Genomic DNA, 144,179 nt, shown 5'->3' with positions numbered 1-144,179 from the left:
TAATTCCCGGGATGGCGGGTCTGTCATATGTTGATAGAATGTAACGACTGGGCTTGTATACACTGGAATTTAGAAGGATGAGGGGGTGATCTTATTGAAACATATAAGATTATTAACAGATTGGACATGCTAGAGGCAGGAAACATGTTCCCAGTGTTGGGGGAGTTCAGAACCAAGGGCCACAGTTTAAGAATATGGGGTAGGCCATTTAGAATGGAGATGAGGAGGTTAGAACATTTTCACCCAGAAAGTTGTGAATCTGTGGAATTCTCTGCCTCAGAAGGCAGTGGATGCCAATTTTCTGGAAGACAGGAACGGGCTACTGATTGTGGATGATCAACCATGATCACAGTGAATGGCGGTGCTGGCTCGAAGGGCCGAATGGCCTACACCTGCAACCATTGTCTATTGTCCTTGTTGCACCCCTCTGACTACACTGCTGGAACTCCCACTCAGTGTATAGACTTGCTGGCAATCCCAAATGGACAGAAGGCTCCTGGTGTGATCCATCACGAGCGAGAACTTTGCAGATTCAGTTGAATTCATTTGGATTCAGGGTTGCATTACTGGGGCGGGAGCCCTGATCAAATCAATCAATTCAGAAAACAAATACCAACAGAATCAAGTTCCATAGAAGAGTCAAATTCCTTTAGCATGTTATTTTTACCACGGTCACATTTCCAAGTAGCAAATTTTACAACTTAAAAATGGTCATATTACATTGTACCAACAATGTTTCTCAGATAACCAAAACTCTTAGTAACCCTAAAATTATTGAGAAAGAGGTAATGTCAAATCAAAGCTTTGAATCCAAGGAACGACACAATTATTGTGCACAGACATTAGGCCCATTGCGTTTATGCTATCTCCAAACAACATATTCAATCTCATGCACGCCTATGTGGCCAAATTCTGCTCTAACTCTATTAACAAGTTTGCAGATGACATCACTGTAAGGTTCAGATTTAGGTTTATTTTGATCATGTGTATGTATCAATGCTTTGTTTTGCATGCTATCCAATCGGATCAGATAATAATAAATAAATACAATCAAGACAAATTCAATTGCAATGGGTAGAGCAAAGGGGAAAATACAGAATGCAAAATATAATTCTCAGCATTAAAGTGCATCAGTTCCACTGGCAAAGACCAATGTCTGCAATGGGGTAGAGGTGATTCAGCCCGAAGGACTATTCAGAAGCCGATCTGAAGTCTGGCAGTGTGCACTTTCAAGCTTCTATACTTTTTTTGCCAAGGAGAAGGTGGAATGATTATGGTGGAACAAGTCTTTGATTATGTTGGTTGTTTTTCCGAGGCAACGTGAAGTGTGGTGTGCCTGGTCTGTGTGATCAACTGTGTAGGAAAGAACTGCAGAATCTGGCTTAAATTGAAGATAGACACAAAATGCTGGAGTAACTCAGCGGGGTAGGCAGCATCTCTGGAGAGAAGGAATTGGTGATGTTTCGGGTCGAGACCCTTCAGTCTGAAGAAAGGTCTCGACCCAAAATGTCACCAATTTGGCTGGACAATAGCCGGAGCTATTGTCAATAATAGGAGTCTAACATAGGAGTCCTGTTGTCTTGGTGTTCAAAAAATGTGTTTAGGGCCACGGAGATTGTGTCTGCTGTGGACCTTTTGCAATGGCAAGCAAACTGCAGTGGATCAAGGCCAACTGGGAGGCTGGAGTTAATGTGCACCATCACCTGTCTCTTGAAGCACTTCATGATGGTGGATCTTGAACATGCTTGACATAATGGGCTGGATCGCAAACAATGACACAGGAAAGAGATGGAGCACTTGGTAGCAATGATGCTTAGACAACAACCTCTTCCTCTAAGAGCTATGGACTTGGACCCCAAGATCTCTCTGTACATTAATGCGGTTGAGTGTCTTGCTATTCACTATATACAGTACATTCCCCTCACACTCAAAGCGCAAGTGTCTACTTTCCCCTCACACTAGAAGTATCCTCCCAAAGTGCGAGTCATCACACTTGACAAAACAGGTAAAAGTGCAAGCTGAGAGTAGGTGAAGATGGAAAAGTTGTTGATATTTACCATGTGAATTTATGAAAACTATTTATCAGACTAACAAATTTACAGCATCAACCTGTGACTTGAGATCTCAATGTAAACCAGGTCAGGCAGAGTTTCAGGAGATTCAGTCTGAACGTATCCTTGCATAGATCCAATTGAAATCAGCTCTGTTCACAATCTTTAGGTCTTAATCATTTCATAAAACAGAGGAAAATTTACTTTGTTCACTATCTAAAAACAGAATATTCCAGAACTGGATTCACAGAAGCACAATGCAAGAGCAGTGACAAAGTGAAACAGTAAATTCCCATTTGTCCGTTTCCCAAAGACTATTAAGCTACAATGTACCCCCATGGTGTTGTGTAGGGGATGTAACATTTAAAATGACAAGAACATTAATTGTGAGAAACAAAAAGGGAGCAGTAACCTAACTTGATCCTTGTGACATGGTGAGACTTCATAGAGTAGATGAAGAATAGTTAGTAGCCAAAAATAAGGGTTATAAATATGATAGTCACTAACATATCCAAACTGAAATTCAGAAGAAACATTTTTACAATGTAAAATGTTTGATTGTAGAACTTGCTACCATGGAGTAGTTGATACTATATAGCATAGAAGCAACATGCAAATGATATTTAAAACAATATACCACAGTCAAAATTGATGGGTTTATTTTGAAAAGCACACTTTGTGAAACATAAGATGAAAGTCCAGATAAGGATATGAGAGAAGGGGACATGACAATATTTGTGAAGGTTTAAATGAATTAAAGGGGCTTGATTGGAACATATATGTTTCATTAGACTAGTCAGGCTCATTTTTATGACCAGCCAAATTGCTGCCTTGCCTTATTATCTCATATTATATCATATCTCATATTACCTATTATGTTCCAATCATTTAGTAATTGTTTGATAATATCTATTCACCATCAATTACATTCATACCCAAAGAAACTAAATAATTCCAATTCCTTGCACAAAGCATGTTTATTGCAGAGGAGAGTATATAAGGAAAGTACCTGAGATTCTAAGTCGACTTAAATTAGATTCTTAAGCCCCTGTCCCACTGTACGAGGTAATTCACGAGTTCTCCCGAGTTTCCTCTGATTCGAACTCGGAGAATTACAGTAATAGCTGTTCGTAGGGACTCGGGGACTCTCGTGGACACTCTCCGCACTGTTGAAAAAACTTCACGAGCTTACCGCATTTCCCAAGTAATGTTAGTGTTACGAGCCGCTAAGAGACGTCCCGAGCTCCGACGTACCTACTTACCACGAGTTTGATTTTTTTAAATCTCGGGAGAGCTCTTGGGTAAACACGTATAGTGGGACAGGCCCTTTAGTTGGCACTGAAATACAATGCTTATCGTGAACATTTAGAACTCAAACTAAAACATTGTGTCATATTCTTCACAAGCATAGGCCAATTTTTTTAATGATATGTAACGTATTATAGCAGTATACATTCAGATTTTTTTTTTTTAAACACTTTATGGTCATAAATACTTTTTTGTGAGGTCAATGGGTGAATTTATTTTGTGAAATTGTTTAATTTTTGACCTCCCATGACATTGGACACAGTAAATCAGAAAATATGTTCTCTAATCAACTCAATTTTAATTGCAGAATTGCAAAGAAAAAAGTATTGTTCAGTTGAAATATCCGATTGTGTCATCTGAAGCAAATTCCTTGTACATTTCTGGGTATTTTATCACCAATTGCTAACATTGTCTACTCATTTCTGGATTAGGAATTTGGTGTTCACATGCATTTTTCTATCAATACATTTGTCCATATGATATCCACAGCAGTGTCACATGAAGGGGCACCATCGACTTCAGTCAAAAAGGCACAATAGAGGATGTATTTCCTGTGGAAGCTGAGGAAGCACAATCTGCCACAGGCAATGATGGTCCAATCCTATATGGCCATTGTAGAGTCTGTCCTCACCTTCTCCATCATGGTCTGGTTTGGCTCAGTCACAAAGCACGACATCCGGAGGCTGCAGCGAATCGTCCGATCAGCTGAGAAGGTTATTGGCTGCAACCTTCCCTCTAATGACGAACTGTACAGTGCAAGGGCCAGGAAGCGAGCGAGTAAGATCATCTCTGACCCCTCTCAACCTGGCCACAAACTCTTTGAATCACTTCCCTCTGGAAGGCGACTCCGGATTGTCAAAGCTGCCACAGCCAGACATAAAAACAGCTTTATTCCACGAGTAGTTGCTCTACTGAATAACCAAAAATTTGTAGCTTCCTTTTGCTCTGGTATTTTATTTAATGCACATGTTTAATTGATAATGTTTTATTATTCATGTTTAATGTTTTATGTGTCATTCCTAACTGTCACTGTCATGTTGTCACTTGTGGGCAGAGCACCAAGGCAAATTCCTTGTATGTGAATATTTGGCCAATAAACATATTCATTCATTCATCCATTCATTTTTTCAAATAATGTCTCCACAACAAGCCACCCACATTGCATTAATGCAGCTTGGTTCAGTAGTTTTCACCTTAAATTATAGTGTGAACAATAAACAAAGAACAAAATAACATCAAATAGTAAGAGGACCTTTTACTTGGACAATACATTTGGATAGGTTAAAGCTTGCATCCACTTATGATGGCATTCATCCCATGCGTTGAAGGGGTAACTGAACAAATAATTCCATGCATTCAACTGGTTAAATCAGGGAAGGAACAAAAACATTCACAGCATGGGAAATTGTCGCCAGTTATATTAAAAGACTGCGCTCACCACAAGCTGCTCAAATGGGTAAATAACTTTATTGAAACAGAATACTTGGTTGAAAAGCAAGCTTGAAGAACAGTCATCTTCTTCAGCATTCTCTTGTGATTGAGGATAACTTGCTTCTATTCAGAACCCTATTCCGGTCCCGATGAGGCCACTGTGGTAACTGCAGACTATTCTGCAGATTAAGCAGATAGTGTTGTCAGGATGGATGGTTTGTGAATTAGTACACTTCTTCTGCCACTAGGCAGTGTTTCTGTGTGCTCCCAGGAACTTAAGATCCCAAATGCTCCTTTAGTACTTTGAGCAGTCGTTAGTGAATTATTCCCAAGTCACTGGGAATATTGCACTCCTTCAAAGAGACTTTGCAAACGTGCTTGGATATTTTGTTGCTGCCCACCTAGTATTCTCCTTCCCTCAGAGCTTGTAATAATATCTGTTTGAAGGAAAACTGGTGTCAGGCACACAAATAATATGACCAACCCAATGTAACACAAACGTAAATCAAAATCTACTGACCACAGGTGTCTCTTTGTTTTAATGATTTTCCATGTAGGGTTGGAAGCCCTACCACTGCACTGCGGTTCTTCCCCTAAGAATGCCACCAAACTGATGGAGGCATGAGCACCACTTATCTCCAAGATAAAGATGTCCTCTTGGTATGTCCCTGATGGGCTGGCTCCATACTCTGAGGTTAATAACTGATGCATTTGCAATGTGGGGAAACAAGCTTGGTTGGACAGGTAAGGATTGTGCCTGACAGCAGAGAGAACAGGGATCTCAGTTCCTGCATCACCAACAGAGCGCAGAGCAGCTGACAAATGGACCATGCATCATGGCTCTGTTCCCTGATAGCACCCATGTCCTGCTGCCCTTGGCAATCACTCTGTGTTGGGCTCAGGATTGGCAGAGCTCTGGGGGGACAGAGACTGGGTCTCAATTGAGGAAGGACATGCTTTCTTAGCTGCTGCTTCCTCAACATTGTCATTGCTTGGCACAGAAGAATGAATCATTTCCAAAGTGGAAGAGGGATTCTCCCTGGCTCTGTGCCAACTCCTGAGATGAAATGGACATGGACTCCTCCATGATACCTGGTCATCTCATGCAATGATCCAAGTCCATTAGTCTTCTTCAATGCCTCCATTTCATAGGACTCATCTGTTCAAGTTCAAGTTCACATTTATTGTCACATGCACCAATTGGTACAGTGAAATTTGAGTTACCATACAGCCATATGAATAAAAAGAACACAATACACAATAGAATTTAACATAAACATCCACCACAGCGGAATCAACATTTTACACTGTGATGGAAGGCAATAAAGTTCTGTCCCTCCAAGTTCGAACCTCCAATGGAAGTCAACATGTGTGGATACTTCTGAAACAATAATTCCCCTTCCTCTCCTGCCTGATTCCAGTCTACCTCGACTAGATGTCTCCTTTTAGAAAATGTGTCCCTTTAGTTTAGTCTCTACCCTCACAGTCAATATCTGAGCTCTATGGTGACTGATGCACTGGAACAAGGGGTGCTCAAGTACAGCACCACTCTTCTCTATATATGACTCCAGTGCTACGCTGGGACAGCAAACTGTGCCACAGGGCACCCTTCACTCTTTCTCAGGGAACCTTGCAAAGAAATGGAATAGATGGTCCTCCAGCAATGCTGAACCATAGACATTTCATCTTATCACCAGGCATGCCAGATAATGATGGTGATAATGTTTACATCATGCTGCAGATTGGGATCTTCTTGAAAGTATTGATTTCCACACACATTTTGAAAGTACTGTCAGAGACATTACCTCTTGAAGCTACTGGCCTGGGATTGGCTGCTTTACATGACACTTTTGCAAGAGCAGAAATTTCCAATGAAGCCTTGGAAAAAATCTATGACCAGCCAAGATTATGACCATGCACCTGATTACAAGCTTCGCCCACACGACAATATTGCTCTCATGGCAAAAGTTCCCATTTTATTGGAGTCCGACACAGTATGTCATAAACCTCCGTAGTTATCTATCCCTTGCAAAAGGAATATGTGTACATACACATTACTGGTGTCTGTGTTAAACATGTTTCTATTCAATTGCATGCATTTTAAGATTTCTGTTAAGGCAAGATGATGGATGAGTTTGTATCCTCTAATCCTGGTCTGCTGAAATGTGAAGGAGATACTAAACATTCTCACTGCAGTTATCAGGCATGTCTGATGATGAGACAAAATGTCTGTAACAAATGCGATGCAGAAACCATGGGTGTCTACTTGTCCAAGTGCACCTCGGAGACATGTGGGCTATAAGGCATCCATGCGCAAGAAAAAGAAGGCATTGTATTCATGAGGCCAAAGTTCCACTTTAATTCCTATTGATGGAAAATGGTTAATTATACATATGGTGCTGTACATTGCACTTTGATTGTAGATGCAATCCGACCAGGTAAAGATTTAGTTGTAGATGCAATTGTACCAGGTGAAGATACCTGTACCAATGAGTGAGGTTGTGCTAAAGTGCAATGAAATCATACCCAGCAGATTTCAGAAAGCTCTGCTTCTTCTGGTGCCTGGGGCTCTTTTGCTCCAGCACGCATCTGGTCCACCATTTCCTTTCAAATCCGCCCGTTGCGTGTAGGTTTTCCCCTTAAGTCTGGAGAGACGTCCACCTAATCACCACCTTTGGTGATATTTACCTAAAACAGATAAAACAATGTTGCAAAAGGCAGCAGAGCACACAGGTCTTGTGAATTATTGGCTGATTATATGCAATAGTCATGCAGAAGGTATGGGAGGTGATTATTGGAGAGGGTGAAAAGACACACTGTGGAGTCAATAAATGAGATATTTGATGCATGGAATCACACTGAATGTTGGTGCTGGACTTCAGTGCTGTGTGCAGGGCAATCTTCAGACCTCATTTAACAGAAATTCTAAGACCAAAGAAAGGAATAGAGCACTGACTGAGGAGTTGGGAGAAATGGGGAGAGAAGGAGTGAGGGGGAGGGACAGGCATATGGGGAGATATGTGGAAATGGAGAGAGGCCCATAGAGGAAGAGAGATGCAACTGGAAAGTAGCTGGGAAAGGAAAAGAAAGAAAAAGCAAAAGAGAAAGACTCAGAGTAGCAGGGACATGGCAAGAGAGATAGAGGTGAGAAAAGTGGCAAAAGGTGCTCATGTGTTTGAGTGATGTCACGACTGTGTTCCACAGGATGATGTTAATAAACTGTGAATGGAAGTGAAAAGACAGATGGAACAAGCAAGTCTTTCATTGGGAGGACTCACCTTGATTAATCGTCTGAGGTCATGAGGTCCTTTTTTAACACAGTTAACCAATGCGGGCAATGTTGCCTGCAGCCAAGACCTCCCCGGCACCTTCCTGCCAGTTCATTGCAGATGGGCCAAGAAGATCTCCATGGCCCCTTAAACAGAGGTCCTGCCTCCAGCGTGTGATGGGAGTCAAGAGTTTCTCAAGGTTTCTCTTTGTAAGAATGGGAGCTTGCTCTCCACCCTTAGCAATTGGATGAGGCATTGTGTGCCTTTTCTTTGAAGGGCTGGCTAATGATGTTGCTGCTGTAGGAAATTCAACTACTGTTACAAGGGAGCCTGACAATGCAGCTTATTATAATACAACGAAATATCACTAAAAAAAAAAGATTTTTTAAACAATGTTAGGGAGACACAAAATACACATTTGCAACAGAAGAACAGTGTAGATAAATATCTAGCCCATTATTTCTTAATGTTTTCATATTGTTCTTTCTTTCTCTCTCTTCTGCCTCTCTTCCTGGAACTTCATTCTTCTGTTTGCTTTGTAAATGGGAGTTACACAGAAATTGGCACTTCACTTCCTCAATCACTGTGTTTCTCCCTTTACTTATACATCCCCAATTCTTTCCTTTACCACCACCCTATTTTTTCCCCCTCTTTGAATTACCAATTCATTGCCTCTCTTCTTTGCTCAGATGTTACTCACCTCGCCCCCACCTTCACTACCACCTCATTTATCATGTGGTTATTCAAAGGTTGGAGATTTCTCACCATCAACAAGCTTCCACTCAACTCTTTCTCTTCCCATTTTCACTCTTCAATTGAACTGGACTTTCTTTCAAAATTCTGCTATTTCTTAGAATGAGAAAATAAACTACAATTATTTTTATTGTCTTTCTCTTGCCTTATGCCTCAACATAAAATATCAGTTACAATCGGTTTGGAAAATTCAGAACTCCTAAAGGCTTAAAGTAAAACTTTAAAGACTCTCCCATTTTTGCTGTAGATGCAGTTTTAGAGCAACAAGCAGACTTTCCTCTCCTTGCTCAGAAATGAACACCAAGATAAATAGATAGTCCTCAAAAAATAATTCCACAAAGAGCCTCATATAGACTGTTCACTATCAATGGGATTACAGTGGATACAGAAGAGATTCACCTAAATTATGTCAAAAGGAAAAGGCTTTGGTTATGAGGAAAAATGCAACATATTAGAGTTATGAAATGTTACATGTTTACCAAAATGTGTTTTGCGAAGATAAATGGGAGCAATTTAAGAACTCAAAAGGTACATGTTTAAGATTACCACCAGAAGAACAGAGGGAGAGGGTGTGAGATTTGCACATAGCTTAGTTACAAAACAGAATTCACAATGCCATTAAAGAGAAAGCAGAAAAAATTTGATTTTGGAGAGAGCACAGGAATCCAGGACATTGACTTTTCAAAATATACGCAAAAGACCCAATAGCTCTTTTCTGTGCCGTAAAATTAGATCGTTCCATTTAAACACAGAAGGAAACATAGCAAAGCTTCACACCATAAAATAAACACCACATCAGTGAATCCTCTCAAAATGCCACCGTCTGAATGCATCTGACCAAAAAATAAAGAATAAAACACGGCAATCAGAGGCAACTGTATCTGTGTGTGTGTGTGTGTGTGCGGATATTCGCTTTATAACATTAAAACATTGGGCAATTAGAAGCAACCATTTGTGGGTTTCTTTTCATTTCATTCTCTTCCCTGGAGCTTTCAATTAATCATCCATTTCTTATAATACACACATGCCATGCCCCTTTTAGGAGGCCTACTGTCCATTTCTGAACAGTGTGAGACCAGAATACAATTAAGCATTACTGTGTTAGAAAATTGCTTACTGGTTATTTTTGTCTTTAACCTTTTAACACACCTTTCCTGCAGATTTTTCTTTTAGTACAACCCATTAAACCTCTGTAGCTGCAGCCCTTGACATGAACATGTCAAGGAAGGCCTCTTTCTCTATTAAGATTATAATATTTAAAAAAAATAATATCATTTCAGCAGCTAACAGTGGGGGGGAAAGCACATATGAAGCATTGCAGTGCATTTAGTTTTAACATCTGTTCCTGAAAGACTGTAGCACACATGTTTGATGCTTACCCTGTTGTTTGAACCCACACACAGTGAAGCCAGGCATCCAAGCTGACCTAGAACTAATCACCCAAAGAATCCCACAATGCAATCGGACTGCTGTAAACTGGGTTACTGCAAGTGCTGAAAAAGCAGGGACTCTCATTATGCATTTCAGGATCTAAGAACATGATCCTTCTCCAAACTGATAATGAGAGGCCTTTGATTATTTATTCACTGTGTTAATTAACAATACATTTTTAAAAATTCCAATCTTTTACACAAAATACAGTATCAATGAAACAATATCTAATGAGAGCAAAAAGGAATTGATGCGACTCAATAAGAGAAATGAATTAAGTACGTGATTTACTTGAGCTTGTCTTTCATAACCCCCACCCCATTTTTTGTGTCAGCCCTGTCCTTACTGCAGATTCCACTTTCTCCTTCAGCCAGGAATAGAATCATCGGCGTGAAAGATCTTTCAATTTCACAGTCAGTGTGACCCACTATTGCCTTCCCTATTTGGCTTATTTTAGCATTAACGGATGTGGAGGTATATTTATATTAAGCAACTAATCACACAAAATAGTGAGTTTGTTATTACATAGCACTTAAGAACGAATCCATTTCCTTCCTCGTTCACCTTGGCATCATGCATTTTTTGACAATAAAACCACACAAAAGATTGACTTTGTTGAGACTTTTGTCACTGTCTTAAGAACGTAAGACAGGAAATGTTTTTTTTTTTCAAAACTGCCTTTTATCATGCTACCTTACTAGTAGTAAACAGAAAGAGAAAACGCTAATGATTGGGGTGTCTTGAGTTTTTGAACCAACACTATTCTTTGAACAGAGAATCCTCACTCTGACATGTTAGAAAGTGGGGTGCCTATTTATTGAAAAACTCACCTCCCATCTGCACCAATAGTTTTGCTGATGATTAAAGCAGAATGTCTTCCCAAGGGATAATAAGCTGATTACAGTTAATTTATCGACAAAAATAAGCTTAAAATTCTACTTTTGCGAAGGGATTCCCTCGCTCATTTGCCCACAGTTTTAAAACAAGCAGGAACTTTCTATTATCTTTCTCTGGTCCCTTCAACTGGGGATATTCTGATTAAAAATAAATCCTCTCATCAGCAAAAGTATCAGTTAATATATGGAACAATTATATGTAAAGGGTCAAATGAAGAATTTTGAAGTTAAAACATCTGTTGATTCTCTCTTCAATAGAAATATCTAGGATGCACACATAATCTATAACTCCCCAGTACATTGCAAGCAGAAATCTGTAATTCCAATGCTGTACTTATGCATTTAAAGTATGTTATTTTGTTAGGGTGAAGTGGTCTCATAGTGATGATAAACTGTTATAATTTTGCTGAGTATATGAAAACATTCATAGACAGAATTACATCAGATATTCCTATTATTCCATATTATTGCTGACATGAATCAAAAAAGTATGAAGAAGGATGTCAACCCAAAACACATCTGTCCATTGTGCTCTATATATGCTGCCTTACCCACTAAGCCTTCTGGACTCAAAATGTCCAGCACCAACACACACAAAAATCCTAGGAACTGTAAGGAGGTGTATTAGTGGCTTAGATATGCAACTCTTCACTTAGTGTAACTAGTGATCACTTTGATGAGAAAAAGTCAAGGACAAATCAAGAAGATACAAGGAGCTGCGGATTCTGGTTTACAAAATAAAAGACACAAAGTCCTGGAGTAATTGAGCAGATCAGGTAGCACCTCTGGAGAACATGGATAGGTGACTTTCTGTGTTGGGACCCTTCTTCAGATCAATAAGCTGCTTTTTGTTACAAAACATATGTCATAGAATCGGAGTGGTTTAGTCTATCAGGGAACCATTGAGCTTGCTCTGTTCAGCTCAGTTTAGTTTATTGTCACGTGTACTGAGGTACAGTGAAAAGCTTTTGTTGCGTGCTAACCAGTCAGCGGAAAGACAATACATGATTACAATTGAGCCATTTACAGGGTACAGATACACGTTTAGTGCTAGGTAAAGCCAGTCCGATCATGGATCACAGATAGTCTGATGGTCACCAATGAGGTAGATAGTAGTTCAGGACTACTCTCTAGTTATGGTAGGATAATTCAGTTGCCTGCTTACAACTGGGAAGAAACTGGCCCTAAATCTGGAGGTGGGCGTTTTCACATTTCTATGCCTTTAACCTGATGGGAGAGGGGGGAAGAGGGAATAGACAGAGTGCAACTCATCCTTGATTACGCTGCTGGCCTTGCCGAGGCAGTGTGAGGTATAAGTGGAGTCAATGGAAGGGAGGTTGGATGGTCTGGGCTGCGTCCACAATTCGCTGCAATTTCTTGTGGTCTTGGATGGAGCTATTCCTAAACTCAGCTATGACGCATCCCGCTTTCTATGGTACATCTGTAGACATTGGTGAGAGTTGTTGGGGACATGCCAAACTTCCTAAGCCTTCTAAGGAAGTAGAGGCATTGGTGTGCTTTCTTGATCGTCGCTTCAATGTGGGTGGTCTAGAATTTTTTTTTTGGTGATATTGACTCCTAGAAATTTGAAGTTTTCAACCATCTCTACTTCGACGCCCTCAATGCAAACTGTGGTATGGGTTTGCTTCCTGAAGTCGATCACTACCTCCTTTGTCTTGCTGACATTGCGGGAAAGGTTGTTGTCTCAACACCAGGACACGAGGTTCTCAATCTCCTTCCTGTAGAGTACATTATTTGATATCCGTTATTATCCGTTCCACAATGGTGGTGTCGTCTGTGAATTTGAAAATTGAATTAGATTTGTACATGCTGCACAGTCCTGGTTTTACAAGGAGTAAAGAAGGGTGCTGAAAACTCATCCTTGTGGAGCACCAGCGTTGATGATTATTGCAGAGGATGATGATTTGTCCCTTATCCTTACTGATTGGGGTCTGTTGGTCAGGAAGTCAAGGATGCAGAGATGAGTGCTGACTCCGTGTCCAGCGAGTTTGATAATGATCTTGGATGGTATAAAGGCAGAGCTGTAGTCTATAAATAGGAGTCTCACATACTGTAGGTGTCTCTCTTATCTAGGTGTTCCAAGGGTGAGTGTAGGGCTAGGGCAATGGCATCGTCCGTGGACCTGTTGTGGCGGTAGGCAAACTGCAGTGGGTCAAGGCCACTTCATACACTGGATTTAATGTATTTCATAACTAGCCTTTCAAAACATTTCATGATGGTTGATGTCAAGGCTACTGGACGATAGTAGTAGGATCTTTTAAAATATTCATGATGTTCATAAGTTCATGTTATTAGAGCAGAATTAGGCCATTCGATCCTTCAAGTCTACTCTGCCATTCAATCATGGCTGATCTATCTTTTACCCTCAACCCCATTTTCCTGCCTTGTCACCATAACCCCTCTCACCCTTACTAATCAAGGATCTCTTAAGAATCTACACCTCAAAAAATATCCATTGACTTGCCCTCATGTCCATTGACTTGATTATTTTAATATACATTCTCCCATTAGCCCTTCAAATTTTATCCAATTCCCTTTTGTAAATTATTAGTGAATACGTTATCACTATCCTTCAAGAAAGCATGTTGCAGATTATAATGACAAGCTGCACCTTTTGTCTCCAATGTCAATAGTATTCCTTTTGAAAGTAAATTTAAATCTCTGACTTCTGTTTAAAAATGTTTACCTCCAAATATATTCTTGCTATATTTACTCTTTAAACAAAACCTTTGTTGAATATATTTCTAGGAGCCATTAAGCTTAAGTCAGTATTATTATCATGTCTGATATTTTTAGTTTTAGTTTTTATCTGCCTTTATTTTTGTAGTTGGGATTTGATACTTAGTAGGGGTGTGTTCTTTTGTTAGCGGAGTCTGGCGCAGACGCTCAGTTTAGAAGTTTCAGTTTGGTGTCGGAGAATGAGTGGAAATAGTTTTCTATCATGATCACGACACACACATGTTACAAGACGACATACATTTATAAGAAGGAGCTTTTATGTGATTTATATGACGTGAATGGAACAGCGATTAAGAACGGAAAGTTATGAGTTATTTCTTTGTTTTGTATTACTTTAATAAAAAAGCAGGAAACGACATCTGGAAGATTCATCTTTGCTGTTTTTTGTGTGTTGTGAGTGTGTTAGGCTATACCTTCAATCATCTCCGACAATTAATGGTTATCGAAGTTGGACTTTGAGAACATTGTAAAAACTGCCATTATAATATTAAATTACACTTCACTGGATTTAGGGAAATAACTCCCTCACTGAAGTTCATTTGCATAACTGCGATGCCATAATCTGACACAAAATTAGTAATTTCCCTCCACTCACTTGCTGAGGTCTTATCATCTGTTAGAAACTGTGATGAAATTGTGGTTGGACAACATTTACATCAGCAAGTTTTACATTAGCTTGTCCTTGTACTTGCATCGTCTTTATAAAGCCCTATGTACATAGAACATAGAACATGTTCATGAACAGGCACATCGGCCCACAATGTCTCTGCTAAACATGAAGCCAAGTTAATCTGTTCTGTCTGCACATGATCCATATCCTTCTATATCATTGTGCTCATCATATCTGCTACCACCACCACCTCTGACAGTGCATTCTAGGCATCTCCATTCTCTGCATAAAAAACTTACCAGACACTTCTCGTTTAAATCTTCCGCCATCTGACCTTAAGGCTATGTCCTCTTTGATATTTCCACGTTGCAGAAAATGTTCTGGCTACCTATATCTATACCGACGTTTCATAGAAAACAATCCAAGTTTGTCCAACCTCTCCTTATCGCTAATATCCTTAAATCCAGGCAGTATTTTGGTAAACCTTTTAAACAACTTGCTCAGTTTTCTGACTAAAATGAATAACTTCTCAGTTTTCTGCAAGAAAATTTCATATCTGTTTTCCAATCAGTCCAAGAAGCTGAATGTTGACTGTGGAAGGGGAAAGCTGAGGAACCGTGAACCTGTCTTCATGGACTAGTTGGTGCTGGGGAAAGACAACAAAACCAGGTTCCTGAGTGTGCATATTTCTGTAGACCTGTCCTGTGTCCAGCACATTGATGCCTCTACTTCCTTAGAAGATCCGGTATGTCGACAAATACACTCATGAAATTCTAGATGTATGGTGGATAGCATATTGACAGGCTGCATTGCGGCCTGGTTCAGGAGGTTGAATGCCCTGGAACGAAAGAGATTACAGAAGTGGTGGACATCGCTCGATGCATCACAGGTACTGATCTCCCCAACATCAAAGAGATCTATAGGAAGTGCTTCATGAAAACAGCCACCATCATCAAAGACTCACACCACCACTCTGGCCATTTCCATTTTGCTTCTTTGGTAAGAAGTAATAGGAGTCTCAAAACCACGACCACTAGGTTCAAGAATAGCTTCTTCCCAACAATCATCTTGATCACTACACAACATTAACCAATGAACTATGGACTGACTTGGGTTGCACTAAACCTTATGGCTTTTTTTGCACTAGTATTGGGGTTATTATTTGTTTTATTTTTTTTGTCTATTATATATTATATATGTGTATTGTGTTATCGGCATGTTATTTTGCTGCAAGCAATAATTTCATTGGTTCCATTGATATTGTTGACTCTTGATTTTATCAACCAAGGAATGCCCTCCTGCCATCCCGAAATGTGTACCATCCTGAACAGTCTATTGCATCTATGAGTTTGAAATGATGCCCTGCACACCTCAGGTTCAGAACACAAATGTATGTCAAAAAGTATTAATTTGTATCTCTCCCTCGATTCTGTGAAACAAATATTCACTGCTGTGAAAGAATGAATATCCTTTCATATTTAATTTTTGATTGGAATTGAACAAGGTAACGAAAGGGTGCTTTGGGTGTGACAATTGGAAGCTCTCGCTTGTCCAGGTGCAGAAAAGTTTGTGGAAATCGGTAAAGTAAGATTAGACGTATTACCTCTTGTCTGGAAATGTGTTGACGGGTGGATGGTAAATGTAAACATGAAATAGTAGAGGAGATAAGTAATTCGCTGTGAAGTCAGAGAACTGGTGAGCAGTTTTTTGCCGCCATCTCTCCATTATATCCTGCAATAAAGTCTCTTGAAGCAAACCTGCAAAATCTGTAACTTTTCGTTTTTTCTTTTATTTTCCTCTAAATTAATTTCTGCCACAGAATTTGGCGCAGCGAGCAAGGTCCCAATTGTAACAGGATTTGAACGAATATAGAGGAAATAAAAGGGAATGATATAATAGTCCAAACTGAAAAGGGGATGGGGGGGGGGGCAGGTGCCGTAAAGCGCGCTTTAGAAATTGAAAGGTGACTTCGAGGTTCGCAGACGGAGTAAAACCGGTGAGCGCAAACGTAAATAAAATATTATAAGACATTGTCCGCGGAAACATGACTTTTGTTTTACAGACTTGAGAGAAGAATATGGGAGGCAACAGTAGTTGATCAGAGAAACCTGATCCTACTGATAGAGGGAGGCTTGTGGAAAAGAAGCAGGTGGTCCAGGAGGGAAAGATGCAGATAAGAAAGAACACTGCAAAGGTGATAAAAAAAGACTAAAAGACACCGGGAAGAGGTAGGAGATCCCATTTTTCCACTGGGATTGCCAGCAAATGTCATATTAATAAAGGGATGTCCGGTAAATCTTTATGGTAATCTAGCTAATCAATTAAATGGAAATTGGCAAGACAAGGGAAGTTTCAGCTATCTCTGCCCTACTCAACTCTAAACAAGAAATGGGTTGGCGAGATGGGAGCACAATTAATATATGCCATGGAAGTGTTATTAGTGATAGCTGGAGTGGTAAATGTAACTTTAAAATTGATGGAAATAATAAGGAGATGGACGGGGATGGGGAAAAGACACCAGCCCCTAGAGGAGGAGAAAGGTGTTAAGCAGATAGAGGGAAATGAGGGACCTGTGCCTATTTTACCAAAGCAAGTGGCAGCAAAATGATGATCACAGGCTCAGGGAAATGAGTCCCTCACTCACTGGTTGCCCCACAGAGGAAAGGAAGCTATAATGGGCGGAGCGAGAAACATAGTGCTATATGGGAGGTGGTGTGATGCTTGCAACACAAAGACGAGATGATCCCAGATTTTATAGCCCGATTTAAGAGTAAATGGGAGGAACATGTCAGAGAGTCCCAAGCTGAAAATGGGCCTCTAGCTGTTCACACTTCACCAAATTCTTTGCTGCCCAGACAGGCTCAAGCTTTTAAATTGGTTAACCTAGATTGGTAAAATTAGCAGTGGGAGAATGTGATCACTTCGCTTGTGTCTCGCCCCGTACTGATATTTTTATAATCTCTAGAACGGCCCCACTCCCGTTACTGGGAAGACAGGCTCTATGCAAACTGGGAGCAGTCTTACACTGTACTGCAGACAGCATGTTTATGGAACTCCCTCAAATGCAAATACATCAATTGCTCAATTTAATTAAGGAGGAAGAACAAGGGTTAAAGATGCCCATCCAATATTGTTAGCAATTAAGTAGCAATCCATACAGTCAATTGGTTAATCAAATCCATTGTGCTCTGCAAAGAGTGCAGTATTGAAAAGGCCAGTATTTACAATATCTTGTTGAAACCAGCCAAGAACATAAGCGAATGCATTGCACTGCATTATATACGTGCCTGCCTAATCCCGGAAACCAGGAAAGGGTCTCCCCCTGGTTGAATAAACTCAAACAATTAACAGTGACCCCTTATTTGTTCTTTGGAGTCCCGGGAATAGGAATAATGGTCCACTGGACATCTGGTAGCGCTGTTGATGGCTGCCTCAGCCTACAGTCTGGTTATCTTTTTTGTTTTTTGTTATGTTTAAAGTGTGTTCTTGTTTTTTTTTAGTATTTTATGTGCGGGGAAGGGGGAAACCATCCTTCAGTCACTTCATGGCGATGATGCGACTATTATCCGAGTCGCGCCCTTGCCCCCCTACTCGCGGCCTTCCAACTGGATTGGCGTGGCCTTTCCTGCCGGGTCCGGACCAGAGCTTCAGCAGCGGTGGCGCAGCGCTGGATACATCGCAGAGCGGTCGAGGCCTTATCTAGGATCGCCGTTTGGAGCTCCGGAGTGTTGGGCCTGCTGTATCGACATCGCAAAGCTGTGGTTGTGGAGGTCCCAGCGCGGGCGGCGCTGACTTCAACATCATGGAGTCCTGGGACTCTTTGCCGGGGGTCGCCAACGCGAATCTCCGCCCAGCTTGGCCTGTGGACTTCGGGAGCCGCGGACACCGGTGGGAGGTGGCCGATTCAGAGGTCCAGGCAGCTGAGGATGTTCTACCTTTCGACGTCGGGTTTCCATCGTTCCCGGCGAGAGGGCCTGAACATCCAGCCGCCCTGTAGCAGCGACTGCGGAGGGCTCGGGAGGCCCGACCATGGGTGAACATTGGGGAACATCAGTGACGAGGTTGACTGGACTTTGGTTCCTTCCCTCATAGTGGGGAACTTTGGTGCCATTGTGGGGATGTTTGTGTTGTAGACTGCTGTGTTCTGTGTTTTTGTGTTGTTTTATTTGTATGACTGGAAGGGAAATAGCATTTTGTTGTCTCTTAATTGAAGATAATGACAATAAATTGAATCAAATCATATCAAACCTCTCTTAAAACCAAAGGGATCAATTTGAGATGGGAGACACCTCTGAGTCACACTTAACCGTAACTACTAGACCTCCAGCAACAGTGAAAACAAAGAAATAGGAGAAATGATTTTTTTTAAAAGGCTGAAGGACAAACAGTCAATTCATGTTTTAAAGTTGCTAATGACACAGAAGGAAAGATCACATGGGTCAGAAAGGAATGGGACACTATTTTTCAAGAGCAACGGCCGCCTACTAAGGATCCGCCAAGGTCACCAATGGCTTTGGTCCAAGTACGCCTTGTATTAACTATGGTTCAGAACTTGACGAAAGCTCGAAATCAACCACATCCTCTGGAATGGTAGAAAGAGTAAAAGCTAGTTTGGGCAAAGTATGGCAGCTGTTGTGGCCAGACGCTATGCCCATAGTGATCAATGCCCTGAGAAAGAAGGTAGCTCTAATTTAGAAATGCTCAAGCCATGTGTGAAATAGTTGGTAAAATCTATGAGAAAGTTAAGCAGGACAGGTCCCTCCGGCAGAAGGAAATATGCACTTGTTTAAACCAGGAGATCAGGTTTGTGTGCGAGTAATGAATAAAGATTCTTTCTCTCCTAGATGGAAAGGACCATATTTGATGCTACCTGTACTAACAACACAAACAGCAGTAAAAGTAAAAGAAAAACCCAATTGGGCACATGCTACAAGATGTAAACTGCATCACTCAGACGGAAACTTCGAAGGAAATAGAAGAACCATAAAATTTTGTAATGATAAATAAAAGAGTATTAAAATGTAGACATATTACTTATTAACTATCATTGTAGTATTAAAAACTTATGAATAAACTAACATTGTGTGGTATCAGAGAGGATATGAGGGTGAAGTGAGGCATCAAGATAGTTACGAGAACAGGATGAAGGTAGAAGTTGGAGTATGACATTTAACTAACAACTTTCATACAGAACCAGTGAACTCGCTGCTGTAAGGTAAATAAGCTTCCTTATCTGATTAAAATGTTGGGGTTGTGCCCATATTCCTTCACATGCACAAGGAGGTATCTCTTTGCCTGCTCAAGGACAGTTTCAATCAAAATTATAATTGGATATATATGGCTCCATTTTTGCCACAGATTAATGAGAGAAAATATTATTACCCTTTCTTACTATAAGTGTTGATCATAAAGATCAACAAGGAGGGAACTGTGGAAGAAAAAATTATATCCTTCCGTATTTAATTTTGATTGGAATTGAACAAGGTAACAAAAGGGTGTTTTGGATGTGACAATTGGAAGCCCTCGCTTGATCAGGTGCAGAAAAGTTTGTGGGAATCGGTAAAGTAAGATTAGACATATTACCTCTTGTCTGGGAATGTGTTGAAGGGTGGATGGTAAATGTAAACATGAAATAGTAGAGGAGATAAGGAAGTTTGTTTACATTTCTGAGAAGTTACAGTGGATCACCCACGCCCCCTACCGCTAGTAGTGCAGATAGGTTGCAGTAAATGGAAGGCTTATGATTGGCTTGGAATGGGCATGGTGGCGTGGGTGGCTTGAAAAATGAGATAGAATAATGTTGATTCCCTTGTTTTGTGTTTGACTTGTATTAACCATCTGTTGGTGAATAAGATTAGCATAAGCAAAAAATATGTTATGACTAAAGCCCCTGTCCCACTTTGGCAACCTCCACTGCGACCTCTGGCGACCTTAAGCAACTTTTTAAAAAAATCAAGGTCGTGGTGACCTATGACCTCTGGCGACCTAAAGCAACTTTTAAAAAAAATCAACGTCACGGTGACCTATGACCACCTATGACCTTCCACGCCTATGTGTACGACTTCCTACGATTATGTTGAAGACCTCCCTCGACTATGAAGAAGACCTCCTTCGATTATGCTGAAGACTGGCTTTGACCATGTAGTTTTTAATCGAGGATGGTCTCTAACAAATCATTCTGAACCATGCAAGCAAGGAAGGAACTAGTTTAGAGGATGTTAGTAAAAATACAACTACTGCTGTTTGCAGTAGCCTTTTGGCTTCAGCAGCCTTTTAAGAGAAGCAGAAGGGGAAGAGCAAGGGTGAAGAGGAAGCACAAGAATGGGTGAATGGAGATGATGTGATGGACTGTCCCAGTACACCAGATGACTGGAAGAGAGTGGCGCTGGACTTTGACAAAAGATGGAATTTTAAGCACACATGTGGGGCAGTGGATGGCAAGCATGCCATTCTTGTCCTTGTCCCTGTACCCCTCATTTTCCTTATCATATAGGATGGCATTCTGCTGGAACCATTCCTCAAGGTCCCCCTCCTGCTGCCTGGCGAAGGTGTAGGGTATAACCTTCCTCCAGCCCTCCCTCACCACCAATGGGGCATCTGCCTCTGGTGCTGTGTCAGACACAGGAGAAAGGGCTGCTTTGCTGCCTTCAAATGAGGCAGTGAAGGATGAGGTGGTGGTGGGGACATACACTACCACCCTGGTCTCCTCCTCCAGGGGTCTCTCATGCAGAGTTACCTTCTCCTGCACTATCACCTCATGTGGCATCACCTCCTGCCACTCCTCCTCCTGGGAAGGCAACACCTGCATGCCAGGTTTTTTTGATGGTTGTGCCCTCCCCGTGCGCTGCTGCCTTTTTGGTGCCATCTCTAAAACACAAGTCTCCTCTCCAAAAAACTCTCCAGCTATGAATGAACATGCCCTGGAGGGACCGAGGTGACGTGCCGCTGTTTAAATCCCTTTTTTTTCCTACTGACCTTTTTTTCACCCCGGAGCTATTACCTTCGACTACCTTCGACCACCTTTGACTACCTACGACTAGCATCACGACCCACTACGACCGACCTCGACTAGACCTATGACTAGAAAATATCGATTTTTCCCACGGCGACCTAATTTTAGTCACGATCAATTTTTAACATCTTGAAAAATACGCCGCGACCTAGCTGAAGCCTCGACTACACGGAGACCACTTTCGACCATGAAGGAGTGACGAAGACCTCCTACGACCTCGTGGTGACCTTCCCGCGACTATGGTTCGCGGGCAAGGTCGTCAGAGATCGCAGTGGAGGTCGCCCAAGTGGGACAGGGGCTTCATGAAATAATTGGTACCCATGTAGTAGATGGTAGTTATAGGAAAACATATAGCCAAGGACGAAGCATATTTTCATATAGTTGTATTCAACAAAAAACAAAAGTTATTTACTGCACAGTATGACTGTCAGCTAATTCTGCTGTGAAGTCAGAGAACTGGTGAGCAATTTTCTGCCACCATCTCTCCATGATATCAGCAATAAAGTCTCTTGAAGCAAACCTGCGAAGTCTGTAACTTTTCGTTTCACTTTTATTTCTTTCTAAATTAATTTTTTCCACAACTGCCATTTTCAGCATTTAGCTACATTAATATTGTGGTCTTCAGCAATATTCATTTTAATTCAATGGTCTTGAATTTTGTTGATGCTTATTATTAACATACTTTATCAAAGGAGTCTTGAGAGACCAAACACAAATCAGTTTCAGTGCCTTCATCAGAAAATAGTGACTCAGATTATGGCAATTATAAATTAATGAACAGTGCAAAGTAATGTCCTTTGGTACACCAAGAGCAACAACTATTTCCTGCTTGTGCATACATTCTGGACAGAACTCAGATCCTGTTCTGTAATAATGTTGCTCCAGCCTTTATGTGGACTAATTAAAGCTTGGCTTCTACAAACCGTACTCCTGTTTTGAGTTAAAACTGAAGCTTTGGGTAAAAACGTCGTCATCAAAATCTGCTTTCTGTGCTATCCTGTGAATTTTACTTATTAAGAGCTATGTTAATGATTATTTGTTGCATGTTAACCAGTGTTGCATTTTTAGAAATCATTCATCTGTTACGGCTTGTTTCACATAAGACCCATATAAAAGCAAACATGGGATGGACACTTGCTTTGTCACTTTGGCCCAGTAGACCCTAAACAGAAAAACATACACCTTGGGAATGCTTCCCAAAATGGAATTCTAGGAAGAAATACATAATTGGATAGGACTGTAATACAAAACACCAGTTGCACGGTCCTAATTAGTGAGTGGGAAGTGATTTAATCAAAAACTAAAAAAGGCTGTCTTTTCTCCCCTATCTTATCTTATTGTGATGTATTAAACCTTTTGCCAAGTTCATCAGGAATGGTGGGTATAAGAGGGAAGCTGATCCCATGGTGCAGTAGTACTGGTCAAAATCTCCCATACATAGATGACATCAGTCTTTTCCCCAGATACACAAGTGCATGAACGGCTGCAACCGGTTTGATCTGTTCTTGGGAGTGAATTAATTAGAGAAAAAAAACATTGTTCTTTGGCAACTTGTCCAACTGATTGTGTATGAAAGAACTACATATGCTGGTTTACACCAAAGATAGACACAATATGCTGGAGTAACTCAGCGAGTCAGGCATCTCTGGAGAAAAGCAATAGATGACGTTCCAGGTCAAGACCCTTCTTCAGACTATCTTGTCCAACTGATTGTCTGTCCTTATTGCTTTCAGATCCAATTACCCTGAAGATGGTGGGATGATGTGTCGTCACCGATTAACTGGACTCCGACAACTTCCACTCATTTACCAGACACTTTATTTACGTGCACAATGAGAGCAGCACAGTCCAAGTTACTGTACTACTCTGAAATTCCAATCAGAACAGTCAACTTTTTACACAGATTTTGCCCTTTGAACTGTGCGCATTTTCCAATTTCTCATCATCAATAACAATATGTTCTCAAACCATTAATATACAAATGCAATAACACTGATACAGGCAAACCTACATGCTATTTAATCCTTTATTTGATTTTCAATATCAAGAACCTTGTAGTGTGCATCAAAGAATACCCATCCAAAACATTGGGGTACGTCAATGAATACCTATCAGGAACATTGATGTGCTTCAAGGGCTTGTCCCACTGCGGGGACCTAATTTGCGAGTTTCTAAGAGTTTAGGAGAGTTTAAAAAGTCTCATGGTCTTGTTGTATTGCCGAAGTAGAACACCTCCTATGACCTCCTTCGACTATGTAGAGAAACTCCTACGAATATGTAGAAGACCTCCTTCGACTATGTAGTAAGACCTCCTTCGATCTCCTTCGACTATGTTGAAGACTAGCTTTGACTAGCTTTGGGAAAATTGGACACCGAATAGTGGAGAGTGAAGACGACCACCTTCGACAATACTAACACTATCTATGACTACCTTTGATTACCTTCCACTACCTTTGATTGCCTTCGATTACCTACAAATAACATGCCGACCTACTATGACCTACTTCGACTAAACCTACGAGTAAAAAATAATATTGATTTTTTTCCATGGCGACCAATTTTTACTCGCGGACAATTTTCAGCATGCTAAAAAATACTCCTTGACCAAACTGAGGCCTCGAGTATGCTGTAACGTCTCTCGAGCATGAAGGAGAGTTACATAGACCTCCTGGAACCACATGTCGACCATGCTGCGAGTTTGAGTCGAGGGCTTCTAAACTTGCAAATTAGGTCCCCGCAGTGGGACAAGCCCTGCAGATAATGCCTAAAGGTTGTTGTGCTATACTACTATCCTAACCTTTGTCACACTGCAGTTTCCACATTGTGCTGCACAGATGTCTTAACCTTTGTCATACTGCAGCTTGCACAGATGGATCAGAGGACCATGTACCAAGATATCGTTGGATTGTATAGCTGAAGTGAACCACACTGTGATCGTACTTTGGCTCAATTTCAGGAAATAACCTAGTCATCAGGAAAGAACCTGGGGTGAGATTCCCTCAGGTTTGCTAAGAGCGGTGCTGATACAACCTATGGCTGCTTCTGTGCTGCAGCAGTCATCTGATCTGATTTCCAAATTGTCTGTATATTGAAAATAGACTTGGTCACCAAAGACGCAATGTAGAATTCGACAGACATTGGCGAAGAATAGACAATGGGGCTTTCATTCTGATGGTTAACTTTGTGAGAAATACATCAAGCTGTACAAAAACAACTCTGTGGTTCTATCTTAGACACAAAATGCTGGAGTAACTCAGCGGGACAGGCAGCATATCTGGAGAGAAGGAATGGGTGACATTTCGGTTCGAGACCCTTCTTTAGACTGTTCTGTTCCTGTGTTGTGAAGGCTAGGTTTGACAATGTTACTGTGTGTATTCTCTTCAGTTGGACTATGCCATACCATCTTTCTCTTGTGAATGAACTTGTGGAAAAGCTTGTACAGAAGAGCACTTTGATCTCGTCACTCAGGCAACATTCTGAGGTTCTGTGGAAAAACAAGATCGTGGGCCATGTTAGAATACTCCATGGGCTGGACTGTCAAAGGCAATTGAAAGAACGCTTTATCATCAGAACTTTCAACCAAATATCAAAACTACACTTGGCTGGTGGTGAGACATTCCCTGTCAAATCCTTCATGCACTGCGCATTCTGCACTGAAAGCAGCACCAAAGGGATTAAAACCATCACCCACCTCCTTCTACAATATATGTTCATCAAGATGGGGTCTAATGAGATGCAGTAATCTTTGTCAAGGTTTACCCTGAACAGATGCATAACAAAGGACTCTATGTCCTGCCAACTGCGCCCATGGTTGCAGATGAAAGTGCATACCGACTGCTGCGGGAAGATTATCAGCTTGGTGAAAGACACACCGCAGTCTGCCTAAAACCTACTGATCAATGCAGGGAACAGTCCATGACCAACTAATGCAAACTGGCATAATCCAAAATTTAGGTTTATTATTATCACATGCACTCAGGTACAGTGAAAAGCTTTGGTAGAGCTAAGGCAAAGATAGAGTGAAGAAAGCCAGGATTACATGGGGAGTAATGTGCTGAAGCTCTTGCAGAGTCTCTCTGGAGAAGCGCTGGTTTGGTGCCCTCCTACCACTGCAACATGGTCGGCTATTAAAACCATCTTACACTGTTAGCTCAAGGAATGCAAGTACATGAAAAGTACATGTTGATTTAATGTAAATATTATGTAGAATAATATGGCTTGTACTAATAACTGTGTCATATGAGAGTACTGCATTATCAAGTTTTGTGAATAAAATATATTTTAGGAAATTCCTCATTTTGAGCAAGGTAATGGAAAGAACGGACAATAATGGCAGATAAAATTTGCCGCACAGAAGTGTGAAATAATTTGTTTCTGCAGAAGGGGTGCCATTCTCAAGGGAAGCAGGAATAAAGATATCTGTTTCACATATATGTTTGAAGATTGCCCAAAAAGTTGATAATGCAATTAACGATATGTACATTATCCCTGGTCTTATAAACAGACATATTAAGTGCAAAAGTCAAGCCAAATCTTTCTAAATCAATAGATTAGCTGGAGTCCTCTGTTCATCAATGAATCCCACAACTTCAAGTCCTTGAAGACTTCTGCCTTCACTTTCTTCCCCTCACCCCACAATCAGTCTGAAAAAGGGTCCTGACCCAAAACATCGTCTGTCGATGTTCTCCAGAGATGTTGCCTGACCCACTTTTGCCTGACTCATTTTTAAAGCAGGCAAGGGAATGTTTATAGGGTGTTTAATCATTCTGAGACTAAGGAGAACATTTCAAAACTGGCATAAGAGTCTGTAGTCCGATGACACAAATTAAAAAGAATTGGCAACAACATCAGAGGAGAGCATGAGCAGAACCATTTCTTAGCCCACAAGTTGTTGTGAACTGTAATGCAGTCCTGAAAGATTGGTGGAAATAAATTCAGGTCGATTTCATAAAGCTATATAAAGGGGAGAAAATTGCACAGGCAAGGGAAACGATCTTGAATATCTAGTTAGCTCTTCAATAATTAATTTTGGGTTAAATGGTGTCCTAATATGCCATAAAATTCTGCCATTCAATGAGTGCTGCCAAATACAGGCCTTTTAAAAAAATAAATGCTGGTGACAAGGCCACACACAGACTATTCAGCATTGATACCTGTAAAAATGTGTTGTTAAGGCACCAATGACACAAAACTAATTCTCCAACTAACAGCAATCAGCGGGAAAACTTGAACTGAAGCTTACAAAGGTGACGATCAAAAAAGTAGGATAAAAAATATATTTTTAAAAAGGCTTATAGGTAACACAGGGATACTTTTATGTAACTCTGAAGTTTCAAACCAGAACAATTATAATTTGAAATTCATGGAAAATAAAATTCATAGAACAATCTTTGAAGCGAATCAAGGGCCACTTTTAAGAGTTTGTACTCTTCAATATTAATTGATAAATGATTATTTATTAAAAATATATTAACCGAATATGATAGAATTAGATGGGTAAAAGTGTATATACATAACGGATGGTTAAATGGTTTGCCAGCTCGGATTCAGACGCGATCTCCAGTGTGTCTGTGAAGGGGGAGTTCGGTGTGGCGTGTGTGTGTCAGGGACAAGGCCTCCATTGCTGAACAGCCCCCAGGCACACATCTCCCTCCTCCACCGCCACCATAGAAGCGCTCCTTTGTCTGCGAGGCGGTGCAAGCTGATTGGCCGGCGGCGGACATTATTGGAGCGGTGTCGCTGATGGACATGGACAGTCGCCAATCAGCTGTCAAGTTCGCCGCGCGTCGTCGTAGCGGCCCCCCAATGGGCCGCCGGCAGGGGCGGGACATCAGGGCAGTATATAAGGAGCCCGCGCCCGCCTCGGCGCCGACCGGGCGCCATTTTGCGCACTTCTCCACGTTGACGTTTGCAGCCGGTTTGAAACAAACGTTGTGGGGTGGGGGGGAAAAAAAATAACGCTCGCACACAAACGCTGGTGTTTTTTTTCTTTTTAAAGAAAAAACATCCACGGAGAGGAAATGTCTCGGGATCGTTTTAGGAACCGCACGGGATTCCAGAGGCGCGGCGGCATGAGCCCTCCGTTCCGCGGCGGTGGCGGCAGCAGCCGCAACAATGTGAATATCCCCACCCGCCCGAACGGAGCGGGAAACGTGGCCGAGGCCCTGAAGCAGCAGCCGGCGCCTTCCGCGCAGAGCCAGGCGGCGGGGACGGCAGCGACGGTGGCGCCGGCGGCGGCCCCCACGCAGACCCCGCCTCAGAAGTCGCCGGCGCAGGCCTCGCAGAAGCCTCAGGAGCCCGACAAGAAGAACGGCGACGCGGCGCCCGCCCAGCCCCCACCGGTGGCGGCGGCCGGGGCTAGAGGCGGGGGCGGCGGCGAGGGCAAGCCGTCCTACCAAGGGACCGACAACCAGAACCGCCAGCCACGCGACAACAAGCCGACCGAGGGCGAAATGCGGCAGGCCCAGGAGGTGCTGCGGGCCCAGCTCTCGCTGCTCCGCAAGCCCGGCGAGAAGACCTACACCCAGCGCTGCCGCCTCTTCGTGGGCAACCTGCCCGGCGACATCACCGAGGACGACTTCAAGAGGCTCTTCCAGAAATATGGCGAACCCGGCGAGGTTTTCATCAACAAAGGCAAAGGTTTCGGCTTCATCCGCCTGGTGAGTTTGGCCCAGCCACCTGGCGGCCGCGGGCAGCTAGGCCGCAGCAGGCGCGCCCCCGGCCCGGGGTGTGTCGCGTGAACGCGCAGGAACGTTTCCCAATCGCGGGGGCGTGCATGCAGTCACAGTTACTCAATTCTGTCATTATTCTGCACCTACATTGTGGATTTTGTTTTTATTTTATAATTATAGTAATGTATATATGTGTGCAGTATGCGAGAATAAACTGCAGATTCTGGTTTTAAACCGAAGATGGGCACATAATGCTGGAGTAACTCAGCGGACGGGCAGCATTTCTGGAGAGAAGGAATGGGTGGCGTTTCGGGTCGGAGTAGAAACGTCACCCATTCCTTCTCTCGGGAGATATTGTGTCTCATTGAGTTACTCCAGCATTTTGTGCCAATCTTTATGTACAATGTGCTGCAAGTAGGAATTTCATTGTTCCATTGTTGACCCTAGCAGACATTTTACTTTGAACTCGTCAATATCCCCCACCTCAATCTCTCCTTTATGGGGTTAGTTGTGTTAACGCTCATGGGGTACTTTCCTTATCGTGGAAGTGGCAGACAGCCCAGTTATTGGAATATTCTATTAACACTTCCCCCACCACCGTTCTAGCACGTATCCAGACACGCTAGAAATCTCCCCAATGACCAGTTAACCCAGCAATCTGCACAGATTTGGTTTGTGGGAAGGAACAGCTGCAGCCAGGGGCAACACGCTCATGCATAAAAAATATTTTAACTTCAGCCAGTGGCCAGGGTTGCATGTGGGTGGCTGAAATTGTGAGGCAGTAGTTGATTTGCGAAGTTTGACTGGCGGTGAGAGGAGAATCTGTAATACAATTCCCTAAATGCGCACTGCAGGCAATCGGATTTTGTGGGTTTTCTGCACTCGTATGTCCTTTGTACTTGCATTTCCTGCCACTTGTGCACGCGGCGTTGGATAAAGATAATTTCTCAGTTAATGGAATAGTTCAGCTCACCAAAAATCGTGTGTGCATATGAGGTGTTGATTTTACATAAAAAATAGGCGCAGGAGTAGGCCATTCGGACCTTCGAGCCTGCACCGCCGTTCAATATGATCATGGCTGATCATCCAACTCAGTATCCCGTACCTGCCTTCTCTCCATACCCCCTGACCTCTTTAGCCACAAGGGCCACATCTAACTCCCTCTTAAATATAGCATTTCTATTAATTGTTTAAATATTTGCATCAAAAAGCACCGTTTTGCATGTTTTGTGGTTTATTTTAGTTTGGCGTGCTTTTTTTGGCAGTTTAAACTAAACTTAGATTTGTGGTTTTCAAAGTTTTTGTCTCTTTCTTTTAAGGAAAGTAGAACTTTGGCTGAAATAGCCAAAGCCGAACTTGATGATACGCCTATGAGAGGCCGACCACTTCGTATCCGTTTTGCCACACATTCTGCTGCACTGACTGTCCGCAATCTCTCTCCTTATGTCTCAAATGAATTGCTGGAGGAAGCTTTCTCCCAATTTGGTCAAGTGGAGAGAGCTATTGTAATCGTAGATGATCGTGGCAGATCAACGGGCAAAGGAATAGTTGAATTTGCTACAAAACCGGCTGCGCGGAAGGCACTTGACCGATGCAGTGATGGAGTGTTCCTCTTAACAGCGTAAGAGTTTTTGGGGAAAAAACATACCTGGTTGCTTTTTAAAATTCAGTTTCAAATGTTTCTTGAACAATATTGTAGTTCATGAGCAGATATATAATTAAGCATGAGGGTTTCTGATTTTATGTAGTTGCATTACATTTACTGACGGAAATATCAGTACGGGGTTTTAATTATAACTGACTTTCAATATTTCAACAAGAGCTCAATAAGAATGGGGATTCATAAATGTAGCCCTGGAAGAGAACACAGCTGTCAAATTTTATTTATTGCCTTGTAGATCTCCTCGTCCTGTAATTGTGGAACCAATGGAACAGTATGATGATGAAGATGGCCTTCCAGAAAAGCTTGCCCAAAGGAACCCAATGTATCAGAAGTGAGTTTTAGAATAGTTTTAAAACATTCAAGTGGAAAACGAGTGATTCTAATTTTGTAACATCACCGTATTTGCCTTGATGCATTAAGTCTGCAGATTTTATTTATTTGAAATAGTGGAATTATTAGACTAATTGAGGTCAAAGTTGTGCCTCCCTTGCTTTCAGAGAGAGAGAGCATCCTCCTCGTTTTGCTCAGCATGGAACATTTGAGTTTGAATATTCCCAGAGATGGAAGTCACTTGATGAAATGGAAAAACAACAGAGAGAACAAGTAGAAAAGAACATGAGAGAGGCCAGGGATAAGTTGGAAAATGAGATGGAAGATGCATACCATGAACATCAAGCAATGTTGTTGAGGCAGGGTATGTTAAGAGTCATTTCAACAGTATCTGAGACTGCAACATGAAGTTACAAATTGCCTTGTATGAAAATAGCTACGATGAATTGCTATTCTGTTGAATTTTATGTTTATTATGCAAATTATAGCATTTGTGATTGTTGGATTTTGTAATCAATTTGTGCAGTCAAATGGAATTTAGTGATCTCTGCACAAATTTGGTGAACTTACTGCGCTAGTTGATTTGTTTCTGTTGTGAAAAATTACTCCAGATCTTATGCGGCGCCAAGAAGAGCTGAGGCGCATGGAGGAGCTCCACACCCAAGAAGTTCAAAAGCGTAAACAGCTTGAATTGAGGTGAGAATTAAGACTATGCGAAATTTCTCTAACATGGGAATACTGTGGCATATGTGTTAAAGCTTATTATGTTGTTAAATTTTTAATTTAATACCGTGGTTTCTGCATTATCCAGGCAAGAGGAAGAGCGTCGCAGACGAGAGGAGGAAATGTTGATGCGACAAAGGGAAAAAGAGGAGATGATAAGGCGCCAGAGGGAGGAGAACTTCCGCATGGGTTACATGGATCCTGTGAGTTTCCTTAAATGGGTGTTTTGGCTTGAGGAAATTGTTCTAATGCAATATGTAATGATTGGGTATCTTGTGCCTAAGATTAGACCAGCACTTAGTTGGGAAGAGGCTTGTGATGCTTGAAATGAGAATGCCATGAAAATCCCACCCTCAAATTTTAGCTGCTTCATGTCTGGAAATGTTAGTTATAACATTAGTTTAATTTACGGTGACGGTATGAATGAAATATCTTGACATTTGCACAACACAAACAGATGCTTCAGATTTCATTTGTTGAAAGGTTACTCTTTGAATTTCTTGAACCAGGTTACACCTTTTTTCCGAGTACTAGTTTGAAGCTGGACCAGATTGTACCAGAAGCTGGACAAAATGAGGTTGCACGTATTTATGCCGTCAAGTTTCTTGGCACCGCCCACCTGAATTTGTTTGGCACTGAAGCACCCAATGCTCTGAGGTCCTTTGCTTATTATAATGTGACTAACCGACCCATTGTGACAACCCATTTGGTCCCTGTTGTGACGCCAGTCAAGTACACACTGCGCACGTGCGGATACGGGCAACCCTCCCCCAATTGCGCAGGCGCGGCTGAGGGAGCCGGCAAGTGGGAGCGTAGTGCCGTTCACGATATAAAGTAAATTGATGTTTATAAAGGGAAATACTTTATAAAATCGAGCAAAACTTGTTACGGCACACCCCAGGCGAACGGTGGGTAAGGAGCCCCTAAAATTGTAGCGCTATTGTGCACCGTTTTGGATGGATACATATGTATAGATGAGTACCCATATTCTAATTTGCTCCAATTTTGTGGACCGTTGTGCTTGTACGAAGGCTTGTGAGCTGACACTTTCATATTTGTTGACTTAGTTATGATCGCAATATAGACTTGATGATTTGATGCTTAAGTCCTTGACTGTACAGCTGAAATCTCCAGTGATTGCATGCTGTGGTGGAATTGGACTATATTTAATAAGACTTATCAGTACTGCCAAGTGAAACTCAGCTTGTGCCTTCGTTTTAAACTTGTATTGTCTGGCTTTGTATCTTGCAATGCAATTGTATAGGACTGGTGTTTGTCTGTATCTGGGTGTTGTCAGGCAATGACAAGTAGGTAAAAAATACAAAAGGTACATGTCTCTACTTGTGCAAGGGAATCTTCCATTTTTGATATCTGGCTACTCTAAATTAATGTTGCTAACTTTAACTGTTTTTGCAGAAAGGTGTGGATTTCAAATTTCGCTGGGACTTGGCATGGACAGCTCTTGCTTGAAGCACTTGCAAATTTGGTTGTAGGTTCTGATTTCTAATTTTTTTTTTTTTACTTTTTAGAGAGAGCGTGAAATGCGTATGGCTGCAGGAATGGCAGGTAAATGCATATTTTTCCTTTTATTTTTCTGAAATATTTTAAATACCTGAATTTGCTATGGTTTCAATAATCTTGCTTTTTTTTGATCTCCTAAACAACAATTGTTACTGCTTGTATATTGGCTGTATTGAAGGTGCCTGTGAAAATAATGGCAAGTGATACAGTTGCTTTGAGAACAGTGTGGATAAAGAATTGCATTACAAAGATGACCCTTGCAGGTAAAACTGGTGACTGGATAGCAATGTAGATGATTGTGACCATGTAAATTATTTAACAGTAGTAAAAGTCCCTGGAGACTGAGGTATCTGGAAGGGTGTGAGTCCACGTAAACATAACTAGAAGCCTGTAGGTGAACACAAAATCGAGACTAATGGAATATTGACAATTACATAAAAGATTGGAGTTCAAGTGGGTGCTGTGCCATGATAATGCATGGAGCTCTGGACTATAGTGTGGTGCCATGGTTGTGCATGGAACTCTGGACTGTAATGTGGTGGATCATGTGTTAAAGCATCTAACCCGTGGGAGGTTATGGTGTATTAATTGAAATGAAGTTTTTTAATTTTACATAATGGGAACAGTGAGGACAAATGGTATATGGTGTTGTGTAAATGAATGACATAAGTGTTCATTATTGCTAATTTCTCATTGTTTCACATTTCAGAACAATATACTGCTGCAAACCAAAGCTTCCCACCAATGGCAGCAATGGCCTATGAAGGTCACAGTACATTGAGTAGTCCTGGAGGACCCAGTGCGATGCCTGGACAGATGATGAGCGCCAGTGCAAACACCGGTGACATGGCAGGGGTAAAGCATACTGTGGTTCAGAGTGAATGCTTGAATGTATGGTCTGATTGTAGAGTGAAATGAGTGGGTATTTGGTATGATGACAGCCTGGGGGAAATTGTAATGGATACTTTGCAATTTAAACTAAGGTCCTTGTGGTGTCCATCTGCTTATCTTGTCATTATTGAAACAACACAAAATGGCAAACTTAGAAACTGCTTGAATAAGGCTCTGGTAGGAGCTGAGTAACATAGTCTGGACTTGGCATTGGGTGGATTCAACTTGGTTTTTTAAAATGGAATTACATGTGACATGTTAATGAACATTACACAAGTTGATTTTAATCAGTTTTGCATCTTAACAATTGATCACAGGATCTAATTGCCATGCCAAAAAGTTTGGCTATGCCAAACATAGCATAGTCATTACATGCTTGCAAGTTTGATGTGATTGTGGGGCAGAAGTTTGTAAATTCAATCTAGTAGAAATACATTTAAATTACCAGATCAGCTGACGTATTACCAAAGTTTGGGTTTTTAGAACTTGAATGTAGAATTGATGGTTTGTGTGGTTGGGACAAGCATGCCAAATAGGTATGCTGGGAAAATGGGTCAATTTCAATTTCCCAAATAGGTACTAGAGAATAGCAATGGCTCAAATGCTTGGGTTATTTCAGAGGTTACAAGTGGTGTTAGTAGTTGCAATTGTTCTGATGCAGAAGGAGGATTGTCTTGCTCTATCCAGTTTGCAATTTAGGTTTCTTGTTCTACAGGATATAAACTTCTGATTTCCTGTCCAAATGTTCCGGCATCTGCAGCCACTATTATATACATAAACCATGAACATGTGGTTCCAGTTTACGACAAACTGCAATATTAAAATAAGTGAATAAAGAATTGTGATTGCAGTAACTCCACTTTAAATTGCATAGATACACAGTCCACATGAGTAAAAATCAGTGATCCCATGGCACCTGTAACTGTTCAACTGCAGCTAGTAAATAGTATTTCCCTGCATCTTAAAATTACTTGTCCTGACTGTTGCTAGGTCTTGCATAGTGAAAAGATGCAGTGGATGGGTTTATTACTTTTAAGTGGAAAAACTGGGTCACATGGGAAGATGGGGTGTGGGGGCGAGCGGAAGTTTATTCATAATTTGATTTAAGAGGCTGTTCCTGAAATGTCCTTCCAATTCCAAATGGTTTAATCTTGGATTAACTCATGTTTTAGTGTTATTTCTTTGGTTACTTCAAAGCCCTCAGTCTTGCATTGGATGACAATTGTTTTAGCAGAATATGCCAGCACTTAGTTGGCCTGCAGTGTGATGTTGCCCCATGAAATAAATTGAAAGAGGCTGTTGAGTGTCCTCTAGCACAACATCAAGCCATGCGTCGTGGCAAACCTGCGTGCCCTACCCTCCAAATGTTTGAGGTGTTTGGTGCAAGTGGTAAATTTGATGAGGCATTTTAAATCGAAAATTGAGTTATGGACTAACTGTGTATTCTCTGCAGTATACTCAATTTATCCTGGTATTCCTGAATGGTAACAATGATCCAGTGTTGTAGTACTTGTGTTGTATTGTGATGGTAGATTGTGGACTAATACATTTTGAATTTTATATAATTTTCTCTTCAACAGTTTTAAAGGCAACTGATCAGATCGAATTTTCAATCTGTTGTGAGAACTATCATGCCTTAATAGTAAACAGTTTTTTACTGAAACAAAATTATTTGTACTCAACAACTCTTCAGTACTACAATACTGGCTTGTTTGTCAGATTGTGTTAAAGGGGAAATAGGTGGGAATAAGTCGGTGGTTACTTGTGACTTCGATTGAGGCCTATGGCTATTTAACTTGAAGTGTTAAACACTGCATCTCTGACAGATTCAATGCTGAGATTGCAATGGTAATGAGATGTTCTAAGCCCAAATCCTTTTTTGTGCACATTACACTGCATTCCTATTCTTGTTAGTAATTTGTTTGCACTGAAAGCAGAATAGCCATTGTTCTTAAGCTGTCACAAGTCATGGGAGGATTATACCCACCATGGATTCCTCCATGTGCTGGTTGGTAAACTAATGAACAACTTGCCCTCTTTTTTCTTTTTATGTGCCTGGTACCTGTGGATCGCCCCATTCCTGGTTGTAATCGACGAACGTTGACTACGGATGCCTTCCCTGACCTAAATGTTACACATTTTCCTCACTTTGTAATGTGCAACTTGTATGGACTTTGATTGCTACCATGTGTGATGAACTTCCAATAGCGTAATGACCGCTTTGGACAGGGGACACCAGGTCCAATGAATGCTCAGCCCCCACGTCCTATGGGGCCTACTGGTCCCAATTTTAATAGAGCGAGAGAAGAATATGAAACAGCTAACAAGAAGCCTAGATACTAAAATTTATAGCTCTCCTTTAGTGTGCATTCCAGATAGTCTCCTTTAGATGGAAACTCTTCATAAATGCGTTTTTTTTTAGTTGGTGGCAAAGTTGCATTTTATGCCTATTCAGATTTGTGTATTGACTAAACTTTGTAAACTGTAACAATTCACGCTGGCACATTGTGAATGTTGAATTATGTCAAGCAAGTGATAGTGCAAATAGGCATCTTTTCCCAGTACTTCAAATGTACACTGAAGTGCCATTAAACCTCTAGAAAGTATGCTCCATGTATCTTTTGAGTCATTGTAGAAGCATGTTAAATTGTGTAGGCTAAATGCTTGTTTTGAAATGGTGGATTCTGTATTTTGGTCGTCTTTTTAAATTAAAACTCATTCGTAGTGCTAATTTGAAACGAGTTGTTTTTAACCAAGAATAAAGTCTCTGCCAAATAGTGGCAAATTATAGGCTTCCATAAATGGGACAAAGTATTGCTGACTATTGCAAACTTTGTACCATTTATCAAAGTTAATTCAATAAGGTAAGGATTGATGGGAATTAAGCGCAACAAAAACTGGCTTTAAATTGTAACACATTTTTATTTCTGCTTGAGATCTTATGGTTACTTTAATTTAAATTTAGGTCAAAGAGCATTAAATAGAACTTTTCTAATAGGTTTTAAAATTTTCAAAAATAATTATTTTTGTCGTTCTAGTTTTGGATCCCAGAAACCTGCAAGCCAAATTCTGTCAGTTGTACCAGTGAAGTCCACTGACAAATCTAGGTTTCTGATTTGGCAAATACATTTGAGATTTGAGTGTTTGAAAATGTTGGGAGGGCAGGATGATTGATTATGTTGCAGTAGTACTTATGTTAAATGTTTAGACTGGTGCTAAACTCTATTCTACTTCAATTTTTTCTCTGTTTTAATTTACTATCAAGATTAAAGCCGATCTCTGGTCGTCATTCTGAGCGACCTTGCCTTGTGATCTTAGGTAGTGAAGCTGTCACTTTGGACACAAGCCTTCTTTAGCCTGCAGTTTTTCCATTAAAGGTGGTTTGAAGCAATTGGGGGGCCCCTAGCTGACAATTTTTCTTTGCCCCATGGAATCCGAAGCTCATCATGGTGTCCTTTTTCTTTGGCCAACTTGTTCTAATTGGATCCAACGAATGTCGAGGTTTCCAATTCTAGGCTCTATTGATGTTTTTATGGTGTTGAGCATGTTTTCGGAAACTATAGAAACCTAGAATAGGCCATTCGACCCTTCAAATCAGCTCGGTCATTCAATATGATCATTGCTGATCATCCAAATTCAGTACCCCGTTCTGGCCTTTCCCCCCCAGACATGCATTTTGGCAGTGCCAGCTGCATTCAAATTTTTAATTTAATTGATTTTGTTGCTACTGCATTTTTTCCTATTGGGTTTAGACAATTTCAGATAAATATAACGTCCCACCTGTGTTTGAACTGTTCTCGTCCATTCCAATTTGGGTAGATATGAGGTATTCTGAAACTGTCCAGCCTGTCCTAAATCCATTTGGTGGATTAGAAATCAATTCATAGCATAACCTCATACTTTGTAAGTGAGGAGTCTGTATGGCTTGCTGATAAATGTCATTGGTTGTCTTGCCATATGATGCCACTAAGATGTTACAATAACTCAAAATATAATGATGCCCGATTACTCTGTCCTACCTAGAAGAGTAGATACTTTTTAGTTTTAGGCCTGTAAATTAATTTATTGTGACTTGCAGAAAATAAATTTGGCCAGCAGCATCCCAGATCTAACGTTTGGTATTCTGAAACTTGAGCAGTAGTAATAGAAATGTGTATTTGAATAGTCAATGCAGTAAAAAGCGTGAGGACAATGTGCACAACATCTAGTAAACATACCCATGTGTTTCTGGTGTTGATGCACATTAATCTTTGGACCTTCTGCATCACCAACAAAACCAGAACATTTTGTGGAATCTTATTTGGACGTGGGGATTTTTTTTTAAGTATGTGTGCATGTGGTTAAAATTCTACCAGACAGATTTGCTGTGAAACTGGGACAGGATCTAAAAAGTGGAGTTCTGAAGACTTATTTTTAGTTTCCAATGAACTTAATACCTGGTGAAAGATGTTCTCTGAACGATTTGCAATTTATGATCCAGAAAACCTTTTTAAACTACTGACCTACTATGGGTCCAACTGTTACCTTGTGAAGGTTTCACCTAAAACTTCATTTGAAAAGTTGGTCCTCTTGCATCGTGAATGACTAATTGAAAAATTTCAATAATTGGAATCCAGTAGCATTTCTGGGAGGTGCAGATCTGCTCATAAGAATGAATTTGCAACAGGATGCCTGGACCACCAGAACGTGACTTCTATCTATGTCTTCTGCCTATAGAAGCTGAAGAGCTTCAATGGGTAACTGCAAACCAAGCAGTAACATGCTGTGCCAACAAATAATTGCTGTTTAGCATTGTGATAATGGTAAGTGTTAAAACTTATTTGTGGGGATGGGTGGTGGGGCATGTTTGAACATATAATCAAATCCACTGGTATGATTTTTATACAGTTCTACTAGCCGTAAGTGCAGTTTTCTAGTGAGGGGCAACTATTTTATCATTCGTTAATTTTTTTATTAATAGCCAGGATCGGATATTTTTAAATCAAAATTCTGGGGTGATTTAATATGTAACTTGAGGGCTGCTTACTTGCTTGAGTCCTAACTTATCAATGGAGATATTTAAAAATCCCAGGCTATGCAATGTAGTTATTTCCAAAGTGAATAATTTGCCCACTTTCTAAATAACGCTAATTAAAATCTACATCTCTTTGATGATGGCTTCACTTTGTTCCCTTAAAATTGCTGCATTTGAACATGGGTTTCATAATTTAAATAGGTTTAGTATATTTAAGTGGGGATGATAAACCAGGGCCCTGTTCAAATCTATATAGTAATTTGATAGATTTGGTTTTGTGATGTTACTTGTAATTAGGGGCTTTTGTGAGCCCTTTGAGCTCACCAGTTTGGGGAATTTTTAGTTCTTTAGGTGTTACAAGCGGAGCTTAGAACTATTTTTGCAATGCCCAGTTTTCAAAATTTTTGATGCCACAACTTGGTGCATTTAGTTGCAATAGGGGTATGCTTTTTGTGAATTTGAAATTGGAGCAAAGTTCCTTTGGCCTGAAAGGCTCGCTTATACATTTTTAGAGATATGAGCTTGGTGTATGGTATCAGTTAATCTCAATACATGTAAAGGAAAGTTTAGTTGTTGCCATCTTGGTATTCAGGCGCTGAATTTTGTAATGCCCATTAAGTCTGGGAACAAATTGAAATAACTTGTCTTCCCCAGTATTCTTTGGTGGAAGTTATAACAGTTTCAGATTCTCAGGTCACATGGCAACGCATCTGAGTTACAAGCCAGCAAGTGGCTGCTGGCAGCCAATTGTGCTGCATCCTTGCAAGTAATGCCACTCTACAACGAATAATTACAGTCAGCTTGTCTGCAATACATTACATTGAGGATCTGTAGTACTGCAAATGGGATTGGGCAGTAAGACCTGGAGAATAGTATTCCTGCTTGTTCTGCGGTACACAGTACAGACTGCATACAGGTATGTACAAATAACTTGTTAAAATGTCTTTCTTAATTCAGTGAAATGGTTCGGGCATCACTCTTCTGACAGTGTGATTACAGTGCAGCACTTAGCGGTTGGACTGTTAGCATTCAATGTTGACTGGTATGAATAATGCATTACAGACCAAGTGATGTACAGCTATTAGTGCAGCTTTCAAATACTGTTGTACTACAGCATTAATACTGATGCACTTGTGGGTCGTTGACAAATGGGTAGATCTGTGTTTCGTTCTCCAATTGTACTTTCGGCTTCATAAAGCTGTTGTGTGACTGAGGTCTTGAATAGGAAGGTTGTAGTTGTCTGCTTAACTTTTTCTAAACATTGCACTTGCACTTGAAGCTTTGCCAAGACCATCAATAAAGCAGTGTGATCTACATAGACAATAAGCAACTTATTGTCATAACTTGAACATCACGTAATTAGTTTGGGGTTTGGAAAAAGGGATGGGTGGGTGTGCAATTGCCTGCAATTATGGAGAAAACGGTGACTTGAACTGCTAACTCGAGTTTTGGAAATTGAAGAGTTCACTTTTAACCTACTTGCTCTTGATGAGCCTCTGTCAGACCCCCTTACCCTGAAATGCGTGCACCTATTTATTGTACTTGGCTTATCTCCTGTAACGCTTAGTATAGCCTCTACAGTATGTTTTCAGCTTTTACCAAGACAACTTTGTAATGACTAACTACAATCTACCTTGATCACTGGGTTATCTGGCCAGAAATCCTACGACCAGACCCTGTACAATGTATTTGCGTATAGGAAGATTTATCTTGGGTTCAGCAGATTTTTAAGAATGCTTACTTGTTGTATATGGCAAGTATCATTTCTGTAAACGTCATATTCACTACCTCAACCGAGTTCACCTGCATCTGCCAATATGTATTGAAAATAAGGATTTGTTATTCATTTGATATTTTAGAAGAGCAAACATTCACCATGCTTTGCCCTGGTATATAACTATTTGTTTGGCTGCTCGGGCCTTGAACTAGTTACTAAAATTTCAGGTATACCTGGAATGGGCCTTAGTCAAATCACATTGCTTTTGGTTTGCTTTCTTTGAAGCTGTTAATAAGCAAATGGCTTGTTAGTCTATCCAGTGAAAGATGACATGTTCCTATAATCAGAGGGATCACATTATCAGTGTTGGGTTTAACATAATGGGCAGTTTTCCAGTAATCTTTTTTGGCAAGTAATTCGAAAATTGAAACCATCTAGGAGAATATAGTGGTATGTGTTCTTGACTGCTTAGATGTTTAGATCGCTTGGATGAAGTAAACTGCTGTAAATATTCTTTGAGATTAGGATGGAAGAGGTTGTAAGTACTGTCATGGCCCTTGACCAGATTGTTCAGGTATTTGACTGTTTTGGGGCAGTTTGTGTTACAATGCTGGGGTTTTGACACAGAGGTCATCTGTGCAAATTGCAGTATTTTCTGTGCAAGCTTAATTTGATTCAGTTTGTCACAAAGCTCACATTAAGATTAACACTTGATGCAATCTTAGAGCTGAAGTGTTGATCGCATGTGTATTCCATTTTTGGGAAACATACTTGCTAAGTCAAAAGAAATAATTATCTGTTTAGAATGAGTAACGAAGTATAATTTCCGTGTAAAAAGCTCTGGATTATCCCTGAAGCTGAAATCATGTTTCAATTCTGCACATGGGATTTGTGAGTGGGATGTGAAAATAGATAGCTAAGTGTCTGCACTGTATTCCATCTCAATTATTCTCTATATGACTGAGCTTTTCAGTTTAATTTGGCAACAATATTTTGAGCATCTGTGCAGGAGTGTGATGCCAGAACATCATAGGATACTTGGTGTCTAGTAGTGTTGTAAGAGGTTAGAATCAATTCTAAGATGTGTAACTTCCCTTATATGCACACATGCCTGATTAGGCATCTTCTTTCTGTGCCAGCTTGGTCAATTTTAATTGGCCCGTTCAAATCTTAGAACTATTCATTTTGAATAATTTTAATCTTCTGTTTGCACACTGCCGTACTTGCCTGTGAAGCTTGGCTTAAAGCACAACATCTTGCTTTGCACCTTTTCTTGGGCTTATGCAGGCAAGTCACCACAAAGTACACTGTGCTTTTCTGGTGTAATCCATTGATGCGCATCAGTTGTATGAACGGTATCCTTTGTATCCTGTTCCCATTAACCAAGTCTTGCCCCATAAATATTAGTCAATGGGTGCCACTGTGGAAACAGTGGCACTTGAGACTATTGGGCAATTCAGGCAGCTTTTCTACTCCAGATCTACATTTTGGCTGGATTTGTATGGCAAGTTTTCCTGATGTAATGTGATCTAATGATTATTAATATTATCAATTACTGTTGAGTTCTTACTAACTTGATGTGTTCTCTTTAGGCATGGTAGCGCTTGATGCTTGTTGATTGGTGCATTAAAATTGCCAGTAAGTAACTGCTAAAATCCCCCAAAAATTGATATTGACAATTAATCGTGTTTTTTTAAAGTGATGTGAAATATCTTTTTCAACTATTTTATTTGTGTGGTTGTCTCGCATAGTATTTTGCTTATTAGTATGCGAGATGCAGTGTTTGGCTAATGTAGCTTGATTGGATGAGAAATAAGTTATGGGAATTAAACTTCTATCTGCTTTCATTTCCAGCTTCCATCCACAACCAGGATGTTTCACATCTGGTCATTCACCACAAGTTATGAAGAGGGGTGAGTATATTGGATCTCAAAAGATATAGGGCAGTGCGTTTTTTTAATCAAAGTAGGTGTCTCATGAAGCCTAAAGGGCCTGTCCCACTTGGCGATTTTTTTCTTCTTCCGGTGACTGACGTATCAGGTCACCGAAAAGGTCACGAAGTGATGACGTATTGACGCACGGTGTTTCCTCAAGTGTCACAACTTTTTTTTCCTCAAGTGTCACAACTCTGCGACCATGATACGCCAGTCAAAGGCGCCAGCGGTCGCAGAAAAATAGCCAAGTGGGATATGCCCTTTACTACTTTAGTCTCAATTGCATTCACAGTTTACATTTTAGTGCAGAACATTTAAATTATTACTGCAGGGGTATGAAAATAAATAAATAGCTACATTGGTTTGGAAATATTGTCTACTTGATTCGTCAGTAGTCTCTGGGAACGTGTACAGTTGGTTCAAAAAGGATGTGACCAAAAGGATTTACAGTGGCTTGCAAAAGTATTCACACCCCTTGAACTTTTCCACATTTTGTCACGTTACAACCACAAACGTAAATGTATTTTATTGGGATTTTATGTGATAGACCAACACAAAGTGGCGCATAATTGTGAAGTGGAAGGAAAATGATACATGGTTTTCAAATTTTTTTACAAATAAAAAACTGAAAAGTGTGACGTGCAAAGGTATTCAGCCCCCTTTACTCTGATACCCCTAAATAAAATCCAGTGCAACCAATTGCCTTCAGAAGTCACCTAATTAGTAAATAGAGTCCACTTGTGTGTAATCTAATCTCAGTATAAATACAGCTGTTCTGTGAAGGCCTCAGAGGTTTGTTAGAGAACATTAGTGAACAAACAGCATCATGAAGCCCAAGGAACACACCAGACAGGTCAGGGATAAAGTTGTGGAGAAGTTTAAAGCAGGGTTAGGTTATAAAAAAATATCCCAAGCTTTGAACATCTCACGGAGCACTGTTCAATCCATCATCCGAAAATGGAAGGAGTATGGCACAACTGCAAACCTACCAAGACATGGCCGTCCACCTAAACTGACAGGCCGGGCAACGAGAGCATTGATCAGAGAAGCAGCCATGGTAACTCTGGAGGAGCTGCAGAGATCCACAGCTCAGGTGGGAGAATCTGTCCACAGAACAACTATTAGTCGTGCACTCCACAAATCGGGCCTTTATGGAAGAGTGGCAAGAAGAAAGCCATTGTTGGAAAAAAAGCCATAAGAAGTCCCGTTTGCAGTTTGCCACAAGCCATGTGGGGGACACAGCAAACGTGTGGATGAAGGTGCTCTGGTCAGATGAGACCAAAATTGAAGTTTTTGGCCTAAATGCAAAACGCTATGTGTGGCGGAAAACTAACATTGCACATCACCCTGAACACACCATCAGCCCCCTTTACTCTGAGTCAACATTTTAGACCAATAATCTTTTAATTTTGATGCAGGTCTCTAAAACACTAATTCTGTTTTTTTCCCCCCCACAGGTGCTGTCTGGCCTTCTGAATACCTCCATTGTTTCAAATGCAGCGCCACACTTTTCAGTTTTTTATTTGTAAAAAAATTTGAGAACCATGTATCATTTTCCTTCCACTTCACAATTATGCGCCACTTTGTGTTGGTCTATCACATAAAATCCCAATAAAATACATTTACGTTTGTGGTTGTAACGTGACAAAATGTGGAAAAGATCAAGGGGTATGAATACTTTTGCAAGCCACTGTATTTGAAACAATGGAGGTATTCAGAAGGCCAGACAGCACCTGTGGGGGGAAAAACCCCAGAATTAGTGTTTCAGAGACCTGCATCAAAATTAAAAGATTATTGGTCTAAAATGTTGACTGTTTCATTCACCACAAATACTGTTAGAACTTCTGAGTATCTCCATTATTTTCTATTTTAATTCTGAATTCTGGCTACATCAGAAGCTTCTGTAAATCTCCTTGCATTTTGAAGAGATACATGTTTGGAAATTGGACATGATGGCATTGGACATACCACTAATTTTAGTCTATATTGAAATCCGTTTATAGAAACATTTGTTGAGTTGTGGGGATGCTTTTCTTCAGCAGGGACAGGGACGCTGGTCAGAGTTGATGGGAAGATGGATGGAGCCAAATACAGGGCAATCTTGGAAGAAAACCTGTTAGAGTCTGCAAAAGACTTAAGACTGGTGCGGAGGTTCACCTTCCAGCAGGACAACGACCCTAAACATACAGCCAGAGCTACAATGGAATGGTTTAGATCAAAGCATATTCATGTGTTAGAATGGCCCAGTCAAAGTCCAGACCTAAATCCAATTGAGAATCTCTGGCAAGACTTGAAAATTGCTGTTCACAGACGCTCTCCATCCAATCTGACTGAGCTTGAGCTATTTTGCAAAGAAGAATGGGCAAAAATTTCCGTCTCTAGATGTGCAAAGCTGGTAGAGACATACCCCAAAAGACTTGCAGCTGTAATTGCAGCGAAAGGTGGTTCTACAAAGTATTGACTCGGGGGCTGAATACTTTTGCACACCACACTTTACGGTTTTTTATTTGTAAAAAAATTTGAAAACCATGTATCATTTTCCTTCCACTTCACAATTATGCACCACTTTGTGTTGGTCTATCACATAAAATCCCAATAAAATACATTTACGTTTGTGGTTGTAACGTGACAAAATGTGGAAAAGTTCAAGGGGTATGAATACTTTTGCAAGCCACTGTATCTGGTGTTTTGGTTGCTGTCCCATATCATTCACTAATCACTGAGCTCAGAATCGTTGAAACTTATAATTTCAACTGGTCTCCAATTGAACCCCTCTGACACAATCCCCTCTTTCATAAATAACTGCATGGACCTGTTTATTAGTGGTGTAAGGGGTTAATCACATCTTATATGAGTGTAATTTCCCTTAAATGCATGATTGCCTGAGCTTGGGGCTCACCCATAGTGGGTGAAGTTGGATACTACATTATCTTGCAGTGCTGCAACAGGAGCTTGCTTTGGGAATGTGTCCATGATGTAGAAATTGCATTGGGGTTGCAGCACATCAAGTACTAGTTCCAGACATTTTGCATGGAAATATTTGCATGCCATTTAAATTTATTTTTGTTTGTAAATGCATAATTAATAGTGCTTGGTAGTGTAGTTTTTACACTAATTTATTCAGTTAGTTACTTGACAAAGAAGAATGGGCAAAAATTTCCGTCTCTAGATGTGCAAAGCTGGTAGAGACATACCCCAAAAGACTTGCAGCTGTAATTGCAGCGAAAGGTGGTTCTACAAAGTATTGACTCGGGGGCTGAATACTTTTCCATCCTTACCAACTGCATCACAGTATGGTATGGCAACTGCTCTGTCTCCGACCGGAAGGCATTGCAGAGGGTGGTGAAAATTGCCCAACGCATCACCGGTTCCTCGCTCCCCTCCATTGAGTCTGTCCAAAGCAAGCGTTGTCTGCGGAGGGCGCTCAGCATCGCCAAGGACTGCTCTCACCCCAACCATGGACTGTTTACCCTCCTACCATCCGGGAGGCGCTACAGGTCTCTCTGTTGCCGAACCAGCAGGTCCAGGAACAGCTTCTTCCCGGTGGCTGTCACTCTACTCAACAACGTACCTCGGTGACTGCCAATCACCCCCCGGACACTTATTATCACTTATTATTATTTATTCAAATCATTTGCTATGTCGCTCTTCCAGGGAGATGCTAAATGCATTTCGTTGTCTCTGTACTGTACACTGACAATGACAATTAAATTGAATCTGAATCTGACAGCTTTTGATGGATCATATTTCCATTCTTGTAACTTGGGTTGGGACTTTTGTATTTGTCGCAGAAGGTTCGGAGATATAACAATCTCAATGCTGAACAATAGATTTGCCTACTATGATAGGAAGTTAGTGTCAGCATAAATGTGTTAGAATGAACATTGTCATAGCAAACTACTAACTTCCTTTTTTGTTCTCAGGATCTTGGAGGACAATCACCTGGATGTCACGGCCACTATTCATGACACCAGTGTTTTCTCTGTCAATGTAAATAAAATATTTTGTATCAAGATTGTGTTGTGCTGCTGCTTTGAGCTATAGCATTTATGATTGATCTAGTCTTGAAAGCAAGTTAGGTGTTTTAGTTGTAAACAAAATGAATTGAAGATGACTTGCCACATCTTAATTAACCGTGTCACTTTGATCTCCACAAAATTAAATCTTATTGTGTTCAACCTTGTAGGACATTGGGATCAGACCCATGACATCTGAATTGCTTCTAGTACATTCACTTATCTTTGAGACTGATATATATGCAATATTTCAATATCATCAATTTATATCCTGTGAGGAGTTGGTAAATTCTCTCCCACTTGATCTCCATACTTTGCCATTATCGTGGTAAGCACAGAAACGCCCCCCCTTGGCCTTTTGCTTCACACTGATAAAGTATTTGCAAATCACAGCATTAAAGGTCAAGATTAAATCAGGGTTGCTGGAGCTGAGTCACTGTGGCAACGTTGCCAGCTGAATCTACCAAGATAGTTCTGTCTTTTCTGACATTTTGAGACTTCATTTTGGCGATCTAATACAGAGCTGCCAAGTAGTCTGGATTTTCCGTATTTTGTACGGGAAACGCGATAAGAGTACGGATTTGCTTCGTATAATACGGGGGTTTTTTTTTTTTTAAATCGGCCCGACTTCTTATTTCATCTTGCTGCTTAAAACGCAATAATATAAAAAATACTGTAACTCTAAAAATTATAACATAGTGTATAGTCTTAGTGTTTTAATTTTCAAGATCTGGATGATTATTTTTGTATGCTTTCTAGCTCGCTGCCTGTCTCGCTCCAGGTTTAAACAGAGCACTGTCAGTTTAGCGCGTGGGAATTTAAACGAACAGCGCTATGGGTTCTAGTTATACGCCTACCAGCTGGAGTGCTATTGCCTTTACACATAGTGCTATGGGTCACAGACCGGGGAGGGAGAGAAAAGGGAGGGAGGCTTCCAAAAAATGGCTTCATCATTATCATCTGGTGCGAAAGGCAGGAAACAGTCGTTCAAACAGAAGTATACAAAGAGATGGCAATGAATGTACTGTCAAGTAAGATGCGTAGAAGACATGTCAATTGGTAACAAAGTTATGCATTCTTGTACTCTTACATGGGTATGACAGCACATGTAACATTTTGCAGCAAAATCGCACCGCGTAAAACTACTGATCCTCGGCAAAATACTGATTTTCAGGTACGAGAATGCTCTGTCAAAACTTGGCAGCTCTGGTCATGAATATCTGTACACCATTCCAAAGTTTTATAAAGCCGCAATATGATTTTCTGACTCGCGTACTAAATGCAGGACTGATGAATATACTTTACCACAAACTACTTGCGTTGCCACTTTGAGGGATTTATGGACTTGGGGATCCCATCTCACTGTATATTAATCGTGTTAATGGTCTTGCCGTTAACTGTATGTACAGCGCCCTCCATGATGTTTAGGACAAAGACCCAACATTTATTTATTTGCCTCTACTCCACAATTTGAGCTTTGTAATAAGAAAAAAATCACATTAAAGTGCACTTGTCAGATTTTAATAAAGGCCATTTTTATACATTTTGGTTTCACCTTTTAGAAATTACAGCAGTGTTTATACATAGTCCCCCCCAATTTCAGGGCACCTTAATGTTGGGACACGGCAGTATAATGTAAATGAAAGTAGTCATGTTTAGTATTAATTGTGTTCAGATCGGGTGATTGACTTGGCCACTCAAGAATTTACAATTTTTTAGCTTTGAAAAACGAATCACTCTGATATAAGTTAATCTTCGTCTCATCTGTCCACAAGACCTTTTTCCAGAACTGGTTGCTCTTTTAAGTACTTCTTGGCAGACTAAGCCAGCCATCATATTTTTGCAACTAACAGTGGTTTGCATCTTGCAATGTAGCCTCTATATTTCTGTTCATGAAGTCTTCTGCATGGTAATTGACAAATCCACCCCTGACTCCTGAGGAGTGTTTCTGATCTGTCAGACAGGTGTTTGTTTTTTTTCTTTATTATAGAGAATTCTTCTGTCATAAGCCGTGGAGGTCTTCCTTGACGTGTTAGTCCCTTTGTGATTAGTAAGCTCACCCGTGCTCTTTCGGAATGATGTTCCAAACGGTTGATTTTGCTAAGCGTAAAGTTTGGCTGATGTCTCTGAACAGTTTTATTCTTGTTTCTCAGTCTCAACAGTTTTTTTTCTTGTTTCTCAGTCTCAACTAGAGTGAATGGGTGATCGATGGTTGCCGAAGGGCGTGTTTCCATGCTGTGCCTTTCATCAATCATGTTGATAAACAGCAATAAAGTTGCCAAAGGTGATGGAAAGACTAGGTGCTGAGAGCTTTTATACCTGCATTAAGGAGGCAATTAAACACACCTGAGCAATTACAAACGCCTGTGAAGCCACGTGTCCCAAACATGGTGCCCTGAAATCAGGTGACTGAACACAGCTGTAATTTCTACATGGTGAAACCAAAATGTATGGTAATGGCCTCTAATAAAGTCTGACAATGTCTGCTTAAATGACATGATTTTTTTTTTCTATTAATCTCAAATTGAGTACTAAGGCAAATAAATAACATGGGTCAACTCACACTTGCTTGGATTAACCGCCATCTGCCATTTCTATGTTAATTTCAGTAGCTGATCTATATCCCATTGTATACTCCGAAGGCCTTTCCCACTCCATAACTCTTAACAACGTTGGTTTGGGCTGCTAACCAACTTGTCTATGTATACATCCCAAATCATGTGTATTGTCATAAATAACAGTTTCCAGCATAGATTGCTACAGATCTCCACTGGTCACAGGCCTGCAGTTTGAATATTGTCCTTCCACCACAATCCTCTGTCTTTGATACAAGATACATTTATTTGTCACATGTGCCAGTTGGCACAGTGAAATGTGATTACCATACAGCCATACAATAAAATAAAGAACACAACACACGATAAAGTTCAACATACTGGAATATAAGAGTTGATTTTTCTTTTTTACTTCCTTGTGTTTAAATTGACAATGTTGTCAGCAGGATTGAAGCTCTTGGCTCAGGATAGATCAATAAGGCAAATAATTTTTACTGCTACGTTCACAACTGGAGTGGTCACTTGTTGAATATGTGGCCAATCCTAACAGTATTAGGCTTGTAATATGTGGTCTATCTTAACTATCAGTCTTATAAATGCTTGTTTTGTAGAGCTTAAGGCGGTTATCTGCATATTTTAGTGAAACTTAAACAGCAACTTCCATTAAATCTTTAATGCAGAAAAAAGAAATTGATTGAATTATTCCAATTTTTAAAAGAGTATAGCAAATTGTCTCCTCATGATGCTGCTAAATATTCAACTTTTGAGCATGAGAAAGATTCTCTACCGCTAAACAATATTTATTGAGATCAAAGGTAATATTCTGAACACAATTAGCAAATTATGGACAACTGAACTGAAAGTGATTGTCACTGCTCTGTAGCCTGTGATTAATGAGAAATGAAACTTGTCATTTACATGACTCCGATTTTATTCTCCCCACATTCCACTTAACTTCCCCCAAATTTTACCAGTCACCTACACCAGTGGCCAGTTACCTGTCGACTTGCATGCCTTTGGGATCTGGAAATAAACCGGAGCACCTGGAAGAGGCCATATAGTCACAGGGAGAATGTTCGGACTCCAAATAGGCAGTGCCCAAGGTAAGTAGAGCTGCACTACTTGCTGTCCACTGTGCAGTATGCACTATTCTTAAAACTTTGCAGGTATCAGGCGATATATATCTGTGTAACATGTAACCAAATTCACAGGCCCTATCATGCTTCTTGATGCTCTGTTTCACTAATGATGAATAATGATGTTTCACTAATGGGGCAGCTGATGCAGTTTGTGAGTTGCTGCACTGCTTCCATCACTGAAGCAGGACAATGTGTTACTGAAATAGAGATACTGTAGCCCTGAGAGTCTAGAATATTTCTTACTCAAGAGAAGTGAATCTTTGGAAATCTCTCTGGAGGATTTCAATCAAGACAGAGATTGACGTTTCTGGACATTAGAGAAATCATGGTATATGAAGACTGAAGAGCAATTGTTGAATGGTCGAGCAGGCTCGAGGGCTGAATAACATATTCCTGCTCTTATTTCTTATGTTCTCAGTACTGGTGCCAGTGCCCAATGAATTGAAACCTATCTCTCCCACATCAGTCTCCAAGCCACACTTTGACTTATTTGATCTGATTGACTCATTGCCATTTTCCACATGGCCTGGTAGAAATCCACAGCATATAACCTTTATGGTTCTGCTTTTTGATTTGTATTTGGACATGAGGGTCTTGTCCAACTCCTGCTCTCCCACCTGGAACATTGAGCAGCGAAGTGCGTCCATTCTACCTCACAAGGGAATTCAGCTCCAACTTCATGACTGCAATCTCCACCCCACCCCAGGCAGTCAATAGACAATAGGTGCAGGAGTAGGCCAGTCGAGCCAGAACCGCCATTCAATGTGATCATAGCTGATCATCCCCAATCAGTACCCCTTTCCTGCCTTCTCCCCATATCCCCTGACTATGTTATTTTTAAGAGCTCTATCTAGCTCCCTCTTGAAAGCATCCAGAGAACCTGCCTGCACCACCCTCTGAGGCAGAAAATTCCACAGACTCATGACTCTGTGAAAAAAAGTGTTTCCTCGTCTCCATTCTAAATGGCTTACTCCTTAAACTGAGGCCCCTGGTTCTGGACTCCCCCAACATCAGGAACATGCTTCCTGCCTCTAGCATGTCCAAACCCTTAACAATCTTATATGTTTCAATGAGAACCCTCTCATCCTTCTAAACTCCAGAGTGTACAAGCCCAGCTCCTCTATTCTCTCAGCATATGACAGTTCCATCAACCCGGGAATTAACCTTGTAAACCTACGCTGCACTCCCTCAATAGCAAGAATGTCCTTCCTCAAATTAGGGGACCAAAACTGCACACAATACTCCAGGTGTGGCCTCACTAGGGCTCTGTACAACTGCAGAAGGACCTATTTGCTCCGATATTCGATTCCTCGTGTTATAAAGGCCAACATGCCACTTGCTTTATTCACTGCCTGCTGTACCTGCATGCTTACTTTCATAGACTGATGTACAAGGACCCCCAGATCCCGTTGTACTTCCCCTTTTCCCAACTTCACGCCATTTAGATAGTAATATGCCTTCTTGTTTTTGCTACCAAAGTGGATAACCTCACATTTATCGGCATTAAACTTCATCTGCCCACTCCCCCAACCTGTCCAAGTCATCCTGCATTCTCATAGCATCCTCCTCACAGTTCACACTGCTACCCAGCTTTGTGTCATCTGTAAATTTGATAATGTTACAAGAAATCGGCTTGATCTTGAGGAACGATACATTGTGGTCAATAAATACCAGATGGTATACCCCAACACATTCTCCATCATTGCCAAGGACTTCAATAATGCTATGGGCACATTGCCTGGGCCCCAGCTATGCCTGCCTCTTTGTCGGTTACGTCGAGCTATCCTTGTTCAATGTGTACCAGGGCCCCATCCCCGACCTCTACCTCCGCTACATCGACGACTGCTTTGGTGCCACCTCCTGCACCCGCACACAACTGACTGACTTAATCCACTTCACCACTAACTTCCATCCGGCACTAAAATACACCTGGACCATTTCCGACACTTCCCTACCATTCCTTGACCTCACTATCTCCATTGCAGGTGATACGCTTCTGACTGACATCCACTATAAACCTACTGACTCCCATGGCTATCTGGACTACACTTCTTCCCACCCTGCTTCCTGTAAGGACTCCATCCCCTACTCCCAATTCCTCCGTCTACGCCGCATCTGAAATGTCCTCATTCATCAGGGAACGGGGGTTCCCCTCCTCCACCATAGATGAGGCTCGCACCAGGGTCTCTTCCATACCCCGAACACTGCTCTCTCTCCCCATCCCCCCACTCGCAACAAGAGCAGAGTCCCCCTAGTCCTCACCTTTCACCCCACCAGCCGTCACATACAACAAATAATCCTCTCAGTTTCGCCACCTCCAACGTGACCCCACCACTCGCCACATCTTCCCATCTCCCCCCATATCTGCCTTCCGCAAAGACCGCTCCCACCATAACTCCCTTGTCAATTCTTCCCTTCCTTCCCATACCACCCCCTCCCCAGGCACTTGTCCCTTTACCTCCCCCCTCAACTCCATGCAAGGACCAAAGCAGTCGTTCCAGGTGCGACAGAGGTTGACCTGCATCTCCTCCAACCTCATCTATTGCATCTGCTGCTCTAGATGTCAGCAGATCTATGTCGGAGAGACCAAGCGGAGGTTGGACTATCGTTTCGCCGAACACCTCCGCTCGGTCCACAGGAACCTACCTGACCTCCCGGTGGCTCAGCACTTCAACTCCCCCTCCCACTCCGTATCCGACCTCTCTGTCCTGGGTCTCCTCCATGGCCAGAGCGAGCAACACCGGAAATTGGAGGAACAGCACCTCATATTCCGCTTGGGGAGTCTGCATCCTGGGGGCATGAACATTGAATTCTCCCAATTTTGGTAGTCCTTGCTGTCTCCTCCCCTTTCTCAGCCCTCCTGTTGTCTCCTTCCATCCCCCAGCCTTCGGGCTCCTCCTCCTTTTTCCTTTCTTCTCCCCGCCCCCCCCCCCACCCCGATCAGTCTGAAGAAGGGTTTCGGCCCGAAACGTTGCCTTTTTCCCTTCGCTCCATAGATGCTGCCGCACCCGCTGAGTTTCTCCAGCTTTTTTGTGTACCTTCAATAAGACTAGCTTGATGAAGACACTTACAAACCACTAGCACACATCACTGCAGCACCAGAGGATCAAAACCTCTCGACCACTACTAATCCACCATCAGAGATGGCTCTCGTTTCATCTTACCTGCCCTTTAGAAAATCGGTCCACTTGGCTTCATTATCCTGCATTTGGGCAGCAACTGAGGAACTTAGTTCTGCTGAATACTGGAGAGGCAGAGGATTGAACAGGGGAGACAGAGGCCAGGAGAGACAAAGGAACAACTCTGTAACTGCTTAGACTCGGTAGACTGGGCAATGTTCAAGGATCTGAACAAATACTCCACGGTTGTTACTGACTTCGCATGGAAATGTATGAAGGAGTGTGTTCCTACCAAGACTATTTGAGCCTTTCCTAACCAGAAGCCTTGGATGAACCAAGCAGTCCGCAATCCACTGAGGACAAGTCTGTTCAAGTCAGACGATCTAGGGTCATACAAGAAGTCCAGGTAAAATCTCCAGAAGGCCATCGCGAACATAAAGAGACACTTTCAGATTAAACTGGAGGCCTAGCAACTGTGATAGGTCTTGCACTCCATTACTTCCAACCAGTTGAGCCGGGTAACTTAAATAACATTGACACATCATTCCCGATAAGCTCATTGCTTTCTGTTCTCACATGGAAAGAGAGAACAATGTACTGTCTCGGGCTCCCACAATCCTCGATGCCCTGTGATCTTAGAGATTCCTGACCTTCCTGCTCGCAATGTATTCATCTCCATTTTCCAACCACTATTCCACATGGCTCTTTGTAATCTTCGCATCACCTTGCATATTCTCATTTAATTCACACTTCACATTCTTTTGAAGTCTCTAGTGGTGACACATTTCATCAGCACTTGTATGTCAGCAAAATTAAAAATCCTTTTGAGGCTCAAGGGGTAAGGCTGTGTTAAAATGAGTTCCTGCATGTGGTTTATGTGTGGCTTACTGAGAAGATAAGAGGCTCCAATCGACAAACCAAATTTGAAACCACCATATGAGACATTGAAGATAGACATTAAAAGCTGGAGTAACTCAGCGGGACAGGCCGTATCTCTGGAGAAGGAATGGGTGATGTTTCGGGTCGAGACCCTTCTTCAAACCCGACCCGGCCCATCCTTCTCTCCAGAGATGCTGCCTGTCCCGCTGAGTTACTCCAGCTTTTTGTGTCCCCTCGGTTTATACCAGCATCTGCGGTTCCTTCTGACACATGAGACATTGAAACAAGAGCAGACCAAACAGTGTCTACTCCCCATTCAATAACACCATGTCCTTCATTTGCACAAGGCCATTTTCTTGTGCTAATCTCATATCCCTTGATTCCCTTAAGCAGTGGCCCTCAACCTTTCACATCAAAGGCTGAAAATTGAGCAAATATTTGGACTTGCAGCCCATATTTTAAAATAGCGTGATAAATGAATTGATAATTTTGTCAAAATGATTTGGGTTTTCAAAACATTTTATTTTGGCTTTGCAGGGACTCATTATTAATCATAACATAAAAGACATTAATTAAAAATCAAATTAAATAATTTAAAATATTTTTACAAACAAGATAGAAAATTTAATTTAAACTTTTGGACCCTTCACGGCCCAGTTTCAATCCTTTCAGGCCCAGTTCTGGGTTTTGGCCAATGGTTGGGAACCAGCACATTTACGTTTATGAACCTCTGCCCTGGAGCTACCAATGACTGGGTATCACTGAATCCCGAAGATTCATGACTGTCCGGGTGAAGGAATCTCTTTCCACTTCTGAAGGATTGACCTCTGATTTTGTGACTGTGACCCCTATTTCAAGAAACCTCAGCAGAAGAAGCATTATCATTGCATCTTGTCGAACCTTGTAAGGACTTTCTAGGTTTTAATGAAACCACTTCTCATTTTTTACATGTCAAATAGTGGCTGCAGGTTGTAAACATGTTAATTTCAGAGGCAAATCCAGTTTTTGTCCATCTCGGGGCTAAGCCAGTAAGGCTGTGAAACTCCCATTAGTATTAAGTTATAAGTAAGCGTATAAAATCATGAGAGGAATAGATCGGGCAGATGCAGAGTTTCTTGCCCAGGGTAGGGGAAACGAGAACCAGAGGACAAAGGTTTGTTATTGTCACAGTGAAAAGCTTGTGTGCTATCCAGTCAGCGGAAAGGCAATACGAATACAAACAAGCCGTTTACAGTGTAAAGGGCCTGTCCCACTTACGCGACCTTTACAGGCGACTGCCAGCACCCGTGATAAGTCGCCGAAATATTCAACATGTTTAAAATTCAGCAGCGACCAGAAAGACGCTACGACTCTTTGGAGACCTCTCACGACCATACAGGCGACCCCTGGCGACATGTCGCGGGTGACCACTCACGACCATAGGAGACCTCTCATGACCATACAGCCTGTATTATTATCAAGGAAAAGAAAGCAGTTCCAATTGTTTGATATTATTCATATGGAGAAAATATAATTGCTCTAAAACCTACCTTAATTTTGCAATATCACTAAAGATAATCCCCCTTTCCCTCCCCCCTCCCTCTCTCTCCCCCCTTTCCCTCTCTCTCCCACCCTCTTTCATGCCACCCACCCCTCTCTCTCTCTCTCCCTCCCTCCCCCCCCCTCTCTCACCCTCCCACGAAGCGAGGCTCCGACTCCGCGCCACAGACACCGCAGACCCACCCCCGGCCCGGAGATACGGGCACTCCCGCAACACATTATTCCACTATTTACCTGGAGTAGATACCTAGGATCTTTGGTGGACACGAGGCATCGAGGTGATTGTGTGGAGTGTAAATGGAGATCTGAACCCGCCCGAGCCCACTGCGCACGCGCGGAGAGACAGCGTCATTTTGCGTCGCTACTGCGTCACAGGCTTCCACTAACTGCGCAGGCGCGGATGGTCGCAATTTTTCCCCCCAAAACTTCCAGCAGGCTGGAACCAGAATTTCGGGTAATTTCCGTCAAAGTGGAAATGCTGATAGTGCTACAATTTTTTTCCTCTGGATTTTTTTTACTCTGGGGAAAAAAACACCTTGGCCGGAGGCCCCCTTTAGGCTGTGGGCCGAGGAGCTTTATTCTGCAGTTTGGTGACCCAAGTCACCAAACTACATGAAATTTTCACATATTGTGTAAAAATATTTATATAAATCACCCCTGAAACTCGATATGAAGAAGACTTGCACATTTTTATTAAATTAGAGAAAAGCCGGAAAAATGTCGGGAATCCAATCAAAGCACGTCTAACATTGAGTTGTCTGCCAGTTGGCCAATCGCGCGCTTTGACAAGGTGCGTTCTGTCACCCCAGCTCTTCTCACTTTACACCAACAGCCTCACATCCCAATGCAGCTCAGTTAAAATTTTTAAATATGCAGACGACACAACAATAATTGGCCTTATCTCAGACAACAAAGAATCACAATACCATCTAACAGTCGATAGCGCAGTCAAATGGTGCGCAGACAACAACCTCCAGCTTAATACTTCAAAAACCTTAGAAATCATCATAGATTTTAGACGCAATCAAAACCACAAACCCCCGGTCCATGTCAACTCTCACCCCATAACCTCCACAAACTCATTTAAGTTTCTAGGCACCTATATCTCCAATAATCTAAAATGGCACATCAATGCAGACCACGTCATCAAGAAAGGTCAACAACGTCTATATTTCCTCAGACAGCTCAAAAAGTTCAGAGTTGATAAACACCTCCTGATCCGTTTCTATCAATCAATCATTGAAAGCATCATCACCTCCTCAATCACAGTCTGGTACGGTAACACCGATAGTCACTCACTACACAGAATACAACGCATTGTCTCCAAGGCCTCCAGGATCATCAACTCCCCCCTCCCCTCAATCCATTCCAGTTATCTCCAACGTACCTCACAACGGGCAAAAAAGATCATCTCGGACCACTCCCATCCAGCAAATCACCTTTTTCAGTCTCTCCCTTCGGGGAGGCGCCTCAGGTCACTTGCTACTAAAACCACCCGCTTTAAAAACAGTTTCTTCCCCTCAGCAATAAGAACTCTCAATTCCGTCCAATAATCAGACAATAATATGACTTTTGATGTATACAGTGTCTTGTCTATGGTCGTTCTTTTGCACTATGTATTGTTGGTGAGATTTGTGATTTGTGATGTGGTATGGATGCACTTTATTACGGTGATCTGTTATTAGTGGTATGTAACAAAAGCAGTGTACCATCATGTACCGAACCCAAATACCACCAACCCTGGTTGCGTGGCAATTAAAGATTCTATTCTATTCTATTCTTGTTTCAGGCTAGCACACAAAATGGCTGAGGGGGCTTCACAGATGCCTGTTTTACTGGAGATTCCGATTTGTTGTTCTGTGGAATAAATGTCATGGAAACTTGCAGCAGGTTAATTGTATTTAGTGGGAAAAGCATTAAAAAGGCTGAAGAAAGTGCTGCGAAGTGGATTAAAGTGCAAGAAAGCCTTCAAAGTCCCTGCTGATGTGCTGGAACACAAAGAAGGCCCCCATGAATCAACTCTAACTGAAAGGTAAGACTAAAGTCTGAATTTATGAAAATCTATCTGTATGGACTTTAATTAATTTCACCCTTCATTCATTCACTCACTCACTTACTCATTCATTCATTCATGAAATTGAGGGCCTAAACTATAACAGTCAATTAAACATTGTCACTAATGCCAGCCTGTTGTAGAGTAATAAGTCTTTAACAGCTAATCTCGGAGCTGCCTGCGAAAACTTACCGGGAAAAAGTGCTCCGACCGCCGGGCCTAGGTACTCGCGGTAAAGAGCGATCGATATCCCTCCGTTTTTCTCCCGTTATCGGGGTCTGAAAACGACCGCTACAGACGGCACTATGTACAGCCTCCCCCCCCCCCCCCCCCCCCCCGTCCGCCCGCAGAGATGATCCGCGGCTCCGCGATCACGAATCGGCCGCTTATTAATTGAGACCGCGGCTTCACTTTACCGCGAGTACCTATGTCCCGCGATCGGAGCAATTTTTCCCGGTAAGTTTTCGCAGGCAGCTCCGAGATTAGCTGTTAAAGACTTATTACTCTACAACAGGCTGGCATTAGTGACAATGTTTAATTGACTGTGTTATAGTTTAGGCCCTCAATTTTATGAATGAATGAATGAGTAAGTGAGTGAGTGAATGAATGAATAAGGAATGAATGAATGAATTTATTCACATTATATTAAATTAATTAAAGTCCATACAGATAGATTTTCATAAATTCAGACTTTAGTCTTACCTTTCAGTTAGAGTTGGTTCCTGGGGGCCTTCTTTGTGTTCCAGCACATCAGCAGGGACTTTGAAGGCTTTCTTGCACTTTAATCCACTTCGCAGCACTTTCTTCAGCCTTTTTAATGCTTTTCCCACTAAATACAATTAACCTGCTGCAAGTTTCCACGACATTTATTCCACAGAACAACAAAATGGAATCTCCAGTAAAACAGGCATCTGTGAAGCCCCCTCAGCCATTTTGTGTGCTAGCCTGAAACAAAGCGCGTGATTGGCCAACTGGCAGACAACTCAATGTTAAACGTGCTTTGATTGGACTAAAAAATTCCCGACATTTTTCCGGTTTTTCTCTAATTCAATAAAAATGTGCAAGTCTTCTTCATATCGAGTTTCAGGGGTGATTTATATAAATATTTTTACGCAATATGTGAAAATTTCATGTAGTTTGGTGACTTGGGTCACAAAATCCTATTTCTAGACACATTTTTGATGCTCGGCCCACAGCCTACTAGATTTTGAGGCCCTAGGCTGCAGCCTATGAAGCCTATAGGGTGATTTCACGAAAGGTCACTGGAGCGTAGATCCGCACCCACGTGACCGAAAATTTTAACTGGGGGACAAGCGTCACTTCCAGTACATGTTAGTGAATGGGAAAACACGCACTTTCACACCCGTTAAAAACATTGAAAACGGCCAGGTTTTGAGCTGCAATTTACTGAGCCAGTCGGGGTGACCGTGAGGCACAGCTACCTAAATTTACAGTAAAAAAAAAAGATAGAAACTAAGGTAAATACAAGAGGGAGCTGAAGGGGCAAAAAAAGCGGAAGTTGTTAGCGGACATTTTTCGTGGAGATTTAAAGATCCAAAATATCGGGAATTATCGCGTTTGCTCGCTGCATTTCATCAAAAGTAAGGCATTATTGGCTTTGTTATCTTTATTCATTTGTTAGATGAAAAGTATTAAAAGTTAGAAATCCTTCAGTAAAATTGCAAAATCGCCCATGGTTCTCGGGTGGGTTTTAACATGCAAAATGAAAACGCTTCTGAAGCTACATTCACCATTTAAATATCCGTGAATCATAAATGCATCTTGAAATAAATTTTACTCAGATGCAAGCTAAGGAATGGTATAATTGTCAGCTGTTAATTTGACAAAATCAGGACATTTTATTATTAGCCAAAAGATATTTCTCAATGTTTCTTGTTTAAAGCCTGCACAATCACCCAAACCACTTATTTATTTATCATCTAATAACAGACAAGCCTGCAGCATGGAATGATGTCAACAATCCTGATTGGGCACCCACTGTGAATATGGGACGCGGCGATGACAATGAGCAGGATAAACAACGTGCACAAGAACGCCATGCACGTGCAACAAGAAGAGAGAGTATTAAAACAGGTTTTGTCGCAGCTCAAGCATCTGTAGTTCTGCAAGTTGATGCTGAGCAGGTTGATGATCATGAGAACTTTGAACCGGTGCTGGAAGTACACTGTCAACTTGACATGCAAACACAAACACCAGTCAAAGAGACAATGGACACATCAACACAAACAGTGTGGAGTAGACATTACAGTACTGGAAGCACAACTAGACAATAAAAATAAAGAGCTCACTAAAGCTAGACAAGAAGCAGCCCAAATTAAGTTAACACAAGAAAGCCTTTCCAAGGATGACAAAAAGGTTAGGTTCTACACAGGTTTACCAACATTTGCAGTTTTGATGCTGGTCTTCTATTATGTTAAGGACAAGCTCACCAAAAGACAATCACTAACACATTTTCAGCAGTTGCTGATCGTCTTGATGAAGCTGCGACTTGCAGTGCCTCATGAAGATCTTGCATATCGATTCCTCGTTAGTAATGCCACAGTATCGCGTGTATTCACTAGTGGGATTGATGCCCTTTACGGCATATCCAAGTTAATTATTTGGCCTGAAAGAGATGTTCTGTGGAAAACCATGCCCATGCAATTTCGGCGGACATTTGGAAAGCGTGTGGCAGTGATCATAGATTGCTTTGAATTATTTTGTGATAGACCTACGAGTTTAGAGGCGCGCGCACAGACTTGGTCTAACTATAAGCACCATAACACCATCAAATTCTTGATAGGTATTACACTATGTGGTGCTATCTCATTTTTATCTGCAGCATGGGGGGGGGGGGGGGCAGAGGCACAGATAATTTAAATGGTAAATGGAGCTTCAGAAGCGTTTTCATTCTGCATGTTAAAACCCACCCGAGAACCATGGGCGATTTTGCAATTTTACCACAGGTAGCTGTGCCTCACGGTCACCCCGACTGGTACAGTAAATTGCAGCTCAAAACCTGGCCGTTTCCGATGTTTTTAACGGGTGTGAAAGTGCGTGTTTTCCCATTCACTAACATGTACCGGATGTACCTAAATCTCGATGCCCTAAATTTAAGCTTGTGAAGTTTACACGTAAATCTGCTCCTGCATCAATACTAATAACCACAAGTGTTGCCTTTTTCCTGGATTGGAAAGACAGCTCCAAAAGGGAGGTGGACCACGTGTAGCGAACCGTTCTGTGGCAGCAGAGACTGGATACAAATCCTGCACTTTAAAAAAAACAGCAGACATATTGATATTTCCAGCCAAAACTCGGTTGGATGGCAACACCAGCCTGTACAGCTTGTTCTGCAAAGAGAGCCTGCTGTTAACAGAATTGTAAACTGGGGAGGTGGAATGAACGTCGCCTGGAGATTCATTCGAAATTTGCAACAGATTGAACCCTATTTAAGCAAGCAGAGAGCAAAGCTTATTTTAAGTATTTTTGCATGCAAGCAAATACCAATTTAAAAAAAAAGACTGCCGCAACTGTGTTGGGTTGCAGAGACAGGATGCAGCAGGCAGGGGTGGGTTGTTGGCACTTGGCAAGGTGGACTGTGGCTGCGAGGTTGCCCCTGGAGCAGTTCTTCCGCTCTGGCCCTGGCTGCGAGTTGAGTGGGAGACGCGGTGTCTATGGCGCTGATGTTCGAGGCTTTGCGGCTGGTGGTTGGCCTTTTGTTCATGTTTACTGGGGCGTTGAAGCTGACGGATCAGGTCTCCGCCGATCTGTACGTCGAGGGGGTGAGTACGAGCCGCGGGAGTCTGTCCCTGTCCCGGGACAGCGACCTGTGCAACTCCTATCCCGGGACAGCAACCTGTGCAACTCCTATCCCGGGACAGCGACCTGTGGGGCTCCTACCCCCTGTCCCGGGACTGCCGCCTGCAGGTTTCTTTCCTCTCTTTCTGCTCCTGCCCCTCTGTTATCCTGACAAAGTTTCGTACTTTCAAGACTATTTTTCATTGCAACTTCATGCAACAATGACCTGCAGCCAAGAGTCAGGGTTGAATTCACTGCAGGTACACAAAAATGCTGGAGAAACTCAGCGGGTGCAGCAGCATCTATGGAGTGAAGGAGATAGGCAACGTTTCGTGCCGAAACATCCGTGCCCTCCTGCCCCGGGCCGGCAGCCCACCTCTCTCCACCGCTGCAATAGTTTGGCTCTTAGTGGAAAGAAGCGGGGAGTTTCGGGGAGCTTACGTATCGGTACAGTGATTAAAGATCAATGCACATTCAAAATAAAAGTGGAAACAGGAAGTGCAAAACCTTCAAAACAAAAAGCGCGACTGTTTTGATCCACAAAGGCGCCGAATTCTGCTCTCGCTGAAACTGCAGTAATCCCTGATGTGTTGCAGTTTTACATGTGTGAGCGCGGTTATATTTCCGCTCGGATGGTTCTGACTTAGAGGCGACCTGCCATGATAAAACACGGGCATACATTTGCTAAACGAAAGGTGAAATCTGTAACAATAGACGGAAAGGTGTGAGCTAATGTGATTGGGTTTGAAGGGCCTGTGAAGTTGCATTGAAATAGTCTTAAAAATATTAAACTTCTCAAGGATAACAAATGTGGCATCAACACAGCAGTTACAGACCCTTGGCCCATAATGTCCACCAAAGATACTAGAGGAGTATCTTTGATGTCCACTGACCTTAATGCCTGCACGTGATCCATATTCCTCCATTCCCTGCATATCCGTGCCTATCTAAAAAAACACTTAAATGCCACTCTCCTATCTGCCCCCTACCACTCTCTGTGTGAAAAACAGAACGTTACTTTTAGATCAGTTTAAAGGTACAGTGTAGAAACAGGACCTTCGTCCCACCCCCCACGAATCCGTTGACCATCGATCACCCACACACTAGTTCTATGTTAAAATGTAAGAAAGAAGTGCAGATGCTGGTTTAAACCGAAGATAGACACAAAAAACTGGAGTAACTCAGCGGGACAGGCAGCATCTCTGGAGAGAAGGAATGAGTGTGGAAGAAGGGTTTCGACCCGAAATGTCACCCATTCCTTCTCCCCAGAGATGCTGCCTGTCCCGCTGAGTTACTCCAGCTTTTTGTGTCTATCTTTGGTTCAAACCAGCATCTGCAGTTCCTTCTTCCACACCCATTCCTTCTCACCAGAGATGCCGCTGAGTTACTCCACCATTTTGTGTCTCTCTCCAGTGTAAACCAGTGTCTGTAATTCCTTCCTACACATTAGGGCGTTGGCAGCTTGGGTAATTATAATTGAGAAGAAGGTGACTGTTTAAATCAGGAAAATCGAGGCCAGGAGAATGTTGAATGCTGAAGAGTATTCTATGAACATATAGGGTCCAGAGCCCAATGCTGGTGGCAGGGAAATGTGAAGAATGTAGGGTGAAGCTCCCTGTGTGCATCACAAGTGCCTTTTGAACAGTCTGATCACCTCTCATTGTTCCTGCTCCCAAAGTACTCCCCACTCATCAGACGTGTTAAACCCACTGTGAGGACAGTTACAGTCTGGTCAGAGGAGGCAGACTCCACACTTCAGCATGTTTTGGAAACACTGACTGGAAGGCGTTTGCAGCCCAGGCCACCCTTGACTCCCACATGGACATTGACTCCTATACATCCTCTGTTCTGGACTTTATAAACTCCACCATCAACAGTGTCACCTCCCTCAAACGGGTGACCATATTCTCGAATCAGAAGCCATGGATGAACAGCGAGGTCAGGCTACTGCTGAAAGCACAGGACACCGCTTTCAGGTCAGGCGATGCCCGAGCATACAGTTCATCCAGGGCTAACCTGAAGAGGGGCATCAAGAAGGCCAAGCACTGCCATAAGCCAAGGATTGAGGAGCACTTCACCAACAACTCCGACCCCCGACGCATGTGGCAAGGCATCCAGGCCATCACGGACTATAGACCCACAAACACCACCCCCACATCCAGCGACGCCTCCTTCCTTGAGGAGCTTAACCACTTTTATGGCCGCTTCGACAGGGACAATCTAGAGACAGCCATCAAGGCTGTGCTACCTGCCGATCACCAACCCCTCACACTCACCCCCTACGACGTGTACGTGGCACTGAGCAGGATTAATGCACGTAAGGCTGCTGGCCCTGACGGCATCCCCAGCGCGTCCTCAGGGCCTGTGCTGCGCAGCTGACAGACGTCTGGACTGACATCTTCAACCTGTCACTTGCCCAAGCAGTTGTGCCCACGTGCCTTAAAACGTGCCGGTGCCAAAACACTCCACTGCGGCAAGCCTCAACGACTTCCGCCCAGTTGCACTTACTCCCATCATCACCAAGTGCTTCAAGAGGCTGGTCCTGGCACACCTCAAAGGCTGCCTACCCCCCACATTGGATCCCTATCAGTTCGCCTACCGCAAGAACAGGAGTACGGAGGATGCCATCTCAACGGCACTTCACTCCGCCCTCTCCCACCTCGACAACAGAGACACTTACGTAAGAATGCTGTTCATCGATTACAGCTCAGCATTCAACACCATTATACCCTCTAAACTGATCACCAAACTCGGTGACCTGGGCATCGACCCCTCCCTCTGCAACTGGATATTGGGACTTTCTAAGACAAGCACACCTCTTCAACCCTCACCATGAACACCGGCGTTCCACAGGGCTGTGTACTGAGTCCCCTCCTCTACTCCCTCTTCACCTACAACTCCACACCTGTACATGGTACTAACACCATCATCAAGTATGCAGATGATACAACGGTGACCTCTCTTGGACCCACAATACCTCAACTCTGGTCAAGAAGGCTCACCAGCGTCTCTTCTTCCTGAGGAGACTAAAGAAGGTCCATCTGTCTCCTCAGATCCTGGTGAACTTCTACCGCTGCACCATCGAGAGCATCCTTACTAACTGTATCACAGTATGGTATGGCAACTGCTCTGTCTCCGACCGGAAAGCACTGCAGAGGGTGGTGAAAATTGCCCAACGCATCACTGGTTCCTCACTCCCCTCCATTGAGTCTGTCCAAAGCAAGCGTCTGCGGAGGGCGCTCAGCATCGCCAAGGACTGCTCTCACCCCAACCACAGACTGTTTACCCTCCTACCATCCGGGAGGCGCTACAGGTCTCTCCGTTGCCGGACCAGCAGGTCCAGGAGCAGCTTCTTCCCTGCGGTTGTTACATTACTCAACAATACCTCGGTGATTGCCAATCACCCCCCCCCCCCCCCCCCCCCCCGGACACTCCTCCCACCAGAAAAAAAATTGCACTACTGTGACTATGCACGTAAATAGATTTATTTATTGCTCATATTCTATGTCGCTCTTCTAAGGAGATGCTAACTGCATTTCATTGTCTCTGTATTGTACACTGCACAATGACAATAAAGTTTGAATCTGAATCTGAATTAATGGTGGTGGAGACCTTAGTGGACATTGGTAATCTATGCATATATTTTTTGTGAAGAGCTGGGATGTTGGTACATTATTGAGGAAGGGCAGCTTGCAATGGCCACTAAACGGTGATAGTCTCATCTCATACCCAATTCAAAGCGGGTTTTTATCAAACAAATTCTCAAGTCCTTGAAGGTATTGGATGAATTAATGCAGTAGCTCTACTATCTGAGCTACGAGTGTCATAGTCGTGGAGTCATACAGTGTGAAAACGGGCCCTTCAGCTCAATGTGCACACATCAGCCAACATGTCCCATCTTAAAGCTCGTCCCACCTGCCTACGTTTGCCCAATATTCCTCTAAACCTCCTCCGGCACCTGTCTAAATGTTTCTTAAACGTTGCGATGGTACTGCCTCAACTACTTTCCTCGGCAGCTCATTCTAAACACCCACCACCCTTTGTCTGAAAAAGTTACCCCTCAGGTTCCTATTTCCCCCCCCTCACCTTCAACCTATGTCCTCTGGTTCTCAGTTCCACTACTCTGGGCAAGAGACTCTGTGCGTTCACCCGATTTATTCCTCTCAGATTTTGTACACCTCGATGAGATCACCCCTCATCCTCCTGCGCTCCAAGGAGCAGAGTCCTATCCTGCTTGTAAAATTGTGCTTGTAAAATTGAGTATTGATCGATATTTGACAATAGAGGGCACTACAGTCAAGTTCAACTCTCTTATCATTGAGCATCTGTAAACTCAGCAATGGTTGGCAGCATTGAGAAACTCAGGAATTAACCCAATGATCCTGCTATCAGTTCTAGCATCTCGCATGACATTCTGACAAAGATCAGGTATATCATTGGTGTCCTGGGATGCAATGATATGCAGAACTCATTGACAAGGAAAGATGGAAAAGCCAAGAGACCAGTGCATCAGCCCTCCTTGCATACCTGGATTAAGGGGCACTAAGGTAACGCTTTTGATATGAATCTGTCACTGATACATCCCTTCTAAAGGGCTGTAAAACAGTAGGGCTTGTGCTGAGCTGTTCCTGAATCACACCTACATAGAAAATAGGTGCAGGAGTAGGCCATTCAGCCCTTCGAGCCTGCACTGCCATTCAATATGATCATGGCTGATCATCCAACTCGGTATCCTTTCGCTCTTGTGGGATAAACACTTTCGCTCTTGTGGGATAATCTTAACATTTTTTTTTAAAGACCCACAGTCCTTAAACATTACGTTCCATTTAATTTAATGACCATAGTAACTCAGGTTAACAGAAGTAAAATGGATTCTGAGTTAAATGCGTTTGCCACAATGCTGCAAAGAAAACTACTTAATGTAGTTAAGTGCGGCACAGTGGCACAGCGATAGAGTTGCAGCCTTACAGTGCCAGTGACCCCAGGTTTGATCTTCCCTGTACGGAGTTTGTACATTTTCCGTGTGACCGCGTGGGTTTTCTCTGTGTGTTCCGGTTTCCTCCCACGTTCGGTAAGTTGTAAAATTGTCCCTAGTGTGTGTAGGTTAGTATATGGGGTAATCGCTGGTCGGCGGGAACTCAGAGGGCCGATAGGCATATTTCCTCTTGATAAAGTAAAGTAGGTTGGTGTCATTAATTTGTTGGTTGCCAGATTGTTATAATAATAGGAACAGTTGTAGGAGTAGTGTCTGTCGTTTTAAAACCAATGTAAAGACGTGAAAAATGGTATATGGCTTACAAGAAGCGTCACATTAATATCTCTCAGGTAATTAAGTGTTGGTAGGATCATCGGAATTATTAAGTTAGGCCCTGATTATTTGACACAGATAGCATTTTCTGAAATGACACTATTTGGGAAAAAATGAATTTTCGGTGATCGCTTTACAGAGCAACTGTGTTTGGGTCAACGAAGGTGATCCTATGCTTCCTGTTGCATGCAAATTTAATTATCGACGTGCCAGTCTATAGGTCACCCATTCCTTTTCTCCAGAGATGCTGCCTGACCCACTGAGTTACTCCAGCTTCTTGTGTCTATCTTCAGTCTATAACCTTCTCCACTGCCACAGTGAGGACCATCATAAACTAGAGTAAAACATACATTGAGACAATTTGCAGTGAACATTGATTTTTTCAACCAGGTAAACTTCTCTCTCCTTGATTCCTATTTTTGTAACTCGTTTCTATAAAATGTCTTTCTCACGGCCTGTCCTCATGCTCCTTTATCACACGATCTGTCGTGACTAATCTCCACATAGTGTTTTTTATCTTGCACCTCACTCCTACCCCAGCTTTATTTTGATAACTGTAAACCCTCCAGTGCCTGAGGGAGGATTCCTGAGTCAAAATGTTAGCTGGGGTTCTGCTTCAGATATGCTTGAGTTCTCCCAGCATTTTCTGTTTTTGTATCAATATGGATAAAGTTGTTGTAAAGCGATTGCAATTGTTGGCAGCGGAATTGGTTAGAACTTTTGTCACTGCGTATTGACTTAAAGCCCAAGGAATGCAAATATTAACATTGACATTTGTTAACAGAACGGAATAACAAAACCAGTTTAGTTGATGATAAATGAATTACTGTTGCAGGACAAAGGGTGCATTAATAAAAGTACCAGTTGTGATCAGTATATTGCACCATGGAAACAGTAAAATCTCGAGGTACCAGGATAATTTGCAGAGGACAGTCTCTCTTCATCTGTGAACCAGCTTTGCAGAAGGGAGAAACATTATAAAAAGAGAAGGTAGACACAAAATGCTGAAGAAACTCAGCGGGTGAGGCAGCATCTGTGGAGAGAAGGAATAGGCGATGTTTCAGGTCGAGACCTTTCTTCAGACTGATGTCGGGGGAGGGGGGCGGGGCGGGAAAAAGAAAGGAAGAGACGGAGACAGTACGCGATGGGAGAGCTGGGAAGGGGGAGGGGAAGGAGGGAGAAAGCAATTAGAGAAGTCAATGTTCATACCGCTGGGGTGTAAACTACCTAAGCAAAATATGAGGTGCTGTTCTTCCAATTTGCACTGGGCCTCACTCTGGCAATGGAGGAGGCCCAGGCCAGAAAGGTCAGATTGGGAATGGGAGGGGGAGTTGAAGTGCTGAGCAACCTGCTGATCAGGTTGGTTAAGACGAACTGAGCGGAGGTGTTGGGCGAAGCGATCACCGAGCCTGCGCTTGGTCTCGCCGATGTAGAGAAGTTTACACCTGGAACAGCGGATGCAGTAGATGAGGTTGGAGGAGGTGCAGGTGAACCTCTGCCTCACCTGGAAAGACTGATTGGGTCCTTGGATGGATTCAAGGAGGGAGGTAAAGCGACAAGTGTAGCATTTCCTGCGATTGCATGGGAAACATACCCAGGGAGGGGGGGGTTTGGATAGGAAGGGACAAATTGACCAGGGAGTTACAGAGGGAACGGTCTCTGCGGAAAGCAGAAAGGGGAGGAGGTGGGAAGATATGGCTAGTTATAGATCCCGTTTGAGGTGGCGAATATGTCGTAGGATTATATATTGTATGCGATGGCTGATGGGGTGGAGGGTGAGGACAAGTTACGAGTAGGGGGATGGGGCGTAAGAGCAGAGCTGCGGATATTGAGGAGACCCTGGTGAGAGCCTCATCTATAATGGAAGATGGGAACCCCCATTCCGTAAAGAATAACCATATAACCATATAACAATTACAGCACGGAACAGGCCATCTCGACCCTTCTAGTCCGTGCCGAACACATAATCTCCCCTAGTCCCATATACCTGCGCTCAGACCATAACCCTCCATTCCTTTCCCATCCATATAACTATCCAATTTATTTTTAAATGATAAAAACGAACCTGCCTCCACCACCTTCACTGGAAGCTCATTCCACACAGCTACCACTCTCTGAGTAAAGAAGTTCCCCCTCATGTTACCCCTAAACTTCAGTCCCTTAATTCTCAAGTCATGTCCCCTTGTTTGAATCTTCCCTACTCTCAGTGGGAAAAGCTTTCCCACGTCAACTCTGTCTATCCCTCTCATCATTTTAAAAACCTCTATCAAGTCCCCCCTTAACCTTCTGCGCTCCAAAGAATAAAGCCCTAACTTGTTCAACCTTTCTCTGTAACTTAGTTGCTGAAACCCAGGCAACATTCTAGTAAATCTCCTCTGTACTCTCTCTATTTTGTTGACTTGAGGACATCTCCGATGTCCTGGTATGGAACACCTCATCCTGGGTGCAGATGCGGCATAGATGGAGCAATTGGGAGTAGAGGATAGAGTCCTTACAGGAAGCAGGGTGGGAAGAATGTTGTCAAGATAGCTATGGGAGTCAGTGGGTTTAGTAGATGTCGGTCAGTAGTCTGGTGCCTGCGACGGAGATGGTGAGATCTAGAACTGGTAGGGAGATGTCGGAAATGGTCCAGGTGAATTTGAGCGCCGGATGGAAATTCGTGGTGAAATGGATGAAGTCAGTGAGTTCTGCATGGGTGCAGGAGGTAGCACCAGTGCAGTTGTCAATGTAGTGGAGGTAGAGTTTGGGGATAGGGCCAGGGTACACCTCAAACAGGGATTGTTCGATGTGCCCTCCAAAGTGGTAGCCATAGCTAGGGCCCATGCGGGTGCCCACAGCTATGCCTTGGAATTGGAGGAAATGGGAGGAGTTAAATGAAAATTGTTGAAGGTAAGCTCTGCTAGGCGGAGGAGAGTATAAGTAGACTGAAATTGGTTGGTTCTGCTGTCGAGGAAGAAACGGAGGGCTTTAAGACCCTCCTGGTGGGGGATGGAGGTGTAGTGTGACTGGACATCCATAGTGAAGATGAGGGAGTGGGGGCCTGAAAAACGGAAGTCATGAAGGAGACGAAGAGCGTGTGAGGTGTCTTGGACATAGGTGGGGATGGATTGGACCAGGGGGGGATAGGATGGAGTTGAGGTATGTGGAAATAAGTTTGGTGATATATTTTTTATAAAAAGGGAAGGAAAGTATTAGTGAGAGGCAGATTGGCAGGAGCATAGTTACTATAGTACAGGTGATAGTAATTGTTCTCATTCAAAAAGGATACGAATGATTATAGTTCACTGTCTTTCATTACTACATTCTCTGCTATTTCACATATAAATCTGAACATTTTGCTTACTATGTTGGCTTTTGATGATAAAAGCAAGATTTGAAATCCCAGAGACACAAACTGCAGTTGCTGGAATCTTGAGCACAAAACAAACTACTGGAGGAACTCAGCGGATCAGTCAGGCAGCATTTTAGTTTACTTTAGTTCACAGTTACAATATGGAAACAGCCTCTATGGCCCACGCTGACCATCAATCACCCATCCACACTAGTTCTATGTAATCCCATTCCCTACAAAGAAGGGGCAATTTGCAGAAGCCAATTAACCTACAAATTAGTACATCTTTGGGATGTGGGAGGAAACAGGGGCCTAGTTTGACCTCTGCAAATCATTCTGGTAGCTGGAGATAACCTGGAGGAAACCCATGCAGTCACAAGAAGAACATGCAAACTCCACACAGACAGCACTAGAGGTCGGGATCGAATCTGGGTCTCTGGCGCTGTGAGACAGCAGGTCTATCAGGTGTGCCCCTGTGTCGCCCTTGTGGAGGGAATGAGGGAATGGGCGGATGACCGATGAGTGAGGGGGTGGAGCAAAGCTTGGGAAATGATAGGGTACAAGTGAAGGGGGGTGGGGTGGGGTATTAGCAGATGGGTGGAGTAGGTGTCCAGCTAAAGGCGAAAAGGAGAAAAAAGGGTGCCGGGTAAGGAAAGAAGAGGAAGAGCAAAATGTAAAGCCGGTGTGTGTGTGGGATCTGGATGGAAGAGAAAGGTGTGGAATAAAAATGAAACATGGTACTTGGAGATGGGACATAAGCGGACGGAGGAGGGGACAGGAGCCGGGTGACGGGTGGTGGAAGAAATGTGTACCCACCGGGAGGGGCGGACAACCTGGGTGGGCCAGGGGGGACACGTCCCCCCTCTGTTTTGAGAGGTGGGGGACATCCCCCCAAGTTTTTGTAATCCAGATTTTAAAACCCAGTGAAATCTCCGCTTTCTGCGAGACAGTGGGGGTGGGACTGCTGATCGAGGGCGCCGATTGTACGAGAGAGACGTCGGTCAGCAGGCAATGGGGGCGGGACATGATGATTCAGCGCGATCATTGGAGGAGGGAGACGTGCCAAAACACTCTCGGTGCAGACCACAGACAACACCCTCATCCGCAGCCAGGATCGATCCCGGCCGGGTCTCCGGTGCTGGCGGCCAGAGAGGTCGAGAGTCAGACTGTCCCGCCAGGTTAACCTGCCTGGGCTTGCGGGAAATATGGCCAGCGCGGAGAAGCAACGCAGGTGTCCCGTCAGCAGGGCCGGTGCTAGGAATTGCGGGGCCCAATTAGAAAACTGATGGCGGAGCCCCTACTCTAGAAAAGTAAAAATTTATGTATGTTTATATTTCGTGTAGTTTCGGGAATTTTAAGGCAAGCTGGTTGGTGATTGGATGCAACCCCCTTAGAGACAGCGTTTGATTGGCCGCCAAATAAATTTGTCAAATCTGTAACAAAAATCGCTGGGCGGTGCGAACTCAGTGGACTATCTGGTTGTATCTCCAAACTAATCTGGTTGTATCTCCAAACTAATCTGGTTGTATCTCCAAACTAATCTGGTTGTATCTCCAAACTAATCTGGTTGTATCTCCAAACTAATCTGGTTGTATCAACCAGACTATCTGGTGGTATCTCCAAACTAAACAGTATAACATGCAGGTACATTCATTTAAAATTAAATTCAGTGATTATTTCACATGATTTCTCACTGTGTAAAGCTCAATATCTGACCAATTTCTGTTTAACACGTTTGGTCTGCCGTGAGCATTTTTCGTTGCATCTCGTTGCATCTCCCCTTTTCCTAATCGGCCACAATTCAGATAATAGTCTACTTTCCTGTTTTTGCCACCAAAGTGGATAACCTCACATTTATCCACATTATACTGCATCTCCCATGCATTTACCCACTCACCCAGCCTATCCAAGTCACCTTGCAGCCTCCTAGTTTAGAGGGGTTTAAACGGTTTAGAGATGTTTAGAGGGCTTCAGATGGGTTCAGGTGTGTTTACAATTGTTTAGAGGGGAATAGAGGGAAATAGGGGGGCTAGAGGAGTTTTAGAGGTGTTCAGAGGGTCCCAGAGGGGTTTAGAGACGTTATAAGCCCCCGTGAGAAATTGTATTTCTCTGAAATTGAAGATAGACATAATGCTGGAGTAACTCTGCAGGACAGGCAGCGCAGCGACTTTAGAAAGAAGACCCTTCTTCAGACTAAACTGAACTCTCGTCGGTGAGATTAGTTGTGATTGTCTGAAGAAAGGTCTCGACCAGAAACGCAACCCTCTCCCCAGAGCCCTTGCGCGTCCCGTTGAGCCACCTTCAACTTCAGACCCAAACAAAAAACACAGAGTGCTGGAGGAACTCAGCGGGCCAGGCGACTGCCTCACCCGCTGGGTTTCTCCAGCATTTTTGTCTACCGCAAAACGTCAATGATTCCGGGAATGCCGAGGCGACAGTGTGAGAGAGCTAGAGAGAGACGAGATGGGGAGCGGGAGAGGGAGAGAGGGAGGGAGGGAGCAAAACACAAAGAGACACAACGTGGGTCGGTAGGTGAATGACTAACCTGCACACCAGGAAGAAGCCCCTTCTCGCGCTCCGGGGCCCTCACTCATGATGGTGAGTTTAAAGAAATTCTCAACGTGTCATCGATCTACATTACATCTACATGTAATTGTGTTTTAAACAAGTATTAATGACGCCGCGTGAATTTTATTCAAAGGAACACGACGTTATTAATACTTGTTCAAAACACAATAACATTTACTGAGGAAGGCGGATGGATGCATTGATGACATGATTGTATAACAACGAGTTAAGTACTTGCTGATAAGAAGTGCTAACAGTACTAGTTAACACATCGTTTGTGTCTGATGGCCGTGCAGCGGTTGTTATACACAAAGATCCTATAGTGGAGCTCTGCTAGAAGATCTTTGGTTATACATGTTCGTTTAAAAAAAAAATCCGGATGGCGAATTAAAAAAAACTTTAGTTAACAAAGAGAATTCGTATTTCCATACGAAGTACGGAACATTAGTGCGGGGCCCCCCTAGGCGCGGGGCCCAATTGGGAGCAATCGGTCAAATCGGCTTAAAACCGGCCCTGCCCGTCAGTCCAGGCAGGGCTGTAGGTTAACCCGGCGAGACAGGCAGAGTTGAGCTGCATTTAGCGCTGGATTGAGCCTCCGAAACCTCGCGCGTGTGTGTGTGTGTGAGTGTGCGCATGCGCGCGCGACCCCAAAAAAATTGTGTCTCCCGGTCCCCTCCATGTTTTGATAGCGAGTTCCATGCCTGCCCACCGGGAGGGATGGGGCAGAGGAGAAGGAGGGTAAGTGGGATATTACTGGAAATTGGAGAATTCAGTGTTCATACCATTGACTGTGAAGCGATGTTCTTTCAGTTTGCCTATAGACTCACTCTGGCAAGTCAAGTCGAGTCAAGTCAAGTTTATTTGTCACATACACATACGAGATGTGCAGTGAAATGAAAGTGGCAATGCTCGCGGACTTTTGTGCAAAAAGACAAACAACCAAACAAACTATAAACACAATCATAACACACATATACCTTTACATAATAAATAATGGAAGGAAAAACGTTCAGTAGAGTTAGACCCTGGTGAGATAGGCGTTTACAGTCCGAATGGCCTCTGGGAAGAAACTCCTTCTCAACCTCTCTGTTCTCACCGCATGGCAACGGAGGCGTTTGCCTGACCGTAGCAGCTGGAACAGTCCGTTGCAGGGGTGGAAGGGGTCGCTCATGATATTGTTGGCTCTGGAGTTGCACCTCCTGATGTATAGTTCCTGCAGGGGGGCAAGTGAAGTTCCCATAGTGCGTTCGGCCGAACTCACTACTCTCTGCAGAGCCTTCTTGTCCTTGGCAGAGCAATTCCCAAACCAGATGGTAATGTTCCCGGACAAGATGCTTTCCACCGCCGCTGCGTAGAAGCACTGGAGGATCCTCGGAGACACTCTGAATTTCCTCAATTGCCTGAGGTGGTAAAGGCGCTGCCTTGCCTTACTCACGAGTGCTGAGGCGTGTGATGCCCATGTCATATCCTCGGAGATGTGGACTCCCAGATATTTAAAACAGTTCACCCTATCCACAGGATCCCCATTTATCCTCAATGGAGTGTACGTCCTCGGATGATGTGCCCTCCTAAAGTCCATGATCAGCTCCTTCGTTTTTTTGATGTTCAAGAGGAGGCTGTTATCCTGGCACCAGAGTGCTAGACCAGCCACCTGCTCCCGGTAGGCCTTCTCGTCGTTGTCTGAGATCAGGCCGACCACCACAGTGTCATCAGCAAACTTAATTATTGAGTTGGAGCTGAACCTAGCCACACAGTCATGTGTGTACAGGGAGTACAATAGGGGGCTGAGGACGCAACCCTGGGGCGATCCTGTGCTCAGGGTGAGGGACTTCGATGTATTCCCTCCCATCTTGACTACCTGGGGCCTGGCGGTGAGAAAGTCCAGGACCCAGGCACACAGGGAGGTGTTGAGGCCCAATTCCATTAGCTTCCCGGCCAGTCTGGTGGGGACTATCGTGTTGAAGGCTGAACTGTAGTCTATGAACAGCATCCTCACGTAGCCCCCCTTCTGGCTGTCCAGATGGGAGAGAGCAGTGTGCAAGACCTGGGAGACCGCATCGTCCGTGGATCTGTTCGGACGGTATGCGAACTGCAACGGGTCCATGTTCCGAGGGAGGAAGGCGCAGATGTGTTTCTTCACCAGCCTCTCAAAGCATTTCATGACTACCGAGGTAAGGGCCACCGGACGGTAGTCATTCAGACAGGCTGGGGAGGCATTTTTAGGTACCGGTACAATGATAGATTTTTTGAAGCAGGCTTTTTTTTTTTGGATGATGCCAAGGACAGAAAGGTCGGAATGGGAAGGGGAGTTCAAACAGACTTGTGTGCCTTTGGTTGCATGGGTTTCTCTTATACTATACCCCTTGTGGTTGGGATTTGGGAATAGATAGGGTGAAGGCACAGAGGGTAGGGGCATCGAGCTAGAGGGCAAAGGTTTAAGGTGAGAGTGGAAAGATTTAATAGGAATGTGGAGCAGCACGGTGGTGCAGTGGTAGAGCTACTGCCTTACAGCGCCCGAGACCCGGGTTCGACCCTGACTACAGGTGCTTGTCTGTACGGAGTTTGTATTTTCTCCTCGTGATCTGCGTGGGTTTTCTCCAAGATCTTCAGTTTCCTTCCACACTCCAAAGACATACAGGTTTGTAGGTTAATGTGCTTGGTATAAAAGTAATAATTTCCCTAGTGTGTGTAGGGTAGTGTTATTGTGCTGGGACCACTGGTTGGTGCAGACTCGGTGGGCTTTAGGGCCTGCTGTATCTCTAAACAAACCTAAATGGAGGGCCTGAGGATGGTGGGAATATGGAACGAGTTGCGAGATAAAGAAGTTGAAGCAAGTACAATAACAACATTAAAAGTTATTTGGACAGTTGCAAGGATATTTATCGGCGTGGACGAGTTGGGCCGAAGAGCCTGTTTCCATGCTGTATGACTGAGTAATAATACATGCATGGCTTAATTCCAGTGTTTGTGTCTCTTAATGATAAGAGAATGTAAGTCACCCACTGCTGTTCACAGTTTGATTCAAAGATCATAGTTTGATTATCCAAAGATTTGCCTGTCAGCGGCTCTAAGGCTCAGAGTGCTGTGGGTGTTTTTGGCAGCCGTTCATTCAACTGAGATACAATTATTGATCACCACTGTGCTCTTTGAACCTCACTCTAGACAGATTGACAGAGCTGGGATTAGCCCTGCACCAGGGTAACTGGAGGATGTTGTTTACTGTGACTTGGAGTGAGAGACGGGACTCCTTTGAAGTAATGGATCTCCGTGGGTTGATAACTGCATGCGGTGAACTTTGTTTAAAAACATATTTGGTTCATCTTCAGCAGAAACATGCTGGAGTTCACCTACGCACAAAGCTTGAGGGTCTTTGACTTGGCTCTGCTCAACCTGTGAGCCATCTTAACAATCAAGATAGACACAAAATGCTGGGTTACTTGAAATTAATCAATATTCATGCGGCTGGTGTCGGGAGGAGCTGCTGGTTTAAACCGAAGACACACAAAAGCCTGGGTATTGCCACCTGTGGATTGGTAATGTGCTTAGCAACAGAATTTAGCAAAACAGCATGAAAACAGGACCTACGGCCCACCGAGTGCACACTGACTAGCGATCATCCCGTACATTAACACTATCCTACACACACGAAGGACAATTTACAACCTTTACCAAAACCAATTAAAAAAAACCTGCATGTCTTTGGATTACGGCAGGAAATCTGAGCACTTGGAGAAAATCCACGCGGTCACAGGGAGAACGTACAAACTCCATACAGTCAGCACCCATAGTCTGGATTGAATCTGGGTCTATGGCGATGTAAGGCAGCCATTTTACCTCTGCACCACTGTACTGCCCGCTTATTTCTAGAAAACTGGATAAACACAACTCCAGCACTCCTGATGTTGACTTGTAGAGTGTCAGTGGATGGATTCATTAAGGAAAAGCCTGTAGCACTGAGGGCATAAGCACCAGCCATATATGAGTCGCATGAAGGCCTGGGGTTAATGGCATCATTTCAATATGGGCATAACTAAACAATTTAACATGGGTGCCAGCTATGCTCATTTTCTGTGCTTTGGAATGAGATCAAAAGACCTTCCTTCATATACACCAGGATCCCTTTGTAGTGCACAAGCTTTCTGTTGAGAGTTTTTCCAAGGATTTTGTTTGATGTAGTCGGGCTCTTTTTACTGATGCATTGCATTTCTGGCAGTTAGTTTTTTAATATTAAAACATTTATTTTAGGGAGCCAAGTTGGTTTATTTCTTAATTCCTTGTATAAGGTTAAAAATGTTTTTTAAGGTGCAATATTTTATTTGAAGAGCTGGTTTCTAAAAACAGTATTATTCAGACCATGGAATGAAGAAAGGCCACACATACAGGGGGAATACCTAAGCACCTTTTTGTTTAAGTTGTCCAGAACCACCTGCACAGGTTTTTTTAAAAGATATCAGCATAAAATATAGAACACAGATCAGTACAGATAATCACAAAATGCTGGAGTAACTCAGCGCGTCAGGCAGCAGCTCTGGAGAAAAAGGGTGGGTGACGTTTCGGGCCAGGACCCATCTTCAGATTGAGGATTCAGACAGAAGGGTCCTGGCACGAAACATCACCCATCCTTTTTTTGCCAGAGGTGCTGCCTGACCCACTGAAATACACCAGCACTTTGTATCTATCCTTGGTATAAACTAGCATCTGCAGTTCTTTGTTTCTACATTGATCAGTACAGCACAGGAACAGGCCCTTTGGCCCACACCATCCTGCCGAATATGACGGCAAGTTAAATAATCTCCTGCCTGCAAGTGATCCATATCCTCCCATTCCCTGCATATCCATCTGCCTCTTGAATGCAACCATGCTATCTGCCTCCACCACCACCCTTCACAGCACATTCCAGGCAACCACCTCTCTCTGTGTACAAAAACCATGCCCCACACCTCTCCTTTAAACTTTGCCCTTCTCACCTTAAAACTATGCCCTCTGGTCTTTGACATTTCCACCCTGGTAATAGGCACTGACTGCCGACCCTACCTATGCCTCTCCTCATTTTATAGACTTCTATCAGTTCTCCCCTCAACCTCTAATGGCCAGTTCTCACGGTGCGACCTGAAGCAAGATGTCACCCGAGTGAAGTGGTCGTGGTCCAGCACGAGTTCCGCAAGATATAACGGGGGGTAGATAAAGAGTTCCCACGGTACTCGGCAATTCTGTCATTTGTGCGAGTGACTTGTCCGTCTCCCGATCTTTCCCGTTAATCGTGAATGAACATCGTTGACTGTAGTGTAGTTAATCACGTGGCACAAATGATGTCACTTTTTTTCACACACTATATAAATATCCTCCGTTCGTAGAATTGGCTCATTTGCAGACATGCCTATACAAAGTTGGTTCGAGTACAGGCTGGTTGTTATTTTCATTGACGCGCTGTATGCATTAGCGCAACACGTGCATTGAAAACGCTTGCGTGAAGGCAGAAGGGTGAGATTAATTAAAAAGATAATTAAGAGGAAGTCTCACTGGGTTAAGCCCATGTTTCAACGGAGACCTCAATTAGGACAATATGAGCAACTGCTTAATGTGCTGTGCGAAGAGGATAAAAGTGCATTCAAAAACTTGTCAGAATTTCACCCGAGCTCTTTAATGAGTTAAAGAATAATTTGGGACCTCTGCTGAAGAAGACTGACACTGTAATGAGAAAGGCACTGGAACCAGGGTTGCGCATAGCAATCACCCTCCGCAACTTGGCCTCAGGCGATTCTTATAAAAGTCTATCTTACAACTTTTTTGTCGCCACCAACAGCATCTGTGGTATTGTCAGAGAAACCTGTGAGGCGATCATCCAATTTTATTCAGCTGAAGTGATGGAATGCCCCAGTACACCAGATGCGTGGAAGAGAGTTGCACTGGGGTTTGAAAACAGGTGGAACTTTGCTCACACATGTGGGGCTTTGGATGGCAAGCATGTGGCAATCCGTAAACCACCCAGAGGTGGCTCAAATTATTTCAATTACAAGAAATTCCACTCAATTGTACTCATGGCGGTGGTTGATTATAACTACGACTTCCTGTATGTGGATGTGGGCACACCTGGAAGTGTTGGTGATGGCCGTATTTGGAAAGAAACCTGGCTTGGAAATAAAATGGAAGGTGGAACAGCAGGCATGCCTGATCCAGAACCTCTGTCAGGAGAAGACAGCCTGACAGTTGATGGTTGCTGATGAAGCCTTTGCACTACGGCCCTGGATTATGAAGCCATATCCACAGAGGAATCTAACTAGGGAACAGAGGATCTTCAATTACAGGCTGTCAAGGGCCAGGAGGGTAGTAGAAAATTATTTTGGCATCTTGGCAAACAGATTTAGATGCTTGCTCAAGCCAATGGAGCAGAGGCCCAAGAATGTGGAGAGTATAGTATATGCAGCATGTGTTCTGCACAACCTGATCCGAATGAGAGGTGCAGCTGCTGGATCAGCAACATCCATCCAGGACGGTGACATAGTGGACAGTGACACAGGGGAAGTAACACTAGGTGCTTGGAGAAGTGGTGCGAACAAGTTGAAAATGGTCTCACTGCAGCGTTTGAAAGGTAACTCGGGCACATCCAGTGTGAAAGAGCAAATAGACCACCTCTGCGCTTACTACAATTCACAATTGGGGAGTGTGCCGTGGCAGGACAGCTATATTGATGGGTAGCCGACCACGGGAACACTACTGCATGTTATAAGCTGACTTCCTAGTGTTGTCCTCTGAAAAGTGCTTCCTATAAGATGTTCGTCCGCAAAACCTGCCGTTTAGAACATTGCATTGTCCCTTTAAATGCCTGAGTTAACGCTTGTGGCGGAGGTTGATGGATATAATGTGTTTTAAATAATCTGGTGTGCCTCATTTGTTGTATTTCGTGTTTGCGAGGCCCTTTTACAGACAAATGTATTGTGTGATGCATCTCTCAATATGTGACAGAATAGGGTGTAAACGAAGAGGGTGTAAAAGCTGTCCGCCACTACTTTTACATTGCAGCTGCAGGGAACAGACAGACTTATAAGATAAATTAAAGGTGACTGCAAAAACAGCAATTTTACATCTGTAGCATTGTATGTTTTTAAATCATGGATAACATTAAATTGTTCTCCTGTACATAAACTAATATATTGTTATAGTTACTCACATGAGCACCGGGGATACTCAGCAGCCTTCGTCTCCAGCAGGTTGCGCTTTCTCTCCCTATTTCTATAATCCTCTCTGGATTTGTCATAGAGAATCTCATTGCATTGGTACCACTCCACCAGTTCCCCCTCTTGTTCCCTGTTGAAGTTATATGGCCTTACCTTCTGCCATCTAACCTTTATGTTATCGTCTGCTGAGGATATTGTGGAGGCAACAGCTACTGGGGAGGCAATCTCAAATCCACCTTGATCACCCTCTCCCTGCTCCAAGGAGCCCACAGGCAGTGGTATCTCTGGTATCTCCTCTTGCCTCTCCACCTGTCTCTCTTGCTGAGGTTCCTCCTCATTTACCTGCATGGCTAAAAACTTTCTGACTTTCTTTGACCCCTTTCTTTGCGCTTTTCTGAGAGGCATCTCTGCAAGTCTTTTTACTGTGAAAAAGATTATCAAACAATGACAATTAGGTGGGACGTCCTCGATGGACACATGGTCCATTGGCGATATTGAGACCACCTTTTTTACTCACCTTATGTCCCTTCTGTCAAGCTTCCGGGTTTACCGTTCGCAGGAGTTCCCACGGTACCCGCAAGTGTCATTACGGATATCGCACTGGCATCTGCGTTCATACAATGTTGCAACGCTGCTCAAGTCACTCTTGGAGAAATTCAAAAATGTTTGAATTTTCTCCCGACCTTACCAAGTCACACGACTACCTGCCGTTAGCGCCACGGAGGTCCTCGGTGGTCCACGAATGCCGTACTGCTATCGCAGAAGGTTCCCACGATGTTAAATCTTGTTAAGTCTTGCTTCAGGTCGCACAGTGAGAAAGCCCTTTAACAATCCAGCGAAAGCAATCCAAGTCTGACCAGTTTTTTATAACCAATACCCTCTGATCCAGGCAGCATTCTGGTAACCATCTTCTGCACACTTTTCAAAACATCCACATCCTTCCTGTAATAGGGTGACCAAATGTGGCCTGACCGCAAGTCTATAAAGCTGAACTGCTTTATCTACTCAGGGCTCTCGCTTAACTTTTTTTCCCTGTTGCCAGCCGGGCAACCTCGGCAGCTTTTTAGGTTGCCAAATCACAGTTGAGGTGGTAATTTAAGACGGCTTGCATGACACGTGCGATAATGTGCTCGGACGAAGTGCGTAGTTACCAGTCGGAATTATGGTCAATGAAGCATTCACATATTATTTCTGCTTCAAATAAAGTCACAAACTAAACATATTCACCAATCAAGACATGATATATACCACAATGACATGCAGCAAAATGACAATACTCATCTCTTTTTACACATTGCAATTAATGCAATTTCTATTATCTCTTTCCACTTCCAAACAAAATATGGTTATTCAGCGTATGATCAACCTCGGTGAGACCAAGCGCAGGCTTGGCGATCGCTTCGCACCACACCTCCACTCAGTTCACAATAACGAACCTGATCTCCCGATGGCTCAGCACTTCAACTCCCCCTCCCATTCCGAATCTGACCTTTCTGTCCTGGGCCTCCTCCATGGCCAGAGTGAGGCCCACCGCAAATTGGAGGAACAGCACCTCATATTGTGTTTGGGTAGTTTACACCCCAACGGTATGAACATTGGCTTTTCCAATTTCAGGTAGTCCTTGCTTTCTCCCTCCTTCCCCTCCCATTCCCAGCTCTCCCACAGCCTACTGTCTCCGCCTCTTCCTTTCTTTTTCCCGCCCCCCCACCCCTCCCGACATCAGTCTGAAGAAGGGTCTCGACCCGAAACGTCGCCTATTTCCTTCGCTGCATAGATGCTGCCACACCTGCTGAGTTTCTCCAACATTTTCGTCTACCCATTCACACAAGTTCTGTTATCCCACTTTCCTCACCCACTCCCTGCACATTAGGGGCAATTTTACAGAGACAAGTTAACCTACAAAGCCAATGCGTCTTTGGGATGTGGGAGGAAACCCACATGCTTGCAGGGAGAATGTGCAAATTCAACACAGACAGTGCCCGAGAACAGGATCGAACACAGATCTCTGGCGTGTGAGGCAGCAAGTCCACCAGCTATATTTTATTTTCCAACACACAAAAAATTATACGTTGATAACTTTGGTTACTAAAAAAAAAGAAACTATCCATTTTCAGTCTTAAATCTCTAAGTGACGCTATGTCCCCCTTTACAGCTACTGTATGTTTTAATTCAGTTCAAGGCTATGGGGGCAGTACATTGGCCATAAAGTTGCTGTCTAAAATTGTCAGAGACCTGGAATTGATCCTGAATATGGGTGCAGTCTGTATGGAGTTTTGTTTTCTCGTTTATAACATTGTTTACAGAGTACTATGTTTACATATTCTGTTGTGCTGCTGCAAGTAAGGATTTCATTGTTCTAACTGTATCTTTAAATTAAACTAAAAACACTAAAACCAGAGGAAATGTAAAGAAGGGTTTCTACCCGAAACGTCACCCAATTTTTTCTATCCAGAGATGCTGGCTGCTCCATGGAGTTCCCCCGCACAATTAAAGCATAGAATAGTCTTCACCCTGCCATAGTTACCAACCAGACGGAACTAAATTTAAGGTAGCTTTTTTTCCCCAAGAACCCTATTTTGCTTAAGTCCAAGTCAAGAGTCAAGAGAGTTTTATTGTCATGTGTCCCAGATAGGGCAATGGAATTCTTGCTTGCTGCAGCACAACAGAATATATAAACATTATACAGAACAGGAGATAAAGGTTCAGTGTGTCTATATACTATAGACCATATATATACACAATAAATAAACAGAAAAAATGCAATAGGCTGTTATTTTTCAGAGTTTGGTTTGGTGGTGGTGGGTGCACCAATTTAAATTCCATTTCAAATATTTTTGGAGGATCAGGAAACCAAGAAGTAAGAGTTACTCCAGGGAGTTACTGCAGCTCCAGGGAGTGATTCTGCGTTGTTTTTCAGCGATTGCGGTGAGGCAACGACCGGACAGCAATGGCGGCCAGAGCTCCCGCAATGCAAAGGGAGGGAGAAAGTGGCCGTCGCCGACCAGTTGCCGTGGCAGTGCGCATGTGCAGGGCCGCACATGCGCACAACCACGGCCGATGATGTGCTTGGCGGCCGGCCGTGCCGAGCCGAGACCCGAGCCGAGAGCCAGCGCCGAGCGGAAACCCGAGAGCTAGAGCCGAGAGTTAGCGGAGAGCCGAGAGCTAGCGCCGAGAGCCGAGAGTTAGCGCCGAGAGCTAGCGCCGAGAGCTAGCGCCGAGCCGAGACCCGGACACGGTTGGCGGGCGGGTGTCCCGGTTGCTTGCCAAGCCGGGCAAAATGGCATGGCTTTTAGGTTGCCCGGCGGGACTGTAAGTTGCCATTGGCACCCGGGCAACCGTTAATTTCGAGCCCTGCTACTTGTATTCCAGGAGCTATGGATATGGACCCTAAGATCCCTCTGTACATCAATGCTGTTAAGAAGCTCTTGCTTTTAACATATTTTCCCCTGACATTCAACCTTCCAAGGTGCAACACTTAACACTTGTTCGGGCTAATCTCCATCTGCCATTCCCCCCTCCATTTCTATTGCTGATCTTATCTATATCAAACTGTGCACTTTGACAACTCCACTGTCTCCAACTCCACAAATATTGATGTAGATTGCAAACCTGCAAACCGACCCATCCACATTTACGCCCAACCCATTTGCAGACATAAATGGAGAAATATATAGAGTTTAAATAATAAGCGAGTGTAGAGAAGGATGTTTACTAAAGGGGCCTGTCGCACTGCGGCGACCTAATCTGCGAGTTTTGAAGAGTTTGCTCTCGACTCAAACTCGCAGCATGGCCGACACGTGGTCCTAGGAGGTCCTACGTGGTTGCTGGAACTCTCCTTCATGCTCGAGGGAAGTTCCCGAATAAATAGGGATAAAGGAAACAAGAGATATAGACGATGATGTGGAGAGATAAAGAATAATGAATAAAATATATGTGTCTTTTTACAATACTGCACACAATAATGTGACAAAAGAGGTCAAATTTCAAATTCCTTCAAAAAAGTTGACAAGCGATTTATTGGGTTCATGACTATCATAGTATCACCAAAAAATATAAGAAAAGTTAGCATATTGATGGGAAGTTTTCAAAAATAGCATCAGAAAACACAAATACATTTTGTGTAATTGGTTGGCAATGTAAGTGCACGTATTTCTTATTCCTTTCTATGTTGATGAATACCACATGGAAGAATAAAATTGCAAACACCGTTTCCACTTCATTTACCTGATCATGTATTTGAATACTGCATCCATCTGAAAGGACACCGCAACGCGCGCTACACATCATACACACAAACGTACGCTGCGGTGGACACTCAAAGGTTTGGTGTCCGAGAAAACAAACGTTACATTATTAACGAAAGCCAAACATTTTCACCAATGTGATCTAAACGGTACATTACCTTATGGATTTGAGCTATATCGATGGCCGATGATTCGTCAGAAGGTTTGATTTGGGATGATTTTTTAATGTCTCTGTAACGGTCGTTGTGGAGCTTCTGGAAGTTGACACGAAGGAATGAAGTTAGCGACTTGGTCTGTACGAAAGGTAAACAAGTGTGTTGCCAAGTTGAAGATTGGCTCAGTTTCTTCGTTTTAATGACCAATTTATGTCCAAACATTTTTTTTAATTGATTTTAAAAAGTCGGAAAATATATCGTAAACGGTTGTTGCGTTTTTGACACCACGATGTCTTTGATATATTAAATTGGAAAATAAGAAAAAATAATTAACTCGCCCAAAAATCGCTACTACCATAGGATACCTCGTTGGTTTTTTGAAAAGCATTAGAGGTTTGGAGCCTCCATGGTTTAACCTCCGGAGGTACCAACCCCGATAACGGTCGTTGTGACAATGGACACCAAGCACAATGACCGTTACGGGATCTTTGCCAGGTGGAATACCAGACGTGATTTTTTTTCTCCTGGTATTGATGAAGATATTTCCCCAGATCATTATCAAAATGTATATGTATGAGGTTTATTTATGAATTAAATATTTATGACTAAATATGGCAGAGTTTTTAATGTCACATTTTTGGTGTCCAAAATGGTGGTAAAATGATGAAATTTGTCTGTTATGAAAAAAGTTTTTGTCTTTCGGTCTTGGTTATCTATTTTGTATCTGTTATTTGTAAGGTTTCACATGATGGGTCGATTTTTGTTAAGAACAGTGTATTGGTGTAAAAACGTGAATAATAATCTCAATCCTCAAAATCTCCAGTATTGTAAAAAGACGTATGCAAAAAAGGAAACAGGTTATTGTTAGCTGTTTGTGGGGTGAAAACGTGAAGCTAGTGCGACTTGGGTGGGGGAGGGGTAGAGATAGAGGGAATAATCTGTCTATCTTCGGATTAAACCAGCCTCTGCTGTTCCTTCCTGCACATTTTGTGCTTACATTCCTCTGTTGATTTTCTTTCCCTTTATCTGTGCTTCTTCTACAGCTGGAGGAGTTTGTGAAGTTTGCAGAGGTCTTCCCGTTGAGGAAGTTGGGGGTGGATGTCGACCCTCTGGTTTTCATGACAGTCGTGGGCTGGTGCGAATTGATCGGAGGCTTGCTGCTGGCAGTGGGGCCCAGAATCGTGCAGAAAATCAGTAACGTTGTCCTCTCAGTCATTATGATTGGTAAGGAATGATGTAACTCGCACTGCAGTCAGACAAGCCACATTCACAGCTTGGTCTACTGTGAGCACCTCATTTAGATGGGTCATTTGTGACAGAGACATGAGCAACTGCAGATGCTGGCTTACTGATAAAACACAAAGTGCTGGAGTAACCCAGCGGGTCAGGCAGTATCTCGAATATGTGGATAAGTGACGTTTTGGTTCAGGGACCCTTTCTCAGACTCATTTGTGATGTTCAAGCAAAACCTTCAGGTGCACTAATGACTTGGGGCTGCAGACAAGAGATCCCAGAATGAGAAATAAACTCGCAGGATACAATGGACAAAAGGGGCATCTTGTTCTCAAGATGGAAACCCTATCCATCTAAGGTACACAGTAGATGGATATTAAATCCTACCGACAAAATAAATTTAGAGTTTCACAAAGCAATAGGAGATTCCAACATGCGATCAACAAATGGAGGACTGATGTCAGCAACAGTTTCCATGCAATGGGTATTTGACAGGTGGAGTAGAACCACAGAGAGAAGAGGGAAAATTCTTGCACATTGTTGAACAGGCATATGGAAGGTGAGATGATAGGAAATGTAGGGTTTTTCTTTTGTATGCGTAAATTTACAATGGTTGACTGGACGTTCTTCCGTGTACAAGAGGGGTCGGCAAGCTTGTTCTGCATAGGGGCCAGGACACATGTCTGTGAGCGAATGGCGGGCCACATCTATCGCGTGTACACATGGATCCCGCCCCGGATGGCTGGCATCAAATCACATGTACACATAGATCCCGCTCCTTCGAGCACGCCACCTGGAGCCCTGGCCCCTAGTTATGGGCACTCACGAACATGGCGCACCTACGGACCATGTCCTGAAGGCGGTGGCTCAAATACTCACACTCACTCGTCCCCGACCTATTGACAACCCCGATCCCGACAGTGAAGCCCAGACACAGAAGGTGCGCGGCGTTTGGCCGGATGATTATTGGGAAAAAACTACGCCTGCGGGCAGGATGATTTCGGGTTACGGGCCGCATTCGGCCCGGGGGCCGTTGGTTGCCGACCCCTGCAGTACATACTGTATAATATAAGGCAGGCACAAAATGCTGAAGTAACTCAGCGGGTCAGGCAGCATCTATGGAGAAATGAGTTGCGTGACGTTTCGGGTCAGGACCCTTCTTCAGTCCTACTGGTGCATCCTCAGACTGAAGAATTGTCTTGACCCGAAAGGTCACATCCTTTTTCTCCAGAGATGCTGCCTGACCCGCTGAGTTACTCCAACACTTTGTGTTTGTCTCTGGTACAAACCAGCATCTGCACATCTTTGTTTGCACTTATAATATAAAGGTCTTGTTAATGACCATTCTTAGTCAAAAACACATCTGCGAGTGGTGTAGGAAGTAGCAAAGCTACAGAAGGATGTTCATGTCATTCACTGAATGCTCCTGTTAGTGACGTGCTATTCATTGCCATCTGAGTTGTGTCAGGCTGCTTGTGCTATGAACTTGGCTAAAACTTGTGATGCTCGCAGCCACCAGAGGAGTTGGGGTGTGGGGGTGTGGGGGTGTGGGGGGACTTTTCATTCCTGAAGTCTGGAATTAATTTGAGCTAATATTCCAGTGATGGGGAAACCCAGTTCCTGTAAATTGACCATCACCTCTTCTGTCCATTTTGTGTTGCACTTAAAGATTTAATGTTTCAAACTTAGTGTTAACTCAGGGCTTCTTCTGTATCCCAATCCTTGCAATGCATCACCTTGAGGCGAGCTGAGATTGGTGCAGCAGGTAGTGCCAGTGCCACTGCCTGCCACCCTCAGAGACCTGGGTTAAGTTAGGGCACCAGTCTTGTCTGTGTTGAGTTTGCACATACTCTCCATAATTGGCCACAGTGGCGCACCGGTAGAGTTGCCTTACAGCGCTTGCAGCGCCAGAGACCCGGGTTCGATCCCGTCTATGGGTGCTGTCTGTACGGAGTTTGTACGTTCTCCCCGTGACAGCATGGGTTTTCTCCGAGATCTTCGGTTTCCTCCCACTCTCCAAAGATCAACAGGCTTGTAGGTTAATTGGCTTGGTGTGTGTGTAAATTGTCCCTAGTGTGTGTAGGGTAGTGTTAATGTGTGGGGATCGCTGGTCGGTGTGGACACGGTGGGCCGCAGGGCCTGTTTCAGCGCTGTATCTTTAAACTAATCTAAAATTGCATGTGTTTGCTGTGGGTGTCGTGGTTTCCTCATACATCCTAAAGACAGGTTTGTTGCTTAATTGATGACTGCAAATTACCTTTTGTGTAGGGTTCGGGCTGTAGGAGAATGAAGAACATATGAGGGAGAACAGGTTGCCAGGAAATAAGTCTGGAACTGTGAGCCAGCAGAGATGAGATGCCTTTTTAAGAAAATATGAAACATGTAAATATGAAATGTCAAGTGTCCATGTTTCCATTACTGATAAGCCATTTATTTGAAGCCAAGGCCAGTATCTGAATGTAATCCAGAGCTTTGAACCCTACTATGGGGAGTATTATGGTCTGGGGCTGCCAGAACACTGTTTTCATGCAAGGAGCCAAGACAAGGAGAGCCGCTGGAGGAACTCAGTGGGTCAGCAAGCATCTGTGGAGAGGATGGACAGTCGACGTTATGGGTTGGGATCTTTCACCTCGACTGAATGATGAAAGGTCATGGCCTGAAAGGTAAATTATTCATTCCCCTCAGTTGCAGAACTTGATGTCAGAGAAGGTGCTAAAATCCCACCACAGATTGGGAGGGAGTAGTGAGAACCTGGGGTCGAGGAGAGCCGCCAACCAGGGGGGATTGTTGCGGCCAGAACAAAGTGGCCTTGCACACCGTAGTCTACATCTCTGCCTCACACATCTTTCATTGATTGCCAGCAACTTCTGTTTGACAGAAAATGGTTACGATATAAAGTGTAAGAAGGAATTGGTTGATGCTGGTTTACACCGAAGATAGACACAAAATGCTGGAGTAACTCAGCGGGACAGGCAGCATCTCTGGAAAGAAAAAAATTGCGACATTTCGGGTTGAGACACTTTTTCAGATCTAAAGTTGTTGCGTTATCTTAGAAACCTAAGATAAAATTGTGGGGTTCTAACCCCTGAAAAAAGAGTGGACTCCCACTTAAAAATCAAAGCCAGAAGCAGGGAACTCAAGATGCTTGTTTACAGAAAAAGCCACAAGATGCTGGAGTCACTCAGTTAGCCAGGCAACATCCCTGGAGAACATGGATAGGTGACGTTTCGAGTAGGGACCTTTCCTCAGTCCCTACCCGATGCTGCCTGACCAGCTGAGTTACTCCAGATTCCAGTACTTTGTGTCTGAAACTCAAGGCTGTCTTTCTCCCTTATTCCAAACTCGACCACCAGATGGCTCCAGAAGCAAACGTAAACACAGAATGAAATGAAGACGAAAAGGGTTTCGAGAAAATTCAATTGAAATCTAAAAAAGATAAAATATGTTAAAATGCAAACTGAAGAGCGGGGAGTGAAAACTCCAAATATTTGTTCTTTTTTTAAGTGAATCCCTTTTGAAGTTTGGATGGAGAATTCAGCAACAGCTGATTAATTCAGGTCACTGATTATATTAGTCAGTGGAGAGAGAATTCTACCAGGCTCTTTGTCTCACCCAAGTCATTGTGTCTTGATCGTATGAAATATATTGTATGTTAGAGCTGCCACCACACAGCACCAGGGACCCGCGTTCGATCCTGACCTCAGGTGTTATCTCTGTGGAGTTGGCATGTTCTATGTGTGATTGCGTGGGTTTCGTCCGGGTGCTCCGATTTCCTCCCAGTTTGTACGTTAATTGCACTCTATAAATTGCCTCTGGTTCATGGGACTCGTCAGTGAGATAACAGAACTAGAGTGAACGGGTGATTGATGGTCAGCGTGGAAAGGCCTGTTTCTGTGCTGTATCTTTCAATGAATCTCTCTCCTCACCTGGTTCCTCCTGTTACCCTCCAGCACCTGCCTCCCCCCCTCCATCACCTTTTAATACTGGCTATCTCTGATCTGCCATCTTGTCCTGATGTAGGGTCTCAACCCAAACATTGCCCCTCCCCCCCCCCCCCCAAACAGATCCTGTTTAACCCACAGAGTTACTCTAGATTCCAGCAGCTGCAGTTTCTTGTGTCTCTGGGATTCTCAGATCCTGGTCGTCCGTCACTCTGCCTGCTTAGTTCAGTTTAGTTTAAGGATACAGCACGGAAACAGGCCCACCGTGTCCGCACTGACCAGCGATCCCCGCCCATTAACACAAGCCTACATACACTAGGGACAATTTACACTTATACCAAGTATATAAACCCAAGCCAGTTAACGTACAAACCTATACGTCTTTGGAGTGTGGGAGGAAACCAAAGATTCTGAAGAAAACCCATATGGTCACACGGAGAACGTACATACTCCGTACAGACAACACCCGTAGTCAGGATCGAACCCGGGTCTCTGGCACTGCAAACACTGTTAGGCAGCAACTCTGCCACTGCGTGACTGTGCTGCTGTTGATTAAATAAGGAGGAGATTAATATAGCTTTCATACGTCACAGGAGCGGTTGGGCATTCGGCCCATCGAGCCTACTCCACCATTCAATCATGGCGGTTCCGTCTTTCCCTCTCATCCCCTTAAGTGGAGCACCTTCTTTACCATCCTAATACAGCAGCAAGCACTGCCTATTGAGAGTTACAGTTGTCAAGGAGTCATGCAGCATGGAAACAGTGTATTAGACCAATTGTGCCCATGCCAAATATCGAACACCCATTTTGCACTTTTCCCATTCTCCTCGCATCTTGAAGGAGCAAAACCCAAAACATTGCCTGTCCATTGCCCCCAGAGACGCTGCCTGACCCACTGAATTACTTTGTGTTTTACTCAAGATTCCAGCATCTGTATAGGAAGGAACTGCAGATGCTGGTTTAAACAGAAGATGGACACAAAAAGCTGGAGTAACTCAGTGGGACAGGCAGCCTCTGGAGAGAGACGGAATGGGTGACGTTACGAGTCGAGACCCTTCTTCAGACTCTATCTGGAAACTCCAGCATCTATAGTTCCTTTTGTCTCCTCACATTCTCATCAGCTCCTCTCAGATTTTGTCATTCATCTACACCCAAGGGGTAATTTTACAGTGAGCAAATAGCCCACCAACACTCAATGCCTGTGGGATGTGAGAGGACAGCATAGGAATCAGGGGGCAACCCACACGATCGAAGAGAGTACATGCAAACTCCAAACAGTAAGCACCAGAGATCAGGATTGAACCTGGGTGTGTGGAGCTGAGAGACAGCAGATATAATACGCTGCATCACTCTGCTGCCCAAGGCTGTGCCTACTGTCCGGAGTCTGTGGAGTGTTCATTGTTAAAGAACACGTAAAAACCCCCCACAAAGATCGGGAGAGACAATCGAGACTTTATTAAAGAGCGTCAAATACAGTGATCACAGGGAGCAATCTCGGAGATTACTCAACGAACAAAGATTCATCTTTACATAATTTTCCTTTGATGTTTTGTTTATTGCAGAAGGTACTTTCAAACTTTTCCTTCTTCCAAATGGTCTTATAACAAATATACACCATGCATCTCCGACAGACACAGCGGAGTAAACACAGCCCAATTCCACACAATTACAGATTATCAAATGACCAGTTAACCTGGTAATTTTATGGTTTTACAATTGCCATTTGTCCTTTGACACAGAGAACAGAATCTGACTAAAGTGGACTGCAGCGAGTGCCATTTATGCATGAAGAAGGGTCTCGACGCGAAACGTCACCTATTCCTTCGCTCAATAGATGCTGCCTCACCCGCTGAGTTTCTCCAGCATTTTTGTCTACCTGCCATTTGCGCATGCTCAGTTTCAACCTTCTTTAAAGCACAGAATCATTATAACACAAGATGAGGACTTTTAACCATTTATAAGCACTCTACCTATCCCTATCCCTATCCTTGCTGTCTTCGTGAAGCTTTGCAGTTTATGGTTAACATGGTGCAGTGTGTGACAGTGATGTGCGTAATGGGTTTCAGTTGAACCACAGGATTACCGTTTGCCCACTTGTCTGTGCGGTGCTTGCTGCGAGCAATGGTGTGAGCAGCTAGAGATGCTGTTTGCAACAGTACTCTGCGAGTTGAATACTGAAAGTTCAGATCGCCACCCACACACACTCAGTACAACACTCAAACAACAGTGCCCCGTCATTGACCCAGCGCAACAACATTGCTCTTCGGAAGAAATGATTGTGTACATTTTTAGACGCCTGAGCATCCAGCTCAGTTGACCCAGCCTGCAGTGTCGTGTCTGCTGTGGAAAACAGCCTGTCTGTCAGGGGACAGAGACTGCAGCAGTGCACGGTTGCCACTGTTTTGCTTGGCAGTTCTCTTTCTCTTGTTAAAATGTCAAACCATCCTTACCAGCACCTCGAGTTCAGGTCCCGCTCCTGAGCATTGAAACCTTGGCTGATATTCCGGAGACGGTGCTTGGGAGGGATGTATTGTGAACGGTGCCATCTCTCAGATGAGGCATTCAGCCAAGGGTTCACATGCACTTTCAGATGCTTTCCACAGACATCGTGGGCCATTCGGCCCAATAAATCTATGCTGGGCACACAGAGCAATTCTAGCCATGACCGTTCTCCAGACTCTGCCTGCACACTAGCTTCAACTAACAGAGGGCCAATTAACCCACCCACCCGCAGGTCTTTGGGATGAGGGAGTAAACTGGAGCGCCCGGAAGAAACCCACACGGCTACAAGGAGAACGTGCAACTCCCCACAATAGGCACCAGAGGTCAGGATTGAACCTGGGCCGCTTGATCTATGACCCGAGACGCCACCTGCCCATGTTCCCCAGAGATGCTGCCTGACCCGCTGAATTACTCCAGCGCTTTGTGTCTTTTTTTTGTAAAGCACCATCTGCAGTTCCTTTAGCACCAATGTGCTGTGCCACATATACGTAAAAGATGCCACCACATAATTGGAAGTAGAGCACAACCACATCCTATTTTCTGGAAAATGTCTTTCTCCCAGTGTCAATCAAGGATATGGTGATTAGTGAGGACCCCATGCTGGTCTCCTTGGTCGAAGATCTTGGATTGTATCTTCACCAAACTTCAATCAGAGTCCTGACTCATTCTGTTATATGACTCTACATGATCCCCTGATTCTTTGCCCCATTTTGAAGGCTGAAGGATATCAGATAGGAATCAGAGGCTGATATCTGCTCGCATTCAATTAACCAGAGATTGAATGGAGAGGATACCTACTCCTACAACTTAGGGAGTCCAGTGATCATTAACTGAGCTGCATGACAAAGCCTTAATTACACTCTAATTATGGATGGAGCACAGGAGGGGGAGGGTGGAATTACCATTGAGAATGAGAAGTGTTATAGGCCTTGTGTCGGAAGGAACTGCAGATGCTGGTTTACACCGAAGATAGACACAAAATGCTGGAGTAACTCAGCGGGTCAAGCAGCATTGGCCACGGTGGCGCAGAGGTAGAGTTGCTGCCTTACAGCACTTGCCGCGTTGGAGACCCGGGTTCGATCCCGACTACGGGTGTTGTCTGTACAGAGTTTGTACGTTCTCCCCGCGACTGCGTGGGTTTTCTCAGAGATCTTCGGTTTCCTCCCACACTCCAAAGACGTACAGAATTGGCTTGGTGAGTGTGTACATTATCCCTAGTGTGTGTAGGATAGTGTTAATGCGTGGGGATCGGTAGTCGGTGCGGACTCGGTGGGCCGAAGGGCCTGTTTCCGCGCTGTATCTCTAATCTAATCTAATCTCTGGAGAAAAGGGATGGGTGACATTTCAGGTCGAGACCCTTCTTCAGTCTCATGCCTCAAGACTCAAGATTCAGACTAACGACATATGCCTTGAGTGGGCATAAAGGTGGGTAAACCTTTGGGTCCCAGTGAGATGTGCTGCTGTGGAGTGAATGGAGGAGTTGTCTATGGTCCTGTCAGAGATTTTTAAATCTTCTCTGGCTACATCAGATGCCGAATGAGCAGAAGCTTTATTCAAAAAAAAAATTGACAGCTGGGATAAGGCAAGTAGTGATAGGACAGTGGGTTCAATGTTAGTGGCGGGGACATTATTGTTAAAAAAAAATCAGTTGCAGGATTAATCTGCATTTGGAGAGCAGGGATTGATCGGGCAAAGCCAACATTGTTTTTTTAAGGGGAAATCCTGTCTGTCTAATTTAAACTTTAGAGATACAGCGTAGAAACAGACCCTTTGGCCCACTACGTCGTTGTGACCAGCGATCACCCTGTACACTAACACTATCCTATGCACTAGGGACAATTTACAATTTTACGAAGCCAATTAAACTACAAACCTGTGTATCTTTGGATCCAATTTGAATGGGTTTTTCAAGGAGCTGATGAGGGTGTTGGAGTTGATTTAGTCTACATGGACTTCAGTAATGCCTTTGACAAGGTAGACTGGCCCAAAGGGATAGAGCAGATGGACTCCAAGGCAGTTTGGCAAATTGGATCAAATGTTTTTGTAAGGATTCTTTCGCCTTTGGACACCTGTGAGAAGTGATGCACTGCAGGGATCCATGCTGAGACTTTCGTTACTTGTTATACACATTGGCCATCTGATGTGAATTTGGGAGGTGTCATTATTAAGTTCTCAGATGACATGAATGAAGGTTGGAGGTGTTGTTGAGAGTAGTCTTTGGCTACAGAGTTGGTAAGGTCGATAGAGCAAAGGCAGGTAGAATTTAATCCTGGAAATTGTAAAGAACCAGTCCACTGTAAGAGTTCAGATTCATTAGTCAGGGCAAGGAATAAGAGAACAGGGAAGTTGGGGTAAAACTTTATAAAACATTAACCAGGCCAAACCTGGAGTATAATACATTGTTCTGGTCACCACACTAGAGGAAGGATGTGTTTGTATGGAGTCTTTACGTTATCCCAGTGAATCACGTGGATTTTCTCCGGGTGCTCTGGTGACCTCCCACACTCCAAAGATGTGCAGACATATAGGATCATTGACTTCTGTAAATTGTCCCTAGTGTGTAGGATAGAATTAGAGTATGGCTGATCGCTGGTCAGCGCAGACTCAATGTGCCGAAGCGGCTGTTTCCACGCTGCATCCCTAAACTGAACTAAGGGTGCACATAACTAGAAGGCATAGTATTTAAGAAAAGTAAACTGGAGATTTAGAGGGAATTTGAGGATTAATTTGTTTGTGTCGCCATTCTTTACAGGCCAGCCTGTTTCTGTTTTATTAGATTCACTGAAATAAAACTAAACTTTGTTGATCTAATCCGTTTTAGTCAAGTGAATCATGACTTGATCCAAAGACCTTTTCGTTCATTCATAATGTCCACATTTTCTCTTTTTGCCTCATACCATTTGCTTGATTTTTGTGCACTTTATTGTACTTTTACACAAAAAGCAAACATCGGAATGATAAAAGTTATTTTGTTTATTTTTGTAACTAGCTTAAAAAGCGTAGCCCTGTGTACGCTTTGGAGTGACTTGGCTCATGAACTCACAACCACCACAATAGGCCAATGGATTGAAAATCCTTGAGAAAAGTGCAGAAATCATGTTTGTTCTGCCTCATACACTGTAATGGCTTGGTATTAACATCACTGCAAACAGATAATGTACAGTAAGAGCATCACAGACAGCTTTTCATGTATCCTTGTTATCAGCACACAACACAATATTCTCACAAATACAGGAATTTCTATAGATACGGGAGCATGAATAGTACTGAATTCTTAAAGAGGACACTGGTCAGGAGTATTTGGCAGGCAAAGCTTGCTTGATGTTCATACAGATGAACAGTTTGTACATAGCACCTTACTGTTGCTTGCACATTGTTTAATTGGGTGTGAGAATCTGAATACAATTTATGTTCATCGCATGTACCAAGATACAGTGAGAAGCATTGTTTTGCATGCTATCCAAACAGATCAGAAACACCTACATGGATACAATCAGTTCAAAGTACAATAGAGCAAAGGGGAAGATACAAAGTGCAGAACATAGTTTTCAGCATTGCCGTGCATCAATTCTTTAGACAAAGTCCAACATCTCCAATGGGGTATGGGTGAATTGAACAGTACCCTAGCTTATGGAAGGACTGTTCAGAAGCCTGATATTGGAAGGGAAGAAGCTGTTCCTGAGTCTGGCGGTGACACTTTCATGCTTCTGTACCTTCTACTGAGGGAGGGGGCGCTGTCCTGTGCATGGCTGCCCAGCCAGCAGCTGTCCGTCTTTTCATCTCTTTTTTATTTTTATTTTTAGTTAGTTAAAGTGTTTTTGTTCTGGAGGTCTAGACTTTTTTATGTGGGGGGTGGAGGTGGGGGGAAGGGGGAAACTATCTTTCAGGGCCCCTACCTGGTCGGAGAGGCAGCTTTTCTCCGGGCTGCAGTATCGACCCGTCCTCGCGGCCTACCAGCGGGCCTGGAGCGGTGTTTCCTGTCGGGGACCGCCCAGAACCTTGGCTTCGGTGGCGGCACAGCGCTGGAGCGCTATCGTGGAGCGGAGCGGGCGATGCCTTGCCCGGGTCGCTGCGCTGGAGCTCCGGTGAGCTGAAGACCGCCGAGATAAACATCGCGGAGCTGCGGGTCTTTGGAGCGGCCAGCTGCGGGCGGCGGCGTTGAACTTAAACATCGGGAGCCTGGGGTCTCTCGATGAGATCGCCAGTGGTGGAGCTCCAACCGGCGCGGCCTTGTTGGCTTCGGAAGCCGCGGTCTCCGGTGAGGGAAGCGGCCGTTCCAGGGTTCCCATGCCGCCGAGAGGATTCTCCCGATGCCGGAGTACAATCATCCGGCGAGAACGGCCTGGAACCATTGTGGGGGGATGTTTTTATGTTTAAATTTCTTTATTATTGTTATGTCTGTATTCTTTCTTTATGTGCTGCATGGCAAGAAGCATTTCACTACACCTAGGTGTATGTGACCAATAAAATAACCTTTGAACCTTTGAAGAAGGAATGACTGGGGTGGGACAAGTCTTTGATTAAATTGGCTGCTTTTCCGATGGAGTCAATGGTGGGAAGTCTGGCCTATGTGAAGGGCTGTAGGAAGCTACACTTGCAACTCTCTGCAATATCATGTGATCATTTTATCATGTGATAATTTTCCACTCGTAGCTAGTCGTAGTTGGTCTTAGGTGTGGAAGACAGGTCAAGAGAGGCCGTAGGAGGTCGTAGACATAGTCGTAGGAGGTCTTTTACTTCGGCGAGTCAACACGACCATGACATTTTTCAACTTGACTAGGGTCTTCTAAACTCATGGATTAGGTCATCCAAGTGGGACAGGCCCTTTATTCAGGTTAATCTAGTTTTAAAGGAAGGGGAAAAAAAAGCTTTGTTCTGATGACGATGAGAAACTAGTGACTTCAGGAGGGGAAAGCTGCCATGGAGTCATCTAGTTATTCAGCATGGAAACGGACCCATTGCTCCAAATTACCATGCTGACTGTTGTCCATCGGAGCTGGTTCCAAATGCCTGCATTTGCCCATATCGCTTAACATTTTCTATCTATGTTTTAATGTCTTTTAATTTTTAGTGTGTTTTTTATAGTCCTTCGTTTTACGGTTTTTAATGGTTTTTAATTGTTTGTAATAGCTTTTTGTTCATGAGTTCTCATGTACAGCACTTTGTGGCAACTGCAGTTGTTTAAAGTGCTTTATAAATAAAGTTATTATTATTATTATGTACCAGTCCAAACATCTTTTGAACATGGTAATTGTACCCACCTCTGCCCCTTCTGCTGGCACCTCGTTCCACATGCACACCACCCTCTATTGGTAAATGTTGACTCTCAGGTCTCTGATAATCTTCCCCCTCTCACCTTCAATCGTTACCCTCTCGTTTTAGACTCCCTTACCCTGATAAAAGACTGAGACCGTTCACCTGATCTATGCCCTTCGTTGTGTCTGGGTCGTTTCAACCTGATGCTTATCACTCTTTGAATTAAATTTATGATTGTGGTTTTATTAATTGTGTAAAGGATATTGCTGTTTACTGCGCTAATTCCGAGCACTCTTGTGACATGCTGGTGCAATAGATTTTGTAGCTGAAAAGTACCACAATTTTAGAAAATAATTTTGAGCCTTATGCTGGCGTGTGGTTTTGATTATTGAAACGTTCTGCAAGTTTCTAACCAGTTCTCACCACTTTGAAAGCTCAACGTCGACGGAAAGTACGCGAGGAATGCAGCTTTTAACAAGTACTTAGCTCAACTAACCACTAATCTGAACAAGACTAGCACTTTCTGGAGAATCTTTTGTCTGTACACAGTGACGCACAAACAGTACTGTATTCATTCAGGGAAAAGATGGAGATGGTCTTTCTCGAGAAAGGCATCCACCACCATGCCTTTGCCTAGTTTCAGTATAATCCCCCGAATCTTACTTTCAATCTTCCTAGCAAGAAACTATTATGTTCTGTTTGACTTTAAATTACTTGCTTCCATATACACTGGCCTTGAACGAATTGTACACTTGGACACCCAAATCCCTTTGCAGCTCAGGCCCATACAATCTCTCTCCATTTAGATCATACACTCCTTCCTCCTCACCCCCCAGGTGAACAATTCCACATTTCCCACAATATGTTTCATTTGCTAGGCCTTTGCCCATTCACTTAAACCAAGCATCTTACTCCTATCTCTTAAAATCCGGAAGTGAATATTCGTGCTGAAGGAATACAACTTCAACTGCACCTCATATTTTGCCTGGGCAGCTTACACCCCAGCGGTATGAATATTGACTTCTCTAACTTCAAGTAACCCCCACTTCCTTGCCCTCTCTCCCCACCCCTCCCCCTTCTCAGTTCTCCGACCAGTCTGACTGTCCCTCTGATTACATTTTATCTCTGTTTGCTTTGTTGTCACCTTCTCCTAGCTCACAATGATCTATTCTACGTTCTCCATGATCCACATCTCTTTTGATGTCTCGTTTTTCACACCTTACACTTCCTTACCTTTGTATCTCCCTTTCCCCTCACTCTGAGTCTGAAGAAGGGTCTCGACCCGAAACGTCACCCATTCCTTCTATCCAGAGATGCTGCCTGTCCCGCTGAGTTACTCCAGCATTTTGTGTCTGTCTGCAGTTGAGATTAGTTTATTGTCAGGTGTACCGAGGTACAGTGAAAAGCTTTTGTTGCGTAAGAACCAGCCAGCGGAAAGACAATAAATGATTACAACCTCAGTATTTGGTGAAACGGAGACTAATGCTAATCTTCCTAGCGACATTTTTTATTCTTTGCAATCAAAAGTCAGACTACTTGGTTATAATTCTCTTCCTCTCCAGTCCACCCACACAAAAACATAATCTAATAATACCGTGGCGACCACCCTCCTCCGGCAGAGTTTAACCACGCATTGTGCTATTCTAAGTTGTATTCCTTCAGCACGAATATTCACTTCCGGATTTTAAAAGATAGGAGTAAAATGCTTGGTTTAAGTGAATGGGCAAAGGCCTAGCAAATGAAACATATTGTGGGAAATGTGGAATTGTTCACCTGGGGGGTGAGGAGGAAGGAGTGTATGATCTAAATGGAGAGAGATTGTATGGGCCTGAGCTGCAAAGGGATTTGGGTGTCCAAGTGTACAATTCGTTCAAGGCCAGTGTATATGGAAGCAAGTAATTTAAAGTCAAATAGAACATAATAGTTTCTTGCTAGGAAGATTGAAAGTAAGATTCGGGGGATTATATTTCAATTATCTAGGGAGCTATGGGCTATTACAGTTCTCTGATTTCCTCCCACTTCATAAAGACGTGGGTTGGCAGGTCAATTGTTTACTGTAAATTGCTTCCAAGATGTAGGTAAAGGATAGGATTTGATGCTGGGGGGGTGGGGGGAAACAACTTGATGGGAATGTGGTGAGAATAAATGGGATTGTGCAGGATTAGTGTTGATGGACAATATGAAGGGGCATTTCCTGTGCTGCTTGACCTGATGACTGTTGTGTATAGTATTGGTCTCCTTATTTGAGAATGTATGCGAAGCAGTTTGGAAGAGGTTTCCAAGACTAAAATCTGAAATGAGCAGGTTGGTTTATGGAGAAAATTGGATGAGCGTTGGAACCTTGTGTGTTGGAATTTAAAAGAATGAGGACTTGAATGAAACATGTAATATCCTGGCTATGAGAATAAGGAGGGCGGTGGGAGTGGGGTAGTTGGTCTGGGTGGATGTGGAGAAGATGTATCCTTGCGTGGGAGACAAAAATGGAGAGAATACCTGTCCTGGGCCTCCTCCATTGTCAGTGAGGCCAAACGCAAATGGGAGGAACAGAATCTCATATTTCGCTTGGGCAGCTTACAACCCAGTGGTATGATATTTGATTTTTTTACCTTCAAATAACCCTTGCATTCCCTCTCTCTCTCCATCCCTCCCCCCACCCAAGTCGTACCAGCTTGAAAGACGTCTTGTTGAGTCTCATTGTATGTGCTCGTCCTCACCTCGGCTACAGCTCGTTCTCACCTAGGTCTGTTTCCTTTATCTTCTTCGCATATCTTTCATTCATTTGTTCTACATCTCTCCACATCATCGTCTATATCTCTCGTCTGCTTTTCCCCTGAATCTCAGTCTGGAGAAGGGCCTCGACCCAAAACGTCACCTATTCCTTTCTCTCCTGTCTGACCCGCTGAGTTACTCCAGCCATTTGTTTAAACCTGCATCTGCAGTTCCTTCCTACCCATATTGATTTTTTTTTTAATTGACTATTATATTTCTGATCTTAAGGAAAGAGACTCCATGCTTTAAAAGATAATTATTAGTTTAGTTTAGAGACGGCTTCAGTGTTTGTTTTTAGCGGGCATAACAGTGGCACAGCAGGAGAGTTGCTCCCTTGCAGCGCCGGGGACCAAGGTTCGATTCAGACTACGGGTGCTGTCTGTACGGAGTTTGTACGTTCTCCCCGTGACTGTGGGTTTTTTCAGAGATCTTCGGTTTCCTCCCACACTCCAAAGACGTTCAGGTTTGTGCTGTAACTAAAAAAAAACCTCATATTGTTTAAAATTTGATCAGGCAAGCCCAAATCTTTTTTGGATGTATTTAGTGGCTATGTTCATTGCAAGTACTGCCACTGACGTCTTCCATGCATTTTAGTATTACATTTCTTGGCTGGATTCCGGAGGAGCATTGCAACTCGGACAACAGTGACTGATTTCTGTGCCTACCTGCAAGCATACGGATTTACTCCTTAATACCACAGAGCTTGTTGGCCTCAGTGTTATTTTTACCTAGAATTGTGACCAATAACGTAATCTGTTTTCCGTAATATAATAGAAATCTGTTGTCCATTACAGAAAATAAAATGGCAGTACACCACAACAACCTTCCACAACACCAGTATGGACCATTGAGATTCACAGGCAATAAATCACGTTTAAAGTGTGGCTGCTGTTTAGTGGGCAGTAAGGGGCCAATTTTTGCTCAGTCAGCTCGCAATATTAGTGCGATGGCTGACTGCTTTGATCTCTTTGATGGTGTTGGTTGAAGACCAATAGCTTGTTAATTGGTTGTATAGTTTTGATGGGCCATTATCACATAGATGGGTAATTTTCAATATATTGTTGCCTGATTAACTGTAGTTGCATAAAAGTATTTATTTATGAACAGTTACTTTATGAGCAGGTTATAGTTAACTATTCGCAACAAGTTTCTTTACTTTGTATACATTGCATACATACAAGGATTTGGTTGAAAATATGAAACTCTTACAATCTATCTATCTTCTATCTATCTATATCTACATATTATTAAAACTCTGTGTGTGTGTCTGGGTGTATGTCAGATTTGGCCTTTGATTCCTTGGTCCGCCAGCACTCCGTCATGAAATTCCGTCATTTTTTCCATTTCGCTAGCTCATTCACTTTTCCATTCAATTTTGCACTCCTCAAATTTTTTTTACTTTTTTATGTACCCATTTTTAATAAAATCCTCTCCCCCCCCCTCACTCATTTTGTCGCCTCCTGTTGGCCAGCGACCATAACGGCTGCTGACGCCCGCCTCTGCTCCAAAATCTGCTCCTACCGCTGGTGCCCGGCCCGGCTCTGTCACGCTGACTCAAGCCAAACATCGCATCTTCAACCGCTGCTTTTCCAGCAGCGGGGGAACAGCCAGCGCGACAGAGCCGGCGTCTCAGAAGTGCCGAGGATGCGAGGCCTCACACTCTCTAACCGCCGCATTCACTGACTTCATTCCACAGTGAGTTCAGTTTGGTAACAACACCCCTCCTCCTTCCCCCCTCCCCCCATCCCCGTACTCGGGGTCTGAAGCACGTTCGGGGACCAGACCCAACGGGTCTGCACTTGGTCTAGTTATCTTTAAACATCAAATGGAATGGATCAACAGTAGTGGTGGTGCAGCGGTAAAGTTACTGCCCTACAGCAGTCACAGCGCCAGAGACCTAGGTTCGATTCCATCTACTGGTGCTGTCTGGAGAGAGTTTGTACGTTCTATCCGTGACCGAGTGGGATTTTTCCGAGATTTTCAGTTTTCTCCCACAAAGATGTACAGGTTTGTAGGTTAATTGGCTTGGTATAAATGTAAATTGTCCTTAGTGTGTGTAGGGCAGTGTTAACGTGCAGGGATCGCTGGTCGCTGTGGACTCAGTGGGCTGAAGGGCCTGTTTCTGCGCTGTATCTCTAAACTAAAACTAAAAGTGGAATAGGTTGATTCTTGTGTGATTTAAGAAGTTGAGATTGCATTTTAAGATGCTTCTTACAACTTCTTAAAAACGGTTTTCAGGATCAGCAATTAATCCTTCAGTTGAACAAATGTTATTTTAACATTTAAAGTTTCAAAATCAAATTTAGTTTCAGAGATGCATTGTGGAATCAGGCCCTTCGGCCCACCGAGTCCAGCCCGACCAATCATCCATACACTAGTTCTATGTTATCGGACTTTCACATCGAACACACTAAAGGCAATTCATATAAGCCAGTTAATCTACAAAACCTGCACATCTTTAGAATGTGGGAGGAGACTGGAGCACCCGGAGTAAACCCACACGGTCACAGGGACACCGTACAAACTCCACACAGACAGCGCCTGCAGTCAGGATCGAACTGGGGAATCTGGTGTTGTGAGGCAGCAGCTCTACAGCTGCGCCACTGTGCTGCCAGGTCTCCAAGGTCCCACTGTTTGTTGACTCCACTTTGTCCAGCAAAGCTGTCCATTATTTGCCGACAGTTACCGCCTTTGTTATGATCACCATCTTACCGTTTCAACTTTCATTTCATATTGATTATTTTTATTCCGCACCTTGGTTTCCTTCACAAGATTTAATTTACTTAAGTTTATTGTCACGTGTACCGAGGTACAGTGGAAAGCTTTTGTTGCTTGCTGTTACGACTCCCGAACGCAGGTACTTCAGAGCCGCGTAACATAATTCAAAAACCAGGTTCAAGTTCAAAATTAGTTTTAATTTTTCAATGGAACACAAAACCCAAACCTGATTCAAACAACCCAGTCAGGGATATGGATGGACTAACAAACAATTAAATAGTGCTCCAGCCAGCCACGTAATGGACCGTCGAACCAGAGACTCTAAAACCTGCCTAAAGAGATATAACCCTGAAACAAAATACCCAAAAACACTAAGGTCAGCCCTTATCCGTCCCAATTCAATATTTGTTAACAAGTAATGGTGAAAGTACACAAAGTTCTATGCCATGTGGCCAGGCCTTCCTCAGCTCACACCAGCAGGCTGCTCACAAGTCAGGGTCGACGAAGAAGAGAGAGAATCCTGGGAAGCTCTGGTATTTAGGCTTCAGATGAGTCACCCGTCACCTGACGCAGCTTGGCCAATCGGGTACAGGAGCCTTTAACCCCTTGATTCCAGACTCACAGCCACGAGGCCTGTACTCGGTAGAGAAACAGAGAAAGGTAAGTACATAGCATTCACCAGGGGGGGGAAGCGCCTAACACTTGCGAACCAGTCAGCGGAAAGACCATAAAACCAAACCTTGCGCAGTGTGCACACATAATAAAGGGAATAATGGCACAGTGGCGTAACGGTAGAGTTGCTGCCTTACAGCGCTTGCAGTGGCAGAGACCTGTGAATACACATATTCACCAGCATTTGTGTATTTACAGGGAAATAAAGTGAAGTTGTAAAATGGTTTGTGTGCACAATGTTACGTGATTCTTTGAGGGAAATCCAAACCATTCCTATTTAATAGATGGAATAGTGGGACAGCATCTGCTTCAGAGCATTGATTATATTTTTCATCATTACGCCGGAGGAACATGTCAAAATGACTCGCATACCGCTGCCTCTGTGGACAAGACTGTCTGTTGATAGATTCTGATTTTTATCTACTTTCTGCAATTTGCTGTGGTTTTAAAATGTTTAAGAATGTGAAAATCATCGTTAAATAGCAGCTGTTTCTGTTTAAACCACACTTAAATAAATAATTTTAATATATTCAATGTTTAGTCCCTATTTGGATACATTGCTCAACCTTAAATGAGCTGCTCACAATGTCCACAGAGGCTAATTTTAATTCAAATTAAACCATTCCCTTTCAAATAATCAAGATATCTTGCAACTGGAGTTGAGGATGACACACACACACACACACTCACACACACACGCTCACACACACACGCTCACACACACACACACACGCTCACACACACGCTCACACACACACACACACACACACACACGCACACACACACACACACACACACACACGTTCAGTCTCTGCTAAAACTGAGCTTTGAGCTTCCACCTATAATCTGCAATACAATTTCTACAATCCCCAACAACTCTCACCAATTTTTACAGATGCATCGTAGAAAGCATTTTATTGGGATGCATCACAGCTTGGCTTGGCAACAGCTCCAGCCAAGACTGCAAGAAATTGCAAAGAACTGCGGATGCAGCCAAGACCATCACACAAACCAACGTCCCTTCCTTGGAACCTTCCTTCCAACAACTAGAGAGCAGTCCTGAGCTACTATCTATCTCATTGGAGACCCTCAGATTATTTTTGATCTGACTTTATTGGACTTTATCTTACACTAAACGTTATTCACACTATTCCCTTTATCTGTACACTGTAAATGGCTCGAATGTAATTGTGTGTTGTCTTTCCGCCAACTGGTTAGCATGCAACAAAAGCTTTTCACTGTACCCCGGTACACATGACAATACACTAAACAGATTAGTAAGTTGGTGCCAGGGGTTATTGGCCGAAGGCAGGAGAATCGGATTGTGTAGATCAGCTATGATTGAATGGCGGAGTAGACTTGATAGGCTAAATGACTTAATTCTGCTCCGAGAACTTAAATTAAACTAAACACAATAGGGGCCCCATGCCCTATTCCCTCAAAATTTGCGGGTGCCCCAATTCCCATATTTCCAATATACTTCCCTGGTACACTCGACTATTTGCTATTTACTGTGTAACATCTTAAATAAAGTGAATTAAAAGTATGCTTGTGTTTTAATGGGAGTAATATCCAATTTTCCAGGAAACCTGCCTGACCAGCACCACCAAGTTCTCAAGAATGGTGTAGGATGGAACTGCAGATGCTGGTTTAAACTGAAGGTAGACACAAAATGCTGGAGTAAGACTGAAGAAGGGTCTCGACCCAAAACGTCACCCATTCCTTCTCTCCAGAGATGCTGCCCGAGTTACTCCAGCATTTTGTGTCTATCCCAAGAATGCTGAATGATCATGGATATGTTTTGACAAAAATAACATCAAAGGGAATGGGCAGAGAACAACATTGAGATTGATGTCAGTGATAAGTGAATGTGAAGCAGGCTCACAGGACCGATTACTCACCCATTTTTAATGTTTCAATGATCTGACATCATCTCTGAAGCTGAGTGGTATATATTGCATTATTGCAGAAGCCTTTACCGTGGTCAGCTTATTGTAGTCAGGACTGTGTGACTTTCACCATACATTAAATAGAGTTCAATTTTGTTCATCATGTCAAGTTTATTAGAACCTGTCTTTGGCATGAAAAATTATGTGGAAAGCTGAAAGGCTTATTACCCCCCCCAGTATAAATCAGTACCCACATAAGAAAGAAATGAAAACTGCAAAATAAAAATGACGAATAACAAGTTGGATGTTGGAAATGTTCCTTGGGCTTTTCTTACAGTAAGCTTTAGGAATAGTTTGTCCTTAAAGTCTGGGATTGTGATCAAGGGGGAAGCTGTGAATTTTGTGCATGCAGATGCTGATTTAAACCGAAGATAGACACAAAAAGTTGGAGTAACTCTGCGGGGCAGGCAGCATCTCTGGAGAGAGGCAATGGGTGACATTTCTGGTCTGAAGAAGGGTCTCGACCCGACACGTCACCCATTCCTTGTCTCCAAAGATGCTGCCTGTCCTGTTGAGTTACTCCAGCTTTTTGTGCCTACGGTGAATTTTGTCGCACGGTAAATGGTAGTATATCTGATTGTTTTTGTTTGTGACTCTGCAGGTGAGCTGTATTGCATCCTGGCGATAAAGGTGCCCCTGCACATGTGCGTGCCGTCTGCTTGCTTCCTTGCTGTACTGATACTGCTGCTTTATGTCTGGGGAAGAGATAAAGAGAAAAAGGAAAATTAGCCACCACTCTCCGAGAGCTGGGGAATGTTTGGAACATTGAATGGTGATTTCAAAAACAAAAGTAGACAGATACTATGTCCTACATGCCCACTGAAGGGACTCAATACAGTGGTTTGTGTAGGAAGGAACTGCAGATGCTGGTTTATACCGAAGATAGACACAAAGTGCTGGAGCAAATCAGCGGGTCAGGCAGCGTCTCCGGAGGAAAGGGACGGGTGACGTTTCGGGTTGGAAGAAGGGTTCCGACCCAAAACGTCACCCATCCTTATTCTCCAGAGATGCTGCCTGACCCGCTGAGTTACTCCAGCACTTTTGTTTCTACCTTCTGATACAGTAGTTTGATGTGAACTCAGCAGGTCAACTCGAACACAGGTCAACTCGGGATAACCAGTTAGCTAAGAGTCACATTCAACTGTCGATGCCTTACGGCTACAGTTTGACGAGCAAGACTGAAAACATCAGTTAGAGGTAATTTAGGCCGAAGACTTATCCCGCTTCCAGTAGGTATAACGTTTATTTTTAATGAAGCACTTGGAAAATCATTTAATGTGAATTACTGTATCTAAATGCACTGATCTTTAATTTGAAAAATAAAACCTGGAACAGCCAAAAGCTTTTGTAATTGGCTTGGATTGTGGCCCAGTTAATTTTGTCAGCTAGGACTCAGTTGTTTGACTGTGAAACTGTGCTCCCATTCCTGATCAGTCATGTATCGTCAACTGGAGTGCAAGACCTAGTCTGATATACTCACATACAGAATTGAGGGTATGCTGCACTTCCAACCATGCCATCTTTCAATTCAGATAATAAACTGTGATGCTTCTCTACCTCACAGAAGAATGCATCAGACTATTGGTGAGGTTGGAAGATTAATTGTGTCATAGAACATGGAACAGTACAGCACAGGAACAGGCCATTCAGCCCACAATGTTTGTGCAGAGCATGATGTTATGTTAAACTGATCACATCTGCCTGTACATGATCCATATCCCTTCATTCCCTGCACTTCCATGTGCCTATTTAAAAGCCTCTTAAACGCCACTATCGTATCTGCCTCCACCACCATGCCTGACAATACGTTCCACTCCTTCACCACTCTGTGTAAAACAAAACATGCCCCGCATATCTCCATTAAACTTTCCCTCTCTCACCTTCTAGCTACGCCCTCTAGTATTGGACATTTAAACCTTGGGGAAAAGGTTCTGCCCGTCTATGCTTCTCATCATTTTATATACTTCTATCAAGTCTCTCCTCAATCCCCGACGTTCCAGAGAAAACAATCCAAGTCTATCCAACCTTTCCCTGTAGCTGAAATCCGTTCTGGTAAACTTTGGACCCTGGCCATTATTTATCCTTCAGCCATTGTCAGTAAAATAGACTTCTGGTCACCATCAGTTTATGGGAGATTCCTGCATGCAAACTGATTGTGCCAATTACCAATATTGTTGCAATGTCTGAACTTCAAATCAGCTTCATGGGCTGCAAAATGCTTTGGGTTAGTCTGAGGTTTGAACGGTGCTGTTTAAGTGTAATATTTTGTGTTGAAATACCATTGCAGTGATTGAAGAATTGATTTTATGGCCCATCTGACAAGAGAGAGATGGTAGATTTTGTTATGTTTAAACTGTTAATGGAGGAAAGTATATATTGTAGTTGTATGTTCTGTACTTTTTGAAATGTGTTCACTTGTACTGGGAGTTGAAAAAGAGGACGGAAATTGTGCGTAAATGAACGCTTCTCACTGTGCCTTGGTGGGATTTATGTTGGTGTTGATCCCAAAAGTTTTGCTGCAATGATGACAGTGTTAAAACTTTAAAGTGTGTTTAAAGTTCATTAATCGTGAATTTTCATTGTTTTACTGTGGTTCGTAACACTTTTATCCAAGTTTGCATGACTTGCTATTTTCTGCTATCAGACTGAAAACTTGCTTGAAGTTTAAATAACCCTCGTAATGACGGACATGGTAATTGCCGATTGTCCGCTATAACCGAGTAAGGGATCCGCTCCAACCACCTTGCGGTCATTCCGTGAAACAAGGAGTTGTTTTCAAATACAACGTTCTCTTTAACAGCAAAAAATGTATTTTTGTTATTGGTAAAAATACCAAAGGCTGTTTGTAACATTAATAGAGTGTTCTCAATTGCTTGTCAATTTCAGTGCCGTATACATTTTAATAGCCTCATAATGTTAGTGTAACTAGCAGCCTGCGTTCTTTAAGAGACAGTCTGGTAGAACTGAAATCCGTTATTCAGAGGTCTGCAGTAACCAAGGTTTACCGTATTCCCATTTAAAAAGAAAGCAACACTTCTAAATCAATGTTTGTGCATTTTACTGAGCCTTGCACAAATTTTTAAGTGTAGCCATTCATCATCGCACTCTGTACCTCTGTTCCGTTCCTGATTATAATTACTTGCTGCATGCTGTGCTTGCTTTGTCATTTTAAAACTTTAACAACCAATAAAAATATGACTTTAAAATATGTTGTACGTACGTTTGTGGAGTTAATCGCCTTTTAAACTGTACTTGCTCTGCTAAGTTGTATTATTGACCACTGAATTTTCTGAAGCTCATTGTTTGTGATATTACTAAAATTTGGTGAGCAGATGACACATAGCTGGGTGGCAGTATGAACTGTGAGGAGGATGCTATGAGAATGCAGGGTGACTTGGACAGGTTGGGGGAGTGGGCAGATGCATGGCAGATGTAGTTTAATGCAGATAAATGTGAGGTAATCCACTTTGGTAGCAAAAGCAGGAAGGCAGATTACGATCTAAATGGCGTCAAGTTGGGAAAAGGGGAAGTACAACCCCTTGGGGGTCCTTGTTCATCAGTCTATGAAAGTAAGTATGCAGGTACAGCAGGCAGTGAAGAAAGTGAATGGCATGTTGGCCTTTATAAACAAAAAAGTAAAGTAAAGTATCCTTTATTGTCATTCAGACTTTTCAGTCTGAATGAAATGTTGTGCCTTGCAGTCATAACATAGAATAAAATAACAAAACACACAATAAACACAGATTTAACATCCACCACAGTGAGTCCACCAGGTCCTCCTCACTGATGGAAGGCAAAAGTCTTAAAGTCCTTGTCTCTTCCGTCCTTGTTCTCCCTCTGCGTTGAGGCGATCCAGGCTTCCGATGTTGTGACCCCGCCGGGTGTTTGTAAGTAAGTCCCGCGGCTGAATCCGAGCTCCGCGAATGTGCCGGTTCAAACTCCGCGGCCTGGGGCAGACGAAGCTGCCACCCTCCAGTCCAGCGGACGAAGCTGTTGTTGCGGGAGCTCCGGAAAACAGGTCACCAACCTGGGATCTGCGAGCTCCCGACGATGTCATCCACTGGGCCCGCGGCCAACTCCACTGCATACAGTTCAGTAAGAATATTACCTTACATAAACACAATTTTTGTCAAGTTCAAGTGTGCAGGAATAGTACACTGAGACAGTATATGAGAGTCGGCGTGTTTTGCCACCATTTTCCATGATTCAAGTCCTAAGTTGTTATAAATGTAGAGTTCTTAACTTGGCCATAAAGGCCCGGTGTCCCGGCTGTGTTGCAGGGTTGGCCTGGTCAAGTGCATTTGTTGGTGTCCTCCGCTGCTCCATGCCACTGCAGGCCGCGTCCAATCCACGTGCTCGGCCTTGTGGAGCAGCGCCTGATCCAGTTGTGCTCCCCAGGGCTTCCAGTGGCCCATTCCCCCGACGCCGCAATCCGGTCACATCGACCCCCGTTGACCCTCGCCTTACCAGGTCACTCTTCATTCTTCGTGACCCTGGGGAGCCACCCACAGCCCACCTTGCAGTACTCACAGCGGGAGGTAAAACACCAATCCGCTTACCGGCACCATTGTCTTGTCTTGCCTTTTGGTCATCACTCCCGGAGAGTCCACCAGGGACTATACTGGAAGTATCCTATACCCACTAGGGACATTTTTTACCTTTATACCAAGCCAATTAACCTACAAACCTGTACGTCTTTGGAGTGTGGGAGGAAACCGAAGATCTCGGAGAAAACCCACGCAGATCACGGGGAGAACGTACAAACTCCATACAGACAGCACCCGTAGTCGGGATCTCTGTGTCTGCCGCTGCCACCATCTTGAATGCCTTCATCCCAAGCAGCTCCACATTAGAAGCCATTTAGAAATACACAAAGTTCTGGGAGTAACTCAGTGGGTCGGGCAGCATCTCCGGACAATATGAAAGGCGATGTTTTGTGACCGGACCCTCCCTCAGACTTCTTCAAAACAATTCTCTTCAGAGGAACAACTCTGATCTGTTGCAGCTGACTAACTGAGTCGTTGTCCTTTCTTCCTTTGGTACGTATCCTGACAGCAGCAGGAACCCTACATTGCATTTGCCAGCAGAGGTTAAGTGACCTTGACTCTGGGTTGTCAGCTGGCGTTGGGCTGGTCCAGAGATGCAGGAAATAAATCTCAGCCTCATTGAATTTACGCTCTCTGCATCTGACCTAGCTGTCTGATTTCAGAGATGAATTGACTCATTCTTGTACCATTGGCCAAAACAATGCAGTATGAGCACACCAGTTAATGATTTAAACTGGACATCTTCTGAATTATGCCCTATAGTGCACATCTCATGTCTCCAGCCAAAGAGCAGAGTATTTCAAGGGATCCAATCTTTTACATTTTTGTTTTTAAAGTATAAAGGTTAGATCCTAAAAACACAGCAGAAAGTCATGTCGGAGAGTTTTGGGCCATTTTGGGATCTACCCTTCCTTGGTCATCAGTTGCGGGCCCTGATTCGTTCTGGCCTTTTCCTATCTCTAGTTCCCTCCCCTCTGCTTTCAGTCCGAAGAAGGATTCCTACCCGAAACATCGGCCATTCATTTTCTCCAGAGATGCTGCCTGACCCGCTGAGTTACTCTGGAACTTTGTGTCTTATCTTCATAGCAGAAAGCTCCTCAGGTTCAATGAAACCTTTTTAACGGGGTATTGGGACTGTCTGTTACCCTGTTGAGTTGCTGTGTTGAGAGCAATGTTGAAGGCATGGCCCAAGAGGCGGAAACCGGGAACTGCAGATGCCGAGTGCTGGAGTAACTCAGCGGGTCAGGCAGATTCCCTGAAAAATATGGATAGGTGACGATATCGGATTGGGCCCTTGTTCAAACTGATTGGCACAAGAGGAAGTAGTTTTGCCTTTGGTTGCTCATTTTCTCCAGGGTGGTTTTTGACCTTTGGTCTGAAGAGGATATTATCACTGGAGGTTACTACCCCCAATCTCTGTCCATGGTTGCCATGCAGCTAATATCAGTTGAATGGGAATGCAGTGAGCATGAGCATTTAGGATCTGGTGTGTAATCCATCAGGCGTTTGGTCTCGCAGCTTTTACTGACTGTTGATGGACACAAAATGCTAGAGTAACTCAACGGGTCAGGCAGCATCTCTGGAGAAAAGGAATAGGTGACGTTTTGGGTCGGAACCCTTCTTCAGACCCGAAACATAATCTATTCCTTTTCTCCAGAGATGCTGCCTGACCCCCTGAGTTACTCCACCATTTTGTGGCATAAACCAGCATCTGCAGGTCCTCCGACCCAGGTGGTGAATGAGTGAGGGATGATGCAGGCTATGTATGTTGGACAATTCCCAGTATGAGCCAGCATCTGAAGACAAAGGAAAGATAACTGCACATAAAATTATGCAAATTATTTTAGCTGGAGCCTCCTTTGATGAAAGGTTATCCCATGACATGATATATTAAATAGAATTTGTGTTTTAAGGTGGTAGATTCTGGGGGACGCTCTGAAGGCTGTAAAGGCGGCTGGAGATGTATTTAATTTTTTTTAAATTTTCCAGGTGCCATCTATTCTCTGCTGATGCTGAAGAAACCCCTTTACATGTGTCTACCAGCTACCATCTGTCTTGCCATATTACTCCTGCTTCTGCAGGTCTGGAGAAAAGAGAGAAAGAAACAGAAGGAAGAATAATGACCCTCAGTCCGAGGGTGTTGTGCATCATTTTGGGTTCTACGTAGTAATTGAAATATTTGTTAAAATTGGAAATGATGTAAAACATGCCAACTGAAAGGAATTAATGCCATGCTTTGATAAAACTTCCATGAACAAGCCGGTGGGAATGACGGAATGCTGATTATTAAGTACATATTACATTCATAAGAAAGTAATCAGACTGCTGCTATGTGAATATTAGGGCATAAATGGGTTTCAGCAATGGGAAAAACTTTCAGTTATTGTATATCTAAATGAATGGGATTAATTCACCAGATTAATGTTGGAATATAAGAAGTAAGACAGGAGTAGGCTATTTGCCCCTTCAAACTGCTCTGTCATTGATCAAGATCATGGCTGATCTGCTCAAACATTTTCCTGCACTACACCCATTTTATGTTGATTCCCTTACTTTTCAGAAATGCATTGTAGAGTCATGGAGTTATACAGCACAGAAACAGGTCCTTCGGCCCAGCTCCGCAATGCCAACCGAGATGCCCGTCTCAGTTAATTCCATTTGCCCTGTTTGCACTGTCAGTCTCTGTTTGAAATAGACTCAATGATTGAGCTTCCACAGACCTCCACATTAGAGATTTATTTGCTCTCCATGAAGAAATTTGCCCTCGCTTCAGTCCTAAATAAGCTAGCACTTATTCTGAATGTGTGATCTCTGATCCTGGACCCCTCAGACAAGGGAAACATGCTTACTGCTCCAGACGGGTGAGTTTCAAAATAAATTTGTAAATATTAATGAGATGTCTTCTCATTGGTACAAATCGAGAATACAGACTTGAATTTGCTCAATCTGCCTTCCTATAATAAACTTGCCCCCCCCATAACAAGTCTGGTGAATCTTTGCTTAACTCCCTCTACGGTAAAAAAAATGTATATAGCTTCCATGACTAGTGCCAAATATTCAAATATCTCAGTAGACATGCTAGTTTTTATGAAATATTTTATCTATATTATTCTATAAATTATCTAATGTGAGTTGATTATTATAAGAATTTGGAAATCAGCCATAAGCGCTTCTAAATGTCATGATATTTGATTTTTTTTGCTCAGCTACTTTTGCATGTATCATATAGTTGATAATGCAGGCAATCTGCAGGGGAATAGTATAGCAACTCGCATATAAAATGTAAATGGAGGAAGATGTGAATTTTCTCGGAAGGAACCACAGATGCTGGCTTAAGCCGTAGATAGACACAAAAAGCTGGAGTAACTCAGAGGGACAGGCAGCAATTCTGGAGAGAAGGAATGGGTGACGTTTCAGGTCTGAAGAAGGGTTCCAAAGTGACACGCCACCCATTCCTTCTCTCCAGAGATGCTGCTTGTCCCGCTGAGTTACTCCAGCTTTTTGTGTCTATCTAAGATGTGTAGTTTGTTCTGCGTTCTACACCTCTTGAAATCTGACCCAGTTCAATCTGATCAGAGACACTAGGCAGGTGCACAGGGGCATTGGAATACTTCAATACAAACAGAGCAAACCGAGCAGGAAGAGGAAGCTAAATGGTGTTAATTCCTACAGAATTGAACAAGTAATTGTGATGGTTCATTGTTATTAAGATACATCACTGCTGAGTTGATTGTCATTAAAGGGGAAGCTGCTACTTCTTTTGTACCAGCGGCATGCTGCATACTGATGTCTGAATTTAATTATGCATCATCAGGCTCTATTGTATAGTCTCATTGTGTTAAATCCTACGCATGTTACATGCTGTGCTTACCCAATTAATATTGCAATTGAGAATCGAATAAAAGGATTGTTTTAATAAAAAGTCGCACATTGTAAACCTCAGAAAGGAATTACTTTCAAACAAAATTAAACTGATTCTGTCTGAATAGTTCTCTTTGCCACTTTTAATTGACTTTCCCATTCAGAGGGAGACTAGACCTCGGGAACATTAATATAAAATGGTCACTAAAAAATAGATTAGGGAATTCAAGAGAATATTCTTTACACAGCGAGAAGTGAGAATATGGAACTTGTTATCACAGGAAGCTGAGGTTTTTAACATTGAAGCGTTTATGGGGAAGGCTGTTAATGTTAATGTTAATGTTAATGTTAATGAGGAGAAAAAAATAGACAAGTTGGTTGAAGGTTTTAATGTACGGAAAGTAGATGGAGGGTTGTGTGTAGCATAAATATCAGCCTGGACTTGTGGGGCTGAATGGCCTGTGCCTGCTTTGTAAATTTCAATCTAATTATGTTATTTATTTTAAAAATCCTGGCATTTTAGTCTTAAATCAACTAATATTTGAGGAATATGCTGGTGGTTTTTTTTTCATTTGATGTAGATTCTTTTAATGTGGCACACATTTGCAAAATTTTATTTTAATGATTACTATTGTTTAGCAATGATTCCAGGACTATACAGACCTGAAACCATGCAGCTAAGCTTTGAATGCTTGGTGACTGCATGCTCTATGCTTAAGGTGAAGGGAAGTTGGTGTCTTATCGCTTGGTGTCTTGAGCCAGATGTCCATAACACGTATATAGACTCAGAACTGCTGTAGCTTTGGGAGCAACAACAGCAGCAGGAGGAGATTAGCAAGAGATACGACTGATTGGCTCTAGCCCAAGTGGGAGGAGAGAAGTGAAAACAGTTTAAGTACAGGTCAAGGACAGGCAGACTTGACTCAGAACTGCTGTAGCTTTGGGAGCAACAACAGCAGCAGGAGGAGATTAGCAAGAGATACGACTGATTGGCTCTAGCCCAAGTGGGAGGAGAGAAGTGAGTCAGTGCTGGGATAACAATTGAAAACTGAGGAATTTGGTTTGCAAATTGGTAAATCAGGCAATTTATCAGTCAATTTAAGTAAGACTGCTCTTAGGGAGCGGCAGTGAGTGAAGTGCCCTGTGAGAAAAGTGTGAGTCTTTGGCTCGAGAGTCTTCGGAGAGGAGGCTGAGGAGAGGAGACTACGCAAAACACTGCAGAGGGAGAGACGAAAGAAGGAGATGTCAGGCAAGCTGATTCAGTGTGATGCTTGCAGTATGTGGGAGGTCAAGGACACCGCTGGTGCCTCTGGCTGCTACAAATGCGAAAAGTGCATCCAGGTAGAGCTCCTGAAGGGCCGTGTTGGGGAACTGGAGAAGCAAGTGGATGACCTCCGGTTCGTCCGAGAAACGGAGTCGTTCCTCGACAAGTCCTACAGTACGATTGTTACACCTAAGGTACTGGAAGAGAGAAGGTGGGAGACAGTGAGAACGGGAGGGAAGCATGGAATGCCAACTTCCCCGGGTGTTGTACCTCTTGTGAACAGGTTCACCCACTTAGAAGCTGTCGGGACAGAAGAGGTGTCTACACTGGGTGGCGGACTGGCTTGTGATGCGAATAGGGCTGTTGAGCCAAAACCAAAAAGGCCTAAGGCAGGCAACGCCATTGTAGTAGGAGACTCCATTGTGAGAGGTACGGACAGGGGTTTCTGCGGCAACAGACGGGATGCGAGGATGGTGTGCTGCCTTCCTGGTGCCAGGATCCAGGATGTCACGGACAGAGTGCAGAACATCCTCAAGGGCGAAGGTGAACATCCAGAAGTGGTAGTGCATGTCGGCACAAACGATGTCGGAAAGAAGGGGATGAATATTCTGCAGCGAGACTTTAGAGAGCTCGGAAAAATGCTGAAAAGCAGGACCTCCAGGGTTGTTATCTCCGGTTTGCTTCCAGTTCCTCGTGCTGGCGAGAGCAGGAACAGGGAGATACGGGACCTGAACGTGTGGCTGAGGAACTGGTGCACGGGGCAGGGATTTAGATTCTTAGATCACTGGGATCTGTTTTGGGGTAAGGGGGAACTGTACAAAAGGGACGGATTGCATCTTAACAGGTGTGGGACCAGCATTCTGGCAGGCAGGTTTGCCACTGCTACACAGGTGGTTTTAAACTGAATAAGGGGGGTGGGGTGTCGAATGGGCTAGTGGAGGATGGAGTTAAAGGGAAAGGGTTTCTTAAATGTGTGAGCGTAGAGACAGAGGGGTGTAAAATGAGGGTAGAAGCAATAGGTAGCAAGGTGAAAAGTAAAAGTGGCAGGCCGGAAAATCCAGGGCAAAAATCAAAAAGGGCCACTTTTCAACAAAATTGTATAAGGGGTAAGAGTGTTGTAAAAACAAGCCTGAAGGCTTTGTGTCTCAATGCAAGGAGCATTCGTAATAAGGTGGATGAGTTGAATGTGCAGATAGCTATTAATGACTATGATATAGTTGGGATCACGGAGACATGGCTCCAGGGTGACCAAGGCTGGGAGCTGAACATCCAGGGATATTCAATATTCAGGAGGGATAGAGAGAAAGGAAAAGGAGGTGGGGTAGCGTTGCTGATTAGAGAGGAGATTAACGCAATGGAAAGGAAGGACATTAGTTTGCAGGATGTGGAATCGGTATGGGTAGAGCTGCGAAACACTAAGGGGCAGAAAACGCTGGTGGGTGTTGTGTACAGGCCACCTAACAGTAGTAGTGAAGTTGGAGATGGTATCAAACAGGAAATTAGAAATGCGTGCGACAAAGGCAAAACCGTTATAATGGGTGACTTCAATCTACATATAGATTGGGTGAATCAAATTGGCAGGGGTGCTGAGGAAGAGGATTTTTTGGAATGTATGCGGGATAGTTATCTAAATCAACATGTAGAGGAACCAACGAGAGAGCAGGCTATTTTAGACTGGGTATTGAGTAATGAGGAAGGGTTAGTTAGCAGTCTTGTTGTACGTGCCCCCTTGGGCAAGAGTGACCATAATATGGTTGAGTTCTTCATTAGGATGGAGAGTGACATTGTTAATTCAGAAACAATGGTTCTGAACTTAAAGAAAGGTAACTTTGAGGGTATGAGACGTGAATTGGCCAAGATTGACTGGCAATTAATTCTTAAAGAGTTGACGGTGGATTTGCAATGGAAGACATTTAAAGACTGCATGGATGAACTACAAAAATTGTTCATCCCAGTTTGGCAAAAGAATAAATCAGGGAAGGTAGTGCATCCGTGGATAACAAGGGAAATCAGGGATAGTATCAAAGCGAAGGATGATGCGTACAAATTAGCCAGAAAAAGCAGCATACCGGAGGACTGGGAGAAATTCAGAGACCAGCAGAGGAGGACAAAGGGCTTAATTAGGAAAGGAAAAATAGATTATGAAAGAAAACTGGCAGGGAACATAAAAACTGACTGCAAAAGTTTTTATAGATATGTGAAAAGAAAGAGATTAGTTAAAACAAATGTAGGTCCCTTGCAGTCAGAAACGGGTGAGTTGATCATGGGGAACAAGGATATGGCGGACCAATTGAATAACTACTTTGGTTCCGTCTTCACTAAGGAAGACATAAATAATCTGCCGGAAATAGCAGGGGACCGCGGGTCAAAGGAGTTGGAGGAATTGAGTGAAATCCAGGTTAGCCGGGAAGTGGTGTTGGGTAAATTAAATGGATTAAAGGCCGATAAATCCCCAGGGCCAGATAGGCTGCATCCCAGAGTACTTAAGGAAGTAGCTCCAGAAATAGTGGATGCATTAGTAATAATCTTTCAAAACTCTTTAGATTCTGGAGTAGTTCCTGAGGATTGGCGGGTAGCAAACGTAACCCCACTTTTTAAGAAGGGAGGGAGAGAGAAAACGGGGAATTACAGACCAATTAGTCTAACATCGGTAGTGGGGAAACTGCTAGAGTCAGTTATTAAAGATGGGATAGCAGCACATTTGGAAAGTGGTGAAATCATTGGACAAAGTCAGCATGGATTTACAAAAGGTAAATCATGTCTGACGAATCTTATAGAATTTTTCGAGGATGTAACTAGTAGCGTGGATAGGGGAGAACCAGTGGATGTGGTGTATCTGGACTTCCAGAAGGCTTTCGACAAGGTCCCACATAAGAGATTAGTTTACAAACTTAAAGCACACGGCATTGGGGGTTCAGTATTGATGTGGATAGAGAACTGGCTGGCAAACAGGAAGCAAAGAGTAGGAGTAAACGGGTCCTTTTCACAATGGCAGGCAGTGACTAGTGGGGTACCGCAAGGCTCAGTGCTGGGACCCCAGCTATTTACAATATATATTAATGATCTGGATGAGGGAATTGAAGGCAATATCTCCAAGTTTGCGGATGACACTAAGCTGGGGGGCAGTGTTAGCTGTGAGGAGGATGCTAGGAGACTGCAAGGTGACTTGGATAGGCTGGGTGAGTGGGCAAATGTTTGGCAGATGCAGTATAATGTGGATAAATGTGAGGTTATCCATTTTGGTGGCAAAAACGGGAAAGCAGACTATTATCTAAATGGTGGCCGACTAGGAAAAGGGGAGATGCAGCGAGACCTGGGTGTCATGGTACACCAGTCATTGAAAGTGGGCATGCAGGTGCAGCAGGCAGTGAAGAAAGCGAATGGTATGTTAGCTTTCATAGCAAAAGGATTTGAGTATAGGAGCAGGGAGGTTCTACTGCAGTTGTACAGGGTCTTGGTGAGACCACACCTGGAGTATTGCGTACAGTTTTGGTCTCCAAATCTGAGGAAGGACATTATTGCCATAGAGGGAGTGCAGAGAAGGTTCACCAGACTGATTCCTGGGATGTCAGGACTGTCTTATGAAGAAAGACTGGATAGACTTGGTTTATACTCTCTAGAATTTAGGAGATTGAGAGGGGATCTTATAGAAACTTACAAAATTCTTAAGGGGTTGGACAGGCTAGATGCAGGAAGATTGCTCCCGATGTTGGGGAAGTCCAGGACAAGGGGTCACAGCTTAAGGATAAGGGGGAAATCCTTTAAAACCGAGATGAGAAGAACTTTTTTCACACAGAGAGTGGTGAATCTCTGGAACTCCCTGCCACAGAGGGTAGTCGAGGCCAGTTCATTGGCTATATTTAAGAGGGAGTTAGATGTGGCCCTTGTGGCTAAGGGGATCAGAGGGTATGGAGAGAAGGCAGGTACGGGATACTGAGTTGGATGATCAGCCATGATCATATTGAATGGCGGTGCAGGCTCGAAGGGCCGAATGGCCTACTCCTGCACCTAATTTCTATGTTTCTATGTTTCTATGTATCCATCAATGAATTGAATTGAATTGAATTGAATACATTTTATACATTTATTCAATTCAAGGAATTTATACATGTATACATTCAAGGAATTTGCCTTGGTGCTTTGCTCACATGTAACAACACAATATACAGTAGACAATTAAAAATAAAACATTATAATTTAAACATGTAAAAAATGAAATAAAATACCAGAGCACAAGGAGGCTACAGACTTTTGGTTGTTGAGTAGAGCTACTGCTCGTGGAAAAAAAATGTTTTTATGTCTGGCAGTGGCGGCTTTGACAGTCCGGAGTCACCTTCCAGAGGGAAGTGCTTCAAAGAATTTGTGGCCAGGGTGAAAGGGGTCAGAGATGATCTTACCCACTCGCTTCCTGGCTGTTGCATTGTGCAGTTTGTCGATGGGGGGAAGGTTGCAGCCAACTATCTTCTCGGCTGATCGAACGATGCACTGCAGCCCCCGGATGTCATGCTTGGTGGCTGAGCCAAACCAGACCATGATGGAGAAGGTGAGGACAGACTCTATGATGGCCGTATAAAACTGGACCATCATTGCCTGTGGTAGACGGTGTTTTCTCAGCTGTCGCAGGAAGTACATCCTCTGTTGGGCCTTTTTGACAGTGAAGTCGATGGTGACCTCCCATTTAAGGTCCCTTACGATGATGGTTCCAAGGAACTTAAATGACTCCACAGATGTGACTGGTGTTGTTGATGGTGCATGAGGGGGGGGGGGGGGGGGAGGGTAAGCTCTCCTAAAGTCTACAATCAATTGCACTGTCTTAAGAGAATTGAGAACCAGTTTGTTGCGATAGCACCAGGACACCAGCTGTGTCACTTCCTGTCTGTAAAAAGATTCCTCCCCATCCTATATCAGTCCAATCAGAGTTGTGTCGTCTGCAAACATGAGAAGAATGGCAGAGTAGTCTATGGTGGTGCAGTCGTTGGTTTAGAGAGAGTAAAGGAGAGGGGAAAGCACGCAGCCATGCGGTGTTCCTATGCTGAGGGTCTGCGGGTCTGAGATGTGCTTTCCCAGCCTCACACGCTACTTCCAGTTTAGTCAGGAAGTTGATGATCCACTGACAGAGGGGTTCAGGCACAGTCAACTGGGAGTGTTTGGAGTGTAGTAGCTCTGGCACAATGGTGTTGAATGCAGAGCTAAAATCCACAAACAAAATCCTTGCATAGGTCCCCTGGTGGTCTTGGTGCTGGAGAATGAAGTGCAGGCCTAGGTTGACTTCATCATCCACTGATCTATTTGCCCGGTATGCAAAACTGCAGGGGGTCCAGCAGGGGGTTTGTGATATTTTTCAGGTGGGCCAGCACGTCTTTCAAGGGTCTTTATAATTACAGAGGTCAGTACGACAGGCTGGTAGTCATTAAGACCAGTAATCCTTGACTTTTTGGGTACGGGAACAATAGTGGAGTCTTTGAAGCAGGCAGGAACAGTGCAGGTTTGCAGGGACCGATTGAAAATGTCTGTGTAGACTGGTGCCAGTTGTTCGGCACAGCGCTTGTGGGGGTAGAGGGGGTAACATTGTCCTGTCTTGGAGAGTTCCGGCTTTTCTATCTCCTGAATAGCTTTTCCACCTCCTCAATTGCTATTGTTAGTGAAGGAGAAGTAGCCAGACTGATGTTGGGCAGTTAGGAGGGGGTGGGTAGTGGACAAGGGCCCAGTCTTTGCAGACGAGTCAGGCTGTAGGCCTGTGTGAAATGGTGATTGGGAAGGAGATGGTGGGGGAGGGAGGGAGGGGGTACCGGGGTTAATCTGTTTCTGTTTATCGAACCTGCAGCAGATCGTTCAGATCGTTGGTCAGCTGACGATTGTCCAAGGAGATCTCTCTCCTCTTCCTCTTGTAGCTCGTGATTTCTTGCAAGCCCTTCCACACTGGAGAAGAGTCATTAGCTGAGAATTGCTCCTCAACTTCTCAGAGTACCTTTCCTTGGCAGCTCTGATTCCTCTTCTCAGCTTGTACTTGGCCTGCCTGTAGAGGTCTGCATCCCCGCTCCTGTCGGCCTGATCTTTAGACTGGCAGAGCTGTCTGAGTTCTGCTGCAAACCAGGGCTTGTCATTGTTGAACCTGATCCGGGTCCCAGTGTGAATGCAACTATCGTCACAATCAGGGCCGGTTTTAAGCCGATTTGACCGATTGCTCCCAATTGGGCCCCGCGCCTAGGGGGGCCCCGCACTAATGTTCCGTACTTCGTATGGAAATACGAATTCTCTTTGTTAACTAAAGTTTTTTTTAATTCGCCATCCGGATTTTTTTTTTAAACGAACATGTATAACCAAAGATCTTCTAGCAGAGCTCCACTATAGGATCTTTGTGTATAACAACCGCTGCACGGCCATCAGACACAAACGATGTGTTAACTAGTACTGTTAGCACTTCTTATCAGCAAGTACTTAACTCGTTGTTATACAATCATGTCATCAATGCATCCATCCGCCTTCCTCAGTAAATGTTATTGTGTTTTGAACAAGTATTAATAACGTCGTGTTCCTTTGAATAAAATTCACGCGGCGTCATTAATACTTGTTTAAAACACAATTACATGTAGATGTAATGTAGATCGATGACACGTTGAGAATTTCTTTAAACTCACCATGATGAGTGAGGGCCCCGGAGCGCGAGAAGGGGCTTCTTCCTGGTGTGCAGGTTAGTCATTCACCTACCGACCCACGTTGTGTCTCTTTGTGTTTTGCTCTCTCCCTCCCTCTCTCCCTCTCCCGCTCCCCATCTCGTCTCTCTCTAGCTCTCTCACACTGTCGCCTCGGCATTCCCAGAATCATTGACGTTTTGCGGTAGACAAAAATGCTGGAGAAACCCAGCGGGTGAGGCAGTCGCCTGACCCGCTGAGTTCCTCCAGCACTCTGTGTTTTTTGTTTGGCTCTGAAGTTGAAGGTGGCTCAACGGGACGCGCAAGGGCTCTGGGGAGAGGGTTGCGTTTCTGGTCGAGACCTTTCTTCAGACAATCACAACTAATCTCACCGACGAGAGTTCAGTTTAGTCTGAAGAAGGGTCTTCTCTCTAAAGTCACTGCGCTGCCTGTCCTGCAGAGTTACTCCAGCTTTATGTCTATCTTCAATTTCAGAGAAATACAATTTCTCACGGGGGGCTTATAACGTCTCTAAACCCCTCTGAACACATCTAAAACTTCTCTAGCCCCCCTATTTCCCTCTATTCCCCTCTAAACAATTGTAAACACACCTGAACCCATCTGAAGCCCTCTAAACATCTCTAAACCGTTTAAACCCCTCTAAACTAGGAGGCTGCAAGGTGACTTGGATAGGCTGGGTGAGTGGGCAAATGCATGGGAGATGCAGTATAATGTGGATAAATGTGAGGTTATCCACTTTGGTGGCAAATACAGGAAAGTAGACTATTATCTGAATTGTGGCCGATTAGGAAAAGGGGAGATGCAACGAGATGCAACGAAAAATGCTCACGGCAGACCAAACGTGTTAAACAGAAATTGGTCAGATATTGAGCTTTACACAGTGAGAAATCATGTGAAATAATCACTGAATTTAATTTTAAATGAATGTACCTGCATGTTATACTGTTTAGTTTGGAGATACCACCAGATAGTCTGGTTGATACAACCAGATTAGTTTGGAGATACAACCAGATTAGTTTGGAGATACAACCAGATTAGTTTGGAGATACAACCAGATAGTCCACTGAGTTCGCACCGACCAGCGATTTGTGTTACAGATTTGACAAATTTATTTGGCGGCCAATCAAACGCTGTCTCTAAGGGGGTTGCATCCAATCACCAACCAGCTTGCCTTAAAATTCCCGAAACTACACGAAATATAAACATACATAAATTTTTACTTTTCTAGAGTAGGGGCCCCGCCATCAGTTTTCTAATTGGGCCCCGCAATTCCTAGCACCGGCCCTGGTCACAATGATCCATTTAAGCAGAAGATAAAGGTTAGAAACTCCACACCATGCTGGCTAGCTCCTCATGTTCATGTGAATGGACAAGAAATAACGGGTTGGAAAGTGGGGCGGATGTAAATAATGGTCACATTCTTTCTATAATGGAGGAGATGGGAAAGGTCATTCCAGACGTAATGGATCTTCATATGATAGGCATACATAATGTGATCCAGTGATTTGCAGTCAACTGCGTCATGCACCTGGAATGCATTCCTGCTATCCTGTGCTATTGTGCATTTATTTTAAAGGACTATTTTATAACTAAAGGTCTCATCTTGACCACTTCCGGTCTGCGCTGTATATTGTTTTTGTAAAAACGCTCCAATATATCGCTATGGTTTTTGGCCATCTCACTCACTGTCCTCCTCCGGTGAGGCAGTCCTGAGTATTTTTCCGATCGATGAAAAATAAAAACGTTATGAGTGTTTAAAAAATCTTGAGATCAGCTGATTGGCCCTCTAGCCTGTCAATCACCACGATGAAGGTAACGCCCCTTCCGGTGCGGGGGGGGGGGGGGGGAGCATGACTATAAAACCCCGGATGCCTGGACGTGAGTCAGTCACTCTGGAAGATCATGAGGGAGAGTCGACAACTGTGATTCCAAGCTGTGAATCAACTGAACTGTGAGTCTGCAATGTACTTGCAATAAATTATTTGTTAGCCCTTAATGACAATGCAATGAGTTGTTTGGCAAATTGGTGGCTTGCACTCTGCTTAATACTATGAAATTGAATTGGTGGCCTGCACTCTGTTTGAAATGCTATGAAATTGAGTTTGGTGGCCTGCAGCCAGCCCTGAGGGACTGATCTGCCAGCCCACCAGCCCTGAGTGACTGATCTGCCAGCCCACCAGCCCTGAGTGACTGAGCTGCCAGCCCACCAGCCCTGAGTGACTGAGCTGCCAGGCCACCAGCTTTGAGTGACTGAGCTGCCAGCCCCCCAGGCCTGAGTGACTGAGCTGCCAGCCCACCATGCCTGAGTGACTGAGCTGCCAGCCCAAGAATCCATTCGACCCACAATGTCCATACTAGCCCTCTGGAAACCAGTCCCTTCGGTATACAACACCCATGGTGGAGAGGTGGAATATTGCGTTGGGGGACCAGCCCTCCCGTGTGAACATGGGACCCAACGGGTCCCACAGTCTAGTTTATTCATATATGCTTAGCTACAAATAAATTATATTTACAACCTTCCTCAGAGGAAGCAGCTGGTCCTGATAATCAAGTGGAAAACTATGATTATTTTCCCTTATGGGCATTTCCAGTGGATACAAGAATTATTTTAAATGAGCCTGACTCCATGGTCCAGGAGTGAAGGAAACACTCAAGACGGAGTCGTGACGCAACATTTTGACCTAAAACGTTGGCAATTCCATTTCTTCCCATTTCTGCTGCTTAACCAGCTGAGTTCCTCCAGCAGCTCCAGATTCCAGTTCTGTAGTCCCTTGTGTCTCCAACTGAATCAAGCCCATCTAACCAGAGTGCATAACCATTTCGACACCACATCTTCCAGTTCACTCCCTCATACATGTTCTGCCAGTCAGTATAGAATTGCTGACTTACAGTGCCAGAGACGCGGGTCTGATCCTGACTACTGGTGCTGTTGGTAGAGAGGATGTACGTTCTCCCCGTCACCGCGTGGGTTTTCCCTGGGGCCCTGGTTTCCTCCCGCATCCCAAAGACATACAGGTTTGTAGGTTAATTGGCTTGGAATAATTGTAAATTGTCACTAGTGTGTGTAGGGTAGTGTTAATGTGTGGGGATCGTTGGTCGGCGCGGACCCGGTGGGTCAGCGGGCTTGTTAATGCGCTGTATCTCTAAAATAAACTAAACGTAACTAATTCCACTATGTGCAGTCTCTTGTGTCTCCAACTGAATCAAGCTGCCTTCTAACCAGAGGGCATAACCATTTCAACACCATGTCTTCCAGTTCACTCCCTTGTACTTGTTCTGCCAGTCAGTTATATCATGGCTGGCTGTTTTAAATGTTAATTTCATTAACCCACCTTGGTTCTACAACCCTATTACCCTCTCTTTCAAAGCCCAAATCAATCTCTTCTGAAACTCAATAGACTCCAAACTCAACAGCATTTTGTGTTTGTCTTTGGAAGTCTTCAGAGGGGTGGAAGATTGCAACCTTCACGTGGTCCGCCCTGTTTCGACTAATGCAATCAACTCGACGTGCACAAACGGAAGATCAAATAGAACAAGTTGTTCAACAATTTTAGGCTGTGCACGCCACACGAAAGAAGAAGTCTTCAGAGATGAGAATTATTTGCAATAAAAGGATGAGGTGGCACACTGGCACAGCAGGTAGAGCCACTGCCTCACAGAGTCAGAGATCCAGGTTTGATCCTGACCTCAGCTGCTGTCTGTGTGGAGTCTGCCTTAACCATATGGTTTTCCTCAGGGGCTTCGGCATCCTCCCACATCCCAAAGTTGTATAAGTTTGTGGGTTGATTGGCGTCTATAAATTACCCCCAGTATATAGGGAGTGAGATAACAGAACTAGTGTGCACGGGTGATCGATGGTTGGTATGGACTTAGTGGGCTGAAGGGTCTGCTTCCATGCTGTTTCTTTCAAGTAACAAAAAACAAATGATGTCATTTACAAGATTTTTTTGTTATAACCAAGCTGATTTTCAATTTCTTACAGTAAAAGCAAATTTTGCAGAATGCAAATTCCCCTGTTTCTCTCTTTCTGTTCTTCAGAAAGCCCTTGACACGGAGAACATGTTATAAAGTCTCGATCGGTACCTGCCCATAACGTAGCATAATTTCAGTGCAGTGATCTGCTCATGCCGACACTTTGTTACGGGAAGATTAGCATCAAAATCATCACGGGCTGTGAGAACAGGAAGTGAATATTAAAGAGAATTTCCCCAACTAGCTAAGTCACCAAGAACCAAGTTTTTTATGACCCATATAATGTAAAATTAACCATGTTACTGAAGAAAGCTATAGCCCTATGTTTAATTTTCTTTGCCCCAAACGTTACCACCGGCTGAGTTGCTTCCTTACAGTGCCAAGACCCGGGTTCAATCCTGACAATGGGTGATGTCTGTATGGAGTTTGTGGATTCTCCCTGTGATTTTAAAGGTTTTCTCTGGGTGCTCTGGTTTTCTCCCACACTCCAAAGACGTACAGGCTTGTAGGCTAATTGGCTTCGGGAAAATTGTAAATTGTGCCTACTATGTTTAGGATCGCGCCAGTGTACGGGGTAATCGCTGGCCTGCACAGACTCGTTGGGCCGAAGGGCCTGTTTCCAAGCTGCATCTCTAAAGTCTAATGTCTAAATGATGAAGACTGAAAGTGGCAGACAACTAGAAGCTCAGGGTACTCCTACAGACTAAGAGCAGGTGCTCTGTAAATTGGTCTCCAAATCTGCACTTGGTTTCTGCATTAGACCCTTCATTGTGAGCAACAAATGCAATTAACTACATTGGAAGAAGTACATCATCTGAAAGAACTCTGGACCTCTGACGGTTCGTTCGCTCGTGTGTCAGACAGCGTATAGCTCGCTGTTGGCTTTTGTCGTCGTCCAACATGTTGACAGAACTGGTCGCCTGACGCGTCACAGAGTGCATCGTGTCGTCATTTCCAGGGATCGCCACGAGGAGGCTTCTATCATGACCCCCCTTCTCTGATGGTGAGAAGGGGTGAGGAGAATAGTGTTTCCACCCTTACGATTGCATGGGAATGTGCCAAGAGAAGAGGAGTGATTGATGAAGATGGAACAGTGGACTGGAGAGTAGTGAAGGGAATGGCTCCTATGTGATGTTGAAAGTAGCCTGGAGAGGAACCCAATCAAACCCCCTCACCTATATCCACCTATCACTTGCCACTTTGTCCCACTCCCACCTCTTATCTAACTTTCTTCCCCTACCATAATCAGTCTGAGAAAGGGTCCCGACTCAAAGTATTGCCTAACCATATCCTCCACGGATGCTGCCTGACCCGCAGAGTTACTCCAACACTTTGTGATTCACTGGAATTTATTGTCATATGCACAGGTACAAATTGGCAGCAAAATGAATGAAATGTTCAAGTTTTGTACTGCAGCAAGCAAAACCAACATATCATCAATGTACCAGTGAAAGAATTGAGGAAGGAAGCAAGTTAATAACAAATCATTGTGCTTTCTATGGATTTAAAATCTAGAACAGTACAATACAGGAACAGGCCATTCAGCCCACCATGTCTGTGCTGACCTGCCCATGTGCTCCTGAGATGCTGCCTGACCCACTTGCTCCAGCACTTTGTGTCTTTTTTTTGAAGATGAGGTACTGTTCCTTAAGTGAAAGCCATTGGGTCAGACAGGTAGTTCAATAAGAAGAACGGATGATGACTGAAAGTGGCGGAGAACTGAAAACTCACGGTACTTCTACAGATTCAGCACAGATGCTCTGTGAAGTGGACCATTTCCACCTACCTCCACATGGCCGATGTCTCCTGCTTATTCATCTATCTGCCTAAAACCCTCTTAAACATCGCTATCATATTTGTTTCTAAAACTTGTCCTGCAGTGTTTTCTGGGCACCTACCACTATGTTTAAAAAAAGACCCACCTCACACCTCTTTTAAGCTTTCATCCTTCCACCTTGCAGTTTAGTTTAGAAATGTAGTTTATGGATACGGCATGGAAACGGGCCCTTCACCCCCCACCGAGTCCACGTCACTCACCAATCTCGCATTCACACTAGTTCTATGTTATCCCACTTTCTCATCCACTCCTGATAATCTCGGGTGAGATGTAGGAAGAAACTAGAGAACCTGGAGGAAAGTGCAGACTAAGTTGAAGACTTTAGCAGCCAACAACAAATTTAATGATTTCAGACAATTTGTTCCTTCTGTTTGTGATTGCAAGGTGATCCATCTAATATGAACTCAGTTTTCTCACCACAACGATGGACTGATCTGCTGGGTATTTGCTGCATTATCCTTTTAATTTCAAGTATCGGGGACATCCGTGAAAGGACTGCTTTCATGTGTTCCTCTGTTTTTTTCTCTCTTTCTCGCCGTCTCTCTCTCTACCCTCAATCTGTCTGTCAGTCCCTCAGTCTGTCAGCTTCAGTTTGTCAGACCCTTAAGCCCCTGTCCCACTTAGGAAACCTGAACAGAAACCTCTGGAGACTTTGTGCCCCGCCCAAGGTTTCCGTGCGGTTCCCGAAGGTCTTTGTCAGTCTCCCTACCTGCTTCCACTACCTGCAACATCCGGCAACCACCTGCAAATTCCGGGAACCGCACGGAAACCTTGGGTGGGGCACAAAGTCTCCAGAGGTTTCCGTTCAGGTTTCCTAAGTGGGACAGGGGCTTCAGTCTGTCAGCTTCATATATAGTGGAATCACCAACCCTGGTCTCACCCGTACAGAGATATTTCTGGTGTCATGGAGCGGTGCAGCATAGAAAGAGGCCTTTTGGCCTATTGTGTCTATGCCGACCATCATATCTATCTATACCAGTCCCAATTGCCTGCATTAGTTCCAATCTCTCTATACCATACTCATCTATTCCTTACCTGTCCAGATGCCTCATAAATGTTGTTCCTGTTTCTGCCTCCACCAGCTTCTCTGGCAGCTCATTCCTGATACAAATTAAGGTTTCAATAGACAATAGGTGCAGGAGTAGGCCATTCGGCCCTTCGAGCCAGCACCACCATTCAATGTGATCATGGCTGATCATCCACTGTTTTAGGTCAGTTTATTGTCACATGTACCAATTAACATTCAGTGAAATTCGAATTACATTTTATGTGAAAGATTTATCCCTCATATCCCCTTTAAACTTCTCCCTTTCAAGCTGAAAGTGATGCTGTCTTTTTTTGAGACACCGTTTCCATGGGAAAGAGGTACTGGCTATCTAGCTGATATGTGCCTGCATATACACCTTTGTCATGTCACCTCTCAACTTCCTTTATCTCCAGGGAAAACAGAACCATACTACCCAATTTCTCCTTATAACACAAGCTTTTCAATTCATGTAGCATTCTTGTTCCTCTTTCAGCATCCTTTCTAGTTGAATCACATCCTCCTGTACTGTGGTGACCAGAACGGAACACTGTTTTCCAAGTGCAGCATTACCAACGTTTTGTGTAGGAAGGAACTGTAGATGCTGGTTTAAATCGAAGGTAGACACAAAATGCCGGGGTAACTCAGTGGGACAGGCAGCATCTCTGGAGAGAAGGGATGGATGACGTTTCGGGTCGAGACCCTTCTTCAGACGTTTTGTTCATCTGTAACATGAAGTGGCTTGGCCATTGAAGGCAAACATACCATTCAACTTCCTCACCACTCTGTCCACCTATATTGTCACTTTCAGGGAAATGTGCACTTGTAACCCTCAGAACAACACTCTTTAGAATCCTAATATTCACTGTGTATCTCCTGACCAAGTTTAACTTCCCAAAATCACCGTATTTGTCTGAGTTGAATTCTATTTGCTATTCCACCCACTTTCCCTGATTTCAAGATCCTGTTGTAACCTTGGACAAACCACTATATTGTGTGTAGGCTTAAATCTCATTTTTAGTTTAGTTTAGTTTATTGCCATGTGTACCGCGTACAGTGGAAAGCTTTTTGTTGCATGCTACCCAGTCAGCGGAAAGACTATGCATGATTACAATCGAGCCATCCACAGTGTACAGACATAGGAGAAAGGGAATAACATTTAGTGCAAGATAAAGTCCAGTAAAGTCCAATTGAAGATAATCTGAGGATCTCCAATGAGGTAAACAATAGCTCAAGACCACTCTCTAGTTGTTAGTTCACGTTCGCTCGTGTGTCAGACAATGTAGCTCGTTATTGGCTTCTGTCGTCATCCAACATGTTGACAGAATTGTCGGCCGACGTGTCACAGAGTACATCGCGTCGTCGCTTTCAGGGATCGCCACGAGGATGCTTCCGTCATGATCCCCATCTAGTTGTTGATAGGATGGTTCAGTTGCCTGACAACAGCTGGGAAGAAACTGTTACTGAATCTGAAGGTGTGCGTTTTCACACTTCTGTACCTCTAGCCAGATGGGAGAGGAGGATTTTACCTTCTCTACTGTTAGGCTGCTTGTTTTTGTTACTTCTTTGCCGCATTTGGAGACTCAAATTCTCCAATTTGACGGTGTGAACCAAGTCTGCAACCATTGCATGATCATCCAAGATCTGTTCCCTTGCTCATTCATGGAAGGAAAAGTTTGTGCAGTGTGAGCAAGGTGTGGGTGGGTGAGCTCGGAAGACTAAAGAGTGCCAAAGCAAAAATTGCACGTATTAGTTTAATATTCACTTTGCTGAATATGATTTAATTCAGAAAGACATGCCAGAACAAAAAACATTTTTTATCATTTGAGCTGGTTTTCCTCAGATCTTTACATCACACTTAAAAAGACATATCTCAAGCATGATATTTCCCTCCGCCTGGGATAAATAAAGTTCTATCGTATCGTCCTATCGTATGATCAATTAAATGAAGAAGGTGATTGTTAGGTAACGCTGTCCATTGGTTGTGGTCGCAGCTGCTGAGGTTGTCTGCTTTCATTCGCCCATTGATAGAGCAGATTGCCTTTCTCAAAGCATCAGACATGAAACTTGCTTGACCACTTACCCACATCTGATGTTATTACGATGGTTTCATCCCCTTTACTCTTCTTACCACATCCTGATCACTTCTATTTGTGTCTTATCGAAAAAACATGTCTTCTAATAGATAATTGACAAAATGCGAATGGTATTTTTCTCATGTCTTCAATGGTTCAGGGAGCAGGGATTTAGAATTATAGACCACTGGGATCTCTTCTGGGGTAGGGGTGACCTGTACAAAAGGGACGGGTTACACCATAACTGGAGAGGGACCAACGTTCTGGCAAGCAGGTTTGCTAGTACTACACGTGTGAGTTTAAACTAAATATCGGCAGGGGGGGGGGGGAGGGGTTGACAAATTGGGAGAATAAAAATGGAGTTAAATCTTTATAGTGAGTGAGTACAGGAAAAGTTACAAATGGCTCCCGAATTAAGGGGAAGGAAAGTTCGAGAAGGGATAAGAGTGTAAGGTCAGGGGAGTGTAAGGACCGTGTGAGAGGGGAGGTGAATACTGAAGTTTTTTTATTATTATTATTAATTAATTATTTCGAACAGAATAAAAGAATAAAAAGCAAGTGTGAAACAGCATACAAAAAACAAAACAAGAATATTTATAAAGTGTCATAAACAATATCTATAAATAAATTAAATCGTATGTGTCCGAAAAGGAGCAGGAAGAAGCCAAAGCTTATTAATTCCCACCCCTTATTCAACTGCTTGTAATTATCATACAAATTTAGCAGCTATATGTACACCATATGTACACCAGCAGCTATATGTACACCAAATTATTTACATTTATACACTAATCAAATATTTACAAATCCATACAAAAAAGAGAGAAAAAAAAACCAAAAATAAAAACCCCTCATATACTATACCGTAGCTTAGTCATATATACAACCCATTACCCTATCACCCTTCCCAATACAATCAGTATAACAAATATCCCACTCACAATCACCTATCCTCATCCCAATATCCTTTAAAAAAAGTGTTTTTGTACATCTTTTTAAACTGAATTATGTTTGTGCTAAGTTTTATCTCCTGTTCCAGACCATTCCACAAATTCACACCACAGATTGCTATGCACATACTTTTAAGAGTTGTTCTGACATTGAGTTTTTTTAAATTATGTTCCCCTCTCAAATTATACCCACCCTGTCTTTCCATAAACAGTTTTTGTATATTTCTTGGAAAGTTAAAGTGTTGTTTTAAAATGCGTGAAGTATAAGAAATAAAGTGGATGAGCTTGAGGCTCAGTTAGAGAGTGGCAAGTTTGACGTTGTGGGAATTACAGAGACATGGCTGCAACAGGGCCAGGGCTGGGAACTGAATAGCTGGCCAAAGTTGATTGGAAAGAGACCGTAGCAGGGATGACAGTGGAACAACACTGGCAGGTATTTCAGGGAATAATACAGAAGGCGCAGGATCAGTTCATTCCAAAGAGGAAGAAAGATTCTAAGAGGAGTAAGAGGTGACCGTGGATGACAACAAGGACAATATAAAAATAAAAGAGAAGTATAACTTAGCAAAGATGAGCGGGAAGCCAGAGGATTGGGTATCTTTTAAAGAGCAACAGAAGATAACTAAAATGGCAATACGGGGAGAAAAGATGAGGTATGAAGGTAAGAATATAGCCAAGAATATAAAGGAGGACAGTAAAAGCTTCTATAGGTATGTGAAGAGGAAAAAATAGTTAAGACAAATGTCGGTCCCTTGAAGACAGAAACAGGTGAATTTATTATGGGGAACAAGGAAATGGCAGACGAGTTGAACAGGTACTTTGGATTTGTCTTCACTAAGGAAGACACAATCTCCCAGATGTACTAGTGGTCAGAAGACCAAGGTTGACAGAGGAACTGAAGGAAATTCACATTAGGCAGGAAATGGTGTTGGGTAGACTGATGGGACTGAAGGCTGATAAATCCCCAGGGCCTGATGGTCTGCATCCTAGGGTACTTAACGAAGTGGCTCTAGAAATCGTGGATGCATTGGTGATCATTTTCCAATGTTCTATTGATTCAGGATCAGTTCCTGTGGATTGGAGGGTAGCTAATGTTATTCCACTTTTTAAGAAAGGTGGGAGAGAGAAAACGGAATTATAGACCAGTTAGCCTGACATCGATGGTGGGGAAGTTGCTGGAATCAATTATAAAAGATGAAATAGCGGCACATTTGGAAAGCAGTAACAGGATTGGTCTGAATCAGCATGGATTTACGAAGGGGAATTCATGCTTGACAAATCTTTTGGAATTTTTTGAAGATGTAACTAGGAAAATGGACAAGGGAGAGCCGGTGGATGTAGTGTACCTGGACTTTCAGAAAGCCTTTGATAAGGTCCCATATAGGAGATTAGTGGGCAAAATTAGAGCACATGGTATTGGGGGTAAGGTACTGACATGGATAGAAAATTGGTTGGCAGACAGGAAACAAAGAGCAGGTATTAATGGGTCCCTTTCAGAATGGCAGGCAGTGACTAGTGGGGTGCCGCAAGGTTCAGTGCTGGGACCGCAGCTATTTACAATATATATTAATGATTTAGATGAAGGGATTAAAAGTAACATTAGCAAATTTGCAGATGACACAAAGCTGGATGGCAGTGTGAACTGTGAGGAGAATGCTATGTGGATGCAGGGTGACTTGGACAGGTTGGGTGAGTGGGCAGATGCATGGCAGATGCAGTTTAATGTTGATAAATGTGAGGTGGCAAAAGCAGGAAGGCAGATTATTATATGAATGGTGCCAAGTTAGGAAAAGGGGACGTACAATGAAATCTGGGTGTCCTTGTACATCAGACACTGAAAGTAGGCATACAGGTACAGCAGGCAGTGAAGAAAGATAATGGCAAGTTGGCCTTCATAACCAGAGGAGTTGAGTATAGGAGCAAAGAGGTCTTTCTGCAGTTGTACAGGGCCTTGGTGAGATCACACCTGCAGTATTGTTTGCAGTTTTGGTCTCCAAATTTGAGGAAGGCCATTCGTGCTATTGAGGAAATGCAGCGTAAGTTCACAAGGTTCATTCCTGGAATGGCGGGACTGTCATATGTTGAAAGATTGGAAAGACTGAGCTTGTAATCACTGGAATGTAGAAGGATGAAAGGATATTTTATTGAAACATATAAAATCATTAAGGGATTGGACATGCTAGAGGCAGGAAACATGTTCCCAATGTTGGGGGAGTCCAGAACCATGGGCCACAGTTTATGAATAAGGGGTAGGCCTTTTAGAACAGAGATGAGGAAACACTTTTTCACCCAGAGAGTTGTGAACCTGGGGAATTCTCTGCCTCAGAAGGCAGTGGAGGATGATTCTCTCAAGGGATATGGGGAGAAGGCAGGAACAGGGTATTGATTGGGGATGATCACAGTGAATGGCAGTGCTGGCTCGAAGGCACAAATGGCCTACTCCTGCACCTATTGTCTATTGTCTATTGTCTAATAGTGGATTGAGAAATATTTTTCTGTTCTTATACAAATATGTCTGTTGTGATCAGTTAAAAAATATTTTCTTCAGTAAATAACTGTAAAAGAAATTGAGTTCTGTTCCAACCTGGGGACAAAATTAACGAAGTGATTACATGTAGATTACATATAGAACAAATAATGGATGGGATTTTTTAAAATATATAGCTCCTTTCTAGAATACTCAAGGCGCTTTACATCGTATTATTCATACACTCCTCAGTCACACTCGATGGTGGTGAGCTACTTCTGTAGCCACAGCTGCCCAGGGGCAGACTGACGGAAGCGTGGCTGCCAATCTGCGCCTACAGCCCCTCCGACCACCACCAATCACTCACACACATTCACACACAGGCAAAGGTGGGTGAAGTGTCTTGCCCAAGGACACAACGAGAGTATGCACTCCAAGCGGGATTCGAACCGGCTACCTTCCGGTCGCCAGCCGAACACTTAGCCCATTGTGCCATCTGTCGTCCTAAGCCATTCTAACTTCGATCGAACCAAAATTGGACTCAACATTGTCTTCTGACCTTGTCCATGGCAGAGCACCTGGTAAGGTAGGCAGATGCGTTTATATTTTCTTCAGCACTATACTTTTTCTTCTCTCAGAGGATAATAGATCTCCACACAAGAGGAAGGCGGTGGCCTAATCATTTAAGATGGAGATAGATAACTATTTTGAAGATCTGGAATTGAGAGCAATGAGAACAGGCACAGAAGGGGGGTTGAGGCCGGCATAGGTCAGCCATGTTCATAATGAATCGCAGGCAGACCTGAGAGGGCAGATGATCTATTCCTGCTCACAGGACATCCCAAGGAGTTTTGCAGTCAACTGAGTAGATTTTTTGTGATGTGGTCATCATTTAATGTACAACAGCACATTGCAGATGGCGCACTGTATTCTATTAGTTGAGATCATTGCTTGGTCAATGAACACTGCATAATTAGCTGTTCGCTTAGATCTGCTGGATCTCCCAATTGCTAACTATTTTAACTCCCCTTCCTATTACCATATCGATCTTTCTGTCCTGGGCCTCCTCCATTGCCAGAGTGAGGCCATGCGAAAACTGGAGGAACACCACTTCTCATTTCACTTGGGTAACTTATGTTGGTATGATCATTGAATTCTCCAATTTTAGGTACAGGAAGAGACCATGGGGAAAGGGAGAGTTGGGGGGGGGGGGGTGGGGAGATGTCCCATCAGGGGTGTGCAGAAGCAACAGTCAGGTCTGTGTCACCGTGCTTGGCCACGACGCACAGCGGGGAAGGGGAACGTCAGGTAGTAGAGCTATAATGATATGATACTCTTTAGTTAGGGGGACAGACAGGAGGAAATTGGAAAGGGCAAATGACTGAAGTGTTGGTGGATGAATGCTTGGGGACCAAGAACCACTGCTCTATAAGCTTTGGAATAGTTGTGGATAAAGACAGTTAACATTCTGTATTGGGGCAAGGTCATCTTTGATGGTATTAGACAGGAACTTGCTAAAGTAGATTGGAGTCGCTTGGCTGTGGGAAAGAAACGTTGGGAGACTGTGACGACAAGAGATCAGGACACGCATGTTCCCATTAGAGTGAAGGGCAAGGCAGGTGGCAGTAAGGAAGCTTGGGCGATGAGAGACATTGAGGCTTTGTTCAGGGAAAAGAAGGAAGCATGGGACAGGATTGGGCAGCTGGGATCAAGTGTTTCCCTGGAGGAGTTTCGGAAACAGAGAAACATACTTAAGAAGGAAATCAGGAGGGTGGAAGGAAGCAGGAGATAGCTCTGGCAGATAATATTAAGGACAATCCAAGACATTTTACAAGTATATTAAGGGAAAGAGAGTAACTAGAGAGGGAATAGGGTCCCTCAAAAACCTAAGCGGCCATCTCCATGTGGAGCCACAAGAGATGGGCAAGGTCCTCAATGAGTATTTCTCCTCTGTTTTTATCATGAAGGAAGACATGAATACTGGGCAAGTTGGGACAGTTGATGGAGATGTCTTGCGGATGGATTGCATTATGGTCGAGGAGATGCTGAACTTCCTAAGGTGTATGATACAAGGCTATGGTACCCTATAGATGGAGTTCAGCTTAGTTGTTATTTTACAGAAGGAGGCCATTTTAACCCTTGGGTCCATCCATTTTTTTTAACAGATCTATCTCATTCCTCCTTTTATTTCTCTGTACATGCCATCGCTACACTTTTTATTCTGTCGCCTCTTCCCCACTCTTGGTATTAGTAGCCAAATAACCGTGATCTCACGTTGAAGGAAACTGGAAGACTCAGGGGAAATTATAGTGAAAATGTGCAAATTCGACACAGAGGGCATCTGAAGTCAGGCTCAAACCCTGATCACTGAAACTGAGAGACTGCAACACTAACTTGGGCCATTGTGCCACCTCTGCATATTACCAGGCGGTGCTGGACCCAAATCTGCTCACTTGTTCCAAAAAAGGAAACTGTTCTATTCCAAGTGCAAATATCCGTTTCCTCAACCATTCACACATGGAGGGAAAATAGGTCATAAGAATGGAACAACTTCTTTGAGATAACCTGATAGGAGGAAGATGCTTTTTAATTTGTTAATATAATAGGATTTAGCATGAATTGTGACTTGTAAAATCCAGCCATGAGTCAGAGGACAGTTGACATGCATAAGCATTAAAGAAAATAAGATAACTGCTAAACCAAATCTATTTATTACTAATCCCATTTCGTGTAAAAACCACAGCCTGCTTCACTGAAAGACGTACACAGGTACAACAAGCATTGCTTCATGCTGTAAAGCAATCAGGCCATTTGGAATGACATCAGAAACTGTGTGAATGATGCCCTCAGTGGTTTGTGAAAGTCATTTGAGTCCTGGGTTCGTGCTACACGCTAAATTCACTTTAAATCTCTCTGCTGATTTATGATCCGGATACTTTCCTAATAATTGAATGCATCTCATGAATTACGAAGCTTGTTGCAACGTTGCGAGAGCAGCTCGTGTTTCATTGCACCCGTTAACAAGCATCTGTGTTGCTGCCCTCAAAATAAAGTTGCATCAAGAGCTGTGTAAAGCAAATCTATTATAAAAATTAATAAAGTATGGAGTATGCTTCTCTTTGCAATATGTTGCTTATTACAGGCACCCTCTGAGAATCGGCCAATTCTGGTCTCCTGATCAACCCTGAATTATTGCATCATTCGCCTTCCACTGCCTATTCCCTTACTGATCTTCTTGGCTGTTCACTCTTTTTTTTCTTTCTTCGTAGGCCCCCCCTCGTCTTGGCTGACCATGGGTGTCTCCCGGGTGTTATCCCCCATATGGAGGACGCCTGTGTGTGACGTTTTAACGTGGGGAGACTGGTGCACAGACAGCCACCCCACGGTCCTTGACAGATCTGGGTCAGGATCCAGTGGCATGGAGTCCAAGATGATCGGAGATCCTTTTCTGCTGCAGCCTTCATCCGCCTTCCCAGCCGTTGTGACGCACTAACTAAGGTCAGCCATCATCCTCCGCCTGTTCCACCGTTGTACTTTATTTGCACTTTATCATTTTATTTATTCATGTGTGTATATATTTATATTATAGTATATGGACACACTGATCTGTTTTGTAGTAAATGCTTACTATGTTCTGTGTGCTGAAGCAAAGCAAGAATTTCATTGTCCTATCAGGGACACATGACAATAAACTCACTTGAACTTGAGGTTTTGGTTGGATTACTCTTTGTCAGAGACCTCCCCGTTGACCGTACCGCCATGGGTGGCCCTACGAGGAGCATAGCTCCAGACGACATCACTCTCAGGACCTCAGGTACACACAAGCTTCTCCACCATGACAAGGGACAATCCACGGAGAAGTTTTCCTTTAAGGCAGCCTTTAAAACCTAACTCTTTGAACAAGGTCTTTGTGAACAATTTATTAAGCTCAGTATATTCACACACTCATCTCCCCGCTACCTTCAGGTAGAAGGTTCATGAGCCTGAGGATTGCAATGTCCAGGTTCAGGAATAGCTGCTTCCCCAAAGCCATCAGGCTATTAAACTCAACTCAAACAAAACTCTGAACATTAATAGGCCATTATCTGTTTATTTGCACTTTATGGTGAAGAGGGTAGGGGGTGTAGAGGGGAGGGGGTTTAGGGGAGGGAGGGAGGGGATGGAGGGGAGGGAGAGGGGGGGAGGAGAGAGGGGGGGAGGAGAGAGGGGGGGAGGAGAGAGGGGGGGAGGAGAGAGGGGGGGAGGGGGGAGGAGAGAGGGGGGGGAGGAGAGAGGGGGGGAGAGAGAGGAGGGGGGGAGAGAGGGAGAGGAGAGGGAGAGGAGAGAGGGGGAGGAGAGAGGGGGAGGAGAGAGGGAGAGGAGAGAGGGAGAGGAGAGAGGGGGTAGGAGGGGGAGGGAGGGGGTGCTGAGAGGGGGGTGAGGTAGGGGGAGAGGTGGGGAGCAGGGAGGGGGAGGGAGGGTGGAGGGAAGGGGGTAGGGGTGTGTGGAGGGAAGGGGGGTTTAGGGGAGGGATGGTGGGGAGGGGATGGAGGGGAGGAGAGGGAGAAAAAGAGGGGAGGGGAGAGGGGGAGGAGAGGAGAGGGGGGGGAGAGGAGGGGGGGGAGAGGAGAGAGGAGGGGGAGAGAGGAGAGGAGGGAGGAGAGGAGGGAGGAGAGGGAGAGAGAAGGGGGGGAGAGAGAGGAGGGGGGGAGAGGAGAGGGGGGGAGAGAGAGAGAGAAAGGGAGAGATGGGGGGAGAGAGAGAGAGAAAGAGAGAGGGATAGGGAGAGAGAGAGTTGGGGAGAGAGAGAGAGAGAGAGGGTTCCTTTTTACTTCAACCCAAACAACCATTTGCAGGCAGTGCTTTTTTCCTCAAACTAATCATATTTTCATTTTCAAACCACATTATGGGTACTCACAGCTGTGGAGACATTTGTTCAGTGTTATTCAGAGCTCTGATTGAGGCACACCACTTGCAGAGACTGATTGAGGCACAACACTTGCAGAGACTGATTGAGGCACACCACTTCCTAGTTTTATAGTCCCTCCCCCTCCCTCCAGCAGGGGCAGCAGAGAGAATGGGGAATTTTGTAAAAACATTAATATCTCTGTCATTTTTCATCAACGGGAAATATCCTCAGCACACAAGCGGCAGAAGAGAGCTCTGAGCGAGGTGGCCAAAAATGACGGCCGTAGATGGCGGCGTTCTCTCGGAAATCGCAGCACAGAAGGCCAAAAGCGGTCAAGAACAGAGATTTAGTAATATAGATATGGACACACTGATCTGTTCTGTATTCATGCCTACTATCTTCTGTTGTGCTAAAGCAAAGCAAGAATTTCAATGTCCTATCTGGGACACATGACAATAAACTCTCTTGAATATCTTGAAATGTTGTTTGACAGCAGCCCTGTTGTGACTGCAATGTTAAAGATACAATACAAATATAATGGTCTGAAAATTGTTCTAACCTTGAAACCTTGATATCCAAGATCTCTGAGAAAATCACGGGGAGAACGTACAAACTCCGCACAGACAGCACCCGTAGTCGGGATCGAACCCGGGTCTCCGACGGTATAAGGCAGCAACTCTATTGCTGCCCTACCGAGGTGCCCTTTGCGCCACCGTGCCACCCTCAGTGGGTAGAGGTTCATACTCTGGGGTTGTGATTAGTTTATGAGAATGGGTTTGGACTGGAACATATTGAGGCATGTGATGGGGGTCCTAAAACAACACTTTGAAGGAGTTGATACGAAGGTGCAAACAGAGAGCAGAAATCTTCAAACCAGACTACTAGGTCCTCTGACAGTCGAGCTGAAGTAGGCCATGCATAATTTGTGAAGTCGCATTCATCACCATCCAGGCACAACTAACTCTGACAGAAGCACTGTTAAAATATGTGTTGAATGTCATCTGATAGCATTGTGCTGTTCAACTACTCCTGTCACATGCAGAAGGACTACAGAAACCGCTTGACATCCTGAGGAAATTGCAAGGTAAGCACTGAGTCATGTTTAGTGATTGGGCTTTTGCTTAAATTCCTTTTCATTCCAACGATCACGCATACACTCGTCTTATCCTACACACTAGGGACAATTTACAGAAGCCAATTAACCTATAAACCTGCTCATCTTTGGAGTGTGGGAGGAAACCGGAGCACCCGGAGAAAACCCCTGCTGTCATGAGGAGAACGTACAATCTCTGTACAGACAGCACCAGCAGTCAAGATCGAACCGAGGTCTCTAGCACTGTGTGGCAGCAACTCTAACACGTCTTGCGCCACAGTTGTTGAATCCTAGAAATACTGTAAAAGAGATGGTGAACTCACCAGCCTGAATTGAAAACAGGTGAGCGAGCAGCAAAAGACAGCATAAGTTGGGAGAATAGGACTTTAGTCTGATTTAAAATATACTGATCTGGCCTTGTAAAATTATTGTTCAATAGCTACAGTTAAAACTAAGGCTTCAAATTGATGATGGGATTAAATAATTCTGGGCCTATATGCAGATCATTAGAAATAAAGTAAAATATAGAAATTAAACACAGCCATAGCACTATCATCATTTGTAACTGTACCACCCACAGCATCAGAGACCTGGGTTTGATCCTGACCTCGGGTGCTGTCTGTGTATTTTGTTCATTCTTCCCGTGACCGCATGGGTTTCCACCGGGTGATCTGGTTTCCTCCCAGATCCCAAAGCAATGGTTAATTGGCCTCTGTAAATTGCCCCTGGTGTATAAGGAGTGGGTGAGAAAATGGGATAACATAGAACTAGTGTGAATGGGTGATTGATGGTCAGCGTGGACCTAGTGGACCTGTTTCTAGGCTGTATCTCTTATGTAAGCTGGAACTAAACTGTGAGGTAAGTCACTGTCCATATCCCCCATCCATGGCCCACATTCGGCCTTTCACCAACCATCTTTCCCATGAGATGTTATGTCATAAGGAATAGGAGTAGAATTAGGCCATTTGGCCCATCAAGTCTAATCTGCCATTCAATCATGGCTGATCTATCCCTCCCTCCTAACCCCATTCTCCTGCCTTCTCCCCATAACCTCTGACACCTGAACTAATCAAGAATCTATACCTTAAATGTATCCACTGTCTTGGCCTCTACAGCCTTCTGTGGCAAAGAATTCCATATATTCACCACTCTCAGACTAAAGAAATGTCTTCTTATCTCCTTCCTAAAGGAACATCCTTTAATTCTGAGGCTATGACCTGTGGTTCTAGACTCTCCCACGAATGGAAGCATCCTCTCCACATCCACCCCGGGCGGCCCGATGCTCAGGCCCTCACGCCGGGCTGGCGATGCCTTACCGGGGATCGCCGTCTGGAGCCCCCAGTGCTGGGCCTGCGGCACCTACATCCTGGAGCTGTGGTTCGCGGAGCTCCCAACGCGGGCGGCGCTGACAAACATCGTGGGGTCCTGCGACTCTGCCCGGCTCGGCCTGCGGACTCGGGAGCTGCGGACTCCGGTGGGAGGCGGCTGATCAGGAGGTCCGGACCGCTGAGGAGGATTTTCACCGTCGGGGTTCGGCGTCGGCGTTCCACCAGCCCGGCGTGAGGGCCTGAGCATCGGGCCGCCTGGGGTGGCGACTGCGGGTGCTCGGAAGGCCCCGACCATCTGGGAAGATCGGAGGGGAGGCTGGCTGGACTATGGTGCCTTCCTCACCAACTTTCTGTGTTTGTGCTTTTTTTAAAATTCTATTTTATTTTTAATATGTTTTATTATTTATTATTTATTTATTTTTATGATACTGACTGTAAAGGGAAATTCATTTTGTTGTCTCTAATTGAGACAATGACAATAAATTTGAATACAATACAATACAATACAATCCAAGCCTTTTACCAAAAATTTTCAAGTCTGGAGCCCACAAAATGTACCTCCCTCATTGGGCTTCCCCCAGGAGGGGAGTTCCCTGGTGCTGGTAATTCATGTTCATTTCATCGTACATAGCATTAAATAGTGACAATACAGCACAAGGCAATCCTTGCAGGGTTTTTTTCTGCTTAGAATGTTTGACATAGCAATTTTCTCAATTAGTCGTGGTAAAAGAGAGAAAGCCGGTGATGGAAATGTATCTAGAAATTATAACTAGTTCTCTCTCTGCAAATGTGCTTGACCTGTTGTGTATGCCAAGTATTTGTTATGTTTATTAAAGAAAATGTTAAAATCTTTCATATTTCATGTGTCGCTCCATTCATAATTTTGTTACACATGATAAGAAGCATTATTCGTACCAGTTGAATAAAAATCAGAATTGCCCTGATTCCTTTAGCTCAGTATTATTTATGGTTAAGGTGGTGGATAAAGCAAATAGAGTCAGAGAGTCATACAGCGTGGAAACAGACCCTTCAGCCCAACTTGCACACAAAGACCTACATATCCCACCGGCCTGTATTTGGCCCATATCCCTCTAAACCTGTCCTATCCATGTACCTGTCTAAATGTTCTTAAACGTTGTAATAGTATATACCTGAACTACCTCCTCCGGCAGCTCGTTCCACTCACCCACCATCCTTCGTGTTAAAAAGTTGCCCTCCAGGTTCCTATTGAATCTTTCCCCCCTCACCTTAAACCTATGTCCTCTGGTTCTTGATTCCCTTAATCTGGGCAAGAGACATTACCCGATCTATTCCTCTCATGATTTTGTACACCCCTCTTCCTCCTGCATTCCAAGGAAAAGAGTCCTAGCCTGCTCAACCTCTCCCTATAGTTCAGGCCCTGGAGTCCTGGCAACATCCTCGTAAATCTTCTCTGCACCTTTTCCAGCCTGACAACATATTTCCTATAACATGGTGGCCAGAGCTGAACACAATACTCTAAATGCGGCCTCACCAACGTCTTATATAACTGCAACATGACCTCCCAACTTCTGTCCTTAATACTCTGGCTGATGAAGGGCAATGTGCCAAAAGCCATCTTGACCACCGTATCTACCTGTGGTGCCATTTTCAACAAACTCCAGTATGTACCTGCACTCCCAGATCCCACTGCTCCACAAGACTCCCCAGGGGCCTACCATTCACTGTGTAAGTCCTGCCCACATTAGTCTCCACAAAATGCATCATCTCACATTTCTCTGTATTAAATTCCATCAACCATTCCTCAGCCCACCTGGCCAACCGATCAAGACCTTGATGTAATTTTGACAACTACCTTCACTATCTACCACTAATGCCACCCAATTCTGTGCCAAAAAAAGGTAGATCTAGTTTAATTTCAAGTATCCACTAAAGTGCTAAAAGAATGGGATTAACACCCATTTGACAGTAAACATGTTAATGATGTAGATTATAACGGACGATACAGTTTGGAAGAGAGATTAGTGAAAGGTAAAGTAGGAGTAGTTAGGGCAGCTCTGTGCCACAACCAGTAGAGCCGCTACCTTATAGCACCAGAGATCCAAGTTCAACCCTCACCTTTGGTGCTGTCCGTGTGGAGTTTGCACGTTCTCCCTGTGATTGTGTTTGCATATTGTCCCTGTCCCGGTGCTCTGGTTTCCTCCCACATCGCAAAGGCGTACAGTTTGATACATTGAGCGGCCACTGTAAATTGCCACTAGTGTGTTGGCGAGTGGCAGATTCTGGGTAAGGAGGTCATAGAGTGATACAGTGTGGAAACAGGCCCTTCGGCCCAACTTGCCCACACTGGCCAACATGTTCCAGCAATACTAGGCCCACCTGGTCCATATCTCTCCAAACCAGGTGGGAGGAGTTATGAGAATGTGGGGAAAATAAACAAAATAAATAATACAGGATCAGTGAAAATGGATGGTTGATCAGCAGTGCAGACTTGGTAGGCCGAAGGGTCACAGGTAGTTCCCGTTAGGGAAGGATTCAAGGCCCAGAGGGCAAAGAATTAAAAAAATTGGGCAAAAGATGCAAAGTGGATGTGAGGCAAAAAATATTTTTTTCAATTGGAGAGTAGCTATGATCGGAATTCACTGCCTGTAAGATTGTGACATAGATTAAATGAAAAGGGGAATTAGAGAGGTAACTGAAAGAGAATAATTTACAAAGCAGTGGGGCGAGTGCGGGGAACTGGGACTGCTAGAGGGCCGGCATGGTGGCGCAGCGGTAGAGTTGCTGCCTTACAGCGCCAGAGACCCGGGTTCAATCCTGACCACGGGTGCTGTCTGTACGGAGTTTGTATGTTCTCCATGTGGCTGCGTGGGTTTACTCCAAGTGCACCAGTTTCCTCCCACACTCCAAAGACGTACAGGTTTGCAGTTTAATTGGCTTCGGTAACAATTGTAAATTACCCCTAGTGTGTAGGATCGTGCTGGTTTATGGGGTCGCTGGTCGGCGTGGACTCGGTGGGCCGAAGGGCCTGTTTCCACTCCGTATCTCTAAATTAAACTAAACTAGGCGCTGGTATTGACTTGATGGATGGAATGGCCTGCTGCTGTATTGCACATAGATGCAGGAGTAGGTTATTCGGCCCTTTGAGCCAGCAGCGCCATTCAATATGATCACGGTTGATCATCCAAAATCAGTACCGCATTCCGGCTTTTCCCCCAAATCCCTTGATTTCCTTAGCTCTAAGAGCTAAATTAACCCTCTCTTAAAAAACATCCAGTGAATTGGCCTCCACTGCCTTCTGTGGCAGCGAATTCCACAGATTCACAACTCTCTGGAT

General features: G+C 43.6%; 2 protein-coding genes and 1 long non-coding RNA gene across 11 annotated transcripts; 2 read left to right on the top strand and 1 right to left on the bottom strand.

Moving 5' to 3' along the window:
• Positions 1 to 7,125: 7,125 nt before the first annotated feature.
• Positions 7,126 to 10,264, bottom strand: LOC116988555. 2 transcript variants are annotated; one of them, XR_004415988.1, is made up of 3 exons: positions 10,192 to 10,264; positions 8,069 to 8,356; positions 7,126 to 7,478 (listed from the first exon to the last, which is right to left on the bottom strand). It is a non-coding gene; the product is annotated as an uncharacterized LOC116988555 (long non-coding RNA). The 2 variants fall into 2 exon arrangements; XR_004415987.1 differs by lacking the exon at positions 8,069 to 8,356 and having other exon boundaries at positions 10,192 to 10,258.
• A 17,115-nt stretch (positions 10,265 to 27,379) lies between these two features.
• sfpq (splicing factor proline and glutamine rich) lies at positions 27,380 to 46,000 on the top strand. Of its 7 annotated transcripts, none has more exons than XM_033045366.1 (12): positions 27,380 to 28,180; positions 29,512 to 29,813; positions 30,091 to 30,186; positions 30,332 to 30,549; positions 30,797 to 30,881; positions 30,997 to 31,111; positions 32,438 to 32,474; positions 33,139 to 33,284; positions 35,529 to 39,250; positions 41,644 to 41,689; positions 41,906 to 41,964; positions 45,909 to 45,998. In XM_033045366.1, exons 1-9 carry the CDS (start codon positions 27,542 to 27,544, stop codon positions 35,661 to 35,663), a joined length of 1,773 nt encoding a protein of 590 aa, XP_032901257.1. In that variant the 5' UTR covers positions 27,380 to 27,541; the 3' UTR covers positions 35,664 to 39,250; positions 41,644 to 41,689; positions 41,906 to 41,964; positions 45,909 to 45,998. The 7 variants fall into 7 exon arrangements, with proteins under 7 accessions (XP_032901257.1, XP_032901259.1, XP_032901261.1 ...); XM_033045367.1 differs by having other exon boundaries at positions 27,381 to 28,180; positions 30,353 to 30,549; XM_033045368.1 differs by lacking the exon at positions 35,529 to 39,250 and having other exon boundaries at positions 33,139 to 33,270; positions 45,909 to 46,000.
• A 14,846-nt stretch (positions 46,001 to 60,846) lies between these two features.
• Positions 60,847 to 111,760, top strand: tmem35b (transmembrane protein 35B). 2 transcript variants are annotated; one of them, XM_033045374.1, is made up of 4 exons: positions 60,847 to 61,067; positions 84,908 to 85,088; positions 105,506 to 105,676; positions 111,441 to 111,495. In XM_033045374.1, exons 1-3 carry the CDS (start codon positions 60,960 to 60,962, stop codon positions 105,631 to 105,633), a joined length of 417 nt encoding a protein of 138 aa, XP_032901265.1. In that variant the 5' UTR covers positions 60,847 to 60,959; the 3' UTR covers positions 105,634 to 105,676; positions 111,441 to 111,495. The 2 variants fall into 2 exon arrangements, with proteins under 2 accessions (XP_032901265.1, XP_032901264.1); XM_033045373.1 differs by lacking the exon at positions 105,506 to 105,676 and having other exon boundaries at positions 60,853 to 61,067; positions 111,441 to 111,760.
• Positions 111,761 to 144,179: the final 32,419 nt, after the last annotated feature.

Source organism: Amblyraja radiata, chromosome 27 (genome assembly GCF_010909765.2).
Source record: "Amblyraja radiata isolate CabotCenter1 chromosome 27, sAmbRad1.1.pri, whole genome shotgun sequence".
In the NCBI taxonomy this organism is placed as follows: Eukaryota; Metazoa; Chordata; class Chondrichthyes; order Rajiformes; family Rajidae; genus Amblyraja; species Amblyraja radiata.
Note: the sequence above shows the minus strand (reverse complement) of the source record. Positions and strands in the feature narration are given on the sequence as shown.

What these genes read in the sequence shown, in the direction of transcription:
- sfpq (XM_033045366.1), top strand. Translation starts at nt 27,542, where the DNA reads ATGTCTCGGGATCGTTTTAGGAACCGCACGGGATTCCAGAGGCGCGGC. An exon ending in GGAGTGTTCCTCTTAACAGC is followed by an intron (nt 29,814 to 30,090) that starts GTAAGAGTTTTT and finishes ATTGCCTTGTAG; the next exon opens with ATCTCCTCGTCCTGTAATTG. An exon ending in AGCAATGTTGTTGAGGCAGG is followed by an intron (nt 30,550 to 30,796) that starts GTATGTTAAGAG and finishes AAATTACTCCAG; the next exon opens with ATCTTATGCGGCGCCAAGAA.
- tmem35b (XM_033045373.1), top strand. Translation starts at nt 60,960, where the DNA reads ATGGCGCTGATGTTCGAGGCTTTGCGGCTGGTGGTTGGCCTTTTGTTC. An exon ending in CCGATCTGTACGTCGAGGGG is followed by an intron (nt 61,068 to 84,907) that starts GTGAGTACGAGC and finishes CTTCTTCTACAG; the next exon opens with CTGGAGGAGTTTGTGAAGTT. An exon ending in CCTCTCAGTCATTATGATTG is followed by an intron (nt 85,089 to 111,440) that starts GTAAGGAATGAT and finishes TAAATTTTCCAG; the next exon opens with GTGCCATCTATTCTCTGCTG.